The following is a 116819-nucleotide window of genomic DNA, read 5'->3' on the forward strand; positions in this document are numbered from 1 at the left end:
CCCCTCCCTTCCTCTGTGTGTGTGTGTGTGTGTGTGTGTGTGTATGCACCTGGGTGGCCTACTCACAGAACAGCCTGCCTTTCATATAGAGATTTTCCTTGGAGGTCCTTCTCTGGGTCCTACAGGTGCTAACCAGAGTGAGAGCCTTTTTAGTGGTGGCACCCTGACTTTGGAAATTTTTGTGGTTCTGATCCTAGCATATTTTCTGCTTATGAAATCAAATAAATAAACTTCCCTCCTAGGAACTATGACAGTTACTCTGGTTATAAAATGTCCAGTCTGGTAAAAGCAAGTGATTAAGGATATACACTCAGTATGCAACTTATTTGATTGGTAGACTCTTGCAAACATTGGTTTTCATTTCATTTAATGTTACGTTCCTCGTCAGCATCAAGGTGTATGCTTGGTAATTGGAATTTTTTAGATATCGGGGTACAAGAACCCAGCTTCCCTTTGTCTGATTTCAACAAGGTTTACATTAGAGTTATTAATCACAGAATATGGAACTTGTCTTTTCTAGCCATACCTCAAGAATAGGGTTGCGAACCTATAGCCTAGACTTTGCTAGACTCCAGCTCCTATCAGCTCCAGCCAGTCGGGGTTAATGGGAGTTATAGTGCATCAATGTCTGGAGGCCCGCAAGTTCTCTGCCCCTGCTCTACCATATCATTGCAAAATGTATATGCTTCCAGCGCAATCCTTTGAAAGCTGGAGAAACAAATGCTCATCACACAGACAGCCACAAGAGGGCAAAATTGCCCACCTCTTTTTAGATGCTCTTCAGCCAGCGTTCCACGCCACTTTTCATTGCTCTGACTTGTCTGCAGTCTCTTGTTCTAATGCTGGTGGGGTTTCCCCCCCTTTTGTGTGTGTGTTGCATTGCAAATGTACAGCTATCCACACTGGAATAAATAAGGAACAAGATATGCAGTGAGGGACATAACAACAGGCAGCAAGGGACCTTCCTTGCAAGTAGACCGAGAGAAAGAGAGAAAGAGAGAGCGAGAGCGCTAGCTTGCTGCCTGGCTTCCTAAGAAACATGACAAGGCAATGAAGACCTTTATAGAATAATGACCATCCCACCTTGCTCTGTGAATATGTGAGCTAAACACAAGTCACTCTTTCCAGACAGGTAGTCAGGCAGATCTTTTTCAGGAAAAAGAGTTTTGTGGCACTGACCTACAGGTTGATAATGGAATAAGCTTTTGTGTACGGTAGTCCATCAGATGCATGAAGCATTATCCTGAGTTGCATGTACATAGAAGCAAGGGTTTTTTTGGGGGGGGGGGGTTTGGTTGGGCCAGAAAGAGGCAGTTGTAAACGGTGAGGTCAGACGGAAATGAGATGCAGAAAAGTTAAGATGTGATAATGACTCAGGCACTCACCTTGTTCTTAGCCAAACCAAAACAGAAGTCATATGCAGTGCTGCCTAGTGCCCACTGGGACTGGTTGGGCAGGAACCAGGGAGACCAACAGTAGATTGCACCAGAGCCAATGATAGGCAGAGTGCAGGCGAACTGTATTCGGTGGGGCAGTCCGCATTTGCCCTAATACAGGCACCCCCAAACTCGGCCCTCCAGATGTTTTGGGACTACAACTCCCATCACCTCTAGCTAACAGGACCAGTGGTCAGGGATGATGGGAATTGTAGGCCCAAAACATCTGGAGGCCCAAGTTTGGGGATGCCTGTCCTAATACTATTGGCTCATGTTTCAAACAGTTTTTGTAGGAGTGTGTAAACTGCTTAGAGATTTCTGTGGAAATATAAAGTGGCATGCAAGTTAAATAAATCTGAGAAGGTTGGTTGGATGTTGGGCAATGCCAGACTTTGATTTGTGGTGTGCTGACCACATTTGTCCAACGACCTTCATTATTTTGTCACTAGGTTGAGTGAGTGTGGCTAGCAGGAGCTGTACCCAAAGTATCTAAGCTTTTTGTCATTTAAGGTGAAAGCAAGTGAATCTTAATGCATAATAATGTATGAAGTGTGGTGTGTATCTTTATCATCTTTAAGCTGCCAAGGGTGCCATGTGGCAAAAAGATGACCCGGAGATTCTATAGAAATAAATTGCTTTTGCTCTATCTTAATGCTCACATCTATTTAATGGGGAGTGTGTTAATAAATATCCCTAGGACTGTCCTTGTGCCATCAGCATTTCTGGTCAGAAATTCTTAGCTCAGCTGACTATATTAAAACTGAAGAGATGATGTATTCCTTCTTCTCCCTGAAGGAAAAAAAAAATCATTTGAATGGAAATGAATGAAGCAAAGGCTCGACTAATGCCAGATCTGAAAGAAAATGCTGCCTGATGAAGAGGTTTGCTGGCTTTGATTTGTCTCAAAAGGCAACATGAATCTAATTTTGAAGCCATAAAAAGCGGATGAGCTTAATTTTGTACCATTTTAAGAGTTACTTGTTAAAAGCTCCCCACCCCCACCCCCAACTTCCTACCATCTGGGTATCGAAGTGGGTAAAAATCCTTATGTGATTCTACATTTTTCTAATCCAGTCTGATAATTCATTTTCTTGAAACAGGGAGGTGAAAAGTTTGTTAGTTTAAAAGAGCAACAATTGATTACAAATCCTCCTTGTTTTTACACGCTATAGGAAAACACCCCCTTTCCTCTTTAAACAGGAAAGCCCATTTTGCTGAATAGTAAAAGTGAAGCTTCACCAGGCCTACTTCTTGATGAGGTTGCAGATCTGTTTCTGGGTTGTACCACTTCAGACCGTAGGTGAAGGCTTACACAATGGAATGCTCTGCCATACAAAAATTTCCCTGCACAGAACTCCCCCATAGCATAATTAGCAAGAAGCTTTCACTTTGACATTTACTTTGCTATGTGCAGAAGGTTTTTAAAAAATGTATATATATCGTATGGCAGAACATTCATACAGTTTTGTTGTTGCTATGTATTTAGTGTTTTTATTTTGTGTACAAATAATAATAATAATAATAATAATAATAATAATAATAATAATGGCATCAGTGCCATCCCATTCTCGTATTCTACCTACCTTAAAAGTTGGTCAGCATTCCATGATCACTTGGCGTGCTCAGTCCACCTTGAGCTGTTTTGGGGCCTCCCTCTTAGGATTTTTCACACCAAAGGTGTTTTTTTTGGGGGGGGGAGGTACTTCTTCCAGCTTTGGGTCTTCAGAAGTCTGTTGATATCTCCCTCTTGTGTGGGGGTGCTACTGTTTTAACTACATAAACAATGACACAGCCTGAACCTTGGAAATCAAAGGAATAATGATAAATCTAGGTTGCCATTGGCTAAAAATCAGTGAAGTTCGTCATGACTTTCCTGGTGCGTGTACTTAAATGATGGAATAAATCAGTGATGAAGTGACCCTTTTACAGACATAAAAGTGCAAATCTAGAAGGGCCACAAGATTTGAGGCACTTTTCATATTTGTGATTTTTCTAGTTCCATGACATACCCTGGTACTGAAAGCTGATTCTGGGCTCCAGTGTAAATTTAGCCCTGATAATTTGTGTAATCTTTCTTTTTTACATATAATTTGAATAACCTCTCTATGTGCATAGTATTAATCAGCGCTATTCTTCTATAAAAGTGCTGGAGCATACCATGAACACCTCCCTCGTTCTCTTGGAATGGCAATGGCACCACCTGAGAGGGGCCAGGATTGAGTTCTAGCTGGGGAGGGGGGGGAGCCCTGGTATTAATCTTTATTTTTAGAATGCAGTTTAATTCCCTCTGTGACCAGTTTGGTTTTGCTTAGACCTGATGCTTCCAGCCACCTCTCATAAAACAGATCTTCAATTGCACAAGATATGCCCTTAGGAAATGAATAAGCACATATATATTTTTCCCTTCCAGGAAATGATAGAATGACACAGGAGGGGGAGGAAGGAGGAGAGGTTGGGACTGGATCAGCCACAGGAGCCACAAAGGCAACTAGCTTTGGGGAAGAGAAATGCAACCACAGCTCAATCCTGTTTATGGTTTTCTTATAAAGGGGCTTCTGAGTTCTTTTGGACAGACTTTCTAGCAAGTATGCTTAGGATTGTAGCAGCTCAGTGAAGGACAGTGTTTCCAGTAAGGTTTAAATATTAACAGTGCTTTTTTTCTGGGGAGACACAGGGGGACACATACCCCTAAACATTTTGTGAATCTAAGTTTGGCCTCATTGAGGGGCAGTATTTCAATATGAGTAGGAAAAGAAGAGTATCCCTAAACATTTTTTTAAGAAAAAAAGCGCTGAATATTAATAATGATATTCAGCAAATGGTTATGGCCCTGTTTGAATTACTATTTAGAATTTTCACCCGCCTTCAATAAGGCAAAATTGAAATTGGATCAGGGAAATTGGCTGGGAACTGCAGCTGGAGTGATAGTAGAAATGGAAGATGCTCCTTTGATCACGAGGTCAAGCAGTTCATACAGCATAATGTCCTTGGTGTCTTCATTACTTTTCATCACCCCACTACTGCTGCTTCCTTCTTTCAACTTTTGAATACTTTTGCTTTCATGGACTGACCATTGAAATAAGAAAAAATGAACATCAATACTGAGGACCTCAGGAGGTTTTGCCCTTTTCCCTTCACTGCCCTGTAGGCTTGGTGCTGTCTCCTAGAACACATTTGAGATGCCAGCTGTCTTCCTTCAAAACCCATCTTATCTATGAAGCCCTTGACGAAACGTCTTTGTTTCCATTCCCTTCTGCAGCTAGACCTGTAATTAAGGCTAAGCACACACAACTGAAATTTAATTGCATGTTGCTTTCCCTGTTTACCTCTGCCACCCCCTTCCTTTATTGTTTTACATGTGTTGAATTTCAGACTGAAACAGGGACCAGTCCTCTTGTACTTGGTAGAGCAGGGGCAGGCAACATGGTGCCCTCCCTGTGTTCTGGACTACAGCTCCTCTCAGCCTCAGCCAACATGGATTATGGGATATGTAGTCCGAAATACCTTGAGGGCATCATGTCACCTCAGTAGAGCACCATGCTCACTGAATGTACTATATACATGATGAATAAGAATAATGTAAGAAAAGTTATTTCTGTTGTGGTATTGCATCAAATTTTCCAGTGAAACTCAGTTTGGGGGTTTGAAAATATCCAGCTGTGCTTCCCTCTGACACTAGTCTCAAAACTTGATCTCATTTATCTGGCATGATTAGCCTTAAGATCATATATTACATCCATCTGCCATTTCCTTCTAGAACTTTTAACTAATTTTCTTTTAACTAGTAACCAGGTATTTATGCATCATTGAAATTATGCTAAATAAGCTTCCTGAACAAAAGCGTAAAGGTGACCAACCTAGAGTTGAACATTATTTGCTATTAGATTTTATAAAAAATGGAGAGGAAATGTTTGATAAGTATTTGTGTCCTAAGTTATTAATTACTTCCTAAACCTTTAGAAACTCATTCTTCTTCCCAAGATCCTATTTAAACAGTTCGAAGTCTGGAACTTTTTCTCACACATTTTTTCTGCCGAACTTTGCTAGCAGACAATCTATCCATTGTTGATTCTATAACTTGACTTCCCCTAAAACTTTGCATATTGGGTATATCCTGTAGAGATCTATTAATAGCAGCTTCAAAGTCTGCTAATCAACTGTGTGTTGGCTTTCAGCCAGTTACTGTTCTGGTTGGTGCCACTTTTATTCTTGTTGTTTATTGATGGCAGATTAACTTGTAATAACAAACTTGGGTAGTTGAGTTTCTGTCAGTTAGGAAGTAGAACAAGGCTATGTGTGTGTGTGTGTGTGTGTGTACCATTATATCGTAAACAATATCAAAGCAGTTTAAAACACTGTCTATATACCAGTGATGCCACAATAAAACTGCTAGCACGTTTGCAAAGCTAAACAGGGTCCATTATGGTTTCATTTTTTAAAAAAAGTAAGCATTCAAAGCTGGAGAGCATTATGGAAGGATATTTTCTTAATTACCTACATAAGCAGGTATTTGAAGGTTGAAACAAAAGGCATCTGCTGAATTTCTGTTGGCAGAGCATTACACAGGACTGGGTGGCTGACACTAAAGGCTTGGTTTCTTGTTGCTGTCAGATGAGCCTCACCAGCTTGGAGGGGTAAGCAACGTTACTTGTGCAGATGATCTCAGTGACTGAGTTGGAATATAAGCATTTAGGAGATCCCTAAATACAGTGGTACCTCAGGTTAAGTACTTAATTTGTTCCGGAGGTCCGTACTTAACCTGAAACTGTTCTTAACCTGAAGCACCACTTTAGCTAATGGGGCCTCCTGCTGCTGCTGCGCTGCTGGAGCACAATTTCTGTTCTCATCCTGAAGCAAAGTGCTTAACCTGAAGCACTATTTCTGGGTTAGCAGAGTCTGTAACCTGAAGCGTATGTAACCCGAAGCGTATGTAAGCCGAGGTACCACTGTACCCTAGATTTCATTGTTCAGGGCTTTGTAAATTAACACAAGGGCCTTGAACCTGGCTGGGTAGCAGATGGGCAGCCCGTGCAGATGTTTTAACAATGGCATCACATGTTATTGGCCCCATGGCCCCATCAACAGCCTGGCCTCCACATTCTGCCTCAGCTGGAGCTTCTGAACCAGGCCCAAGGACAGCCCTGGATAGAGTGCCCATTTCCTGAGACATCCCTGATTGGCACCTAAACAAATTTTGCCTTATACAAGACTATATATTACAATGGAGCCCTGTTACCCGGATGGGCTGCTTTCCATTGCTGAACATCCTTGGGAAGCAGTAGCTTTCTCCTTTATATGACAAACTCCCCACTTGGCTCCCTGCTTTTGAATCATTGCGCTGTAGAGTTGGAAGGGACCACAGGGGTCATCTAGTCCAGCCCCCTGAAATGCAGCAATATTTCACCCAGTGTGGGGCTTGAACCCACAACCCTGAGATTAAAAGTCTTGTCCTCTTTCCTCAGTGGGATTCCCAATGGGAGGTAAGCAGGGATGTAGAACCCTAGCAGGTGAGAAAGGAGCCTAGGGAAGGAGTTAGAGAGCTGGAAAGGAGAAAGGAGGAGGGAAGTTGGATGGAAGGTTACTCACCTCTGCCCCGCTGACATTCACCCAGTGGGGGGGGGGGGTAAAAGTTCCCTGCTCCTGCAGTAGTCAATCCTAAAATCTGTAAGTCATGCTGATGCACCCCATGCCTGCACATCCAGAAACAGCCAGACCAGTCCTGCTTCAGAGCAAAGTATTTTCTCTGGAATGCAGGTGAACCTGATGGACTTTGCTCACAGGTGTCCTTTGTGACTTATCATTGTCCTTTGTCGTTTCCCCCATATGCACAATGTTACAGGAACCTATGAGTAATACTTCTCTCAGTTTGCTCAATCTTGGCAATGTGATTCAGTCGCTTTCCAATTCTTGCTTTCAGCAGCTTGTATAATATGCAGGATCTTTTCCAGGAGTCTCCTGGGCAGATTGTCCGTATTGCATCAGCTGTCTGGGGGGGGGGGGAACAGGACAGACAGATCAGTACTCTACTCTTGGAGGTCCTTCAGGGGGTGCATCCAGACATATGGTAGAGGCAGCAAGTTCTGATTCTGGAGAATGAGCAGCTAGACGTCTGCCCACCCATAGGAAAACAGGCTTCTGCATATCGGATCAGTCTTATGTAGATAAGCCATTTCAGTGTTATGTGCTGATATCAAACATGTATTCATTTCACTGTGAAGCCAGAAGATCTTCTCTCAGTGTCCCAGCCAAGTGGGGCACATTGGGTTGAACACACTCTCTAGAGATGTTCACATGGCACCCACTTTGCACTCTTTCCAGTGCCTGGTGAAGACCTTTTAAAGGTTTGCAGAGAAATCCTACGGGGTTGGATGGGAGGGAGGAATGGTTGTGGCAGAGAAACCACCCAATCCAAAGATGTGTCATGCTTGTGCCAGTAAGATGAACCCCCCCCCTCCCCAGTTTTGGTTTGTTTGTTTTTTTTTGTCAAAAAGGATTTTCATCCCCATTGACCCCAATAGGAAGGAGAATCAATATGGTAAGGTCCGGGACCAGCATACTCCCCTCCCACGTTCCAGGGACATGCTAAGGGAATGGGAGAAAAGCCAGGATGAGCAGAGTTCCTCCTCTGCTGGTGAAGACAGATACACAAAATCCTATGGCCCCATCACACCTTCAAAGAAGATTAGACCCAGGGGTCAGCAAACTTTTTCAGCAGGGGGCCAGTCCACTGTCCCTCAGACTTTGTGGGGGGCTTGACTATATTTTTTGGGGGGAAATGAACCAATTCCTATGCCCCACAAATAAAAGCACACATTCTACTCATGTAAAAACACCAGGCAGGCCCCACAAATAACCCAGAGATGCATTTTAAATAAAAGGACACATTCTACTCATGTAAAAACACACTGATTCCTGAACCGGGCTGGATTTAGAAGGCGATTGGGCTGGATCCGGCCCCCGGGCCTTAGTTTGCCTACTCATGGATTGGGCATTTAACCTTTAAAACTATTTGAGTCTTGGTCTTTCAGAGATACTTTGTTGCTGCTTTGTTGACTTTACTCTCTGCTGAATTTTATTGTGCTACTTGCCATTGTAAGACATCCAGATGACTTTGTTATCTGGAGATCTGTAAATACGGTAAAGTAGCTAAGTAAATATAACACACAGTGACACATTAGTTTATTAGTTCCAAGGAGATTTCGGAATAAATGCTCAGATAGTACAAATTGTCTTTGTAAGCTCTGCTGGTGGGCATCAAGCTGAAGATCTCGCCCGAGACGAGACCTCTTGGAGGTGGGAACAGCATGTTAGCACGATGCAGAACAGCAGATGAGCCAAGTGGGACTGTCAACATCCCTTCCCCCACAAGCTCACCAGTGCCTCAAGGAAGTGAAGAATACTCAACCTTCCTCTAGGTTTCTTCCTCCTCCTGCCTCTCAAATTGCTTGATCTGCAAGATCAGGAGTCAGCCCTGTGCTGTGCTGGAATGCAAAGGAAAGTGTGGGGGATCTTTTCACTGGTAGGTTTGTAGTTTTTTGTCCTTTTTGTACTGCTTGGTTGTTTATCTGCTTCACGTCGGCCTAAGAGGAAATGTTTGTCACTGTTCAGTTTGGTTGTAATGGGGAAAACTTATAAGAGTGTTCTGCCTTGCCCACTTTGCACCGGAGAGGCTATTATGGCGGCTAGTGAGAAAAGACACCTTCTTCGCCTCTGTACAGATTTGGCACGGACCGGGGTGGGGGTGGGATGGCAAACTTGCTACAGGTACATGGGGCCTCTGACTAGAGCGAGAGGGCAGGGAGATATGAAACCAGATCTTTCCTCTTTGTTTTCATTCACCGACTGCCTTAAGCCAGTGGGATTTTCCTCTGCTTTTGCTGCTTCAGGTTCTCTTTGTAGAGGATGTATTTTTTTGCTACATGATTGTAGGAAAAGCCTTGCACAAAACTTGTATGCACCATGGGGAATGGGGGCATCATCATCATCATCATCATCATCATCATCATCATTATTATTTTACTGCAGTACAAGGGTTTGGAAACCGCAGAGCAGGAGATATCCATGTAATTTTCATGTCTGTCAGAGTGCACATTTTGCACACAGATTCTCCAAGAGGAACGCTCGACAGGATTCCCCATGCAGAAAAAGTATCATGCAGGAAGTGATCCTGTGCATGTTTACTCTGAAGTCAGCAGCGTTGTGTTTTCATGGGACTTATTGCAGCTTTATCAGTGGGACTTTATTCCTAGCAAATATGCATAGGATTGCTCCAGATTGTAGCAGTTCTCTCTTCTTGACTATTGCGTGTTTAGCTATGTTAAATGTGTACAAATGTAACCTGTCCACCTGATCTGTGCTGGAGTAGTGTGTTTAGTTGTGGAAGCCACATATTAAGAAAGGTTTGGACAAACTAGGGAGGATTTAGACGAGGGTGTAGTCTGGGAACCGAATCCTGAGGACCAACTGAAAAAGCTGGGTATGTTTAGCTTGGAGAAGGGAAGTTTAAGGGGAGGTGTGATAGCTGTCTTCAAATATCTGAAGGCTGCCATGCAAGAATTCAAGCATACTTATTTCTCCTGTTGCCGGCCAGATGACAGCTCCTGATTCCTGATTGTCTCTCCAAAGTTATTGTTAGTAGAGGTTTCAGATTTATTTGCGCTTTTGGTTGTGGTTCCCAGTATCCTTTTCAGTATCAAGGGCATTCTTCTTGTAAACACCGGATCCAAGTCACTCTTCCTCACCATGTGTCGCTTGTGGTTTTTCAAAGTACATGATTTTCAAAGAAATATCAAAATCATATCAGGCTTCCTTTCAAGCTAGTCACAAAGCAAGACTGCTTTTGTACCCTTTGCAGTGTTTTCAGGCCAAACATTGGGGTGTTGGGGTCAGACAGGACATTGAGTTCTGATACAAATAAACAGCATGTTACGAATACGGCTGTTGCTTCTGCCTGACTGCACTGGAGATAAAGTCAAACTAAGGATACAAACAAGAAAAAAGAATTCATTTGGCCGGGGGGGGGGAGGGGCACAGCCATATTTCTGTTGATTAGATTTATCTGTACATCCAATTGCACCTCCTGATCTCATTTTTGCTACAAACACAAATGAGCTGCGGGAAAATTTATGGGGTAAGCTAGGTTGCTTTGAGTTGCCTTCGGCAAGAAAAAGCAGGCAATAAAAATAAAAAATGAAATAAAAAATAAAAAGGAAGACTCCAAGGCCATCTCCCTGGGGAAGCCACTACCAAAAGACTTAGTAAGAATGCAAAGTAAAGCCCACCTCCCACTAAAATGGCCAGCCTGGGTCCCAATGGCTGGGTGGCAAAATGATTGGGTCAGGTCAGCGCTGGGCTCTTCTGAGCTCCTAGGGACCTTGGCCAGTGCATGAGTTGGCCGACTGCTTTCAATAGGCCTGATTTGCATCTCTTAATGGACTCAAAAGACGAAACAAGTTAGGTATGAAGATGAGGACTGAGCGTGCTCTGTTGAGGGGGAGTGGAATGGAGTGTCCTGGAAGAGGGCATGACTGGATGGCTGGAAACAAGAACAGGAGCACCCCACACAGCAACGTTTTGTTGCAGGTCCCACTTGTAATCCACAATACCTAAGTGTGTAGAGAAACCCTGTGGCAGAAATTAGGGCTATGCTCTCTCTGCAGTCCTGATGGCTCAGAGCAGAGTCAGGCATGCTTAGGGTCAAACCACACATTTCATTGGAGTTCTGGGATTGGAACTCCTGATGGGTGGGGATTTGGTACAAGGCTTGGGTATGGAGACAAGGATTGGGCTTTCCTTTCCTCTGCACTCGAGCCCCAGTCTAAGTCCTCCATCACTCCCTGTTCACTGTCCTGTTCAGCTGATTTTTTTATAGGGGCAGGCGGTGAATGCATTTGGGAGTAGTTTAAGTTAAGGAATTTGTAGTTTGGCACTGAAAGGCACACAGGTGTTGCTTGGCTAAAGATGCTTCCAGGCTGCCACTCTTTTGTAAGTGGGATCCGGTTACATCCCTGTAAATTCAGGTTGCGCAGTTAAAGTGGACTTGGAGCTCTTGCACAATAAAACCTCCAAACAACAAAAGCAAAACAAAACCAGACTTTTGACAGTAAGGAAAGTGATGGAGAAAGGCCTTGGAAATTAGGAGATAACAATTGCCCAGTCCAATGCCATAGCACCTCTCTGCAAACAAATAATATAGCAATTCAGAATGAATGCTCGGCAAACAGCTAACACTGTGTAACCTCCCTGTAAACTTTGTGCAAGCTCTTCAGGATAAATGCTCAATGAGTAGAATGCCTGGGAGTGACCACAAGGCTCTTTCCTTTGCTTTGTGGTAGCATGTTCTACAACACAATGTGTGCTGCAGTGTGATCACTCCATACATGGCATGGGTTGTAGCATGCATTATGATAAAGAGGGGTGGACCAGCTCCATCCTCATTCACACATACAAGTCCCTGGTGTCACAGTCCTTTCAAGCTGAACACACCTAATGAAAGACAGCTCAAAGGAATACTCAAAGGAATAATATTTTAGAGGAATACTAGTTGCAAGTCGCTGGTGTGTCTTATTTTCACACGCAACCTCATTTTGTGTAGAATGTGCATTTGATTTTTGGACGTTTTGTTCCATATGAAGGAAAGGGCTGTAGCAGAGTTGTAGGACACCTGCTTTGGATGCAGAAGGCCCCAACTTCAGTCTTTGACACTTCCAAGACAAACTAGGATTCACTCCCGTCTGAAGTGAGGAGCAGCTGACACTCTGTGTTGCCCAGGGATGGGGAACCTGAATCCCTCTGGGCTCTATCTCCTTCCAGTGCCAGCCAACATGACCAATGGGATGATGGGAGTTGTAGTCCAACAACAGTATAGTTCAGCATTGTCGGTTGCAGCATTTGGCACTTTTTAAATTAAATTAAATTTTAAATTAAAAGCAAGCAAGTGGAGACATGATAGAAGTGTATAAAATTATGCACAGTGTTGATAAAGTGGGTGGGGGTACATTTTTCTCCTCTCCTAACACTAGACTCTGTGGACATCCAATGAAATGGAATGTTGGAGCATTCAGGACTGAGAAACCACTGAGCCTCTTGTGCTTTCCGATCAGAAGGTCAGCAATTCAAATCCCGTGACGGGTGAGCTCCCTTTGCTCTGTCCCAACTCCTGCCAACCTAGCAGTTTGAGAGCACACCAATGCAAGTAAATAGTTACCGCTGTGGCAAAAGGTAAACAGTGTTTCCATGCACTCTGGATTCCATCATGGTGTTCTGTTGCGCCAGAAGCAGTTTAGTCATGCTGGCCACATGACCTGGAAAGCTGTCTGTGGACAAACGCCAGCTTCCTCGGCCTGAAAGCAAGATGAGTGCCACAACCCCATAGTCACCTTTGACTGGACTTAACCGTCCAGGGGTCATTTACCTTTACCTTTAGCTTCTTCACATAGAGCAGACTAAAACTGTGGAACTTGCTTTCAGTGACGGCCACCAACTTAGATTAGATTAGACAAATTCATGGATAAGGCTATCTGTGGCTACTAGACATGGTGGCTGTACTCTTCCTCCATGGTTAGAGGTAGCATACTTCAGAATGCCAGTTGTCTGACTACTGTACACAGCAGCACCTTTCTATATTTAAACTATATGAGCGTGCACAGAAGCATCACAAGGGAGAATCAAAGTCACTTTTATATGTGACAAATTCGTGCATATCCTCAATCCTTCACTCTGTTATCGGTGGCTGTGTCCAAAGTGCCATGGACTCTGAATCCAGTGCGCTCCTGCTACTCCTTTGGGAAGTGGTGTGCACACACTGTTAGCTGTAATTCATATCTCTTCTGTTGCATCTTATGAAATACTGCATTTCCTCCAAAACCAGCTGTAGTTCAAATTGTGAAAAGAGTGACTTAGCTGCATTTTAAATGCCTGCACAGCCAGTGAGCTCAGCACATGCCTTTTGCCAACTCCTCCACATGATTCTCTCCCCCAACCCCGCCTTGCAAGGAATGCTCTTGTCTCCTGAGATGGCAGGAAAACTTGGACTGGGGTCATTTATTTGCTTTCTTTGGCTGCCAGATAACACTGGCTATTTCTCGAGTGTCCAAGGAAGGCTAAATTCATTCTCTTGGGCTGGCACTTGTGAAGGAGGAGTCAGGGCAGAAATCTGAATTACGCTGCGGCGTTCCCCCCACCCCCAATCTTTGGCTACGGGGAATTTTCATGGGACCTAAAACTCCCGTTTAATCGGGAGCCAAGAAGGGGGGCGGGGAGAAAGAAGAAAAAAAGGAGAAAAAGAAAGAGAAAGAAAGGATAAGGGGGAGAGAAAATGGAGAAAAGTAAAAAGAAAGAAAAAGAAAAGAAAAAGTTTTGATTGCACTCAGAGAGAGGGAGAGCGAGTAGCAGCCCCCACTCCCGGAGTTAGTTAGGGAGGCGTAGCCCGGGAGGCTGAAAGAAAGGGTTGGCACGCTGCTGCTTGCAAGGACAGCTGTACTCTTCTATGGACACCGTCAGGATGTGACATCACTAACGCGGAGAGAGAAAAAGCCCCGAAGTTTCTTTAATGAAAACTCCTCCAGCCAAGGTTCCTTGCGTGGGATCCTTCACTGCAGCGCTCTTGGTAAGCCGCGGGCACTTTTAAGGAGGGCGGCAGGGGTCCTTCTCCTTGGCTCCAGAGGAAAGCAACTTTTCTTCGGCTCGGCTGCGCAGGAGGCGGTGAGTATCTCTCCCTCCCCCTCTGCCCCGTTTCACAAAGAAGTTTGATCGGCGCGTGGCAAAGCTCCAGGCCAAGCCTCTCTCTTGGAACCTTTCGCAGCCCTGGAGTTTCTGAACTTTTCAACCCCGGTGAGTGGGGGAAATGGCTCGAGAAGGCGTTTGCAAATATTTGCAAGAGAGGCGCGCGGCTGCCGGAGGAGCTGGTTGCTGGCGAGAGAAACAAATGGGAGCAGAGCGGTTTTATGGAGCAGAAAACATCCAGGAGCGAGTTTGTCAGCGCTATGCCGGGCGGGGCGGGCTGGGGGGGGGGGGGCTTGTTGGCGCTGGAGGCCTGCCAGTTGCCGCTTGGCAACGGCACCAAGGAAACGGGAGAGCGCAGTGCCCGACCATCCTGGTAGGTAGACGGGCTGAATCAGCGCGTAATTGTGCGGACTGAGAACTGGTGCCTCTGTGTTTGAGGCAGAGAATAGGCTGGCTGAGATGGCACGCTGTGACTGTGTGCCCCCTGAATTTATAATTTCTTAATCGCCAGTCACTATTCTCAAGGTTTTCTTTTAATTATTTTATTTCATGGAATTTATGCAGGCAACTCTCAACTTATGTCAGGGTTAGGTTCCAGAGATAGTGCATAAAGCCAAAATCGTGCTTAGTCAAAACACATTAGGTGGGTGGGATTGCCAAAGCCCCCCCCCCCAATGTCTGTCCTCTTTTTGCCTCCATATATTTATCCAAGTGCATGAAGCTGAACGCACACAAGTTTAATGTTTGCAAGTTATATGTACACTGCTTGATTTCAAAACAAAACTAAAAAGTTAATATAATAAAATTATCAGTAAGGAAAAGTAACTGCAATAATTTAAAAGTTAACAATAAGAAAGTTATTCTCTAAACAGCTGGCAGGCTTGTCTAAACAAAAATGTTTTTATCAGCAGCCCGAAAGAATTCAGCAAAGGCACCTGCCTGATATGAATAGTGTTGCTGCTGCCCCACTAAAATATCAAGTTCTTACAAATTCAGAGTGGGTATTATGTGGCCCCTGTAACACTGCCAGTTCAGGCTTCAGGAATGTCGTGAATTTGCTAAAGTGCTGCAGCAGACACTTCAAACGGTCTTCCCTAACCTGGTGCCAACCAGATGTTTCACACTACAGTTCCCATCAGCCCCAGTCAGCGTGGCCAATAATCAGGGGTGGCAAGTGTAGTCCAACAACATCTTGAGGGCATCAGGTTGGGAAAAGCAAAAGTAGGCCACACCTGGGAGGGGAGGTGCGTTGTGCGTGCCTTTGTTCACCTCTTCCCTGGTCCCCATAATTGTGAGGCTGGTGAAGGTGGCAAAAATCTATCCTAGCAAAGGTTCTTCTACCTTTCGCTGACCTACTGCTCCTGTATGCCAGGGCTCAATCCCTGAATCTTTTTTGTATACTGTGTCTAAGACTTACCATAACAGTGCCTCTGGTCATGTGCAGAATTTCTTACTATTGAGGAATCAGAGCCCGCTGTTGGCATCTGTCTGTTTTCAGAAAAAATAGAGTGCAGCTTTGGGGCTCAAGTCAACCCTCTGGAGAATCACAGCGCCTGCAGTAGCTGCAAAGACCAGTAACTCACAACTGCTGCCTCCTGTGTTGTTTTTGCTGAGTTACTAGCACCGAAGTGACCTATTTAGGGTGCAAGCCTGGGCAGTGTGCATGGAGGTCATGGGCTACCTGAATGAGAAGACACCTCCCCCCCCCCAGCCTCACTGATGTGGTCCATTGGAAAGCAGAGCAATACTTTTGGCATCAGCTTGGCGGAAGGAAGTGTACAAGACACCATCCAACTGTCTTAGAGCTGTTACACTGGGGAGGAAAGGGGACTTCAGTGCCACCCCCCTTGTCATTTTCCTGCTGATAACCCAAAGCTGCTATTTGCTTGTTAGGGAAAGCACACATGAAACCAAGTTTTCCCAGGACAGCTGATTGTGAACAGCTCCGCCTTAGTTCCAGTGTCAGAACCATCTGGGAGCCAAATCCAAACATGAAGGCCACGACAAAGGTGTTTTCAACACTCTCTGTCCATTTGCTGTGAGGCTCTCTCGCAGCTTTGCTCTTTGCCATGAATAACTGCATTTTCCTGCAGTTCCTTTTTCAAGACTTCCTGTCAGGCAAGTAGACTGGCCTATACTCTGCAATCTCTCTATGTCTCTGTTTTTCTCCCTACACACACACACACACACACACACACACACACACACACACACACACCAGCCAATGACCACTTTTTACAGCCATTTCCTTGGACCAAACTCTGGAATTTTCCATAATATTTAGATAGCTGAAAAGGTGGTCTCTGGAAAGCAAATGCTTGAGAGTGAGTTTTACATCATGAATAGTTCTGAACTGCCCTGTGATCTTCAGGTGAAGGGCAGTATACAAAATTAATTAATAAGAGTTCAGGGGAACACTTGGAATCCCTCAATCCTCTGCTACATCCTCATTTGTCAATATTTATATTGAAGATGTGCTAAATATTCAGTGTTAATATATTTTATTTCTGTATAGAATAGTCAGTTTCAACATTTGACAGCCATTGGCAATTGATATTTAAATATCAGAATAGTTAACTTGTAGTCGTATTAAATAGCTGATGTTATCTGAGAACTTTTTGGAGCTCAGTATTCCACAGATGTCGTTTGATCTTTGGAACTGGACAGTATTTGATCAGCAACTCTATTTGATATTATGCTCTTAGGACTTGATATTTATCTTCTGGAATCTTTCATGCCTTAGACCTTTACTGCTAAAGGCATTAATCTTCCAACAAGCCTTCTAAAATCTATATCCCAGTTGCTTTCTGTTTTGGATTTGAATTGATTTTGTGTGTGTGCTGTTGCTTCCAACTGTTTTTATATTTATAATTTTAAAAACTGTTTTTACATATGCAGTTTTTAAAAACTGGTTTTATATATGCCATTATATTGTAAATTGCTTTGGGATGTCTCACAGGTAGCGAACCACTACCCAAACTGTGGTGTCCAGTGTGAAACCTGGCAGTTTAGATTGGACACAGAGTGCTGTGGTACTATTAAGTTTTGGAAAAGTAATCCCTGTTAAGATTTCACATTCCCATATTATCAAAGGCAGGTTGCAGAAAAGAAAGGGGGGGGGACCAATTCTGACATAGTTAAATAAAGATTAGGCCTCTAAATTCTGGTCTTGGGGGAGAATATTTGGATTTCTTTCTGATTTACTGCTGCTGAACACACACTCACAAACCTATAGCCAAGCAGTTATGTATTGTTGTAAGAGTTCACATTTGCCATCCAAAGTACAAGTCTGGCATTGGAAACTGTAATAAACTTTGGTTTGCAGTCAGTGTTTGTAGTCAAATGTAGTCTGAATCAAACTTTGATTCAGAATCATAGCAGGCAATTTGTCAAACAATACACCAAGAGGACATTGGTGGGGGGGGGGGGTTGGTGCCACAAAACACCATCTCTGGTAACTCTTCCCCATGTCTTAGGGATTTTTAACTGAGTTCCATGGACTGGCTGGATGCAGAAGAGTGATCTGAGCCTTCCCAGGAGAAGAAGGCTCAGAACCAGGGGATTGGTGGTGCGATGTCAATGAGCAGGCAGAGGGTGAAGAGGGAGCAGATTGGGAGGAGTAGGTGTCAGAAGCTGAAGAAGTAACAGGGTTTAGTGAGCAGGAAGAGGCTGTAGCAGAGAGCAGCCCAGACTCAGAGGTGGAAGCAGAGGCAGAGTGGAGGCAGGCTACCAAAGAAGCCAGGGAATCTCACTCTTCTGCTGGGGCCAGCTCCCCTCTCCCCTGGTCTCCCAGAACACACATAGAGATTAAGAGGACGGAGCAAAGAGAGTCAAGATGAAGGAGTCTTAGGCTGTTGGGGAAGGAACCAGGAGAGGAGCATTAGAGAGTGGGAACCTTCAGTCCTCACAACTGCCTCACTGGGCCAAGACCTACTGGGAAGAGTAGCTGTGATCACTAGACCTGCGCTGTTCTGGTTTCTTTGGATAAAGAATTAACTTCATTGACACCGGATATTTTATTGCTGATCTGCCCCTGACTTTGGCTCCTGACACTTAGAAATGAAAGGAAACTGCAACTTGAAACAGAGACAAACCCTATGCTGTCCAACCAGAGAAGAACTGAGAATTTAAGATCTGTAACTGATATAACAATTAGAAGCCTCAAGGAGCATAGGAATCTAATACTGAGTTGGACCATTGGCCTATCTAGTTCAGTATTGCCGACACAGGCTGGCAGTGGCTCTCCAGGGTTTCAGACTAAGAGTCTTTCCCAACTTTACCTGGAGATGCCAGGGATTGAACCTGGGACCTTTGGCATGCAAAGCAGATGTTTTATCACTGAGCTATGGACCTTCTCCTAGCCTTACCATTCCTGATTACATAGAAGGCCTGTTCTTCTTAAGGGAGCAGTTACCAAGCGATAAGCTTTTATCATTTGACATGCCTTTTCTCTATTCATGGGAACAGAATTAACGTGAGAAGAAAACCATTGCAGCTCACTTGTATTAGCAGTTTTTTACTCAGTCCAATTAGATGGAATTTGGTGTATGATAAAAGATGGCTGTGTGAATTCTGCCCTTAATCCGCTTGCCCGGAATCTATAAAAATCCATCTAATGCTCCCATGTCAGCCAGATGTTTATGGAAGGGAGAGCTGCACATAAGACTTGTGAACTAGATAAAGTGCACACCTCAGCAAATGTCTGTAAAAGAGATGGATGTGCAGTGCAGTGACCATGAACAATGTGCTGCTATCTGCCTGGCAGATAAAGTGAAGGCAGAGCCAGTTTCTCAACAGCAGCTTGCCATAGGCACTGGGGGCATTTTCTTCAGTCTATATGCAAATATTAAAATACTTGATAAAGTCAAGGATAAGGTCAGGAGATGGGAATCACCCATCAGATTAGCAGTCTATCATTTACCCCAGTATCTTGTGCTGAAAGTAGCCCAATCTTAATGTCTCAACTTGTTTTACTACAGACTAACTGCAGTGCCCCAAACAGGTTTCAAATTGTTTTTACACCATACTGTATGGGTATACTCGTTTTTTGCTGTGTGCTCCCATCCTGCTTTGGGGTTCAAGTACAAGGCAAATCCTAACGATTAAAATGGATGCCTGGTATGCATTCCACACAGGTATGCATGGGCCTTGACTATACCAACTCCGTATATCATTACAATTAGTAGTCTGATATGATTACATCCTATTAATCATTATTCTTGCTTCATCAGATGGCAAAGATGAATTCAAGTTCCCCAGTATTTTATACTTTTAGATGTCTAGAATTGTAGGAAACTATCTGGTATTGCTTAAATGCATACTCATATTGAAATTTTATTAACATTAATCAATTGTTATTATACCAAGTAACACCTTTTTTGCGTGTGTTGGGGTAGCAAATGAAGCAATTGGTTTTTCAATGTTAAGGAGATGGGGGCTGTCAAAGCATGGTCCAGAGTGGTCCAGCTTTACTGATTGACAGCCTTCTTTACTGACCTTGTGAATTCAGACTTGCTGGGAGCAACATGGTTTGTCCACCTCTGTGATACGGAAGCCAAGTGATAGGTCTTTAGGTCCTACAGGCTGGCTGTAGAACAGAACCATGCCACAAGTGCCACAATTGGGCACTATACAGCCCAGAGTCAGCCCTGTCTGGAATCTCCAGATACCAAAAAACAACAACAAAAACACACCTTCTCTAAAACCCTTGAGAGACACTGCCAGTCCGTGCAGACCAGGGTTACGCAATGTAGTAGCCTCCAGAGGTTGTTGCTCTACAACTTCCTTCAGCCCCAGGAGAGATGATGGGTGTTCTATAGTCAAACAACATCTAGATGTTGTCTGTCACTGATTGAGACAATCCTGAGCTAGATGGAAGAATCGTCTGACTGGCTGTGTTCTGAAGTACTCTGAAGTATTCTGATGAATAGTGAAATTTGATGAGTGTGCCTAATTTTATCTGGGCCTGCCATTCTAAGACAGTGCTCCTAGTCACATTTACCAGGAAGTAAGCTCCACTGAAGGCTGAACGACTTACGGTACTTACAGCTACTCATTCAAAGAGTTAATCTACTTCTACTTTCTGCAGAATTTGGAATGTTACAGTGATGACTGGAAAGGGGATTGAGAGTGTGCATCTGAGAAATTGCAGGGGAAGTGGACAGTTAACGTGGAAGAGTTGGCCCTGGGCATGGAGGTTTCAGAGAGGAAGGGGAAGTGAATCACAGGCATCTGTGGCTCTCCGTCTGCAGTGCAGCTATGGAGATGAGTGTCCTGCTAGCCAGAGGCTCAGTTCTGAGACAACTACTGAGTCTGCCTCTTCCTGCTCTCTGATCATGGCTCTTGACAGCCAATGCCCTGGTTTCACTTCTAGCTTCAGCTGTAAGGCACAGTTCATCTGAAATTGGGTTGGAGGCAGGGTTAGAAATTCAGATATATAAGCTAAGCACCAAATGGCTCTTTAAGGAGGTTCTCCACCCCCATCATTCTACCCGGACATGGAGGTCCAGCACCGAGGGCCTTCTGGTGGTTCCCTCACTGCGACAAGCCTAGTTACAGGGAACCAGGCAAAGGGCCTTCTCGGTAGTGGCACCCACCCTGTGGAACGCCCTCCCACCAGATGTCAAAGTGAACAACAACTACCAGATTTTTAGAAGACATCTGAAGGCAACCCTGTTTAGGGAAGCTTTTAATGTTTGATGGACTACTGTATTTTAATATTTTGTTGGAAGCCGCCCAGAGTGGCTGGGGAAACCTAGCCAGATGGGTGGAGTATAAATAATAAATTATTATATTATAATAATAATATTATTATTAAACCAGGGTTACAGTTGCCAAAATGGAATGCCTCGTTGCTGTTTTGGAGGCACATGGCTTGAAAGTCGTATTTTTCAATACAGCTTTTTGGTTACTGAAGTTCATTCTGGTGTGCAGATAAAATACAGGGGATAAATTCTACAGGATGTGTTGCTAGTGTGTGAAAACAGTCAAGATCCAAGGGTCCCCAGGCATACACCTCCAGATGGTGGAGCCATCAGGGGCATCCTGGTACTCAGGCATCTTCACTCGGTTGCAATTGGCTGATAACCAGGTGCAAAATGCGCCTGGCGCATTTCGAACACTGCTTGGAGGGCCACATTTGGGCAGCATGAAAGGCAATGGAGTTCAGCTACCTTGTGTGGACTGTAATGGCTTGGAATTTTAGGGGATGTGACATGTATCAATATGAGAAATGCCTCTCTTTGGCCCTCTGAACTCTCCTCAGGCCACAGCCCTATGCCTTCTTGGAAAATGTTATTGAGCTCTGATAATGCTTCTTGCCTGCCTGGATGGAGACACGTGTGGTGTATGGAGCTGGCGCACAACTCTAAGATTTACAGGAGCGCTAAGGCCCAGTCAGGGACGCGGGTGGCGCTAGGGACGTGGGTGGCGCTGTGGGTAAAAGCCTCAGCGCCTAGAGCTTGCCGATTGAAAGGTCGGCGGTTCGAATCCCTGCGGCGGGGTGCGCTCCCATTGCTCGGTCCCAGTGCCTGCCAACCTAGCAGTTCGAAAGCACCCCCGGGTGCAAGTAGATAAATAGGGACCGCTTACAAGCGGGAAGGTAAACGGCGTTTCCGTGTGCTGCGCTGGCTCGCCAGATGCAGCTTTGTCACGCTGGCCACGTGACCCGGAAGTGTCTCCGGACAGCGCTGGCCCCTGGCCTCTTAAGTGAGATGGGCACACAACCCCAGAGTCTGTCAAGACTGGCCCGTACGGGCAGGGGTACCTTTACCTTTACCTAAGGCCCAGTCAGAGAATCTTAAAATGTATGGGCTATATGTAACTATGGTACCTCTGTTTACTGTGGTTGCTGGTCTCAGAACAAGAAAGTACACAATCAAGCAAGCTATCTTCGCTTTGAACTGTATTGACTCAGTTGGTGGAGAGTCAGTGTGGAAGGGAACAATATTAGTTGCACTCAGACCCCATCACAGAATAGCAAGACAGACGACAATGGCTCTTTACACAGCAACTCATGATTCAAAAGCACACTGGTACCTTTAACAATAAAGTTGAGTTCATGTAACTGGATTTCTCCCCAGTGGGGTTAAAAACAGCTTTGAAAGCACAGAAGGGGTTAAGCACTCCCAGAGTCATTGTTCTGGTCAATACCAGAGCCTCCAATGGATGCTTTAAAGTTTCTCTTTTAGAAAACAACCACCTCCACACATCTCGCATCTGTTCTGGCCCTCAGCATGAAGGATTGCAGAGATTGTTACAAAGTGGGAAGGAAATCAATTGTGCGATTCAGTCTTCAGATGTTGGGGTTTTCAAAGTGCTCAGCTGGCTGCATTGTCCACCCCACATGAGAATATATTTTTATTCTTAAATACATTCTCATTATCTGGCAGCTGCAGAAAAGATCAAAGGAGAAATTTCCAAGTGACTTTTTTTTAAAAAAGGCTAGTATTGTATAGTAGTAAGTGCTTAATGAATGCACCAAAATGACGCATTTAGGGTACAAATATAGACCCAAGACACTTGAAGGGCTTCAGAATCTGCCAGAAACCCCACTGTGCTAGCAGAACACAAGATATCCCATGGTCATTTTTACATTTTTCTTCTTTGTATTTTCTGGTTTTGTATTTCCCGCCTCTCGTACTGAGAACACATTGGATACAGTGGCTATTATCACACCATAGTAGGGGCACATCTAAGAGCATAAGAATAGCCTGCTGGATCAGACCAGATCCTGTATCCACAGTGGCCAATCAAATTCCTTTCAGAAGCAGGACACAGCAGGACCTAAGTATAGGATTTCTCTGTCCAAGTTCCATTAAATTTGTGTCTTTCTGAAAACATATGTTGTACTGTGCATGTGTATAATATACACTTTGAAGGCTCTAGTGGCATTTTAATGAGGGAGTAGAGGCTTAACTCGAGTCAGTTGAGGATTTAGAGTAAAGATATTGCTTCTTTTTTGGGGAAACAGTAAATGTGGAGATTTTGGGAGTATAAAGATTTGGTGCTGGCATCATGATTATCAGCTTCCAAAGCAAAACATTCCAGGTTTGGTAGCCATAGTGTTATATGACAGGACCAAATTGTCATCCAGCACTTGGCTGGCCGGGAAGCAAACCTGAAAAGGCAGGACCGAGAGGACAAGCTCATTTTGTCTTGCAGCTCTTTGACAGAGCCTCAAGTAGCTGTAGACTGTGTCCAGGATCACCCTTTCTACCACATTCTGTTTTGAAGTAGCATATAGGAGTGCAAGTTAAGTTAATTTTAGACTCTGGACTTAAATATCTGGAGGGTCACAGTTTCCCTACCCTTAATGTGAGAACAGTGTCTTGTGTGAAGCACCACTACTGCTTACAAAAGCTTTGCATTCTTTAAAAGCAGCTTGCGAAAGTATCCTAGATAACTTTTGTCTTTACTGACTTTATTGACTGTGGGAATGCAGAACTTATTTCCCCACCAAAACAATGCTAAAAATAGTGTTCGAAATGTGCACAGAATGAAGAACAGTCTTGAAGCAGCGGCAGGGAAGCAAGTGTTTGAGGCCCATGTGCTTCCCCCAGATAAATGCCTTAGCTGATGCTTGACAGCTCTCCGCTGTGCTGATGTGCTGGATGCAGATCTGCGTGCACAAGATAATGCCTGAACTGAAGAGGACCTGAAGTTTTGTTACTGAAACACAATGAAAATCTTCTGCGGAATGACAGAACTTGAGGAGAGGCTTATCCCTCAGGTACAAGATACATAACACACGCACATCGTAAACAGTGTCTACGTGCTGAAATGGCTTTCCCTTCAAATGATCTATGGATAGCAGCCAGGAAAGCATCAGGCCTCTGTTATTATTTTTAAAGGGAAACCTAAGATTAACAGCTTGCAGATGGTTGTCAACATATGATCACAAGAGGAGTCCTGAGTGGTGGTACCTCCGAAACCAGAATGGTGGGGGAAATTATGGAATGTACTTCTATTAGTCAAATGGACAGTGTTCCATAAACCTTCAAATGCATTTGAAGGCATTGGCGAAAAATGGAGCCCAGTAGTTGTTTTTATAAAGAACTCTGTGACACTAGTTGAATGGTTAAACCCCGATACAAGGAATAATTTTTCGGTCTGTTGTAGATGGGTTTGATCTTACAGGAAGGTGGCTTTTATATAGGGATGAATTCAACGAAGTAATTGCATGAGCAGAACGGCATCCAATTGAACAGTGGAAATTCCTCTCCTTCCCCCTTCCCTCCTTCACACACCAAATCTGCTCCAGAGGGCTGAGGAGGACCCCCAGAGCTGATTTAAGAAGAGCTTGCTGGTTCAGGCCAGTAAGGCACCTCGTCCAGCATCGTGTTGTCACAGCACTGAAGCAGATGTTCATGAGCAGCCAGCCAGCAAGACCCGTTCACAACTGCATTCTCCCCCTCCTGCAGTTATCAGCAACTGGCATTCAGAAACAGTGGAAGTAGAACTTAGCCTTCAGGGTCAGTAGCCTTGTCCTCCATGATTTTATCTAATTCTGTGTTAAAGCCATCCATGTTGCTGGCCATCATGGCCTCTGGTGGGAGCTAGTTCCATACTCCGTGCCCCATGTGGTACTTTCTTTGAGGACCTGCGGTGTTGTGAAGAGGGAAAAGGGAGGGGAAGTTCTGTTGTACAGCTTTGTTAGATACAACCCGCAGAGTGTATGTTTCAACTTCTGTGTGTTTTGATACTTGTCTCAAATACAGTGGTACCTTGCTTGTCAAACTTAATCCATTCTGGGAGTCCGTTCGACTCCCGGAACTGTTCGAAAACCAAGACGCGGCTTCTGATTGGCTGCAGGAGCTTCCTGTACTCAATCAGAAGCTGCGCTGGACGTTCGGCTTCCAAAAAACATTCACAAACTCACTTCCGGGTTTGTGGCATTCGGCAGCCAATTTGTTCGGGAGCCAAGCCATTTGACAACCAAGGTACAACTGTAATTTTTTTTAAAAAAGAGATGGATCCTTTCCCCCAGATGACTGTGCAATGCTGCCAGTATTAGGCATGTACTGCATCATATTGAGCGTGGAGTCTGTGGTGTGCCTAAGCGTAGTGGCTTCTTCACAGCTGAATGGCAGCTGCACAAAAGCAGTGCCTGCTGGCCTTTATGCTTAAGAGTCTTCCCATGGCTCAGAATTTTTTTGCTTCCTCCCCTGGGACACCATTGAACTTGAAGCTGAAGCCCCAGGGTCTTTTTAAATATCCTTCACTGCAAAAGGAGCATTATGAAACAAGAGCCACAAAACGATGTGAACTGCCAAACATCTGTATTCCCAGTAGATGCGGACTGAACGGCCACACCAGTGACAAAGCAAAAGGAATGTTTTCTTCTAGGGGTGGAAATGGCCCAGCTGCTGAGGAAACTGCCCCCCCTCCCTCCAGAAGGACAGATGTATTTTTAGAATATGCCTTGAGGTGTCACTTTGATATTCTTTTCTTCTTTAAAAGAACTTCTTGGCAATGGCATAGAAATAATAAGAGCATTTTCCAGTTTTCATTCTCTAATCATCATGGAGCACAAGTCACTGAAGAGTAAGGATTCCGTTTCTGGTGAGGCAAGGGCTGGGGAGGGCAAATATTTGATTCAGAAACACAACCCAGAGAATCTGGGAGAAGTGTGAATTTTATGAGAAGGACTGCAATATTTATGTTGACCCCATCAGTAGCCCCTTGAGCGATAGTTTGCCTTGCCATTTCTATGGCTGGAATTTTTATTTATTTTTAAATCTCTGCACAGTTTCAGAAAGTCTCACTAAGAATGGTGTTGTGCAACCTGCTTGGCTTGATGGCCTGAGTTGCCAATAGCACTGGGGCTTGATCATTTAACAAGCATCAGAGTTATAAAGCATGTACGTTCGTATTGTGAATTGATACCTCATGGGAACTCATTTATGAAATAAATAATGCCCATGGTTGACCGCAAGTTATCTATACGGCATCCTTCCTTATTATTCCTTTAGAAGGATTTTACATCAGGCTAGAGCACTTCTGCCAATCATTTTTCCAGAGTGATGAAAACGGGAGATAGAGATGGGCAAAATGGTGGCCACTGAGAGATTGTGTAGACCAGGGGCTGCCAATGTGCAGTCCATGAGCACACACTGAAATTGGGCTGGAAAGAAGCAGTGTGCTGTATCAAATAGAATAGGTTTTTTGAGTGGCTTGTCTGTGGTGTGTTTATGTGGGGGGGGGGGAGGGGAGGGAGAGTGATACCCATAATCCAGTTTGCAAATGTGTCCAGAGGCCCATAAACGTTTCTGAAACCTGGTGTGGGTCATTTTTGTGAGGATGCAAATTTATTCCGGAATGCATCTGGTGGTGGTTGTTTTTGCCTGAATTGAAGACCTGACCTAACTAAGCAGTGTTAGAAACTGAGTTATGAAAGTTAGGAGCTAAATGGCACCTTAAACCTAGGTTATGGGTGCATACTTTTATAACAAGAATACAAAGCTGAAAATGAATGAACTACAGCTAAAATATTATGTTCATTTTTCACATGGTCTAGTCTTTCACCCGCTCACCCTAAGTGGGTCTCTTCTCCAGTCTTCAGAGAGTAGCTGGAAGTGGGGAGGCAGGAAAAGGTCCTCCTTTCCTTCCACTCTGAAGTTTTAATCTGAAATCTTAAGCACAGTACTGCGCCCAGAGCTTAGAAACTGCTTGCATTAATGAAATTCACTGTTGCAAAATGTGCCTGGAACAATAGAAGTTTTGAATACTGTAACCAAGGTGTATATTGTAAAACAACAGACTTTAAAACTTTGTGTCCATTTTATCTTTTAGGAACCATCCTGATTTTTATTTTTATTTTTGTCCTTTGGAAAGACTGGTCCTCCTTGTCATCACCCTGGCTGGTTCCAGCCCAGAATGGCTTTGTGCCTTAAGCAAGTTTTCAACAAAGACAAAACCTTCCGCCCCCGGAAGAAATTTGAGCCGGGGACCCAGCGTTTTGAGCTGCACAAGAAAGCTCAAGCCTCTCTGAAATCGGGACTCGACCTGAAAGCTGTGGTCCAGCTTCCCCCAGGGGAGAACATCAACGACTGGATCGCGGTGCACCTTGTGGACTTCTTCAACAGGATAAATCTCATCTATGGGACCATGTCAGAATTCTGTACTGAGAAGAGCTGCCCCATCATGTCGGGTGGCCTCAAGTATGAGTACCGGTGGCAGGATGACTACCGCTACAAGAGGCCCACCAAACTGTCGGCACCCCAGTATATGTGCATGCTGATGGACTGGATTGAGACCTTAATTAATAATGAGGACATATTTCCTACCAGGATAGGTGAGTAGGCAATGGGTACTGCATATTCAGGGTCAGACTCTTTGTCCATCCAGTTCAATATACAGTGGTACCTTGGTTCTCAAACACCTTGGTACTCAAACAACTTGGAACCCAAACACTGCAAACCCAGAAGTAAGTGTTCCGGTTTGCAAACTTTTTCTGGAAGCCGAACATGCTCCATTTTGAGTGCCACACTTCCATTTTGAGTGTTAAGCTGAGGTCTGTCTGTTTTTCTCTATTTATTTTGCATTTTTGTTTTTGTGGCTCTTTTTTGTTTGTTTTTGTGACTGTGTGGAACCCAGTTCAGCTACTGATTGATTGATTGATTGATTGATTGTGTGACTGCAGTACATTGTTTATTGCTTTCAATTTATGGATCAATGGTCTCCTTAGATAGTAAAATTTGTGTTAAGTTTCTGTTTTAGGGGTTGTTTTTAAAACTCTGGAACGGATTAATCCATTTTGCATTACTTTCTATGGGAAAGTGCGCCTTGGCTTTGGAACGCTTTGGTTTTGGAATGGACTTCTGGGACAGATTAAGTTTGAAAACCAAGGTACCACTGTACTATCAATTGGCCATGGCTCTCAGGCGTTGCTGCTCATCTGGCCTCTGGCTGGTCACATTGCTGCTGCTCACCAGGATGGGGAGGGGCAGGGGGGCAGTGATGTCAGTGGCACAGTGCAAATGCACTGTGATTGGCTCTGTTGGTGTGTTCTCAGTTCACTGACCTTAACTGCCACCTCCCCCTTCACCTCCTAGCAGACCAGCACAACCGACGGTCAGGTGAGGGCAGTGGTGTCCCCACCACACTGTCTCCTACTAGTTTTTCCCAGATATGCAACTGATCCTTTTAACTGGAGATGCCAGAGATTGAGGCTTCTGCACGCAAAGCATATGATCTGCCAATTGAGCCAGGGCCCCTATTACCGTATTTTTCGCTGTATAAGACGCACCAGACCACAAGACGCACCTAGTTTTTGGAGGAGGAAAACAAGGGAAAAAATATTCTGAATCTCAGAAGCCAGAACAGCAAGAGGGATCGCTGCGCAGTGAAAGCAGCGATCCCTCTTGCTGTTCTGGCTTTCTGGGATAGCTGTGCAGCCTGCATTTGCTCCATAAGATGCACACACATTTCCCCTTACTTTTTAGGAGGGAAAAAGTGAGTCTTATAGAGCAAAAAATATGGTAATTCTTTCTAAAGATACAAGGCAGGTGAAAGGCTTGCTGCCGCCACCAAGAGCCTGTACTGCACTCCCTACTGCCCTTAAGGCTGCAGTCCTGTGTTCACTTATTTGGTAGGACCCCGGAGGCCAGGGTTCAAATCTCCACTCAGCCATGAAGCTCATTGGATGACCTTGGGCCAGTCACTGCCTCTCAGCCTACCTTGCAGGGTTCTTCTGGGGATCAAATGAGGAGGGGGAGTACCATGTATGTCACCTTGAGCTCCTTGGAGAAAAAGATGGGATATACACTCAAGCAGTGAATTAATACATAAATAGGAAAGTTCATTGAACTTACAGTGGAACTATTAATCTAGTTTTGGCCTATGTGCAATCTCATTTTTTCAAATATTAATACAATATTGCCTATATGGTCATTGTAAGGTGAAGTGACAGTGTAGGGCAATTTTGCTCTGCCTGCTGCAAGCTGTGGGAACAGGCGTTTTTCAAATAATAGCAAGGTGTTGCTATGGGTCATCCTAAAATGAAGCAACTGTGCAGGGCTCATTTGCATTGCTGTAATCCTCCTGCGGGACGTGGGTGGCACTGTGGGTAAAAGCCTCAGCGCCTAGGGCTTGCCGATCGAAAGGTCGGCGGTTCGAATCCCCACGGCGGGGTGCGCTCCCGTTGCTCGGTCCCAGCGCCTGCCAACCTAGCAGTTCGAAAGCACCCCCGGGTGCAAGTAGATAAATAGGGACCGCTTACCAGCGGGAAGGTAAATGGCGTTTCCGTGTGCGGCTCTGGCTCGCCAGATGCAGCTTTGTCACGCTGGCCACGTGACCCGGAAGTGTCTGCGGACAGCGCTGGCCCCCGGCCTCTTGAGTGAGATGGGCGCACAAGCCTAGAGTCTGTCAAGACTGGCCCGTACGGGCAGGGGTACCTTTACCTTTACCTTAATCCTCCTGCACATTGTGGGATGTGACTATGTGATGGTTTCCACAGAAACATGATGTTGAATCCCATACTATTGAAATGAATGGACCTACGTAGCTTAGTCATATTCATTCATTTAAATGGGCCTACTGTGAGTAAGAGACGCGGGTGGCACAGAACCTAGGCCTTGCCAATCAGAAGGTCGGTGGTTCAAATCCCCACGGCAGGGTGAGCTCCCGTTGTTCCCTCTGCCAGTAAAGCGAGATGAATGCCGCAACCCCAGAGTCGTCCGCGAACAGTCAGGGGTCCCTTTACCTTTACTTACTGTGAGTAAAACGTAGTTGAATACCATCCTTACTTTTGAATCCACCTGCCTAGGATTGCATTGTACTGTTGACTATTTGCAGTTTCCATTTTCAGTCCCCAAGGCCCTTTTGCAAAGATGGCAAAGGATTTGTGTGTGGTGTGGGGGAAGGATAATATGATGCCTTTTGGGTTATTCTCCATTTGTAACCACTTTGACACAGCATGTTTCTAGTTGTTTTTGCAGCTGGCTGGTTTTGTCAAGGCTTGCTTGTGTTATTGCCACCCCGTCTCCTTTCAGAATTAATGCCGTGCAACAGTGTGCAGCTGTTCTTGTACCATTCCCATTAAGTGCTGGTTTAAAACACACACACACACTCATAAGGAGAGGCTGTTAACAATGCCCATGTCTCATGGGGTTTGGAAAAAAAATTCACTGTATATGTGCCTTTGTTTTGGATAATTGCTAATTCCTACAATTACTTTGTAGTGATTAATAATAAGGAATCCCATTACCAGGCTTCATTTGAACGCATTGGGGGGACAAAATCTTGGCTTGGAGAGACAAATCCTTTAACATTCTGTCCTGTAATTTATTTGCTCTTAATGCCTCTCATTTATAATGCATTAATACACCACTTCTCATTATTTCCTTGTTGGGTTAAGTGATGCTGTGTGAAAGCATCTGTCTTCGAAAGAGAACTCCCCATCTAACCAGTACCATTCTGTTACCCTGTTCCATGTGCGAACGAGGTGGTAGACGGACAATAGTTTCTTTCAGAGGATGATACGATGGAGGCATTGCTCCCTATTGTAGGCACTCTCATCCAATTATCATCTTTCTTTGCAGGTGCTTTAAAAAAAGGATACAATATCTGATTGACCAGAGATGACCAGAGTGAGACAGAACCGACTTTCACAGAGAATAGGGTTCTCAGTGGCTACTAGGCCATAATGACTATTCTCTGCCTCACTGGTAGGAGGCAGTATTGCTTCTGAATAGCCAGGTGATGGAAACCACAGGAAGAGAGAGTGTATAGGTTGCAGGTTACTCACGGGCAGCTGGCTGGCCACTGTGAGAACAGAGTGCTGGGCTAGATGGACCACCACAGGAAATTCAACAAGTTAAAAAAATATATATATTTTTTGCCCTTATGGGAAACTTCATTTCATGATGGAAATCGTTGCCCCAAAACACAATCTCAGTATGACATCTAGCCAAACAACCAGGTGGCAGGATCTAGAAAACCTATTAACTTCCAGGTGAACCTGGAGTTGGCTGGTCAACCACTAGCTGAATTTCCTGAGCAGAATGGTGGTGGGTGGCCAGCAAACCATCATACATCAAAAAGGATGTCTTGCTTATCAGATTTCCACCACACTTCCTGGCTCGAGGGAAGCCTTTATCTGCATCCAAGCCACCATGCCAGGCACTTCCTGCCTGCTCGTCTACTGTTGACAGTTTGCTTCTTGCGTTCACAATGTACGGCAGAAAGGCCTCTCACTGGAATAGAGAAGTCTAGAATGATGTACCAAAGCTCACTATAAAGTTCTGAAACTTGAATAACTTTTGACAACTGTGCATAATTATTCATTCATTGGGGGGAAACTGTTATCTATGGAGATTAGAGTTAATAAATAGTGGCCAACAGGGGAGGGTGGCCAGAGCTGCCTTGCCCCTCCCCATGGCAGTGACATGCAGCATTGAGAAGTCAGGTCTCCAAACTGCTACTCACATCAGTGTATTTTCAGCATACAAAGTGCTGTTCAGCTGTTATTTCATCTTTACACTGTACAGTGTAAGAGAAATCAAGCTGGGGACCGCAGGCCATGTAGCAGTGGCACAAGCATGTGGGGGGGCGTGTGCCTATTTTAAAGAGACACTGTCCAGAAACTGATCCCCCAGGATGTAATATGGACTTTATGAGCCCACAATTTGACAAGACTAGTCTGGTATTCAAATCTAGTGCCTATAGCGGCGTATGCACATGCGAAAACGGTCTGGACTCCAACAGAGCCTGACTAGACTTTTTTCATGGCAACTAGAGCATCAGAATGACTGCTTTCCATCTTTCACAAGAGGTCTGTGGATGCATGAAAAGAAGCCTTTCTGGTTCTTTAAATGAGCATTTGCACTCTCCACTTTTAATTCAAAGTGCTTTCAGTTTGTACTCTCAAGAGGAAGAACAATCCTAGAGTGTCCTGGAGCAGCTGTCTCAAGGTTTTTGTAGTTCTGCGATTCTGTGATTCTGCTGTAGTTATTTCCACTCTACAAGCCACAGCAAAAAGAGCTTTTAAGCTCCAGACAGCACGAAAACAGCACTTGTTGACTTCCCAGTCATTGGCGCATCTGAAACCTGCATGTCTTATTGCAGGTGCAACTTCGTGTCTATGAATCCTGCCAACAACTCCAGACTTCATTAAAATCAGGTGCATAATTGGCTCATTAGGCTTGTCTTCAGACTCTGGAATGCATTTGTGGGAAACACGGACGAGCTGAGACCCGCTTGAAAATAAAATGTAACTGCCAGACCCCTTAATTGTTTGTGGTTATTCCTCTTTTCATCAGTGCAGTGTGCATGGCAATGGAACACATGTGGTGGATCATTTAGGGGGCTGTTTCATCTGTTTCCCATTACTGTGATCAAGTTGTATATAGTTGTTTTTATGAGAGTGCTAACAGAGTGCCGCTCCAGTCAGTGCTAAGGATATCCTCTAGCTCCCCCTGCAGGTCTAGTGTGGTTTCATGTATTCAGTAAACACTCGAGCAGTGGTTTCCAAACTCCCCTTGTCCCCTTCTATGGACCACTATAAAATTGCTGTGGGTCTTGGTGGACCACTTACTGATGTTTTTGAAGCCCTATACAGTGGTACCTCAGGTTATGAACTTAATTAGTTCTGGAGGCTATTCTTAACCTGAAACCGTTCTTAACCTGAGGCGCGCTTTCGCTAATGGGGTCTCCTGCTGCCGCCTGCGCAAGATTTCCATTCTCATCCTGGGGCAAAGTTTTCAACCCGAGGTACTACTTCCGGGTTAGCAGAGTTTGTAACCTGAAGTGTTTGTAATCTGAAGTGTTTGTAACCCCAGGTACCACTGTATAATATATTTTTTCTGAATTGAAAAACTACAAACATGTTCAAACCCCCCACTCAGCCATGAAGTGCATCGGATGACCTTATGCCAGTCATCATCTCTCAGCCTAGCCTACCTCACAGGGCTGTTGTGAGGTTAAATGGGGTGGGGGATAATCATGCATGCTGCCTTGAGCATCTTGAGGCCTAAATGTGAAAATAAATAAATAAGAATAAGAGGAAGGATGCACAGATGTAAGGCCCTAAATAGAGCCTAATGTCCCACAGTAGTATTGAAAGCTCTAAACACTCCCCCCCCCCTTTTGTCTTGCAGGTGTTCCTTTCCCCAAGAACTTCCAGCAGGTCTGCACCAAGATCCTCACCCGCCTCTTCAGAGTCTTTGTCCATGTCTACATCCACCATTTTGACAGCATCATCAGCATGGGTGCCGAAGCTCACGTCAACACCTGCTACAAGCACTTTTACTACTTTATCAGCGAGTTCAGTTTGGTCGACCAAAGGGAATTAGAGCCTCTGGTAAGAACATAGGTACTGTTATTATGCACCCTGCTTCTGATTGGTAGCGATACCTTTTGGATGAGGGAAGAGCACTGGAGACTTAAAGTGTTCCAAAAACTCTTTAAGTTTGCACTGCGAACTACACGTAAGAGCTCCTTTAGGTGGCCAGGAGGGCTGTCAGCATCTCCAAGCTCTTATGGAGATCACATTCCAAAGGCTTGAAAGAGATTCCCAGCTGTCAGGAGACTGCCCTGTTGTTTTTTTAAACAGAGTTCAGAGCAGAGTGCTGGCCAGGCAACCTTAAGAAGAATGCCATATGTGTATGTGCATCACATCAACTATTTCACACTATAAACACAAATTTTCCACTGTCTAGGAATTATTCTTAGAAGGCTCCATTTAAGAATCAGCTAGGATGGATGAACCGATGACGATGATTAGCGTTTTGAACTGTTTTTAATGGTGTGTTTTAATTGTTGTAACCTACCCTGAGACCTTAGGGTGAGTGTGGGTAATAAATTGTAATAAATAAATGGTATGCACAAGCCCCATGATTGCTACAGCTGAAATTTTGATCTCTCTAAACTTTGGCAATATAATCAAAATTAGTCACTTCTTAACAGATGAGGGAATGGGTACAATGTTTCACATCCATAAGAGCAGCTATAATTCAGCTGACCCTAAAAGGTAATTAGAGATCAGGAAACCGAAGAGGCTGAGAAGAACAAAAAAAAATCGATTCTAATCCACTTCCCTCCTTCCTGCTGCTTCCCTTAAGACATAATAAGAGGAAGTTTCTCCCCAATTGTCCTTGCAAAGTGACAATAACTCCCAGTTAGTGTTGCTTGCTGGCCGTGTTTCCGAGTGTGAATTTATATGCCTCTGACCTTGTACCGTCTTTTCCAACCATATATTCTAGAAAGAATATATGGATTTCTCTTAATTTCTAGTACTGGGATATTATAACATGCACAGCTGATTCCCACTTTCAAAGTGATCCATGTGCAGCAAGCATTGTCTGTCTAACACATTCACTATGAAATTGATAGAATCCTAGAATTGTAGAGCTGGAAGGGACCACAAGAGTCATCTAGTCCAACCCCCTGCAATGCAGGAAGCTTTTGCCCAATGTAGGGCTCAAACCCACAACCCTGAGATTAAGAGTCTCGTGCTCTACCAGCTGAGCTATCTCAGTCGTGTAACACAATCACAAAAGATCATTTCCCCTCTGTCAGGAGTCATGATTATATTATTATGTATGCTAGTGAGCAAGGATACTGAAATGTCCTCAACTAACAAGTAACCATCCAATATGGTATTGACATGAAATGTACCATCATCACTAAGTCAGGAATGTAAACCAGAATAATAAACCATGGTAGTGCAAACCATGGTTTTCCTAACTATGGTTTCAGGTGCTCTCTGAATTGACAAACCTATAGGCATAGCTACATCTCTAAATGATATTGCATCATGGAGACAGAGCTTATGGCCTCTTATGACCTTGAGGAACCATGTGAGCTTATGAATAAGAGGAAGAAAAGTGAATCCTTGTTTTTAGCATCAAACTTCACTTCATTTCACCAAGGCAGATGAAAGATTTCCTTTTTTTGAAATCCAAAATTCTTCCTGGCCCTGGTGGTTGTGGGTGAAATGCTAGGTCAGCATGAAATGGAAGCACCACATCCCAGAGGGTAGGTGAGACTTCAAGAGATTGGAAGGCTTCTGAAATCTGGGCATCAAGTGACTCCATGTCTCTGCAGTCCTTTCCCCTCAATATCTCATGTCATGCATTCTTTAAGGAAAGGGGAAATAACAGATGCAATTCAGCTGATAATAACCTCAAATTATGTCATTATTTCTCCATTTCACAGAAGGGAAAGTAGAGTTGAGATAAAGTGACCTCTTCAAATGTCTGTCTGTCTGTCTGCCTCTCTCTCTCTCTCTCTCTCTCTCTCTCTGTGTGTGTGTGTGTGTGTGTGTGTGTTTGTTTCATGGCTAGATTCTCCCCCATCAATTTACCGGCTTTGGACTACTTTAAATTAAACATTCTGGGCTTCTTTTTCAGAACTGAGCCTCTAGATAATTTCCTTCATTCTACTTGGTTGTATAAAATGAATGGCTTTACTCTCTTGGCCTGAGACTAATTTTAGAGATGTGTCTCCTAAGGAAACAATAATTTGTTTTGCTAGGGTAAAACAGATTTGTTGCAACAAGTAATAACATTGGCAAAGCCTTGGATTATTTCTGGGAAAGACAGGAGCTGCTGTGGGGACCTTCTCAGCATAACGAATGTTGTCTGATGTAGAGATGGGTCACTGTTTGTGTCAGGAAGAAAAATTAAAGGACTTAAACAAGCTGATGTGGAGGTGGTACCCAGAAGGTAGGAGAAAGTGTGAACAAAAGGTGGGGAAATGGGAAATCTGAAGTGTGAAAATAAAGGTAGAAAATGAAGCAGCATCAGAAGCAACTGAATTTTCAGACTGGCTTTCACTATAAGCCAACAACAACAACAACAACAACAACAACAACAACAACAACAACAACAACAACAACATGCTTGAATAATTATTATTGGCTTAAAGTGAAAGCCTGTCTGAAAATTCAGCTGCTTCTGAGCCAGAGTAGAGAGGCATGATTTTCGCACACCCCCTGCCGGGCCTGCGCCCTTAGTTGGGGCCAATGTAGCCAACCCCTTGATATGCCCCTGCTTTCCTCGGCACAAATCTGTTGCTTTTGTTTCGCAGATTATTTAGTCTTTGCCCCCCCCCCCAAAGCTGCATGCGTACACACTCGCTCACACATATTCCTCACTAAAAAATGAGTGGGAGATGAATACTTGCAAATAATATACTTCAACTCATTTTTTTAAGTTTTCAGATATGTGGGTGGAATGACTAGGCTGTGGGGGTGGGAAATATTGTTTTAACAGAGGCGTTAAGAGATCTTGATTGGAAAAGCAGAAACTCTCACTGTGTTCCCCAGGCAGACAGAATCCTGGAATTGATGTTTCTGTTTTTTTGTTATCCTTCAGAACTTGAAGATGGTCATGAATGTTTGGACTGCACAGGCAAATGTTACATAATAGAACATGTTTTCAGTTTTCATTTAGCTTAAAACAAGAATAAGCCCACTAGCTAGAATGGGACTAATACAAACCAAGTGCATTCAAGATGTTAGCGACTTGTCTTTTCCAGCTTTTTGTCCTCAAATCGAAGCCTTCTTCAAAAGAATCTATTTGGCACCAGCTGGCATCACCTCTTCGTATGTGTTTGGCTGTTTCTCCACCCCCTCCTGCTGCCCTTACTAACTCTATTGTGGCAATTCATAGATGGTCTGACGTATTTTCAAAGTGTTGTATCCAACACTACTGTTCCGCTCACGCAGCAGAATTCTGTTTGTGCAATTGAACTTCCCCCTCCTGTCCCCTGCAGCCCTATGCACATGCTCAAAATCTGCACCAGAGAGTTGGGGGACCCGCCGGAGTGGGTCTTGTGGGAGCATGGGGGAAACACTGTTGCACATGTGGACTTCTGCTTGTGCAGTGTAGAATGCAACCCAAAGACTGTGAGGTTCAGATTTGCTCATTCCTACTTCCATCGGCGGACGCGGGTGGCGCTGTGGGTAAAAGCCTCAGCGCCTAGGGCTTGCCGATCGAAAGGTCGGCGGTTCGAATCCCCGCGGCGGGGTGCGCTCCCGTTGCTCGGTCCCAGCGCCTGCCAACCTAGCAGTTCGAAAACACCCCCGGGTGCAAGTAGATAAATAGGGACCGCTTACTAGCGGGAAGGTAAACGGCGTTCCGTGTGCTGCGCTGGCTCGCCAGATGCGGCTTTGTCACGCTGGCCACGTGACCCGGAAGTGTCTCCGGACAGCGCTGGCCCCCGGCCTATAGAGTGAGATGGGCGCACAACCCCAGAGTCTGTCAAGACTGGCCCGTACGGGCAGGGGTACCTTTACCTTTACCTTTTACTTCCATCGGCATTTGGAATGTTTGTGACAACAAAGAAAATGCCAGCTTATGAGCATGGCAGAAAACCCAGGAAACTGGTTTGTCATGACCATGGATGCCCCAGGAACAGGACTGAAACCTGGAGGTCTAAAAAGCTGTTGGCAAAATGGCTTTCAAAGAGCCCCGCGCTGAGATTTGGCTCTGCGAGCCTGTTCCCGACATGAAACAAGCATGCACAGCCAAACTGAGCAGGATTTAACCCCTGCCCATCAGCTGCTGAGCAGGAGTTAAATCCTACTGCTATGGCTGCATGCATGATTTACCAGAAAGGGAAGAGAATCAACTGCTACCAGCCTGCTAGCCACTGAGGTCACCCACCCTTGGAGTGAAATCAGCTGATTGGCAGGTGGGTGTGATTTCTTTAAAAATGACCTTACAAGCCAAATTTGACCACCTGTCAGGCCAAGACTGGCCCACAGGTTGAAGGTTCCTCACTCCTGATTTAGACAAGTGACTGATCACATGCCACAACAATGCATTTATATTGGTGCCTCTATTACTATGGATTTGTGTCTGGTGAATTCACATGAGCAGTTCACCTGGTGATTATCAGATGATAAGCTTTCATTGAGTTGTGTAAGCTTCTCTTTCAATACTGTACTGTTCAAATATCATAAAGAGACTCTCTCCATTGTCATTCACAAATGACATTTCTTCCCATGCTCCTCAGTCCTTTGCACATAAAACACATGGCTATATAAATCCAAACTCAGGAGCTCTTTATATGTAAATGTCACTCACCAGTTCAATCTCTTTTCTTCTTGCCAAGTGATATTTGATAGGATGCTGTTTTTAACTCCCTTTTACACATATTGTGCATATTTCCTTTTGTTACCTATGCTTTCTTCATGGTATTAAAGGAAAACAGCAAAGATGTCGAAATTGGATTCTTTTCAGACCCAACACAACCCTTTGTGGATTATCAGCTTCTGTTGACCCTTTTGGTTATCACCAAGGCAACTCAAAGAGACACTGAAATTCTGTCCTATTTTTTGCTTCCCGTGTCTTGCTTCAGAATCTTATTTCTTTCAAACCTAAACGCTTTAGGCTGTTTTAAGTTGAAATCAATTTAGAAATGTAATAATGTCTACCAAGAAAAAAAACCCCACTGCATTGTCTCAGATTTCTTACAAAACGTTAAGAGTTTATTGTGAAATAAGTGAAGGGGGATTTATTTTATTTTTTATGCAACAGATTAATCCAGAATCTTGAGTCATATATTTCCCCTGGATTAACTGACACATTCAATGAAATATTGCAAACATCCATCAGTTCAAACTAATTTAATTTAATCAGTCTGGAATATTGTGCATTGGTTGAAATCATGAATTTATTTAGGTGGTGAAGGGCAAGTTCCTTTCCCTCCTATGTGCAGTATGGGGATACAAAAGGAACCCTTCTATCAAAGAAACAGTCTGTTGGGGGAAGGGAACCTTTGCACCTAATTCATGCTATATGCTGAAGCAGCATAGGCTGTCCTTAACAGCAGTGTGTTGACTTCCCACCCTGGGACCCTGCAGTTGGCAATAACTTCTGTCCATTTATCTTGAGTATGGTGGTAGAGAATGTGATGGCAGAGCAGTTGCAGCAGTTCTTAAAGGGTACGGACTCTCCGGGTTCAGCGGTGGTTTTGAGACTGAATTAGCTTTGGCTAAGACACCTGGCTTGAGAGCAGTACATGTGAAAAGGATCTAGGAGTCTTGGTTGACCACAAACTTGACATGAGCCAACAGTGTGACGCGGCAGCTAAAAAAGCCAATGCAATTCTGGGCCTCATCAATAGGAGTATAGCATCTAGATCAAGGGAAGTAATAGTGCCACTGTATTCTGCTCTGGTCAGACCTCACCTGGAGTACTGTGTCCAGTTCTGGGCACCACAGTTCAAGAAGGACACTGACAAACTGGAACGTGTCCAGAGGAGGGCAACCAAAATGGTCAAAGGCCTGGAAACGATGCCTTATGAGGAACGGCTAAGGGAGCTGGGCATGTTTAGCCTGGAGAAGAGGAGGTTAAGGGGTGATATGATAGCCATGTTCAAATATATAAAAGGATGTCACATAGAGGAGGGAGAAAGGCTGTTTTCTGCTGCTCCAGAGAAGCGGACACGGAGCAATGGATCCAAACTACAAGAAAGAAGATTCCACCTAAACATTAGGAAGAACTTCCTGACAGTAAGAGCTGTTCGACAGTGGAATTTGCTGCCAAGGAGTGTGGTGGAGTCTCCTTCTTTGGAGGTCTTTAAGCAGAGGCTTGACAACCATATGTCAGGAGTGCTCTGATGGTGTTTCCTGCTTGGCAGGGGGTTGGACTCGATGGCCCTTGTGGTCTCTTCCAACTCTATGATTCTATGATTCTATGATTCTAATGGATCACCTGCATTGAGAAAATGCAAAGCAGGGGTCTGTGAGTCTGCTCTTGCTTCTTATTCTGTTGGCAGCTTTTAATACCGTTGAGCAAGGTATCCTCCTAAGGCGTGCTTTGTGGGTTGAGTATCAGAGGCACTGTTTGATACCAGTTAGAAATCAGAATAATTCAGGGGTATAAAAATGAAATATACATACATACATACATACATACATACATACCGGTACATACTGCACAGGGGACCCTCAGTGGTAGGGTTGGTCATCCACTGATAATGTTTATAGACTGTTCACATTTTGGAATCCCCTCTCCATCAAAACATATTTTGGGAAGAAGGCCTAGCTGTCTGACCAATTAAATATTGTTTCAGTTTGGGGGGGGGGGATATGTTGGGTGTGTGGGTTGGAGTAGGCTCCCGTAGGCAGCAAAGTGTGCCAGCAACCATGCTTTTCAAATGGACCCCTAGAAAGTTGGACTACAAAACAGATTCTTTGTTTGGTTGTAGAAACTTAGCATATTCAGATAAATCTTAAGACTTATTGCCTGGAAGATGGTATAAAACACCTGCCACATTTTTTTTTTTTTTGTCCTATCTGCTATGAAAGCTAAAATTACTGTGTAGAATAATAAAAGGATATAGCTATTACTATGCATTAGTAGGCTATTTTCCACTTTTGTATGCAATGATTAAATACCCTGGATTATAACACGGTAACAGAAAGCCTCTTGATACCGTACCCATTCTGCGTCACTGATGGGATGAGTGGCTAGACCATCCGTAATCACTTTCAAAGGTCCCAACCCTATGAGAGATTCAAGGTCCTTTGTATACCTTGTTGAATCATACGGTTGTTTTCCTAAAGGTTTTGTGGACACAGACTTCTTCTTAAAAAAAAATTACATTTCTTTTCTTTTTCCCCTCACAGAAAGAAATGACAGAAAGGATTTGCCATTAAGATCATTCGGGCATCATTTGAACGGACAAACTGTCCTCATGAGGGCCTCACACGGTGATCTGAACGACTACTGCTGGGAATATGAGGAACTTTGTGTTCCAGGGACTGAAACGTTTGGAAATAGTGGACCCCAGTACGTCCAGTAGACATATGGACCCAATAACATTATGTTCCTGCCTCTTGTACTCTTCCCCAGTGGCTGTAGCTGTGTGTCATTTTGGTTTCATTTTGTCCTCCAGAGACCCACCTCCTCCTAAGTTGTTTCGCACTTTTTTGAAGCGCAAATGGGGAAATAACCTGAGAATTCCTCCGCCGAGACCCGAAGAAAAATGATGAACGTATTCCACATGGAAGACTACGTTCATCCCCTTTAGTCTATCAAAGTGAAGAAGGTTCACAAGCAACATGCCCTGCCTTGTACTGGATTGGGGGGAAATGGTTCACTATCACCCTACCCTCCTCCATTATTATTTTTAATGAGCTACTGATTATTCCTCTCTATATATGCTTTCGTCAGGAGAACCAGAGATGCTAGGAAGATACCAGACCACTGGGAATGCTGGATTGGAAGAACATTTCCCCCCAGTAAGATGTCATTTGTAGAAAATAATATTAGTATTAGAACTGAGTGGAATGAAACAACAATTTGCTTCAGTTTTTCCTCAGCTTACAGAGCATCCACACAACAGCCCACATGCAAATATTTGCAGTCCAGTCAAAAACAGAAGGCAGGAGCACCCAGTAAGGTGCCAGCAGAACACATCTCTTCACGTTGCACAAGTAAATGAGCCACTGTGTGTGCTGAGGGGAAAACACAGGCCCTATGAAGACTGATACCAATCCCAGAAATGGAATCAGTGCCATAAAACAATCAACAGTTGCTAAAAGAATTGAAGTTATGGAGCATGCAGATCTTGTCCTTTTGAGGAACTTTGATGCATTTTGTTTAACTATAGAAAATACAGACGCTTTAGAAGGAGTCAAATTAATGGTTCCTCTAGCCCAAGACTCCCAACCCCGGCTGGTGGTGACTCGACAGCTATTTATGATACTTTAGCTGCAACCCTAAACACACTTTCTAGAAGATAGCCCCCCTTGAACACAGGGGGCATTATTTCTGAATAAGCATGTATAGAGCTGTGCTATTTAACTGGAGGTGCCAAGAATTGAACCTGGGATTTTCCTACATTCAAAATGTGTGGTCTACCACTGAGCCATGAGTCTTCCTTCCCCATAAAACCCAGTGATCATTTCCCCATTGACTGCGACTTTCTTCTTTTGAGAAGGGAGGGAACAATATTTTTTCTTCACTTTTTTCCTTAAGTGACCTGAGCCACTTGCATCGATGAGTTTTATTAGTCAAGATTTTATACTTTCTACAACAATATTTATATCTTGGGTTGTCCTACTTTTTCTGCCAGTGAAGTTTAAATATTAAAATTGCACAGATTTTTTTTTTTAACTGACAGCACTTATTTGTGACATTTAAAATCCTTATGCTATATGCTAAAACCTGTATCTTATTTGTGTCTTCTCCCAATAAGAAAAGAAAGGGATGCAAGGAGATAAAGACCAATGCATACCAGTGCTACCACAATAATTTCTGCTAAGAAAAGAAAAACTAAAGTGTTAGATGTTCTTATTCATAGTTCTTTGGTATTTTCCCTGGCTTTAATTTTTTCAACAGCTTCACCACCCAAAGGTCATTGTCAATTTTTTTGTCGACCGCCATTCCATCCTTCGTTCTTTCATGAGAGTGTTGAGATGCTTAAAAATATTTGTGCTGAAACTGACATAACCCAATCGGCCTAGTGATAATCTGGTTTGAGTTATTTGTTGTGTAACCCTTCAACATGCTTTCGGCAGACATGTTCTGAAGCAATCATAGATCTTCTGTTCCCTAGGGATTCACTGATCCTCGCTACGGATTCTTGATAAGCCACCCAAAATGGCATCATGGGTTTCTCTTGACAATGTCATTTCCCATAGACAGGGATGGTTATTCTTTTTCAGCCTGAAGGTGTTATTGGTATGGTGGCATTACTGGAAATCAGCCACTTCTCCAAGGGCCACAAGACAGTGGAGGGTGTGCCAAACATATCTTACGTGTGTATGCATGTGCCATCACCACATATACAGAACATATTTAGACCACAAAGAAATACACTCACCATGCACTATTCACTTTCTCTCTCAAATGCTGAGAAAGGTATTTCAGTAAGACAGAGCTTACCACCACTACCACCACCAACTGCAGCACTGTGATGAGGAGGGGGACACAATCTTTTTCACTACAGCAAGAAGTGAGATGCTGTCCAACGGTGCCTCTTCCTGACCTTTCAAAGGCACGTCTTCTTCCTCTTGCACGCCTAGTATATGGTTGCTCAGGAAACAGGAAAGACCACTCCTTTGGAAGATACCCACTTGGATGGGGCATTAGTGGGCAATTTGAGGCTGCTTGGCAGGTCTGAGCCAGCCTATAGGCTGTGGACTTGCCACACCTGTTGAAATCTGAGTTGATAAGTGGTTTGTTTCAAACAGGGAAATGGTTAATACAGAGTTTGCTGCAACACATACACAACCCACCAACTCTTCTCCCAATTAACAGATACACTGTACTTATTACAGGAAGAGGACGCGGGTGGCGCTGTGGTCTAACCCACAGAGCCTAGGGCTTACCGATCAGAAGGTAGGCGGTTCGAATCCCCGCAATGGGGTGAGCTCCCATTACTCGGTCCCTGCTCCTGCAAACCTAGCAGTTTGAAAGCACGTCAAAGTGAAGTAGATAAATAGGTACCACATGACCTGGAAGCTGTACGCCGGCTCCCTCGGCCAGTAAAGCAAGATGAGTGCCCCAACGCTAGAGTCGTCCGCGACTGGACCTAACGGTCAGGGGTCCCTTTATTCTTATTACAGGAAGAGAATCACTCTCACTTGCTTGCTCTTTCTCTAGTAAGGTCACAAAAGAAATATGAAATGAAACGAAAAAAGCTCCTCAAAGTAGAAAGCACTCCATGTTGCTTCTCTGACCTTCAGAGAAACAGCTCTGAGCATTCTCAGAACTAGCGCATGCTTCTGACTGTCTGATGCTACTACAGTGGGCAGTTTTTGAAACAGTCCTGACTCTTCCCATACCTGCTATAGTAGCTGTGCTGGACAGGCCTCCTAAGAACAGCTTTCTGGCAGCCCAGTCAGTCATATGGGTTTTTCTGCTTAGAGACACATGGAAGGAACCTCTTTGTCATATTTTTCAAAATCTGTCATACTTTGGGATTAGGATTAGCTGTGAAGAGAGCTGATTGACCAGAGAACAGTAGATGGATAGAAATGTTTGCAGAACTTCTCTGAGCTCAAATAGAATTATAAAATGTGTGTGGCACAATAAATAGTGTGTAGCTTTGAGATTTTGTGGGGGATTTTAAAAAACATTTCTTGTCATTCTTCTTGGGAAGACTATGCCCTAGTGGACTAGCCTCCACTGCTTGTATCTGCCCTGTTGTTTCTTGTGGAATAGTGTGGTTTGATGTGTTTTCCCCAAAACCACATTCAATCCAAGTTATGGAAAAGAATGACCTAACGGCATTTTAAGCCAGCAATGTGTAGACAATAACAGTGTTGTGCGGGTGTGTTTTACAGAACCCTGACTTTAAGCATTAGTGTTTTATGACCTAGTTACAGCAATCCAAAGGTATCACATTGGATGAACTAAACTACTAGACCTGGGTGTTGCTGTAGGAGGACAATTCTGATTCATTATAAACAAGCTAGATTACCTGACTTCCTAGTTTTTCCAGCTCTACCATTCCATAAGTCTGTTTATCAATGTCAGTGGGAGAAAAGCGAAATGCTTTTTTTGAAAACGTATCATACTTTCCCTTGGTACAGACATGTTTCAGCATAATTGGCTCAGTCCTTAACTCAAAATGTGTCATCCTAAATTGCATTGGACGTCTATGGTTATATTGATTGGGAACCATTTTTCCCTCTTCATGTTCTGTGCCTTCCCACTGAGACTTTGTTTATGAGGCTTGGGTGCTGATACGATCATTTTTCTTGCACCATTTATCAGCAACTACAGATAATATAGTGTTATAAATTTCTTTGTGTATCTTGACAGAAGTGCTTTGATGCAAAGGGGAAAGCTGACATGTAGATTTTAAGCAAGGAAGCTTCTATTTGAGCAACTGGAAAAGTTCTGACTTGGTTTGTAGGTCTCCATAAAAATATCACCCACACACCCTGACCACAACTACAATTCCCATTATCTCTGACACTTGGGTATGCTGACTGGGATTGATGGGAGTCAGACCCCCAACAACATTTGGAGGACTACAGGCTCCCTACCCTGCAGCAGGTAGCATGAATAGAAGATAAAAATAATCTGCTTGTAGATTGCTGGATGATTTGAAGTAGATGAGCAAGGGATCTGGACTCCCAGTGGTCTAGTAACAGCAGCAACAAAAGACTCTTTAGCCTGCAGTGTAGGCTGTTAGACTCTCCTATCTATAGCAACTCAGATGTAGGCCATTCCAGTGTTTGTCTCATGAAAGTAATTGGCTCTAGCCTCTACGCTACCATTTTCCAGGTGACCCCACTCCCTATTTTGTGATGGGTGACTCTCCCTTTAGTAGACTTTGCAGTTCTTGGAAAAACCCAAAGTAGATTCCCTAAAGCCTGAAATCTGCCCACGCCTAGCCTATATGTTTCCTTGAGTCTCTCTCATTCTGTGACGCCAGCAGAAATTATTTGGGACTATACATTATATAACCATATACATAACCATATATTTCTACTTTTGTCCCAATAAATTCCTGTGTCTGAGAAATGTTTTTCTGTACCTTGTCTTCTAAAGCTCTGAATGCTTCCTCCTTCTGAATTTTCTTATCTAACTGCATGTCACTCCATTCATAAAGCTAGGTAAGAGTCTGGGAGTGAGCGCATTCTGTTGTTTGCAGGATGTGCTTACACAACAGACCCTGCTTCACATTTCTTTGTGCTTCCACTCCTGCCTCAGCATCATCCACTTCCTGTTTAACTTTCTCCCTTCTGCCTTTAACCAGGTCACTTTAGCAAACTTTGTCCACACCCTTCTTCAAATAAAAAAGGGAAATTGCCACTTTCTCTCTGGTGGAGTCAGTTGGAAATGTTTTAGGAAGAAATGCGCTATTGCAGGTTGGGGAGCTCTAAGCTGAGTGGGGAAAACACTGTTGCACAGGTCAAATCACAGCAGAACACTGCCTTGGAGTGTTTTCTGCTAAACTCTGCATATGAAGCTTTACGCAGCACCTTTCAAAAAACTTTCAGCGTTCATTTATGCTGGCTCCGAATCATGTGTTTCTATTTCTTTGCAATTTCTTGAGCGCTTTCGCCCTCTGGCATCACCACACCTGGATAATACTGTAAATAATAGTGTCAGATTAAGTAGCCAATTTAAAACCTGGGCCACCATATGCAAAGAATGTATGGAACTTAAGTAGCGCTGCTTTGTGCCTGTAGTATTTTGGATACACAATACAACAACTTGAGACTTGCAAAAGGTTCCTTTTAGGCTGCAGGTGACTGGTTGTGGACGGCACTAAGCACTATTTCCATATTACTACTTTTTCTAATGTGTTATATTAAGATTGCAATAAGGAAATGTTTTAACATCAGAACTAGGCTAGATTAATGCTGCAAAATACAAAATCAGTCTAAAGTTTCTTAATACTGTACAGGCATTCTTGGAATCGGCTTTTGAGCACTTGTGTGTACATGTACACACATGCGTCTGATAGTGGCTGTTCATGGCTAAAATGGAGTGGTTACACGGATGGCTTTAGGAAAATACTGCAGACCTTTTCAGAAAGTTTGCCCAGGACCAGTCCATGAGGTAAAGAACAATCAATCCTCAGAGAGGTCTGACTTGCTCTGATCTGGCTGAATAATGGTCACAATCCATAAAACTATGGCTCATTTTTGCCCATGGATGAGATACCTTAGAATGGCCAGGCATCCTCCTGCACAGCTAGGCTGCTTCTACCTCTCCTCCTCACCATTAAGGGATTCCGGAGCAGATTTGTGGGGAGGGGAATGGGGAAAAAAGGAAAATCAAACTCTTGTGCAATTTATGGGTTATAGCCAACTAAGTTCTTTTCAGATTAGACCCATTGAAATCAATGGACCTAAGTGAGTCAATGCCATTTATTTCAATGTGCTTCCTTGAGTAGAGCTAATGTTGGGTGCAACCTTACATCTTTTCTTGGCGTTAGTTGCAATGAAACAAGAGGCACATTCTTGCTTCCTCCTTAGGTAAACACTCACGATGGACTTCAGATTTCCTTCGTAATATGAGGATTTAAGTCAATAGAGCTAGTAAGATCATAGCTGACCAAGGATAATAACACAGGCTTGGATTTCCTCCTCCTTTTTTTGTAAGTTAACCCCCCCACACACATTGATTGGAAAGCCACTTTGGAATTGGTTACTGCCTTCAGCAAAGCCAGCTGTCTTTGTGTCAAATAAAGTAAGAACACATATAGTATCAAGCGATTTATTACACAGGATCTTGACACTAGAGTCACAAGTCTGTCGATTACATTTCTTCCTCTTTAGTTCATAGCAGCTATTTCTGGAAGTGATCTGGTCACATACACCCTGCTGGAAGAGATGCTATCTTTCCTTGGATCGACGGACTTTGGGTCATTTTCCAAGAGTGATACATGTGTATATTTCAGAGAGTGAATTGAAAAAAAGGAATTCTACAGCAGTCAGGGGTTGTGACACAGCACACAAAGTTGAAGACAGCGTACCAGTCTGATTTCGAGTCAAATTAGAGGGAGCTTATTTATAAACCCCTTACTCCTAACTGGAATCAAATTACATCTGGCTAAGTTGGATGGTTATTCCTTTCCCAGGTGCTCTGGGAAAGCTGACATAGTGAGTAAGCACTTGCTCCAGGTCCTTGGGATGTGATGCTTTTCCAGTGAAGATGCCCTTGTATATTATTTCACTACAGTAAGTTCAAAGTTATTGTTATTAGGAGGAGATAAATGAGTGGAATATGCTCTGTGGTTACATGGCTTGCCAAAAGAGAGGAACGGGTTATAACAAGATGAAATGCAGGATTCAAATTTGGAATCTTTGGTGTGGACTGTACTATTAAGGAGAGGGAAACATCTAGTGAATGTGAACTATTAGGCTTTCATACAAGCAGAATGAAGGAAAAGAAATTATTTTAGAAATGATAATTTCCAAACGGATAATTAATGATAATTAGTTGACTAACCTCACTTGTAGATATTGTAAATGATAAATATTGTACATGCAGGAATTGGCAAGTGGATAGCTGATGGTTAAGGATAATACGTTTTTTAAAAAGCACTATTGTAATATAAGGTTAATTGTAAGGGATGGAATGTGAATTAGAAATAACTAGGGCAGCAACAAGAAGAACCTTCGGACACATCAAGAACAGAACATGGGAAACCACTTTTTGGAAAATTTGTTTTAAATTTGTTTTAATGTGGCTGATTTGGTAAAATTTGGAAAAATCAATAAAAATGATTCAGAATTTTTGGTGCCAGGATATCCATTTTGCTTCCTCACATGATCCAGAATGAAGCCTGGGACTAGGTAAGCTGGCTTCAGATCAGGAGAGAATCACAGTCTCCTACAGTAATAAATAACACTGTTAAATCCCAAACAAACAAGAGGTCCTGTTAGGTTTAATATACCATGGGCTTTTTCTTGGTACAACCTCCTAGCCTTGATTGCTTAACTCCACTCAAGCACTTGGCTGGGTTAGTCTGCTATCACTATTACTTAATTGTGGCCAGAAACAAAATGGATCCAACTGTGTCATGGGCATAGCCAGGATTTATGTTGGGGACAGGGACAGAACCTAAAAAAATGTATTTTTATTTATTTCCTTGATGGAGGGCAGCTGCCCCCTGTCCCCACCTGGCTATGCTCATACAGTGGTACCTCAGGTTAAGTACTTAATTCGTTCCGGAGGTCTGTTCTTAACCTGAAACTGTTCTTAACCTGAAGCACTACTTTAGCTAATGGGGCCTCCTGCTGCCGCTGTGCCGCCGGAGCACAATTTCTGTTCTCATCCTGAAGCAAAGTTCTTAACCTGAAGCACTATTTCTGGGTTAGCAGAGTCTGTAACCTGAAGCGTATGTAACCTGAAGCATATGTAACCGGAGGTACCATTGTATTTTGATGTCGTACTGATTTGTTGCCTTTTCTTGGACAACATTTAGATGCACACAGGTTGCCCTCTAGGCATCAAGGTAAAAGTCAGTCGACTTGCACTTAGAGGTACAGGTAAGGAAGGAGGGGAAGTTAACAGTCTCAAGGTCTCCCCTGCTGGAAGTCAAGTGAATTTCAACTATCCTTGAGTAAAGCATGGCAAACTGTAGCATCAGAGTCTCGCTTTGAAAGAAAGTACAATAACGTACCCACTCAAGTAAAGTCCTTCCAATAACAAAAACTTGCAGTGTATATTTCACTGTTTATTCAGATCAAGGCTTAACCTGTTAGCATCCTGACACCCCCCCCCCTTAAGTTGCAATAGCACAGAGTGTTACATTACATTATATCCCACTCTGCTAGTTGTTAGTCTTGCCCATTGGAAAACAAAAAATGCTTATATGGAGACTTGGTTGAAGACAAAATTTCCTGAGGACAAAAACCAACAGTGAAAACTTCCATTTGCATGACAGGCTGGTAGGCAGCTGAAATCCTGGAGCCCCTTGCTGATTTTGTTCTTCTTCCTGGCTTGCAAATCTCTAAGAAATCAATGTGTTATGCAATGTATCAACCTTGATTAAGTGAATCAAGAAGAGAAGAGAAAGTAAGCAGGGAGGTGAAGAAATTTTCAAAATGCAAGCTGTCAGCAATATGAAAACTAAACATTGCTGAGGGGCATAAATATAGCACATATTGCTTTTTGGAGGGGAAAAAAGTAGCATGAGCATGGTATGATAAATTTTCAAGGGTTAGGTTGTGGGTGTAAAAGTTTGTGGTCTTGACTCATAACTAGAATGGATGTCATTTCACATCTAGGATAATCACATTTTCAAAGGTAAGATCATAGAACTTGAAATATACTCTGAGTCCTGTAGTGCTTTCATGCTCTTTATTGCAGCATGTAAAACAGTGATTGAATTGCCCCCCAAACCTCAGGCTTTTATATACATTATTTACAGAATGAGTCCTGATTGGCTGATTCTGCTTCCCTCTTGGAGCCTGATTGGTCTTTTCCTGCAGGCCAATCAGTTGTTGCATTCTAGGATCCTACCAGTCTAATAGGCTGATTGGCTTCCTCCTGGAACCTGATTCATATTTTCCTGCAAGCCAATCCCTTGTTGCATTCTAGGATCCTATTTGCCTATTATTCTAGGAACCAAGCTTAGTACATAACAGAACTGTAGAGTTGGAAGATACGACAAGGGGCAGAGAGTTCAACTCTGGCCTGCAATGCAATACCTCATGGTCCCAACTTTTGCCTTGCTCTGTTCCCTTACTCTTTGCAATGGATTTACCTTAATTAAGCTCATGGCTTGCTCAAGAGACAATTCATAGACCATTTTCCCTGGCCTTCTTAGCCCCACCCTTGATGCTCAAGTCCCCCGATTTAGGCGGTTTCTGGATTCTTCTGCACGGGTGTGATTTTTTGTCATGATAATTAAGCATAGCCTTTGAACTAATTTTTAGCTCTCCCATGACTTCACAGGCCAGAGCTTAAGCAGCAAGCGGGGATCCAAATTTGGGTGCGTGGGATCAGTGTTTATGTATACTGTAACATCTTTTTGGACTATGAGTAACCAACGGCCGAAGCCGTGTTTCTGGCATCCCCGCTGCCATGGAGAGCTCGCCTGCTCTCCCAACGCAACACAACCTTCCTATTGCGTATGCCATCCGGAATCGAAAAAGAGAGAGAGAGAAAACACCCCACACAATAAAAGAGGGAGCCAGCCCGTTTCAGAGTGTTTTGCGCATGTGCACAGACTTCTCCCCACGCGGCCTGCCCTTTTGCGCGTGCGCCGTTTCCTCCCGCGACCGGCAGAGCATTCCTTGGGCATGCGCTGGCCCGGCCTTTTAAAGTCTTTAACCCTTGAGGGGCGGCAGCTGGCCGGCGAGCTTCCCCGCGCTCCCTCGCTCGTCCTTCCTCCCCGTGGCTAAGCGGGAGCCCCGTCCGACGGGGCGGGAGAGGGCCGCGGCGTGGCAACCGCGGAGGCGGGCGGAGCGGGGAAGCGCTCGCTTCGGAGGAGCGGCCGGCGGAGGGAAGCCTGCTGGGGAGAAGCCCTGTCCCTCGGGGGGCCTCCCAGCTTCTTCGGAGCCCGAAGGGATGGGTGAGTTATGAGCTATTGGTGGAGGAAAGGAACTCTTCACATGCTCAGAGGCGTTCTGCAGTGATGCTCCCGTGTCTTGGGGATTTCACCTGAGCTCTGCCAGAAAGTACTTTCCGCACCTCCCCGGGGATGAGCGTGGGAAACAGGGTGGGCGCAGGGATAGGGACCGTCCATAGAACAGAGAATTGTTTTCTTTCTTCCTTCCTTCCAGGAATGGGGAAAGTGGGAAGGGAGGAGTCCTCCCTAATGAGGCGATACGTAAAGTGGCACAACAAATAGGAGGAGTAATTGGATAGAGTAGAGGTGCTCCTTTCCCCTCCTACTTCTCACCATGTTGGTTTTGTGGTTAGCAGTGCACTCTGCACGTCCCCAGTTTCCTTTTGCAGTGGTAGAATGTGTGACTTCCCTATATGAGTTGTAAGTTAATGCAGGAGCTGGAAGGTCTTTCGAACTCGAGGCATCAGGAAGACAAGTCATTTACAACTTCTCAAACTCACAATGAGATTTGAGGTTTGGTTTTGTAGGCGGCTGTTACTGTGCCTGCGCTAAGCTGAATAATACTAGATAAGGTACAAGGAGATAAAAGAGTATCTATTTAGTGGACTAACACATATTTGAGGTTTTTACAGAAACTCTTTTCTAGCCCGCAGAGTCTGCTTTGTAGTGCTTTTCTGGGAGTACAGGCATTTGTCAGGGGTTGTATGTAAGCTTTGTTGCAGCCTAGGGTTGTTGCAGCCTAGGAGCAGTAGCCCTGCTAGAGAGCTGAAGCATCCTGCACACAGGTATTGGGAGCACTAAGTCATGGTTCCTTTGCCCTCAAAGTTTAGAATGTAAGAATTGCCTCACTGGGTTACATCATGGTCCCTCTAGTTCTGCAATCTGTTGCTTCTGAAATCTTGCCAGGAAAATGTGAAAGTAAGTGTTGGCCTTCCCTGTATATTGCTACAGCTAGCAGCTGTAGATGTGTCCTCTCCTTAGGACAGTGATAGGGAACCTGCAGTACTCCAAATGTTGGACTATAATTCCCATCACCCCAGACCATTTACGATGCTGGTGGGGCTGGTGGACTCCACAGCAACATCTGGAGAGCCACATATTTTCCATCCTGCTCATTCACCTGCTCATTCCTCTGAACGGAGACACTATGAAAATTGGATTCAACAGATCTTGGGGTTTTGTTTTGTTCTTTGAGAAAATAGTCCTGTGGAGATTAACTTCCAATTCACACAATTTCTTTACACAATCATTCAGTGCCTTTCCTGGGGTTATAATTTTTTTCACCTTCTGAATAGTGGTGATGCTGTGCATTCCTATGTTTACATTCAAATGCTGTTTTATACTTCGTATGCATGTATTTATTACTGCTACCACTATTAATACCAGGCCCTCTGTGTATTTCTTAAACAGAAAAATTTGGCTGACATGCAATAACATCTCGTCCATTGCCTGAAAATAATGCATCAATTGATGTAGTCAAGGCCCTCCTTTTCTTGTCAGTGAAACTACAGTAGACGTTCTTGGAGATAGTTCTGTATATGGTCCTGGAAATGGCATAGCTCCTTGTAGTTGTGCATTTGTTCTGCACTACACACAGGGCCGGATTTAGGTTTGAAGAGGCCCTAAGCTACTGAAGGTAATGGGGCCCTTTATATGTCCAGCTGTCCTTTGTCAACAACAAATTGTCACTGCTTTTTGTGTTGATTATATGCTATATGGTAATTTTTGGACCTAATAGGTACCGTACCTAAACCATTTGCACATAACAAAATAATGTATTTTATCAAAGTAATTGATATAGAAATGAGCAAACCAGTGATATGGGTGGGGCCCATTACGTACATCATAGGAGCCTACACAACACATAACACTGTTGCTGTATGTAGGTTTTATTTTATTTGTTTTTTATCTTATATTTTGGAAATGTACATCCAAGCTGTATTTTCTTTCAATTTTTTGGGCCCAAGAGAGTGGGGCCCTAAGCTATAGCTTGTTTAGCTTATATGTAAACCCAGCACTGACTACATGGCCAACTAATGTTGACAGATATTGTGGGATATTCTTATTTTCTAGGGTGCATACTCGAATCCTTATTTGGGGGCAATGCCTTTTCAAGTACTAAGCTCCATTGAACATAGTGGGACTTACTTCAGAGTGAACATGCACAGGATTATTGATATTGAAGGGCAAAGTATTTGTTTTTGTTTTTAAATTGTGTATCTGTTTGCTGCCTTGGACTCCTTTGGGGAGGAAGGGTGGGATATATAAATTCAATAAATAAATAAGGAAGAACCTTAAAGCATAGTTAAAAAAAAAAGCTTGTGTTAAAAAAATTGAAATCTGCCCCAAAACTTGCTCCGACCATAACGCCTTGAAAATGGATTTGAGACTCACACCAGCTGGATCCTTCAGATGGAGAATGAATGACTCTTTGTTTAGAGATCAGGAGATTGTAAAGAAGGCCCAAAAAACGATGAAAGACTTTTTTGAAATAAATTTGAACACTTCGGTGGAAAAGAAAACAATCTGGGACGCAAGTAAAGCTGTTATGAGAGGTTTTCTGATACAACAGAACACTATTAGGAAAAAACTCTGGAATGGTAAAAAGGACAAGATTTTGGAGAAGATAAAGGACGGAGAGAGAAGGTTGAGACTTAACCCAAAATCAAAAGAAGTTTTAAGAGAAATAAAATTCCATCAAGCACAATATGCGAAACTGATAAATCAAGAAGTTGAATGGAAAATTAAACAGATGAGACAAAGATCATTTGAATTGGCAAATAAATGTGGGAAGCTGCTTTCATGGCAGCTGAAAAGGAGACAAAAATTGAACTTTGTTACCAATCTAGAGGTTGAAGGAGAATGTATTCAGAAACCAGAGGAAATTAGAAAGTGTTTCCAGAAATATTTTAAAAAATTGTATACCCAAGGACCCCAAGTGGAGACTGAGATAGATAAATTTTTAAAAAGCTACGGCCTGGAAAAATTAACACAAGATAAACAAACAGCCCTGAACTATAAAATAACACAACAGGAAATTGAAAATTCCATTCAGAACATGCAATTAGGCAAATCCCCGGGCCCAGATGGACTTACCTCCAAGTATTATAAGACATTGAAAGAATATTTGATTCAACCACTGATGGAGGTATGCAACCAAATTATGGAGGGGAAGGAGGCACCAGAATCGTGGAAAGAGGCATTCATTACTTTGATACCAAAATTGGAATCCGAAAAGACTCAACTTAAGAACTATCGTCCTATCTCACTCCTAAATGTGGATTACAAGATTTTTGCTGATATTTTGGCAAATAGATTGAAAAAAGTTTTAAATGAAGTAATTCATAAAGACCAAGCAGGCTTTCTCCCCGGCAGACATTTGTCTGATAACACTAGGAACATTGTGGATGTCCTGGAACTACTACAGACAAACTTGAATACGAAAGCAGTTTTGATATTCATAGATGCGGAGAAGGCCTTTGACAACATATCTTGGAAATTTATGAAGAAAAATTTGGAAGGGATGGGAGTGGGAAGGGCGTTTCAAAATGGTATTGAAGCAATTTATTCAGAACAAAAAGCTAAATTGATAGTAAATAATGTGGTGACAGAGGAGTTTAAAATTGAAAAAGGAACACGACAGGGGTGCCCCCTATCACCCTTGCTATTTATTTCCGTCCTGGAGGTGTTGCTGAACTTGATTAGGAAGGACCAGCGGGTGGAAGGAATACAGGTCGGAGGAAAACAATATAAACTGAAGGCCTTTGCAGATGATTTGGTTTTGACATTACAGGAGCCAGAACCCAGTACAAAAAGAGCTTTAGAACTAATCTCTGAGTTTGGTCGGGTGGCGGGATTCAAGCTAAATAAACAGAAAACTAAGGTTTTGGTGAAAAACTTGACACCTTTAGAAATAGAGGGGTTTCAGAAGGAAACGGAGCTAAATGTGGTTAAAAAAGTGAAATACCTGGGGGTTAATTTGACTGGGAAAAATTTGAACTTGTTTAAAGATAATTATGAAAAATGTTGGTCTGAAATTAAAAAGGACTTAGAAATCTGGTCAAGATTGAAACTTTCCTTGTTGGGAAGAATTGCAGCAGTTAAGATGAATGTATTGCCAAGAATGCTGTTTTTGTTTCAGGCCCTGCAGATCGTGGACAGGGTGGAGTGTTTTGGAAAGTGGCAGAGGGACATTATGAAGTTTGTCTGGCAGGGCAAAAAGCCCCGAATAAAATTTAAAATATTAACAGATGCAAAGGAAAGAGGGGGATTTGCCCTGCCGGACTTAAGGTTGTATTATGAAGCTGCATCCCTCTGCTGGATGAAAGATTGGTTTTTGTTAGAAAACACTGATGTCCTAGATCTGGAAGGGTTCAACAATGCTTTTGGATGGCATGCATATCTGTGGTACGACAAGGTAAAGTCTCATAAGCTATTTAAAAACCATATTGTCAGGAAATCTTTGTTTATTGTCTGGACTAAATACAAGGACTTACTTGAAAACAAAACTCCGAGGTGGCTGTCACCAATAGAGGCTAAGGCCACAAAAATACTTAATATGGGGGGTGGCTGGGCAAAATATTGTGAAATAATAGAAAAAGTAGGGGACACTTGGAGGTTGCAGAGCTTTGAAACATTGAAAGGAAAGGTGCGAGACTGGTTTCATTATGCCCAAATTTTAGAGATTTTTAAAAAGGACAAAAAAATTGGTTTCCAGGAGGAAAAATCAAAATTAGAGTCAGAACTACTTGAACCTAAGACGAAAGTGCTTTCAAGAATGTATAACTTGTTGCTTAAATGGAATACTCAAGATGAGACAGTTAAATCAGCCATGATAAAATGGGCACAAGATATTGGACACAACATTATGTTTGAAGACTGGGAAAGGTTATGGACCACCGGTATGAAATTTACGGCATGTAGTGCCTTAAAAGAAAATATTATGAAAATGATGTACAGGTGGTACATGACCCCAGTCAAACTTGCAAAGATATATCATTTGTCTGATAATAAATGTTGGAAATGTAAGGAGGCTGAAGGAACATTCTTTCACCTCTGGTGGACATGCCCGAAGGTGAAGGCTTTTTGGGAAATGATTTATAACGAGTTGAAAAAGGTATTCAAGTATACCTTTCATAAGAAACCAGAAGCCTTCCTCCTGGGCATTGTGGGCCAGAGAGTGCTAAAGAAAGATAGAACTTTCTTTCTATATGCAACTATAGCAGCAAGAATCCTTATAGCCAAATACTGGAAAGCACAGGAGTTACCCACACTGGAAGAATGGCATACGCAACTGATGGACTACATGGAACTGGCTGAAATGACCGGCAGAATCCGAGACCAGGGAGAAGTAGCAGTGGAAGAGGATTGGAAAAAATTTAAGGACTATTTACAAAAACATTTTAAGTTATATGAATGTTGAGAATTTGCTAAGTTTTGAGAAAAACAAGCTTCAGTATTGAGATTCGGAAATGATTAAAACTAAGTTATGTTTGAGAAAAGTTTAACTTTTAGAGTAAATAAGTAGATGAAAATACAAATACACATGAAACAAGGTTTTAATTTGCTGTTGATTTTTATTGTAAAGAAAGCAGGGATGGAAGATGTGGGGAAGTCCAGTTGATGTTGAAAAAAGATCTGAAAAAGTGAATCTTTTTCTTTTTTGTTTTTTTTACTTTGGAAAAAAAAAAAAAAAAAGCTCTTGTTGTGTTATCGACGATGTATTAATGTTGTACTTTGACCCTGGAAAACAAAGCAATAAAAAATATTTAAAAAAAAAAAAAAAAAAAAAAAAAAAAAGCTTGTGTTAAAACAGTCCTAATTAATTTCAGAAGGATTGCGTAGAAGACTTATCTTACCCCAGGACTGGATTTTATTTTTTTAGGCCTGGGATTTTAATGTGTTTGGAGGGTTAATGGGGACTCAAAGGTAGTATAATGATAAAATGCTGGGAATGAAACATTTGCTGTGGACATCTTAATGATTGAAGTATAGGACCTTATCTTGTATAAATTTGGCTACCTCTATTTGCTCTGTAACAATAAACCAGTTATTTCTGATCTTATGATGCAACCCATCTAATATTTTAAGTCAGTCTTGAGTGGGTTCTGATGAGATCCTGTCAGTGCCTCGCATGAGAGGTTATTACCCTTTGTAGCTTGGACATTTAAATCAGGTAGGTGCCAAGTGTTACTTTAAAATGGCTTGTGGATCGACTTGCAAGTCCTGTGATTGTCACATAAAGAGATGGTGTACAGAACTCTGAGAATCTTAGCAACATTAAGCCTGTTTTGCAGGCCAGGGATAATTTTGCTACTTTCAGTCTTTCCACACAAAATAATATTTTGAGTCAAAATAATATTTTGGAATGGAAGATCTTCCCTTGTTCTGTTGAGGTAAAATGTGAAGAGCCTCTGATTAACTCTTCATGTTCATGAGCTGTTAATTAATTAATTAAATGTGTATCCCGCCCTTCCTCCCAAAGGGACTCTAGGTTTCTTGATACATTCATGTCCTATAATGTATATACTGTATATTTAAAAATAGCTTTGATATGGCTTTAGGAGGAGGTTTTGTCTTAAACATGCCGCTGACTATTTCATCTTTCTAGAAATGAGGTCTCCAAAGTTGGAAGAATCCTAACATATTGTGGAGGTTTAGAAACTCCAACCAAACCTGTCTTTCTCCCCCAAAGGGCTTCAAGTTGACATCTGCAGGGATGGACTACCTCCTTAGTGAGCCATTGTTCAGTGCTTCTATTCTGAGTACTGAATCTGTCTATAACATGCTTTAAAAACCACCCATGTTGGAAAATCCACTAAGAATTCTTTAAAAAAATCTTTTTATTCTAGATTCCGTAGGCAGATGCAATGGCTAAAAGGCAGCCAATAAATATAATTAATAACTGGCAGGACAGTCCAAACCCTGGATAGGCAGCAACGGAGGCAGTTCTGCATGTTGCCAAAAGGCAGTTGCGGCAGGCAAATCACTGCAGAGTGACTGCAGTGGAACTGGGTTCAGATCCAGAAGATCCTGGCTCAGCTGTTTTCCCTCCCTGCTCCCAGAATGTCCTGGTTGGAGGGTTCTTGCAGGCTAGCACCAGTGGGGTATTCTGATAGTGGTCCTTCCATCCGCCTGTTTGATGGACAGAATGGGGAATATTCACCCATTCCAATCCCTCTTTCCCTGCCCTCTAGCCCAGTGCAAAAGGAGTTTGGATTGCAGCATAAATAATGCAGCCTGTTGCTGTGCTCCAGCATTCCTACATTTAGAAAGTTGTTCCTAACACCCTGGCTAAATCTTTGGATGCAGTTTGAGCACATTCTTTCTTGTCATCTGTTTTAACCAATAAAAACAATTCCCACGCTTCTCAAGGCAAAAATGCTTCTGAAGACTCTTAGTTGTATTTTCTCCGTTCTTAGCTCTTTTGGTATTTCTCTGCATGTCTTATTTTTTCATGTTTGTTATTCTTACATCCAGCTGCTTCATATCTTTAAGCATGTTGACCAGAACTGAATGTACTCCTCTTGCCGTTGCCTTGCCAATGCAAAATAAATTCCAGCGTCATACATAGTACCATATCATTGCAGTCCAACATGGCTTTGCCTTTCTTTGCAGTGGCACTACAGTACATTGCTGAGTCCTATTTATCTTGTCATTAGCTACAATTCTCAATTCTCGACTCTTGAAACTTATAGCATCTTAGTGCTACACTGTGTCTCCATCAGCACCATACATTTAAAGCAGTATCATGAGCAGTCATAGCTTCCCCTAAAGGATCCTGGGAACTGTAGTTTGTTAAGGGTGTTGGGAGTTCCCCATTTCCCTCACCAAACTTATTCCTAGAGTGATTTAACAGTCAATCTCTCTTTCTGGGGAATGCTGGGAATTGTAGGCCTGTGAGGGGAAATGGGGCTTCCTAACACCTCACAGCACCTGTAACAAGCTTCAGGTCTGAGGAGTCATTGGGGGAAGCCTTGACTGTTTAAAGGGGTATAATATTGTTTTAATTGTGTGGATGGGACTTGTATCCCAATATCCAATCTGCTTATCTCTTCCAGGTTTGGTAATTGGGGAATAATCCACAAAACGCTTTTCAGATTGCCAGACAGTCAGATACGTTGACCAAAATGCCTTGCAGCAGGGTAACTCTGAGCCTGATGGCAGAGGCAGCTTTTCCAAGAAGAGGCGTAGATAATCAGTGGCTGCACTTTAGATGCAATACTGGAAGTGCTGGTTCCATTTTGCATTGTATGCAACACCTTGAGCAGCTTAGAAAAGGTGAACTTGCCCCTTACCAGCTGAGTGAGAGAGTGACTCACAGAATCGCAGGAGGAGTCCAATAGAGTTTCAGGGAAGACAAGCTTTGTTCTTCTCAGAAGTTAGGGAGATTTTATTGGGTAGCGTAGAGCACTTTTTTACCCTGCCCCCAACCTATCATTTTTATTTCCTCCCTCTTTGCTTACTCCAGAGAGAGAGAGAGAGAGAGAGAGAGAAAGAAAGAAAGAGATGAAGGAAGGGAGGAAGCAAATCCTTGCAGGCCTTCTGTTTGGTCCTTAGTTTCAAAGAGTGGACCTTTCAGAGTCATTTTCTTCCTAACCCTCCACAGGATATTTGGAGACCTCTTGGGAGTCTTCTGGGAGGAGGAGGGAAAAAATCCATTTGCACAACATTGGATCTTGCCCAATGTAACTTTTATAAAAGCTTCACTCTTAAATCTTAACAGACAAAGCTGTCAATAATTATAAAATAATAAGCACAGATTACAAGTTATATATATATATATATATATATATATATATATATATATATATATATATATGCTTTCGTAGATTTTCACGGGTACAGGAATGCAGGTTTTGGTGTCCTCGGGTGTCTGCCCAGCCACGTACATTGGACAAACAAACAGACGAATAAATGCACGTATCGCAGAACACAAGAATGCCGTCAAAAAAGAAGAAAAAACTTCCTCTCTTTTCCAACACATGAAAGAAACAGGACACGAAATTAATTTTGCAGATTCCAAATTGCTCTTTAACATGGAACATCACCACAAGAGAATAATCATGGAAGCCATCGAGATAGAGAAACACCCTCACAACATGAACAAGCGTGACGACACATCCCGCTTGCCAGACATCTGGAAATTAGCCCTCCCCACAAAATCTGACACCAGATCCAGAGGCACACAGAACGCCATCACCAATCAACCACACCAGACCCAAACCCAGACCCTCTCCACAGATGAATTACAGATACCATCCAGTAGCCAAACCATGGTGGCACCTCCGGATGCTGCACCCCCCTGCAATCCCTACACAGATCTGGCTGGCACAGGCCACAAAACCACAGCTCGCCCCTATACACGAAGCCAAGCCAGAGCACAACCAAATGCAGTACAGCCATCTTCTCAAAAAAACTCTTCACAAAGTTCAAGAGTTCAAGACACAAAGGCTTGAGAAACTAATCCACACCTAATGACCCACCTAAGTGGGATTCAGGATATCGCTCAAGAAATCACTCAAGATATCCCTCAAGTAATTAAGGAACAAAAGAAGAAAAGGCACACTAGCCTGGGAACCTCCTCTCTGCCCAAAACATTGGAGGCTATACACCACACCTTCAACAGTATTTACAGGAACTCAAACACTGAGATCCTGCTCTGTTCCAGTAACAAGAAGCCGAAAACACCAGCCTGAAGATGACGAGTGAGACCTCGTCGAAACGTCGCCTAGACACCCCAACTTTTACACGGGAAGACACCCGAGGACACCAAAACCTGCATATATATATATATATATATATATATATATTAGCTAAGACTGTATGGAAGCAAATGCATTAAATAGATAGACTGCTTCTATTAAATAATAGTTGGTGACTCAGCCCAGTCACAGTTCTAGGCTCTCTATATAGAAAGAAATATATTCATTCACTTTCACTGTTATCTCTCTGAGGCTTTTTACATTGCATTTGTTTTAGTACTAAGAATACAAAAATAACCCAGCTTGTTTTTGCGAATTTTGTTGTATTGGTCTACTTTGTTCCTACTGACATGCTGCATTTTTCTTGATTATTTATTTTTTGCTTTATTTCTGTTTATTTCTAGGAGTATGTTGTCAGTTTGTACTCCACCCTTACTGGGAGGATATATAGTAAATATAAATGAGGTTTATAAACTAAATAGCTCATTCCTTACGTTGAACACATCTCCAGGCAGTGTGAGGTTTTACAGTTGTAGACTCTGTCACTCTCTTTTCCTGGACCTCAAAGGTATATGTGGTGTGAGAGGCAGGCTAGGAGCTTCTTTTTGTTGACTACATGGCAAATTCAGACTGTCATTCTTGGACTAAACTTCCCTGGGAATTAGTCTTTTTGGTTTTCGGGACAATGTGTGCAAAGAAAAATGGTTCATGCTGGTGAGTAAATCTTCAATTAGGGATTGTAGTGATTAAATATGATACATGTATGAGTGAATGTATGAGTGAATGGTTGCTTGGAGGGTAGATGAGGAGGAAGAGAATGTGACGTATATATAACAAGATACAGTGGTACCTCGGGTTACATACGCTTCAGGTTACAGACTCCGCTAACCCAGAAATAGTGCTTCAGGTTAAGAACTTTACTTCAGGATGAGAACAGAAATCGTGCTCCGGTGGCGCGGCGGCAGCAGGAGGCCCCATTAGCTAAAGTGGTGCTTCAGGTTAAGAACAGTTTCAGGTTAAGTACGGACCTCCGGAACGAATTAAGTACTTAACCCGAGGTACCACTGTATAACAAATTTAATGTCACAGTGCCAAATAATTTGTGGGTTCTCTTGCGAAAAAAGATGCCTACAAATGTATATTATTAAAACATACCGGTACTTTCCCTGGAAAAATTCCATCTTTATATTAGGTAAGGAGACAAACCCCAAGTTTCTGAAATGAGTTTGGGAAGCTTATTCATAGATCCTTTAATGTCTGAAATAACTGTTCTCACTTGGGGAATTGTAAAATGTTGATTCACATGCTATATACACTAAATGTAGGGGAGGAAAATAACTTTTTAAATCTGTTTAAGAAAGTTGTTGCATTTGACCTGTAGTATCACTCATCTTTGCTGTGTGTGCACTCTCCCATTAGAAATTTGAGACTGGGGGGAATATGGTGTCCTGTTCTCAATGACATTATTCTCTTTATAAACATGAATAGTCTAGTCTGTCTATCTTGAGCTGTGTTTTCATCTTTTGCTGTTCCTAATGAAGCAATGCTTGGAGTCACCATCCATAGCTCAGTAGCAAAGAACATTCTTGGCATGCAGAAGATCCCAGGTTCATTGAAACTGCATTGCAAATATACGGTCTGTTAAGAAACTAACCAAACTCATAGCACCAGTGCAACAACGCAGTTTGAAAAGCCATCCAAAGGACTGTGCTTTTTGAAGGCAGGCACCTTTTAAAAGTCTGTTTACTAAATAGGTGGGGCAGTGTAGATTGGGATCGGTGAGGAGCAGAACTCAGTTCCAAGTCTGCTGGTGATGGTTCCTCTGGACCTGTGCTCAGGAGACAAGAGGAAATTAACTTACAAAATGGGGCAGAACCTGCTAAGCTGTGAGATTCTTACAGGCAAAAGTACAAGTGGTTGTCTTTTTCTAGTAATATTGATTGTGCATTACCGTACATGCTGAGAACAATTGTGCTTTTTTAAAACGTGCAGAAGAGTGCTTTAATAAGCCCTTTGTTTGTTCCATAAATCTTGACTTATCCAGGGCTCGGCTTTAGAATGATTGCTTTGTGTTTCTCTGTGTTTTGCGGAGACAGCGGAGTCACCACTTAGTCTGCCCAGAGATCCCTTTTGCCTGAGTGTACTCCCTGCACCAGGGAGCCTAGGACTTTCCGATCAGAAGGTCGGTGGTTCGAATCCCTGCCACGGGGTGAGCTCCCGTTGCCCAGTCCCAGCTCCTGCCCACCTAGCCGTTCAAAAGCACGTCAAAGTGCAAGTAGATAAATAGGTACCGCTCCAGCGGGAAGGTAAACAGTGTTTCTGTGTGCTGCTCTGGTTCGCCAGAAATGGCTTAGTCATGCTGTACGCCGGCTCCTTGGCCAATAAAGCGAGATGAGTGCCACAACTCCAGAGTCAGCCACGACTGGACCTAATGGTCAGGGGTCCCTTTACCTTTACCTTTACCTTTACTCCCTGCACCAAGAGATCTCAAGTTCTACAAAATCAAAATCCGCATATATAAATTAAGCAAATGTGTGTAATTTGCGATATTTGGCACAATTCTTCCATTCTTACTATTTCACATAATGCATTATCCTTCTTGATTTGGGAACGGGCATCTGACTACTAGAAAATATCGTCAGCAGCTCTTGGGTGTTACCGGGCACTGCAAACAGACTTCAGAACCACACCAGCAGAAAGATTGCTCTTTTGATGAAAACTAAATTCTGTGGGTGTGCAAGACTGCGTGGCATGCATATGTACATCTAGTTCTGCAATCTGCTGTGAACCACATGTGTATGGGGAAGTATGAGTTTTTTTGTCTGCAGGAACCCGCAGCTTGCTTGAGAATTGTAGTTGCAGTGCACAGTTGTTCATGAGAAGTACTCTGCTTTAGGGAATTGAGAAACAGAGAGAGAGTGGAAAGGTTTACTTCTCAGAACATAAAGTCTGCTCAGTCAAGATCAAATGGCATCATTTACTTTCTGTCCTTGGGAAACCCTGAGTGCTACCCCCATAAACATTATCCACCCCTTGCCCTTATATAATCTTCACCAAATGAAGAGTCTCTTTAATGGACTGCTAAGAGTTAGTGTTCCCAATTAATGAACCTTCCCTGAGCTCAGTTTGCCCTCCTGGAAACATGCAACTTTGGCAAATGTGCCTCTGGTGAACTAGTTTATTAAGAAGCTGGATAAGAACTAGGACTAGGAGGTAGTAAATGTCTCCAGTTGCCCTATTTATTTTATTTATAGTGCCATGCAGAGTTTCATGTGGAAAAACAGGTACATCTCTCCTAGGAATTTGGCTTAAGATACACAATGGGGAAAACAAAGGGAAGGAGTAAGGAATATGCACAAATGCAAATGATTGGGCATCAAGAGAGAAGTGTTAATTCTGTCTTCTGAGTTTGCTTGGCGTGTATATGCATGTATTAATTCTGCAGCTGCAAATAAGGGATAAGCTTTCTTTTGTATGTGTAAATGGGTAACCTCTGTTGCTGAGGGTTTGCCTTTTGTTATATCTCCCTGTACTGTATAGTGCATAGTGGGTATTTTCTAGGCGCTAACCTGCAAAACTAAATAGGGTTTTGTTACTTTCAGTCACAAAGCCAACCTTCACTGAGCTCGCTTGTGGGTGAAACGTGTTGCCAGGCTACACCAACCATCTTTTCAGCGAAACCAATCCAGCATAAACCAGGTATCTTGCTTTGAATATGAAACTGCTGTGCTTATATTTATCCCTGGGGTACACTTGTCCTTAGAATATTCAAAAGGACAAAATTATCCATGGTTGCCTACCGAGCAGGTGGGTGGCAGGATACCCTTTGCTCCGACCATTGTAGCCTTGCTTATCTATATGGATAAATATAGGCTAGCTATGTATATACTGCTGACCTACTTAACTGAGCATTAGCAGTTAAGCAATAATTCATAGAATATTAGAATTGTAGAGTTGGAAGGTACCCCAAGGGTCATCTAGTCCAACCCCCTGCAATGCAGGAATCTCAACTAAAGCATCCATGACAGATGGCCACCCAACCTCTGCTTAAAAACCTCCAAGGAAGTAGGGTCCACCACCTCCTGAGGGAGTCCGTTCCACTGCCAGACAGCTCTTGCTGTTGGAAAGCTCTTCCTGATGTTTAGTTCTCCTTTCTGGTAACTCAATTCCTTCATCCAGGTTGTTTATTAAAAAAAATTCAAAAACTGTGGGCCCAGGACAGAACCCAGCGGCACCCCACCCGTCACCTATTTCCAGGAAGATGAGGAACCATTAACGAGCACTCCTTGGGTTCATTCAGTCAGCCAGTTAGAAATCCACCTAACAGTTACCTCATCCAACCCATTTTACCAGTTTTTCTGCAAGAATATCATGGGGGACTTTGAACTTCTTCACTGAATTTGAAGTTTGCAGCTTTCCAATCCTTTGTTTTACTCCCTAAATATTGGTATCTTATTGGACAGTGCAGTCTAGATTGCTCATAGCTTTCTTTAGCCAGTTAATTAAATATAAATATTGCTAAACATTTTGACATTCTTAAATAAATAGAACACTTTCCTGCAAATACATCATTTTAATACTTGAATACATCTGCTATTCATCATTGAGAAATGCTGCCTTTAATATTTGTTTTCTTGTCAGATTATATACCACAGCTAAATACTGTTTCAAAAATGAAGGCCTCAGACCCATTGCTGATAAGTGGAATGCCCAGATTTAGAAGGCACATCAATGTTGATTTCGGTGCACACTGTCGCTAGTGGCACTGGAACCCATGGTTGTTGTACCATGAATGGACAGAAATCTGCTCGCTTTCAATAAAAACTAGAAGGGAGAAATCTTCTTGAAGTTTGTCAAATTTGGCTACAAGAGGCTAGCAGGACTTCAAAGTCTCTTCATTCTGATGTTTCCAAAATTACAAGTCTCTTCTCTTTTCTACTCCAAAGTTCTCATGATTTGTTTGAGGTGACCAAACAAAGCTTGTAGTTGTATTAAAACACCTTTAGTTGAACGTTACCCCAAACAACTGTTCAAACTGAAAATCCAAATGTCATTAATTAATCAATAAATCTAGTTTGAAAACATAAAAAGCAGATAAGCTACAGCCCTCCCCTATCTCTGCATTTGTATCACAGAAGTTGTTTAGACTGAGCCAGTGTCTCATAATTAGTCATTTCGCAAAGCTGAACTTGCATCATTTCTCTCTTTTTCTTTTAAAATATATATTTATATGCTTTACAAACAGAAAAATCACCAACACCGTTCCAATGCAGCCAATGATCTGGTATAGAGCATTTCCACTGCATCTTCTTTTCTGCACATAAATTTGATACATCTAATAGATGTCAGTATTATAAAACAGACTAATAAATAAGCAACAGTGATCATCACTCAATTTTATTAGTGTTGAAATTTATAATCCTTAATTATTTAAATTGTTTAACTTTCCCTAGCAAAGTAGATGGATTTGATGAGTCCTGCACTATATTATTCTCATATTGAACGAAAAGCCTCGGCTTCTCTATAATTACATTTCCAAATTGTCTGCCCTGTGTACCTCTAATTAAGTTTGTCAGCTTTCCCATGCATGTGAAGTCCTAAAGCCTTGTTAACCAGACATCTAAAGAGGGACAATTAGTATTTTTCCCAATTTGGCAAACTGTCATCCTTGCTGCAGTTAACTGATGAACCATCATTTCCATACCTTCCTTTTGTACAATATATTTAAGATAGCCAAGCAGTATTGCTTACCCCAGGATGCTGTTTATTAATGCCAAGGCCGAGTTTTTGTGCATGTCCACAAGATGTTAGCATGTCTTACAAATATAAACTCTTCTCGAGGTTAATTAAGAAAGTGATTTGCTGTGAGACACTCTTGACAGTCTTGGGCATTGGAAGATTTGCTCATTAAAAGTAGATGAGTGGGATCACTTTTAAATGTAACTGTTTTACTAAAGTGGACTTTAAACCAGTCTTCCCCAAGCAGGTGTCTTCCAGGTGTTTTGGACTACAACTCCCATCAGTTCCAGGGAGCCTGGCCAATGGACATGAATGATGGGACTTGTAGGCCCTACATAGAAAAGGCACCAGCATGAAGAAAGCTGTTCTAGAGCGTAATGAGTGTTTGTTTTTAAGGTGCCATAGGGCTCTTTGTTTTTGCTGCAGCAGACTACACCCTTTATAAAACAGTGAACTGTAGATTGGCTAAGAGAACTTTCAGAGGTCATTTGTATGCACATGCACATATACAAAATGACATTAAAACGAGCAATGTGTGTTTCATTCTTGCAAAGAAAGTATCCTTAGAAAGCCTGAGGTCATGCAAGGATATGTCACGCATTTCTGATTGCATACCTCAGGCTGAATAACCTGCCAAACTAACACCTCTTGTATGCCTGCCTGAACACAAGTTGGAGATATCAACAAGCCCAGTTATTTTCTGGTGTGAAAGAAAACTCTTTAACCTCTGGTGTGTCAGACATGGAAGAAACTGATAGAAGTCTGGCTTGAGAAGTTAGCCAGCCAATGGGTAGCATATGCTGGCTGACCCAGTGTAAAATAGACAGAACAAATCAATTATTTGTACTGTTGTGCAGGAAATCTTAAGTTATTTTTTCCTGGCTTGGATAAGGTCTTAATTTGCTACTGTTGACATAAGGATAAAACAATAACAAAAAAATGAACCATGATATGTTTTCTGTTGAGTTGATGGATGGAGCAAGCTTGTTTTCTCCTGGCCTGGAGGCTAGGACCCGAACCAATGGATTCAAGTTGCAAGAAAGGAGGTTCTGGCAAAACGTCAGGAAGAACTTTCTGACATTAAGAGCCATTCGACAGTGGAACAGACTCCCATGAGAAGTGGTGGACTCTCCTTCCTTGGAGGCTTCAAAGCAGAGGTTGGCTGTCTGTCATGATCTGGTTGAGATGTCTGCATTGCAGGGGGTTGGATTACAGGATCCTCAGGATCCCTTCCAACTCTACAATTCTGTGATTCTATTAATTTTATTTACATAGTTTGGTTCATTCCAGGAAAGTACTCTCCCCTTCTGCAAATAGAAACCTTTAGACACTAGCATGGTTTCTACAACATAGTAGCATTGTAAGTACAGATTCAGAGGCTGTTAGTAGGGATAAAAAACCCCGCGTTTTTAAAAAAAGGATAATATTGCAGCCCTGTAGAATGGATTTATTTGGAAGTCTTAGCAAAAGCAGTAGAGAAGTCAGACTGACACTCTAGCTTCTAGTCTCTCTTCATTCTGCCCATACATGATGGTGCATTTTCCTTGAGCATTTGTTGTTTGGAAACATACAAATAATGCTTAATTACTTTGTTTTTCTACAAATAAATGAGATGAAATAGTCTGCTAGTATTTGTGAGGGTGATGGAAGATAATACTTAAATATATATTGGAAATATTATTTATTTGTTACAGTTCATAGGATATAAAGGGGAAATCTTTGCAGTTCTCTTAAATCTTTGCAGGAACAAATTGTCCCCAAAGTACACTTGGTCAAATATAGGTGTTCATACTAATAACTCCATTGCTGTCTCTTGAGGCACAGGTGGCCTTGGTGGCATGGGGTGCCTTCCATCAGCTTACGGTGGTTACCCATCTATGACCCTATCTGGACAGGGATAACTTGGCTGCAGTTATCTATGCTCTGGAACCTCAAGGTTGAATCATTGCAATGCACTTTACATGGGGCTGTTGGAAAACTGTTTGGAGGCTTCAGTTAGTGCAGAATGTGGTTGCCTCACAGTTGCCAGGATCAAGACAAACAGATTCTGTACCACCAGTTCTGTTCCAACCACTTATACATTTCTGAACCCAATTCACAGTGATTGGTTCTGCTCACAAGAACTCTGGATTCAGCCCAAGGTGTTTAAGTCAAAAAATGGCCAGGACACTACAGTAAGGTGTGTTATGGCCTAGTATAGTGATTTCTTGTTAGTAGATTTGGCCTGAATTCTGCTGCCTCCTTGCCTTGTTAATACCCTTTAACATTCTTCTCTCCACCCTTATTGTTTTGTTTCAAGCATAGCAAAGATGGTTCTACTTTAGTTTTGAAAACTGAAATGGTGAAGAAATAGTACTGTTCCTATTAAGAACAGACCAGTAACCTGCGGTTTGGAGATCCTGCAACTGGGCACTCTTAAAACAGCATTGGTGGTTCTGCTGAGCCAGCTTGGTACATAAACTAATTGCCATAGTAGAAAAAGACAGTGCTGCTTTTCAGAATAGATTCTCTATAACTACTTCTTAGCTTTTCTTTTCTTTTTATGATTTGGAAAACAGCATTGTTCCTTTAGTGTAAACAAAAATTGCTGGGTTTTAAAGACTCAAACACAGAATGATTAAAAACAAAATCTGAACACTGGAATCTTTAAGAGCACAATGACATATTATCCCCCTCTACGTATACATACGTTAACTCTAACTTTCTTCTGCTATGTAGAGATGGTCATTAGCCAGCCTGTTCCCATATCAGACAATGGGAAAAGAAAAAAGAAGAAAAGAACCAGAGCTACAGACCATGTCCCTGGAAGGTTTGAAGGTCGGTCCCATGTTCTGCATTCCTTTTATTTCCTCCTGATCTTTCACAGTAGTTAAGCAGTTGCTTCAGGGTTGCTCTTTGCTTCATGGCAAAAACTCTGTTTGAGCCTTGCATTTCTATAGCCCCTCTTGTGGGGGCTGCATTGTGCCTTTGTGGTTTTGTTGTGTGGCTTCCCTCTTAGTGCTTTGCTTTCTTTGAAAGGCAGCAAAGTGTTGAAATTATATGGGATTGTATAGTTTCATTTCATGGGGAGTAGTCTTTCTTCTGCTGTCATAGGATTATTTCAAAACAATTTGGGGGGAAGGAAAAGTTATCACTTGAGCCTGCAGTTCTATGAACATGTGTATGAGGGTATGCTCCCTTGAGTTCTTTAGGGCTTATTTCTATATAAATGTGCATTGGATTAGGCTGCACTGAGCATGTTGAATTCATTGAGGCTTAAGATCAGGGGTCAGCAACCTTTTTCAGCCGTCGGCCGGTCCACCATCCCTCAGACCTTGTTGGGGGCTAGACTATATTTTGAAGAAAGAAATGAATGAATTCCTGTGCCCCACAAATACCCCAGAGATGCATTTTAAATAAAAGGACACATTCTACTCATGTAAAAACACGCTGATTCCTGGACCGTCCATGGGCCGGATTGAGAAGGCGATTGGGCCGCATCTGGCCCACAGGCCTTAGTTTGCCAACCCTTCTCTAGCTTGTGACCCATCTGTTAAATACCTTCATTTACTGACTTATTTCTTTGGTGCAGGATGTTCTCACTGTAGATACTGTAAGATGTTATCACAAAACTACTCTAATGATTCAGATTTCCTCTGGAGACATCCTGCTCCCCATTTCAAAGCAATCTTGAAATATCTTGGCTTATATTAGTTAAGTTATCTTATCTCTATCTCATATTTTATTCTGTTTGTTTTATAAGACAGAAACATAGGATCACAGCCTTCCTGGGCATAGTCTAATATTTTTATGGTAAGAAGGTCTCAACTTCACTCCTTTGCTTTTGTCTAACTGAGAACAGATTGATAATAAAACTAAAGCTGCTGTTTCAACTCAGTTAATTACCAAAGGAGCACCTGTTCTTGTTTTATTATCGGGGTAGTGATTAGCTCCGTTGTTTATACGTGCAGTTCATAAAAATGTTTTCTAATAATGATTTCTGTATACTGGAATTCTTTGGCAGATCTGTACAAACTCACTGCAGAGTTACTTGGTGAAGGATCATATGCCAAGGTTCAGGGAGCAGTTAGCTTGCAGAATGGGAAAGAATATGCAGTTAAGGTAAGTAAAGTACTCCAATATTATTTTCATTCATTAAAGGTCTTCGCTGCCTGAAAATGTTCTTCACATATGCTGCTGTGCTAATGTATTCTGTCATAAATCACTGATATTGCTAACATGGAATTTAGATTCAGGTAGGTAGCTATGTTGGTCTGACACAGTCAAAATAAAAAATAAAATAAAATAAAATTGTCCAGTAGTACCTTGTTGTTGTTGTTGTTTAGTCGTTTAGTCGTGTCTAACTCTTTGTGACCCCATGGTCCAGAGCAGGCCAGGCACTCCTGTCTTCCACTGCCTCCCGCAGTTTGGTCAAACTCATGCTGGTATCTTCGAGAACACTGTCCAACCATCTCGTCCTCTGTCGTCCCCTTCTCCTTGAGCCCTCAGTCTTTCTCAACATCAGGGTCTTTTCCAGGGAGTCTTCTCTTCTCATGAGGTGGCCAAAGTATTGGAGCCTCTGCTTCACGATCTGTCCTTCCAGTGAGCACTCAGGGCTGATTTCCTTCAGAATGGAGAGGTTTGATCTTCTTGCAGTCCATGGGACTCTCAAGAGTCTCCTCCAGCACCATAATTCAAAAGCATCAAGTCTTCGGCGATCAGCCTTCTTTATGGTCCAGCTCTCACTTCCATACATCACTACTGGGAAAACCAGTAGTACCTTATAGACCAACTAAGTTTGTTCTGGTATAAGCTTTCATGTGCATGCACACTTCTTCATTGAATTTAGTTCTTAGATTTCTGATTCTTTAAACCATGGTATGGGGGATTGTGGGACGCGGGTGGCGCTGTGGGTAAAAGCCTCAGCGCCTAGGGCTTGCTGATCGAAAGGTCAGTGGTTCGAATCCCCGCAGCGGGGTGCGCTCCCATTGTTCGGTCCCAGCGCCTGCCAACCTAGCAGTTCGAAAGCACTCCCTGGTGCAAGTAGATAAATAGGGACCGCTTACTACGGGAAGGTAAACGGCGTTTCCGTGTGCGGCTCTGGCTCGCCAGAGCAGCGATGTCACGCTGGCCACGTGACCCGGAAGTGTCTCCGGACAGCGCTGGCCCCTGGCCTCTTGAGTGAGATGGGCGCACAACCCTAGAGTCTGTCAAGACTGGCCCGTACGGGCAGGGGTACCTTTACCTTTACCTTTTATGGGGGATTGTGAATGAGCCCTGTGCTTGTGCAATATCTCTTCCTACTTTGCCCACTTTGCTTAGTTTAATGAGTATTGTCCTAGCTTGATCAAGCCATTGTTGCATCTAAACTGGAAAACTATGGTTTGGTCAAACAAAGAAGATTGTCTTTTAGCTGAGTGTGTGAGGAGGGAGCATGCAAGAACAAAACTCTTCCCCCTTGTTAGACCATGGTTTTGAGGATTGGAATTGTCTGATTCATCCCAGTAAATTATTAACAGATGGAAGCGGCTTCAGAGAGGCATATTGTCCATTGTGAAAATACATTTATTTTGTCTGATCAAATAGGCTGTGCTAGTTTTCCAAACAATACAGAAGCCTGCTCACCAAGGACAAAACTGAAAGAGAGAAAGCTGGTTGTAGTGTGTATGCTCATCCAAAACAATTTACAAATCTTTGAGAAAACAGTGGCCAATTTCCAGTTTAAAATAAAGCTTGCTTTCTATCCTATGTTAACTAAATATTAAATAATCATTCAGAAAGTCTTATCCCAAACATTTGCACTAATATAGGCGCATTACTTTTTAAATCTACAGCCATGCATATCACATGAGACTGCAGTGTTTGTGACTGCCAAGACTGTGCCCCATGCCTTATCTCCCATGATATTATCTCCCACGTCCTCTGCTCCTCTTTCTAGGTCGAAATTTGATTTTGAGAGGGTTCTAAATGTCTTCATTTACTTGTCTTCATTTCTCATGAGAGCCAGTGTGGTGTAGTGGTTAAGAGCGGTAGTCTCGTAATCTGGGGAACTGGGTTCGCGTCTCTGCTCCTCCACATGCAGCTGCTGGGTGACCTTGGGCCAGTCACACTTCTTTGAAGTCTCTCAGCCCCACTCACCTCACAGAGTGTTTGTTGTGGGGGAGGAAGGGAAAGGAGAATGTTAGCCGCTTTGAGACTCCTGAAGGGGAGTGAAAGGCAGGATATCAAATCCAAACTCCTCTTCTTCTTGTTGTTGGGAAATAAAAATGTTGAAATAGGAACAACTTTATTCTACATCACTAATTTTATTCTTTAACCTTTGGCCATGACGCAAGAAGGGAGATGGGTTGCATTAGAATTACCAATGCAGAAGTCTTGTCGATTTTCAGTGAGAGATGGGCAGAGCAATCCTAGTTCCCTAGCTGCTGGAAGGGTTACAGCCTTTCTCAACCTTGAGTCCCCATATGTTTTTTGGCCTACAACTCCCATCATCCCTGACCACTGGTCCTGTGAGCTAGGGATCATGGGAGTTGTAGGCCAAAAACATCTGGGGACCCAAGGTTGAGAAAGGCTGGCTTAGGATGAGACAGAGGTGTTTCTTGGCTGTGTTCTACAGCTGTGGATCTTCCCACTGTGCCCAGCAAAAGTGCAGTAGGCTACATGCTACTGCCAGCAGTGTTTCCTGCAACGGCAGCCATTGTAAGATCTTGAAATGGAAACAGGGCATTATGGGGGCTTGGTGGATGTGGAACATGCAAAATCTGTATCATGCCAGTAAACAGCTGTTATCAAACACAAAGCAAAGAGTGCCTAATATTTATATGGACACTTTTTTTTGAAAGGTGGCAGATACTAACAGTAGCTGCTCAGCATGATGTTTCTTGGTTGTTGTTTTTTAAAAAACTGGCTTTTGTTTTTATAACAGATAATTGAGAAGAACGCTGGGCATAGTCGTAGTCGGGTATTTCGGGAAGTGGAGACATTGTACCAGTGTCAAGGTAACAAGTAAGTAATTGTTACAGCATTTAACAATACAATTATGAGTTTTAAGTCTTTAGTGTAATCATATATTGGATGTGACATTGCTTTGAACCCAAAACAGTGTAGTTCGCTCAGTGAAACTTGGAAATGAGAACAGGTACGCTGTTTTTATGTTGATTAGAGCACTCCTCCATGTTTAGCAGAAAATGCTACCAAAATATTAAACATATTTCCCAATGATACCTTTTCGTTGCGTACCCCATAAATATTTTGGCTTTAATTATACAGAACAACAAATTTAACACAGCTGCCTTTTTGTGTTTTTTTAAAAAGGAACATTTTGGAATTAATAGAATTTTTTGAAGATAATGCAAGGTACTACCTTGTCTTTGAAAAACTGCATGGAGGTATGTATGGACGTGATTTCTTTAACCTTCTTGTAATAAATTAGCTTGATAAAGGTAGTAGAATTGTCCCCCCCCCCCATGTGGGTCGGTTATTTTGTGTGGAAAAGGGTTCAGGTTCTGGCATTTCCAGCTAAGGCTAGGAAGGACTGCTAACTGAAACCCTGGAAAGTTGCTACTGGTCAGAATTGAGACTTGGGAAATGTGTTTCCTGTGATAATGCATGCTTCTCTTACATCAGGGCTTGCATTTAGTGCATAACTGTCCCATCACTGCCACTTGTGTAATGGGACTTCCTCCTCCCCTTGTGTGCCCCCTAAATATGTTATGCATCCCCCCTCCAACACTCCAGAGTAGATTTGGGGATGGTGCAGCACATGTGTGGGGTGGGGAGTCCCATGGCACAAGCAGAAATCTTTGCGCCAATGGGATAATTACCTAGCACTACATTAGAAACAAGCCAACACAGTGGATACTGATGTGTTTGGCACATGCTTGTGTAAAGACAGTTTTATTCCATTGGACATTATCCTGATTTGAGCTCTTGGATGTTCTGATTACTGCTTTGCTTGTAAAAGAGATATTGTATTTTATTATCTACAATTCTTTCGATTGCATGTATTGAGTATACCTCAGCACAGAAGCTGGGGTAGAAATTATTTTAAAAATACTTCTTCAGAGGTATCATTGTCAACATTTATTAAAGAAAATGAACTCACAATATCTGGGTTTGGGAACTGAAGATAATGTTGGTTAATATAAAGTGGTCTTGCTGGGTGTTATGTTGAGTAATTTTCTATATATAGCTGACAGATGAAGAATTGGAGGTTCTCTTTTCTTTTTCTTTCCATTTTTTCATTTTCCTTCATCTTTTTCTTCTCTCTCTCTTTGTGTGTTTTTATCAAGATTAACTTTTTAGTTTTGATTAAAAGATATCTGACATTCATCTTCGTATTTCCCCACAAATTTTAATAATCTATTAAAAGAAAAAACCTCTTCAAATTTTTTTTGACATATTGAAGCTGGATAGTATCTACATAGCTGGGGTGTGTGTGTGTGTGTGTGTGTGTGTGTGTGTGTGACATATGACCTTTGGGGGCAGTTATTTTAAAGGGAGGATGAGCACATAGTCTTAGTATTCATGTTACTGGAAACCTATTAAAAGAACGTGTAAATGGTTTCAGAATTCTAACTGCAATATACATTGATTCAAGCTTCTCAGTAGTAGTAGTAGGAATGATGGTGATGATGATGAGTAGTTAGTATTTCCCCCTGTTTAGTCATTGGACAACTTGGATGTAAATCTGGTTTTTAAATAACTATTTTTTCATGTTGAAACTTTTAACAGGCATGTAAAGCTTTACCCATCAAATGAGATCATAAGAGTCACTTGTATAATAACAAGTTGTTACAGACTTCTCTGTGGATAAATGAATAGACAAGTGTATAGGACAAATCTGAGAACTTGATTCATAAGAACATCTTATTCTGTCACCTCCTACAGAGGCTTTGTCTGATTTTCTTAACATGCTGATAATCTATCACTAAAAGTCCATGCTCTATTCCAGGAAGCTTCAAGTCTGGAATGTTTGTTGGCAGGATCCTGAACTCATTCAGGAAATTGTGCTCACAACTCATAGTGAAAATTTGAATCTTATCATGTAGCACTCTGGGGAGGGAGACATTGCTTTTGAGCACTAGAGCAAGCTGCTGTACTAAGCCATAAAAATAGATTAATTAATGAACCATTGCTTCCCCCTGCAAATAGCTGGAAGTCCATAAATGCCACTGGTCCTGGTGGTTAGTTCTTGGGTCCTTTGGATGCTTCTTTCACGCTGGATGTCTGCAACATCACCTCTGAAAATTGTTTTCTGTGCTTACGGATAGCAGTTGGCATTTTGCCAGTTTTCCATTAATGCCAATAGGATGTTAAGTGCACAGAACTGGGTGGGCCTAATGGAGAGGCCTTCAAAAACCCAGACTATTTTATGTTATTTGCTGCTTAGATGTGTGTTTACTTGCAGGGAACAGGCAGGGGGAAAGAACTTGAATGCATGAATTTCAAAATTGCAGGAACAAACATATGAGCTCTTGGCCTTGTGCCTCTCTGAAGTTAGCATGTTCCAAAACTCAGTGAAGTCTATTCTACATTACCATTTTTAAAAAATGGATTGCTTTGGCAAATTCTATAACTAGATTATGGATCGTATCCTCCCTCTACTTCAAGTCCACTTTGGCAGAGATAATCCAAGCCTTTTTTGTGCCAGGCTTGGGGGGCTGTATTGGGAAGAGGATTCCTTCCTCCCAGCCCTGCTGGCCCCTGTCGGCCTGCTGCCACCTGGGGAGTGATGCCAGCATCACTGCGGACCCAGAGCTCCCCTTCCACCCACCCACCAAACAAACATGCCAGCAGACTGAAGTGCCACTGGTAGCAGACACCAGAAACCGCAAAGTGGGGCTTTCCAAGGTGAGGGCAGGGCTGAACCAAACCAGAATCCATTGGGTCCTGAGTTGGCTCTCCCAAGATGTGCCAATTGCTGAATGCCAGCCCCACAACTTCACCCTGGCCGCTGTGCACAGCTTTAGGCAAGGTGCAGCCATTTGCTTCAGGTGGCGGATCCAACACCCGCCCCCCACCCCCGTGCTGCCAACACAGCCCTGTTACTCTCATCACTGCTACTGTGCCCTTGCCACCATGCTGTGGTGGCCGCGCAGGTGCAGCTGCAGGTGAGGGTACAGTTGTGGTGATGGGTCTGACAGCAGTGTGGGGGCAGAGAGACAGCAGGGTGGGGAACTAGATCTGTAGCAGGGTGTGGTGTGGAGGGGTGTTCTGTCTACAGTGGCACAATGTCTCGAGCCAACCCTGGCTGCGGTTGTGGTTGTTGGCTTTTCACCCTGCAAAGCTCTTCTGGGAAAAGTTGGATTTCTTCTTATGGTGCACACGTACCAGGGCGATACACACCTAAAGTCAGATTGGATTTCTTCTTATAAGAAGAGTTTGGTGCATTCTGGCAGCTAGAACAGTTAAACGATAGTAACGTGCTCAGGATTTGTCGAGCCTTTGGTTTTGGGAAATGGACAGAGGGGTAGAGACAAAGGGGGTGGGGAATCTGCTTCTTCCATGCTGTGACAAGGATCATAAAGAACTTCACATCAAGTGGTTTTGAGTATGCCCCAAATGCATGGGAGGGCTTTCCCTAAATTCCAGCCAGGCCCTCTCCCAGGGATGATGGGAATTGTGCTCCAGCAACATCTTGAGGGCAACAGGCTCCTTGCCCCTGTAGTATATGCACTTAGATTTGGAATAAGTCCTATTGAATTTAGGATTTGCTCCTAAAAAATCATGCATAGGTTAAGCTGTGTGTTCTCTATTATAGAGCTGTGAAATTGTTGGCTGCTAAAATCAAATACTTTACCATAGTTACCTTTGACCCTGTTCATGTTGAGAGGAGAACCGTGCTATTCAACTTGAATCTTAGCATGTGTGTTCACACCACATAGTCTGTTGGATGCTTTGAGTCTAGCATAGTTTGCTTTCAAGTCACACTGTATTTTTCAAAGCACCTGCTTGCCTTTTTCTCCACAGGTTCTATCCTGGCCCACATACAAAAGCAAAAACACTTTAATGAGAGAGAAGCCAGCAGGGTGGTGAGAGACATCGCCTGTGCTCTGGATTTCCTCCACACAAAAGGTGAAAATGCGTTTCCTCCATTTTACAGGCTCATTAGCCAGCAGTGTTCAAGCCAGACAAGGTCTGCTAACATAAATACAAGATCAGCATGAAAAGCAGGGCATTTCTGTGATTTACTCCCTTTCTCCCCACATGTGACATGCCAACTAGCGCTGGCCGTTGGCTTTGTGCCACAGTGTCTGTGATTAGCAAGTATTGGTTGACACGGCGATTCAGGGTACATGTCATTTGCAAAAGCCTACTGGTATTTGGAGATGATGACTAGTATTCATGCGGCACTTAAAGGTAACTATTGTGTCTGGTAGCCAAATAGGTTTGGGCTTTATGAAGGAAGCTGGTTGTTTGATCAAGCTCTTGAGTTAGGGATAATGAGCAAATTAAGGTTGATAAATACTTCTGCAAGCTAACTGCTTTTTTTGCAGTAGGCTTTTAAAAGTTTAAGGCTCCAGTTCATTACTACAAATGTTCCTGAGAGCAGGTATCAAGGGTTTAGTGATAAATGTAAGCTATATACATCTGGTTCTGGAGTGGCAGAGGATCTGCCATGTTCATTTGTTGTGGGAACTGCCTGCAGTGCCCCCAAAATCACTTTGCTATCATTTTGCCCGTGTAAAATAAGTGTCAATGAGAGTGTTGCTTCAGGAATCATAAAGCAAATTATACATTTTCCTACAATTTTAAGCATGGTTTTCAGATTCCTGCATTTTATTAGGATTGGATCTTACCAGGGTTAGATTTAGTTCCCACTGATTTGAAAGGAAACTTAAGTAGAAGTAACTGTCTGGATTCATCCCTTAGTAATAGTAGTTTGGTTTTGCTATACTGATATTATTTGGGTGTGATCTGCATTGGCTCCCAGTACGTTTCTGAGCACAATTCAAAGTGTTGGTGCTGACCTTTAAAGCCCTAAACGGCCTTGGTCCTGTATACCTGAAGGAGCGTCTCCACCCCCATCGTTCAGCCTGGACACTGAGATCCAGAGCCAAGGGCCTTCTGGCGGTTCCCTCACTGTGAGAAGCAAAGCTACAGGGAACCAGACAGAGGGCCTTCTCCGTAGTGGCGCCCGCCCTGTGGAATGCCCTCCCTTCAAATGTGAAGGAATTAAGCAGCTATCTTCTCTTTAAAAGACATCTGAAGGCAGCCCTGTTTAGGGAAGTTTTTAATATTTAATGCTGTATTGTTTTTAACACTCGATTGGAAGCTGCCCAGAGTGGCTGGGGAAACTCAGCCAGATGGGCGGGGTATAAATAAATTATTATTATTATTATTATTATTATTATGCATTTTTTAAAAGAAATCTGACATTATATCACAAATGAGCAGCTGTTAATTTCCAGGCAAGCAGTTTAATTTCAGAGAAACTGGTGGGAGAAACCATCTCCATCCAGACATTCATGCCAGAAATTTTAATTTTGCTCTTTTAGATCTCCTAAATTAGATCTCGCTAAATTAAAAGTTAAAAGCCAAGTAAAAGCTAAAAGAAAGATTGAGGGAGTTTTCTTACTCATAATTTGATTAAAAACTGATGTAACTACTTTGGTATGTTGTTTTCTGGTACCACACTTACCAGTGTGCTTTGAAGGTGGCAGAATTCCATTCGAGGGCTTAGAATTGGAGGGGCTTGAATGGCTAGTCAGCTAGAGAAATTGATTTGTGGAAATAGCATTGCTGAGTTGAATAGCTTGACTTGAGATGGAGAAAGTGAAAACAAATACTGAAGCAGAGATGTTTTGTTTAGAGTGGTTAAGGACTGAAGCTTGGAGTCAGACACAAGTTGGGTGGACTTGGGGTGAAAACAGAAAATGAAGCTATTGGTTATAATCTGCACTGAATAATCGTTGGTAATGACTTAATGAGGTGTAACAGGGCTATGAGGACATCCTTTGTTTCTTGAAGTAAATAGAGGGGGGATGTCTGCCTGCCTATGCAAACTAAATTTGTATTATTAGCTTCTATCTGAAACCACTGAGAGGTCATTGGCATTTTGGCAGTGGGGTGTGTGTGTGCTATCCTCAGAATGTTGATGACATATAGCTCTAGTTCTCCTTTCTGTTTGACTCCAGGGGAGCAGTGGAAGTCCTAAATCAGTGCATGATATCTTTAAATGCTCTAGGCTGACCTAAACACCACGGAGGGTTTAACTTGGCGGTGACAACCAGGAAGGAGTCCCAAGGTCACGATGAATGACTCGGTGACAATGCTGGTCCAGTGTGTGGCAGCTGTGAAAACAGAGAAATTTATGTTAGGGACCATTAGGAAATGGATTGAAAATGAAGCTGCCAGTACTATATTATATTATGTGAACCTGTGGTGAAGCCACTTGGAGTGCTTTGTATAGTTCTGAATGAATATTGCAGAGCTGGAAAGGGTTCAGGAGAGGGCAACCAAGATGATAAAAGGGTTTGAGCAACTCACCTATAAGGAAATATTACAGTGTTTGGTGCATTATCGTTTAGGAAAAAAAGTTGACTATGGGGGAGAGATGATATGCATAAGATCAGGTATGATGTGAAGAAAGTGGGCAGAGAGGTGTTTTTCTCTGTCTCACAAGATCCCGGGGCCACCCAAGGAAGCTGACTGTTGGAGAATTCAAGAAAGACAAAAGGAAGTATTTCACACCACACGCAATTAAACTGTGGAATTAGCTACCAGAAGATGCCGTGATAGCCACTGATTCAGACAGCTTTGAAAGGGGATTGGACAAATTCATGGAGGATAAGACTTCCAGTGGCTCTGTACAACCTCCAGAATTGGAGGCAGTGTGCCTCTGAGTACCACTTGCTGGGGTCATGAACAGGAGAGGGCTGTTGCCCCTGTGTCTTGGTTGCAGCCTTCCCATAGGCTTCTTCTTGTCCACTGTGAGAACAGAACGTTGGACTAGATGCTCCTTTGGCCTGATCCAGCAGGCTCTTCTTATGTTCTTATGTTCTTATGTTCTCATCCAGCAAGTTGAAGCTTAGACTGAAGCTTCATCCAGATGAGATGGAGGTGGAAATACTGTGAAGCCAATCTGGAAGAAAGTGTTTGACATGTTCTAGGTGTTTGAGGGAACTGTCTTTAGTCTGCAAAAAGAGTACCCTAAGACCGGTGGCTGCGGCCAGGGGCACTTCTCTCATCTTCAACTGGTGTATCAACTGCAGCTTTTCTTAGAAAAGGCTGACCTTGCCACAGTTACACATTCATTGGTTGCTTTGAAATTAGACATACTTTTTGGGTTTGCTTTTCAAAAGGGTCCAGAAATTTCAGTTGAAACAAAATGTTATTGGGAGCTCAGTCCTATTGAAGTATTGCACCAAGCGGAGTCTTAACAACATCCAGGGTTGCAGGGAGGAAGCACAGGTCCCATATCATTGCCCTAAATGGTTTTAGACTTGGATGTTTGAGGGATTGTGTACATAATTGCACACTGAGGTCATTAAAAGAGGCTTTCTACCATACCTCTGCTGTATTGGATCTTCTCATTAGGAGCATTCAGAGTATGGAATTCACTGTTCCAGGCATGCTTCTCCACTTCTTTCAGCGTGTAGAGATAGCCGGTTAAAAAGATTACATTTCAATATTTTATGGTTCTGTTCAATGTTTTGTAGTTTTATTGTGTTTTATTCTTAAATCGATACTAAGTCATAGGGAGGCTGTGATTTCAGTGGAAGATGTAGGGTATAAATATTTTATATAAACCAAATAGTGAGCTAGGAGTAGTATGAATGCTTGCTGATCGCGAATTCTGTGGCTTGCTTCTTTTTAAACTGTCCATGGAGCTTGCTGCTCACTGGAGGAGTGAAATGGCAAGAGCAGTGATGCCCTGCAAAAGACTTTACACGCAGAGCTGTTAAAATTATGTTTTGGGAAAGAAGCTATGCAGTGGGAATATGTGTTTCTGGAACTGCCATATCTCTTGATTTTTGTCATTTAGTTTATGGTTCCACTGTGTACTATTAACATCTTTATTAAACAATAGCATGCACAATATTAAACAGGAAACTGAAGCAATCGTTGCAATTCAGCACTTAATCATTTTGCTGTTTAAAATTATAGAAATCTCAGAAGGTGAGAGGGGCTTGTTTTTCATCACCTTGCTGCAGTAGAAAGCTTGTTTTTTTCCTTGCTGCTTTTTAGATGTAAGACACTGTGTTAGTGTTGTGCAGAAAGTTCCAAAATAAACTTTTTTTTCAGTACATATTTTTCTTAAACATCTTAACAGTGCTACATACTTTATACAATATGAGGATTTCCTGTGGCGGGTTCAAGCCTCCCAGCAAAGCCCCTTTCTATTTAATTTAGTGTCATGAAAACTACTGCAGCACGGCTCTTTTCCATGCTGCTTGGAAATGTCAGAAGCCTCTGGTCACATGGAAGGAGATGATGCCCTGTCCTCATCTTACATTGGCACTGCCCTTCTCAGAAATATGATCAGTGCTGGCAGGGGAAGGAGGCATGGCGTGGGCTCCACCCCCATGTGACTGTGGCCATTTAGGGCTGCTCAACCTGGTTGACTGTACCCTAGTATCCTGGTTTGGCACACAGTGCAGCTTGCAACCTGCTTGATTACAGCTTCAGCCTGTATGTTAACACCAAGAAGCAAATACCGTTCTTTTCTTTTAAGTTTGACACAACTCACTTCTTCTTGTTTTATATGTTAGGTATTGCTCACCGAGACCTAAAACCTGAAAACATATTGTGCGAATCTCCCAGTAAGGTACATCCTTCTTTTGTGATACTCTTTTGGTTGTTGTTAGGTGGATTTCAGGGTTGGGTGAATTAGTTTCTGGTTTTTCTCCTTCCCTCGTTTCAGGTGTCGCCAGTGAGAATTTGTGACTTTGACCTTGGAAGTGGGGTGAAACTCAACAGCGCATGTACTCCAATCACTACTCCTGAGTTGACCACTCCAGTATGTAGACTACTATGTATTAGCTATACTCTTGAAATGCAGGGAGAAGGATGGGCATCTTATCTGCGACACTTAACCTTTTGTGCCCCAAAGTTGGCCAAATGTGCATAGTAATCAAGTTGCAGTTCAGCAGCATCGCCAAAGGTGGAACTTGCAGATATCATATGGTTGGTGCCCTGACAACTTCATATTTTTTAAAGGGCACTCAAAGTAAACTAGTCTTTTGCAGGGCAATTGTTCTTAAGTTATGTGAAGTGTGTATAGCATACCTCACCCAACCTTCAAATCTGCATGCTCAATTTTTGCAGCTAAAGGAGTCAATTTCCTACATCGTAATAGTGCTCCAGCCCTAGTTCTAGTATGTATGATGTTGCACAAAGTCTGGCTTCAAAAGAGGTGCTTGAGAGGTGTCTTACATGTGCTTCCTCTCTCCCTCACCCTCCAATCTCTGCAAAGAAATGTAACATCACATTCATGAGATCTGCTTCCAGTTTATGGGACCAAACTGCCAGCCAGCCATTTGCATGAGGGCCTCTGGGTCACAAGACTGGCGTATGTGGCTGGTAGCATGCGAAAATGACACATTGTGGAGAAGGACTTAAATGCTGCATTGGGGAATAGGAAGCTGCATTAGACCAAGTCAGACTTTTGGCCTATTTAGCTTAGTCTTGCCCTCACAAGACGTAGCCAACAATGGTGCCCCTCCAGGTGCTGTTGGACTACAACATCCATCATACTTGATCTTTAGTCATGGTGACCAAGGCTCATGGGAATTGTAGTTCAATAACATCTGAAAGGCACCGTGTTGGCTACCCCTGGTTTGCACTCACTGGCAGCAGTTCTCCAGAATTCAGGATGGAGACTTTTTGCAGTCTCACCTGGTGATGCCAGGGATCAAATTTGCATATGTAAACCGTGCGCTGTACCATGGAGACTATGGCTCTTCCCCAAGCCAATGCTCAGGGCTGTATTTAATTGGTAGACATGGGCATGTGGGAAGTTTCTGCTGCAGCATAACACAGTTTTACTGGAGGCAAGTTAACCAATTATTAACATTATATTGATAATGCTAATATTTCATCATCCTTTTAGGGGAATATTGATTTTAAGGGTTTAAGAGAACCAGCTGCAAAATGAACGTGTTTGATCTGAAAGGCATTAACTTTGTTAGTATTAAATAATATATGTGTTAATATAGCACCACCAATGTGTTGGGTGTTTTAACAGAAAGAAAGGCCTTGGGGAACTTGCAATCTAAAGTTTGATATGGGATAAAATAGAGGGAAAGGGAGAAAGTTATAAATGTGGGTAAACATGGGCGGTGAATATGCATTCAATTACATTTCAGCTTATGGCTTCACAGAATCAGTGGTATTGAATGAGGGGGGGGGGGAGCGCTGTTTGGAGAGGTTGCTCCAAACATAATGGGCATGAAAGAAGAATGAGTGGAATGATTTAAGGGAGCAGGAAACCTGAAAAAAATGGTAGAATTGCGGAAGCAAATATATACATACTTCATATTTGCAAGTCCAAAGTATTGCAAGAAGTTAGTGCGAACTCCAGATCTCCTATTGCTCTTTTCCTGCTTCCAGAGATCCTTGGTGGTGACAACAGTTAAATTTATCACCCTTGTTCCCTCCCTGTTTTCATTCAGCCCATAGAATTGTGGCTACACCAGTGCTCCTCCTTGCAGCTGATAATGCTGCTGTTACATTGCAGCATTCTAGTTGCAGGAAACTGGGAGTGTTGGTGGGGTGAGGGATTTCAAATGGAAACCAAGGTATGAAGGATTTTTAAGTGGGGTTTTAAAGGGAGCATGAAAAAAGTGTCTGCCCCAGCCTTTTGCGGTATTCTCAGTCACTGTAGTTTGGCTTGAAATCGCGATATAGTATATGTGTGGAAAATATATGCTGTGTTTAAGAATGGATTATGTCACCACATTAACAATTTCTTACTGTGCAGAAATAGTCTAAAATTGTGCTTTTTCAGATACCAGTGTGATGTGAGATAATTGTATTCACACTTTCGTACACTGCCCTGGAATCTGTTGATAAAGGGCAGTTAAGCAATATTTTTAATGAATAATTACTGAAATAGCTAAGAATTAAAATCCTTCATGATATCATTTGCTTCTGCATAAGTCTTGCTGTTGCCCAGCAACTGTTCGGTACTTTATTGCCAGAGTTGTGGGCGGCAAACCAGCAATCTCATGCTTATTTGCAAGGAGTGTGAAATTTGCCATGAGTGAAAATCATTGGTTTTAAACGTGTTGGCTTGGTATTGTGTTATGAGCGTGAATTAGACTTACGCTACAGATTTGTTCCTGGTGTTTCGGAGTCTGCGTTTGCCTGCCTTGGAGTGAATGATTTGCAGTAGGTTGAATTTCCAGATGGTTAACCATCTGCATCTGTGGTAAAGTAGGTGGTTAACAGGGCAAGTATTGAGTATTTAGTTCCCTCCTGACCACTGTCCTAGCCTCCACCTATCACCTGGCCATTATCTTGCCTTGGATTTTCTCGACCATGTATTCAAAAGTATCAGTAGAAGAACTCCCTGTGCTGGGTTTATACTCTGCCAGCTTTGTATGAAAAGGTTGGATATTCAGAGAGCCACGAGGTTTCAACAGTTTTGTGAAAAATAATAATCTAATGTGGTAACATTAAAAAAAAAAAGTATTAAAATGGTCTAAAAACAGCAACCACCAAGCACAGGAGCATCTATTGACCAGTATGTTTTAGATGCTCCTTTGAAAACAAAAGACCTGGTGCAGTTAGCAGAAGTTTCTCTGTCACTTTCATTTGGCTTGGTTTTTGTTTTTGTCTTAACTCTCTCATATGTGCTTTGCTAGTGTGGTTCTGCAGAGTACATGGCCCCCGAGGTGGTGGAAGTCTTCACAGAAGAAGCCACGTTTTACGACAAGCGCTGTGATTTGTGGAGCTTGGGTGTGATCTTGTATATCATGCTCAGCGGGTACCCGCCGTTTGTGGGGAACTGTGGCGCAGACTGCGGCTGGGACAGGGGAGAAGCCTGCAAAACTTGCCAGGTAACTAGAGAAGTATGTTGGGCATGTGTGGAGGAAGGTAGCAGCAATTTCCACCCCTGCACATCTTCAGGAGAGATTTGATTGGAGAAGGGCTATATGTTGTTGCCCTCGAGACATTCAGAGTTCCATTCTAAAGCTGTGTTAGCAAATACCGTTTGCTGCCCATAGCTCCTTTGTTGCGAAATGGTGGGATATGGATTCAATTAATAAAGACTAGTGATGCTAGTCTTCCATCAACATTCAAGAATATAGGGCTGTAAGGATTTTCAGGTGACTTGGGTCATTCTGTAAAAGGTTGGAAATGAAAGTTTTAAGTCGTCAACTTCTGTCAACGTAGTATATATATATGTGTGTGTTTATTCCAGAGCAAGCTATTTGAGAGTATCCAGGAAGGCAAGTATGAGTTTCCTGAAAAGGACTGGTCTCATATTTCCAGTGATGCTAAGGATCTCATCTCAAAGTTACTGGTCCGGGATGCCAAGGAGAGGCTTAGTGCTGCTCAGGTTCTGCAGCATCCATGGGTACAAGGTGTAAGTACAGTGGTGCCTTTCAACAACATTTATTTATATAGCATCAGTAATAAGCACAGGTTTCTGCACAGGATATATCTTTGTCATGTACTAGGCTATAAAAGTGAATAGTGGTCGAGCCTTGAGCCATGTGGCTCACGTTTTTCATTAGTAGCTGCTAGTAAAGGCCTAAATTATTTCCATGCATCCTCAATATCTCCACTGTAGCCTGAACGGGGATTTTAGCGAGAGACTAATTCTAGGTTCAGTTTAGGAAGACTCAGCTTCTCCTTATGTTGCTGTGGGCAAAATGCTAAGTCTTACGTATTTTGTTCTTGTGATCTCTCTATTTCTATGTTCATTGACTATCTAATTCACCTGAAATTTAATCTGTTTATAAATGGCCATCCCATATAGTGAACTCTGTAAGGATCCATTTTTCTGCTAATTAATCTTGTATCATTTCCATTGTGTGCAGCATGCTTCTGAAAGAGGACTGCCTACGCCACAGGTTCTCCAAAGGTAACCTTTCCTGAGCTTCTCACACAACTAGATGAAAGGATGGTTGTCGGGTGGATCCAATCAAATCAGGGGAGTTTAGGGACAAAGCAGTGGGCTGCATTAGTCAGAAGAGCTCTTTGCCAAGAGCACGTGACTTCCATTGTCTGAAGGACTACCGCATACTGTGGTTCTTACTTAATTTGGAAATTAATCACAGAACTTAACTTAGTTATGTATAAGAGAGGCAGTGAAGAGACAACCTCTGCCTTTCTGGCAGTTTTAAGGTTTCAACTGAAATTTTCCTTCCCCACCTACAGGAACAGCAGCACAAAAGAGCTGACTCTCTTTGCAGCTGAGGCCATTGCCCTGAACCGTCAGCTCTCCCAGCATGAGAATCAGCTCAGTGAAGAACAAGAAAGCATCACCCAGGCCCTCTGCTCCATGAAGCTTTCTCCCCCCTCCAAATCCCGCCTTGCCAAACGCAGAGCCATGGCTCAGGCCACGAAAAGCAGCGACTTCCAGCCTGCCCCTCATGCAGCCCTTTGATGTACATTTCCTGTTTGCCAGAGTTGGGGGTCAGCTTTTGTATGGTCATTTTAAAGAACTCATGGGTGCATCAGTGTTTTAAAGAGACTTTTTTCCCAACGAAGTTTATGATGAAGTGATTTAAGGGACTATTTCCTTGGGATTTTATTTTTATTTTTTAATGAATGTGTTGAATTATATGATGTTCTTAAATGACATTGCTGCTGTGTTACTGACACAACAAACCACAAAAGGCAATGTTTGCACACAGTGTTCTGCAACCAGAAGATAAATCTCTGCTACCAGCCCTGTGAATAGTGGGAAAATGGCTTGGAGTTCACAGGCTCCCGAATGAGCTTAAAATAGTTGCACAACACCAGATCTCTACCTACAGTCACCATATAATTATGTGGACCATCCTTTAGGAAGCTTTGCTTATCTGCATTTTTAGCTTTCTTTGCTATAAGTTCTGAGTTTGAACTAAATGAACAAACTACTTACCTTTGGTGGTCACTTTCTGTAGTACTTGTAACTTATTAGGGGCCTTATACTTGCCTGGATGTCTGCTCATGTGACATTCAGAAGGTTCAAAGCATGTTTATTTCATGCAGAGATAATATCATCAGAACTGGGTCATTTCCACCCTCACATCAAAATAACGTTTTGACCTGTTACAGGTTACATCTTAAAAACTGTTGTCAAAAATGAATTTTGAAACCAGCCCTCGGGATGTAAATACTTCCTATCCTCAGTAACACCTTCCTTCCTGTTTCGTTGTTGACATTTCCAGGTGATCTACTTTTGCAATTGCTTGAAGCGATGGGTTTAATTCTTTATAAACCACTTCCACAAGGAATGTACCTTTTCATTATGACCTACAGAAAAGATCAAAATGTTACTACTCCTGTGTGAGCACCACTGCAAAGCTTCCTGTGGTGGTGGTCTACACAGAAATGGGAATGTCTGAAAGCTTGTAATTATGTGCACTCTAGTGGCATGTAGCACCGTGACAGGGCACTGCTTGTGCGGTCTGCTTTGTGTGTTTGGACGGGTGTTAGCAGTGATGTCAAAGCTTCTATGTGCAGTGCCACCACAAGGAAGAGCTTCCTTCACAGTGCCCACATCATGACCGTAATTTGGACTGGTCCTGATTTGGGGTGTGATGAGGTACTCCCCTAGCTCCTTGCTTAGATATTTCTCCTGGCTGGCTAAACTAATCCCATGATTGTTTGCTTCAAATGAGGTTTGTGTTGTAGCATGCTCTAATTTTAAACTTCGTCATCTTCCATTTGTGCATAATTGTTTTCACCATCTCCAACCACCTTAGAAGCACTTAATTGTTTGCTTGGACAGTGGTCCTCCAGGTTAGCAACGTAATTTCTAAGTGCAAGTTTGGTGAAAAGTCTTTTTTTAGTAAGCAGAAAGACAAACCATTGAGATGGGTAAACCAACATGGGCTGCCCTTAATTTGGGTCATGGTGGGTTCTAGCTGTCGAAATATACATTCCATACTTATTTACGGATATATAGTTGAAAGTGGAACAGGGGAGTCTGCAGGGTTTGTATATGCCATTTTTTGTAGCACACATTTTCTCATGGTCATCTGTGACTTCTTAGCCAGCTGTTGCTCTGTCTGCATCTCTTCCCATATTATCTCAGACAAGAGAATTTTTTGGAGTAGGCTTGGATCATCTCAAGCCTTGCAGGCTCCAGTGCAATGAGCTTTTGAGTGGGTTTGTGGCAATGTAAGTGATGGGAGTAACATCAGATTGTTTTTAAATTAAGTATACCACTGAGGATTAAGTTGGTGGTTTGAAAATCACCTGTGGTCCCACAATAGTCTTATTTTAACACAAAGCTAGTGACTTCATCTTCAGTATTTTAAGAAGCCTTGCTTTATTGGAAGTGCTAAGGCTGCTCACCTCAGGAAATTCAAGAAGATTATTTAAATTTGCTTGTAGCTGCTGAAAATTTAGGCCAGGGAATTGTGAAAAGTGGGAAGAAACTAACTTTTAAAAGATCAGTGTTCATGTTGAAGGAGCAGGAGATGGAACAAAGTCAACATGCTAAAAGGATCTGAATCGCAGTTATCCTAACTCAGCCTGCCTATCTTCACGTTTTGCCTTTAAATAAAAGTTATGTATTTATATGCTTTTATTATTACTGCCTATGAAGAATGGCTACACTTAAGGTCTTTTATACATTGTACCATTAGTGAAGGTTATTAATTATATTATTATATACTGTGGTTTTTAAATGTACTTTAAGCTGTTACAGTTTTAACGTGCTCCATAGCTAATGGTTTTTAAAAGGCATTGGAAAACTCAGGAAGAAATCTCCCTATGTATGTGACACATTAATAGCGTACTGAGAATTAAACTTACCTCATCTCTAAACTGGGTTGTTGTGGTTTGTTTCCTTTTTACTATTTGAATTACTCTACAGATCCCCTTTTCTCAAACTGGATGTAACGTTGCAGTCCTATACAGAAATATGCCCCATTTAGTTCAGTGGAGCTTAATCCGAAGTGTAGAAATGTTGCCTTAGAAATGCAGAGATTCTCTCACAGTAGAGTAGAGGTCTAAACAAAGGGAATAATCCCTCCTCACAAGCAGCCCAAGGAGCACTGAACATAATAAGTGACAACCTGGAACTCGCCGAGTGAATTGACCTCCTTGGACCCCTTATATTTTAAACTATCGTGGAACATGTTGTGGCTGGCTGGCCAGAATCTTGAGCAACAGGAGGTAAGGATACACTGCAACACTTTGCTTCTGTTTCTGTTAGTTTCAATCACTATTTTCAGCCCTGCAGATGAAATTATAACTTGATTATATATTGCTTTCTTCTTGCCTAACTCACCCACTAAAACATTTCTTGCTGTGTGTGAGAGAGGGAAAGCAAGTGCAAATAATCCAACAAATAAATATTGGAGTTTGTATTCCCGCAGTGCAAGAATTCTGCAGTGTGTCTGCATGGGTTCTTTACTATCGGTATTCTTAAACTGGATAATTCATTCTTTAGCTTAAACAAAGCTCTAAGAAAACTCCCTTTCCTCCTCTCCCCTATTGCTGGTATAAAAATAATCTATTGATCTTAGACCCATGTGGGTATATTTCCCCCAGAGACACTAATTTTGTGTATGATCATTAGAAAAGGGGCTGTTTTGCAAATTAGTTTTTTTAGAAAAGATCTGCCTATTTAATTCTCAAGGCTTTTCTTTTGGACTATTGCTGTGGTAAGGCACAAAACATCTTTGGTTTCTTTAGGAACCTGCTACCATGGCAACTGAAGGCTTGACAATTCTGAAGAAGCATATGTTGGTGCCCACTCTCAGAGCTTCCACTTTACTGCTTACTATTTCATTTATTCCTTTCATTTATTATTTGCCACTAATCCAATAATCCAATAATAGAGACACTACACTGCAGTTTTGGGTATATGATTGAGAAGGCTCAGTCTTAGAAACGGGTAGCCTTCCATCTCTTGGCATTACCTCTTCTGCCAATAGGAGCAACAGCACAACAATGAATTATTCACAGATGACAGAGCAGTCTTGAGAGGGGCCAGGGACCACAGCATCCACAACCCTGCTGGACAGGACAGAAGAGGCAGTGTTTACTTTTTTGCTGCACCAGCTTCCAGGCTAGCAGCAAAAGTGTGTGGATCAACCTAGGATCTAGCATAGGGTTTCTCAAACTTGGGCCTCCAGCTGATTTTGGTCTACAATTCCTATCATTCCTGACCACTGGTCCTACTAGCTAGGGATGATGGGAGTTGTAGTCCAAAAACAACTGGAGACCCAAGTTTGGGAAACCCCGATCTAGTAGATCTATGGCCAGCCCTGTTCTACCCTCCTCATGACACATTTCAGGGTCTACCACCAGCAACATCACTTCCCGTGCCACACTTCTGTAGTGGGATCTCAGGGACGTCCACTGAACCCCTCCAGCAGCAGAATCTATTGTTTTAACAATAGATTGCCTTGTGCAGGTGGCAGGATTTAAACACTCTTAGGAGCCTGAGGAGATAATAGGAAAGCCTCCTTATTTAATGTAATTTGGAGGATTTGATTTGCAACAAGAATCATGAATTTCAAAGGACTCCTTTGAAATTGGTAGAATGAATTTTTTTAAAATGCTGATGCTTATTCTGTCTGAATCATAGAATCATAGAGTTGGAAGAGACCACAAGGGCCATCGAGTCCAACCCCCTGCCAAGTCTGAAGAATTCTGAGTTTATAATGCACACACCTACTGCTTTGGGGAGCAGGAGAGTTGCACATCAGTGATAACCACTTTATCTGGTACTTGCTCAGTATTGGATTGGTGTAAAAGTAGTAAGCATGTATTTATGGTACTTGCTAAGGTGGAAAGGGGAGAAGGAAGCCTGGAGTGTTCTTGTCTATACAGTGGAAGTTTGACTGCATGATCACTGGGTCACACTGAGTGGTGGACCTTGGTGGGTTTTATTTTCCCTACCAGTGAAGCTTGTAGCAAGAGTTGTTGAGTTTTGCTTTGGTTTTTTAATCTTGTAAAAGGCATTCTTGAACTTTAGCTATGGGGAAGGCTTGTAGCTCAACGGAAGAGCATCTGCTTTGCATGCAGGGAATTCCAGGTTTAATCTCTGTCATCTTTAGGTAGCCATTACTGAACTAGATGGACCAATTGATCTGATTCAATATAAGAGTGTTGTCGTTATCGAGCTAGACTAGATGGACGAAGGGTTTGCTTCAGGATAAGGCAGCTTCCTATCTCATATCAAGCCTCTTTCTCAAATTCCAATACCCTCAAGTATTGCAGCACTTCACAAGTCTATGTGTTTTTCTGTCCATGAGTTCATGGTTGCATGGTGAACCATTGGAGTAAAGTAATCATGGGTCTACAGGTTAGAAACGCAGGGGAAATGGTTAACCACATCCTCATAACCACGGATCACCTGCTGATCTCACAAAGAGAACCAACGGTTTTACGCATTTGCAACGTAAAGTATGCCTTGGTCCTCAAGCACTATTAACATTTAACCAGTTCAGCTGAGAACAATATACACCCAAATATGGAATGTAAGGGCACTTTCTTGATACAGTATTGTGAAGAATATGCATATGTTTGGTTTACTCAATGGCAACAAATGACTCCTAATCTGTGGGAACAGGAAAAGTGCAAAAATACGTCCTATTCAGCTAAGATCCTCATGGAGGCGGGAAGAGATCAGTTCACTTTGAAAGTCATAGAGAAATCTATGTTTAAAACAAGTAATTGTATGTGAATGAAAAGGATGGCTGTTTGAGAATAAGGTACTTAACCTTTTTTCTTTCAAAAGTGCTGGTGCCAATCAACCAGTTCTCTCCCGGTGGAAGAAGCGTGCATGTTATGTTTATGCATTTTTCTCCTAGAGACAAAGAGGATTCAATTGTTTTCCTAGGGGGACTGGGTAGAAAATGATGTGACATAGCTGGAATTGTTGCTAATCAAGTCACATAGCCTCCAACCTGTTTCTAATTAGGCTGTGCTAAAACTACCATAAATCCGTCAAAAGAAGGTCACTCTGCTGAATTCAAGTTTGAACTTTAAAATTTCAATAATTGCAACACCGGTTTCTCCTTCAGGATGGAATTTGGTGATTTGTGCAGGTTATGGTTCTCCTGCTCGATTGAAGTAGCTTCCTTTTTCTTTTTCTTTTTTTTATAATATTTTTTATTGCGTTTCTTTTCATAATTTTGTACATTCCAAACCATACAGAATAAATCAAATACAAGAAACAGTTTTTTGATTTTTTTTACAGAAAAAAACATTGTACTTCCCCACACCTTCCAGATCTGCATTCTTTGCAATAACAATATCAGCAATTTGTTACCTTATTTCAAACCTTGTTACCACTTTCAATTATTATGTAACCGTTATTCAATAAATTATATCTCAAATTTGATACCTTTAAAATAAACATAATATGGTTGATTCACTTTGTCTTCTTTTCTCTTTTATCACTTATTTTGCCATTTACTTAATCATATTTGCTAAAGCATAACATTTCCAATAACATGCACTATCTTAGGATTCATACAACTTATAATATTTTTGCAAATAGTCTTTAAATTTTTTCCAGTCCGCCTCAACCGATTCTTCCTCCAAGTCTCGGATTCTGCCGGTCATTTCAGCTAATTCCATGTAGTCCATCAACTGCGTCTGCCATTCTTCCAGCGTGGGTAAATCTTGTGTCTTCCAGTTCTTTGCGATGAGAATTCTTGCTGCTGTTGTAGCATACATAAACAACGTTCTGTCTTTCTTTAGCACTTTCTGGTCCACCATGCCCAGCAGGAAGGCCTCTGGTTTCTTAGGGAAGGTATACCTAAATACCTTTTTCAATTCATTATAAATCATTTCCCAGAAAGCCTTCACCTTTGGGCAGGTCCACCAGAGATGATAAAATGTACCTTCTGCCTCCTTACATTTCCAACATTTATTATCAGACAGGTGATAAATCTTAGCTAGCTTGACTGGGGTCATGTACCACCGGTATATCATTTTCATAATGTTTTCTTTCAGGGCAGTACATGCCGTGAATTTTATTCCGGTGTTCCATAACCTTTCCCAGTCTTCAAACATAATGTTATGTCCAACATCCTGTGCCCATTTTATCATGGCAGATTTAACTGTCTCATCCTGTGTATTCCATTTAAGCAGCAAGTTATACATTCTTGATAATATCTTAGTTTTTGGTTCTAACAATTCTGTCTCCAAATTCGATTTTTCCACTTGGAACCCAACTTTTTTATCCATTTTAAAAACCTCTTGAATTTGAGCATAGTGTAACCAGTCTCGCACCTTATTTTTTAATTTGTCCTGGCTCTGCAGCTTCCAATTGTCTCCAATTTTTTCAATTATTTCCCAATACTTCGGCCAATAAGCCTCCATATTGGGCCTTTTTCTGGCCTTGGCCTCCATCGGTGATAGCCACCTCGGAGTTTTGCTCTCTAATAAGTCTTTGTATTTCATCCAGACTGCAAAAATTGCTCTTCTGACAATATGGTTTTTGAACAGTTTATGAACTTTAACCTTGTCATACCACAAATATGCATGCCAACCAAAAGCATTATCAAAACCTTCCAGATCTAGGACATCAGTGTTTTCTAGCACAAACCAATCCTTCAACCAGCAGAAGGCTGCAGCTTCATAGTATAACCTCAAGTCCGGCAGGGCAAACCCTCCTCTTTCTTTCGAGTCAGTTAATATTTTAAACTTTATTCGAGGCTTTTTGCCCTGCCAGACAAACTTAGATATATCCTTCTGCCATTTTCCAAAACATTCCACTCTGTCCACGATCTGTAGGGTTTGGAACAAAAATAACATTTTCGGCAATACATTCATTTTTATAGCTGCGATTCTGCCCAACAAGGAAAGTTTCAATCTTGACCAAATTTCTAAATCCTTTTTAATTTCCAACCGAAGTAGCTTCCTTTTTCTAGCCACTGCTTGAGCAGGATTAAGCATCCAGGAGGGAGAGAAGTATTATGTGCCGAAACACAAATGGAGTAGAGACTGGCAGCTAGAGATGTGGCTGGTAAATTTCCATCAGTTTATGAAACTTTGCTGCATTCAGCTACAATCTACTCCTTAGATTCCCTGGTCCACAGGCCTCCCAACCTCCATAATTTCCTTCGTACCTCCATTCCACTGTTCCTTTCCCTGGGCTGCATGCAAGAGATTCTCTTTCAGCTCCACTTCCATTGTACAAGTTCCTCTTCTCAGAAGCTCCTTCCTTCTCCATGTAAGCTCCCCTTAATGCCCTGCTTCTTGGGCAGCAACAAGCAAATCCTATTGAGGATGTGACCCTTCTACCAAAATAAGAGGATTTATTAATTCTTAGTGGGTGTTACGGACTGGTTGGATGCAGAGGAATGGTGGGAGGAACCAGCTGGGGAACCCCGGAGGGAAGAAGCCCAGACCCCTGGGAGTGGTGGTGGAACGATGATGAGTAGTGAGAGGGAGAGGACTGGGAAGAGGAGGTGTTGGAAGCTGAAGGAGTAACAGGGTTTAGTGAGCTGGAAGAGTCTGTGACAGAGAGAAGGCCAGAATCAGAGGCAGAAGCCCAAACCAGCGAGCGGGAGGAGGGAGCCAGGGTTGAGTCAGGCTGGTGAAGAGTCATGGGTGTCTCCCACTCCTGCTGCAACAATCTCCTTTCCCATGTGTCTTGCCAAAGGCAAGGTGGTTCTTTTAAAATGAGATTCAGAAGCGATACAAAATACATAAACAGTAAGCAATGTATACATACCAAGCGAGCACTTCAATCCGCCACTTGGAAGCCCTCAAGAAGTAGCGAAATGACTCCACCAGGTAGCCTCAGTTTGCACAGCCCTGCGGCCAATCAGTCTGTGCACAAGCTTCAATGAAACTCTGCCCAAACCGTCCGATTTTATAGATAACCTGTGTAGCTTGCCAGACTGGCTATGTGCAGATCATTCATTAGCCACCCCCTCCCAATGCCTCACTTTCTCAAAACATGTGCTATTTGCTGCTTCAGCCACTCACACTCTTGGCATTCCTCCTCTCTGTGATTATTCATCGTGGATCCTGGGCATCTGATAGGAGAGTCAGCAGGGTGTAGGTGTGGGGGATGCTGCCAGCCAGCCTAGGAATGATGCCTGGCCATTTCTGCTGTCCCTGTCTGGAGCGAGTGCTGCCTGGAATCCAAGCCAAGGACCATGGAACCAAACTTCAAGGAAGGCGGCAGGGATTATTCTCTGCCCAGACTAGCATTGCTCTTAGAGGGAGGGTGTGCACAGAAATCCCTCCTAACCAATGTCAAGTAGGCGCTTTTGATGGTGAGGCTTCACTGCCATGAACATCGTACAGTAGCCTACAGATCATCAGTAGGCTACGGTATCAACTTGTATAACCAGTGCAACTTATTTTGTCCCTCTGCTATTTCATATCCATCATCTAGGAAAAGGTTTCTGACCTCTTAGGTGTCAGAGGGTAGTAATAAGCATCCGTTGTAGGAGGTCTGATGGAATTAGCCTAGTAATCCTCCCTAACTTCATGTAACACATAAGACTTGCAGGCCCACTGCTTTGAGTCATGGGAGCCTATTTTTAGATGCAGTTGTCTGAAGACTTGTGTGACTTCATTTAAAGACTTGATTATAGAAATTGTCTGTTTTGTAGGACCATAATATAGTGGGTGAAGGAGCTCAGCATTCTGGTACTAAGAAAAACACTTTCATTCAGTATTTGGATTCTGTGATGGGGGTAGTCAAGAGGTGAAACTATCACTGTGATGGGAGTAGTCAAGAGGTGAAACTATCACTTCCCAATGGTGCCTTGTGTTATGTTTCTGGTTACATCTAAAACTGCCTTCCACTTCATCAGCCAAGCTGTTTCTTCGCCTCCTTCCAGTCTCTCTGTCTTAAAGGCTCCTTCTTCAGCATAGCCCTTCCTGAATTCCCCAAAGGCCTATGGGGCAGCCCTATTTGGTCACAGGTCTCCATCTTTATTTGTGAATGGAGCAACTGAGAGTCTAATGGAATGGAGTTTCCTGGAAAAGGTAGGCTGATTCAATGCTTGGGTCTCTGAATAGGAGCACTCCACAGTTGCATGTTCCACTTGTCCCTGATTTATAATGACTCAGTTTTCTACAGTGCCCTGCATATAAGTGAACCTGAACTATACAGAGGGCAGTGCTTTTAAATGCCAACATTTACTCCAGGGATGGGGGACCTGTTGCCCTGTATAAGTTGCTGGACTCCAGCAGCCATGCCAATATATTCGATATAATGATAAGTCTATAAGACTGGGTGTGTTACCTATGTAAAAGTGTTCATTGCATTAAAGCTGCCTGAAGAAAATGTTAATGAGATTCTGGTCAGGATCACAAACACTCAATTTTGTTTTGAGACTGGCTTGTTGCAGAAGGCACTCACTCTAAAGCAGTGGCGTAGCGTGGGGGGTGCAGGGGGGGGCCAGCCGCACTGGGCGCAACATCTGGGGTTAGGGCAAATCCACAGGTTAGGGGGCGCAAATTACTTGCCTTGCCCCGGGTGCTGACAACCCACGCTACGCCACTGCTCTAAAGAATGAAACAGGTGCATCATGGAAAGGAAAAGACATATGTCTGATGTATAAAAAATGCTTCCAATAACACTTCAAGGGTCATTTGTGCATTGTCAGCTGAGCATAGGGACCTGTCAATATTTCCAAAGGCATCTACTACCCTCCTTTTTCTTTTTGAGTTTGTAATGACTGAGTTTATGACTGTGAAATGTCACAGAGAAAAGTGCAAATATTTGGGACAAATATTTGGGAGGAAAAGCCTCTCGGCAGGACTTGAAGTGATGATCCTGAACACTTTTTGTCCCACTCTTCTTCAAGCATGAGCTCAATCCAAACTTTGAAGAAACTGATAGTTTATACTTACTACCTAGTAAAACTCTCAAATGTTATAAAAGGTTTTTTTTAAAGCTAATACCTGGGGCAGGGAGGAGTCGGTTTGTGTGCTGTGAGTATGGATGTGCTTTGGATGGAGGGCCACACCTGTCCCTGTCATGTGGTCCTCAAAGGGTTGGCCAAGAGGGAATGTGGCTCTTAGATTAAAAAAAAGTTCCTAAATGGAGCTCAACCTTGGTGGTGAAAGAGCTGGGTCGGTTGAAACTTTAATTAAAATGGCTTAAAGAAATCTTCTAAATGGTTCCCTTAATTTTCTTGTAGCATTAGTTGCCCTTCTGTGTTTCTTTTTCCTCACTGCAGTCTTTTGCTGCAAGAACACAAAACAACTCGTGTATAGTTATTTGTAAACACTGTAATTTTTCCTTCTATGAATTGCCCAGGGTACTCGGTTGGTGGAGTTAATGAGGATAATAATCCTCTAAAATAAAGAAAAGGACCCCCCCCCCTCATTTCAATGTTTGGTGAATCTTTCTCTCTTTCCCCTTTTCTTTGTGATGGCTCCCCCTTTTGTGTTCAGTCTCAGCAATGCATTCACATCATCATGTTAGCTGCATCATTAAGACAATCATGAGCCAGGCTGCTTAACAAGGGGAATTGTTTGCCAACTTCCTACTCTGCAGACACTTGACTGCAAATGAGCCTCATTAAGACCTCACTCTGGAGGAAAGTTGGGTCAGGTGCTTAGCACAAAATCCTAAGAGATGAGGGAGAGGAGTTAAATAAAACATGTTAATGTTCATGCTCTTGAGAATAGCCTGGGAAAAACACACAGATTTGGTATGGGATCATGTTTTCAAAAGCATTTCCTTACTTTTGCTTCCATTGTGGGTTACTGAAACAATTGCAAGCTGATAGCAGTGCTGCCTAGGGCAAGTTCAAAGGCAGTGGTTATATTTATATTCCCACTGTCTAATTATCCCAAAGTTGCCCAATAGACTCCATGGCCATGTGTGTATCTGAAACCAGGTCTCTCTGCTCCGAGTACTGCAGTGTGTAGTCAACTCATTAGATTAATCCATTAAATCTTTTGATAAAGAAACTATTGCATTTACAGTGTTTAGGATACAGTACTGGCACTTTTATTTTCAATTCCTTTCCTAATATTCCCCAATATGAAATGTCTCTTTTTCACAGCTGCTGCACAAATGACACATGTATTTAATGACAGGGCATTTGTGCAAAATGCTAAATGTTTATCTAAATACTTTGCATGATTGTTCCCAAGAGTAACTTAAAATTTCACCATCTTTAGCACCATTGATCAGAGAACCCTTGAATTGTGCCTAGATGATAACCAGCAACTAGATCAACACACTGGTATAAAATGCTTGCAACATGCCCCCCCCAAACCTCCCACTGCTTTCCTGAATAGGAATGTGGAAATAATGGCCTGGATACCCTGAGTAGGATCTGTCTGTATGTGCGTTTTCCTTTTCTCTCCCCACCCCCACCCCCAAGTTTTGTATATTGCATGTTACAAAACTGGTGTATGTATCTTTAATCAGTGGAAATGGGTTTCTGAAAGAGAGGCAGGGGAAAAATGGCTGCAATCAGAGCTGTTTCTTTTATTTATTGTTGCATTTGACTCTACAAACTGAATTAAAGTTGCATTAGATGTGTTGCCACAGCAACACTGACCTCTGCGTCAAATAGAATCACTGGGAGGTAGCCCCTGCGCTACTTTGATCTCAAGCAATAGCGGGGGCAGTGGAGATTGGTGATCCCTGAACCTGGTAGGACTGCTTTGGGGGGGTCACACAGGGAGGGCCAGAGAGATCTACTTTTCTCTTAATCCTCCCTCCTCACACAGAAGCAGCAGACATGTAAGCACTGCTTGAGCATTTGGACGCAAATATTTTTTTAAAATATTTTTGGTCAACAATATAATTTAAGAGGTAATTTAATCATTTGTTCTATGCACCTTTGAGTAAGCCTCATTGAACTCATTGGGGATTACTTCTGAGTAGACGTCTATGTAGGATTGCACTGTCAGACGTTTAAACTGGAAGTAAACAAAAAAGGCACATATCATAACCAAACTATCAGTTTTTAGTCCTGCCCTTTCCTGACATTAGGTAGTTTCATTTCTATGGGTTGGGAAAAAGAAGAAAAGTTATTTGCAAAACCTTAGAAACAATCAGATTTGATTAACACTTAATTCCCTCACTTCATCTGTTGGTTCAGAATGTCCAGAAAACTATATGTCACTTAAATTCTGTGTCTGACAGTGCACTCATGGCAGAGGTAGAATCTAATCTGCCAAAATCAATTACTTTCAGAATCTAATCTGCAATCTAATATACCTACCCATTTAACTCAATGAAACCTAATTCTGAGCAGCCATGTATAGGATTACATTCCACCAGAATGTATTACAGGAGTTTGGGGACTGCACTTCTTTCTATTAAAGCTACACTAACTAACAACTGGACGTGGGTGGTGCTGTGGGTTAAACCACAGAGCCTAGGACTTGCCGATCAGAAGGTTGGCGGTTCGAATCCCTATGACGGGGTCAGCTCCCGTTGCTCGGTCCCTGCTCCTGCCAACCTAGCAGTTCGAAAGCACGTCAAAGTGCAAGTAGATAAATAGGTACCGCTCCGGCGGGAAGGTAAATGGCGTTTCTGTGCACTGCTCTGGTTCGCTAGAAGCGGCTTAGTCATGCTGGCCACACGACCTGGAAGCTGTACGCCAGCTCCCTCAGCCAATAAAGCGAGATGAGCGCCGCAACCCCAGAGTCGCCACGACTGGACCTAATGGCCAGGGGTCCCTTTACCTTTAACTAACAACCAACCAACATGTGACATCATCTTATATGGGCTGGGGTAGGTTTATGCCACAGTAACTGTATGTCCCATGCATTGCTGGGGGTTGTTCTAGATGACCCTTGTGGTCCCTTCCAACTCTACAATTCTAAGATTCTATTATTCTAGGATATGTGGACCTGTAAGGTAAAGGTAAAGGACCCCTGGACTGTTAAGTCCAGTAAAAGGCGACTTTGGGGTGCAACTCTCATCTTGCTTTCAGGCCGAGGGAGCTGGCATTTGTCCACAGACAGCTTTCCAGGTCAAGTGGCCAGCATGACTAAACCGCTTTTGGCGCAACGGGGATACCGTGACAGAAACAAGAGCTCATGGAAATGGCAATTACCTTCCCGCCACAGCAGTACCTATTTATCTACTCATATTGGTATGCTTTCAAACTGCTAGGTTGGCAGAAGCTGGGACAGAGCAATGGGCGCTCACCCCAGCATGGGGATTCAAACTGCCAACCTTCTGATCGGCAAGCCCAAGAGGCTCAGTGGTTTAAACCACAGCATCACTACTGACCAGTACCCCATTGAGAATTGAGAATTGTTTCGAAGATTTTCAGCACATTGCACTGAAACATTTTAGGTAAGCTATTGACAAAGTTTATGTCTCAGCATCTGGAAAAGGTGAGGGTATCCTTCATATATTATGGAAACCAAAGGCCCCACACGGTATGAGTGGGGTTCCTTGTGGAGGATCTTCTCACACAATGTCAGTCTGAATTTACAGCAGCATCCTGGAATGAAGCCAAATGCAAACAGCTCCCACACTGCCACCATAACGCATGAGAAATACCTGAGTCTTCTGAGGAATGGAAATCATTTCTTCACCTTTCATCTTTCCATTTGATTCTCTACTTTGGATTTATATTGTCAGTTTGCTCCATTGCTAACCTAGGAACTATGGCAACACATTATTGACCTCACTCTGTATATTTCAAGAGATATTTATTTGCAGTTGCACCGTGGATGCAGCACTGTTGCAGATGTTATGCATTTATATTCACAATGAAAGTGTATGGCCTAATGCTTTGTGTCATGTCTTGACTGTTTCTGTAATTAATAGTGTCTCTGCTAGCATTGAAAGCTTTACCTTTTCACAAGAGTTTGACAGAGTGCTCTCGCTTTTCCCCCATCCCCATGTGTGGTAGGTAGATTACGGGTATCACTTTAACCCACCTCTCAAAAAGGAGGCAGAGAAACAATTTGCAAGAGCAGGAAGATTAGCTTCTTCCTGAACTGTAGAACAAAACAGCCATGTTTTCAGGGACTGAAAACCAAATGAAAAATGGCTGTTTCAAACAGCATGAGAGAATCCTGAGGCTGCTGAAGTAGCATTTCTTAAACATGTAGCACTTGGCTTCTCACCCATATTTACATTGCTCTGCTTCTGCCCTTCTCCAGATGAACATATCTATTAGTGCAGCGGCTGAGTATGTGCAAGTCCTTGCCGAGAGCATGTGTGCGCATACATGTACAGCTGCATGTAAGGAGGAGAATGAGTCAGATCATTGGTCCATCTAGCTCAGTACTGTCCACGGTTTCTGGCAGCACATGTCTAGGATTTCAGGATTCCCCCCAGCTCTAACTGGAGATCCCAAGGACTGAACCCCAGACCACCTTCATCTCATGCAAGGCATGTGATGGATGGCCTTTCTTGCAGATCATTTAGCTGGGGTGAAGACATACCAGAGTGTGTCAAGAAGCGCAGCTCCTCTTTGACCATCACCTGCACTCTCTTGTATTCATACTCTTTACCCTTACCCTCCTCCCAGGCTGAGCTACAGAGGAAGAAATGAGAAAGGCTGCCTTGGGCAGGAACTTACGCTAAACACTAAGTTAGCATTGCTCCAATGGCCTGGGAGTATCTGGCATTCTTACGCCCCCTCCCCACTTCCATGGGTCTTGTGCCCTCTCAGGGTGGTCCAGCCCAGAGTTTCAGAACCCAAGCACTAATGAATATCAAACCCACCCAAAATGCTTGCGACTATTTTCACACTTGAAAGGAGAACAGCAACAGGGTAAGATCAGCTCAGCATGTGCGACAGAGTCTTGATTTTAATTCTCAGCCACTTGGTTGTTACAGCTGTGGGAGCAGGGGAAAATTATCATACTAATTCTATTAATTAGGCTTGATAACAGCAGTAAGGAACACTGGGTTCCATAACAAACTTCCTGTCTTAATAAAGAAAACAGAGTACTATTTAATTTGCACAAAACCTTAGTAATTTAGCATGAAAATTTCAGGCTGTGCTCACCCTTGGAGAACAAAGCAAACCAGATGTTTCTCTTTGCTTCCCTGTATTCATAAGGTTGAATCCAGACCACGTCATGTTTAGTCCCATTGAAATCAATGACATTTAAGTTAATCATGGGTAACTTGACTCATTGATTTCATGGCTAATTAAGTCTAGATCAGGGGTAGGGAAGATCTAGGCTGTGGACCAGATTTGGCCTGCCAGGCTTCCTCATTTGGCCTGACAGACCATTTTCATGAAACCAGAGCCACCTGCCTCCACCTGGCATAATACGGGAAGTCAGGTATGGGGCAGGCAGAAAGAAGGACTGAATTGCCCCCTATCCACAAGGGAAGTTCAACCCTGTTTAGCCTGTGGGTGCCTGTCAGTTTCTGCTGGGAACTGACATGCCTGGACCCTACACAAAGCAATACTGAACTCTCTGCACATCACCTAATGTGTAGGGAGTTCAGTCCTGTTTGGGAAGTCTCAGCCCCCACCAGTTTTGAGAGGTCTGCAAGACAACCTTTCTGTCAATCATCAGTTGTTTTTGAGTTACACTGGGTGGTATGAATGCCCAGTAGTGATTAAATCTGTGACAGCTTGTTCAAATGTGTAAATAACCATTTGATGTCAATATCCATGTGCGAACTCCATGCACCTTAGCCATTGCTTTTCTATGGACTCATTTTGGCTGTGCATCACTTCCTTGACTCCTTGCCCTCTCTGTCATTAACAGTCACCAGAGTTTCCTGGGGTCAGGAATGAATATAAGACCAGTTGAAGCCTGTGGCACAAGCACACCTTATTTACCTTATGCCAGTGCAACCCTTCTACTATAATTTGTTTGGAAGGTGGTGCCTGCCTGTCATATTTTCCAGCTTAGGAAGCTAAGGTTCCCATTTCACTGCATTTCCATGACTCTTTGGGACTGTTCCCTTTGTCTAGAACAATATGCTTTGGGAAAATGAAGTCACATTGTTTCATATGTACCAACCTGTTCCAGTAATTTGTTGTCTCCATTCTTCATTGCATGATGGAGCTCAGTTAAGGCATCTTCTCTGTGGGAATGTTGAGGGTGGCAGAAGAGGATATATTGTTTATTAATACCCTTCCTAACTTGCACTAGCAAGTTCCTTCACTTAGCAGAGTGCATTCCCCTTCTTACGCAGCAGAAATGAACAGTCTATGAAGGTAGATTATAAAAAATGCTTAAAATATGTATTTTGTGGTCAGAACTAGCTTTCTAGACTTCCAGCCATGTGAAATGGGCTGCTGCTGATGTCATATAAAATCCTCAAAAGTTTGGGGCTGCTCAATACCTGATAAAACCAACCAGAGAGCATGATGGGGATGGCACTAATAATCATGTAGAGCTTGTTCCCATCAACTGTTCAGGCACTGGTGTGTGTGTGTGTGGGGGGGCGATAGGAAATGTAAGAAACACACAGCGAAATAGAGCATAACGACCATTTTTGTGCTCAAAGCAATTTGTATAATCTGTAGCAACCTGTTCTGTTTCTGCTTCTTGAGAACAAAGTATACACATCTACATGTCTGTGCGCACATGCATGCACAGGTCTTGAACCACGACAGATGTTGTATTAAATCCTGAAAGAACCTCAAAACACCATATTCTGCTCTTGCAGATTTGTGACCGAATTACTGTGGAGGCAGTTGATTACTTTCTGTATGCACTGACCTTAAATTTTTGGCATTTTTTAAAGCAACGACTTTATATTTTGTGTAAACTGCTTCTACAATCAAGTGGTGTATAATTTTATGAAATAATACATACATGCATACGGTGGGGTAGAGGAATGCGGGACCAATGGTTTTGGACAGTTCACTTAGCTCACTTAGAGACACCCAAGTTTCCAGGAACCGCCCTTGATATCTATGGCTGTTGAAGCGCAAGCACTTATCAAGAATTAAGAGGAGAGAGAGAGAGAGAGAGAGAGAGAGAGAGAGAGATGTTATTGGTAGCTGCTTTTCAGCTATGGAAGCCCTTTCCTTTAGTGGCTCATCACGGCTTGAAGCATGACATTTTTTTGGAAGAGTTTTAAAAACCCTTGTTTAGCACCTGATTGATCAGGCTTTTGTGTTAAATGTATGGCAGAAGGAAGTAGATGAGGTGGGGACATGGCCCTGCTCCATGTGTTCCTTGAATGCAAGCAGATCTAACACCCGAGTAAGGCTTCTAAGGAGGGACACGGGTGGCGCTGTTGGTTAAACCACAGAGCCTGGGACTTGCCGATCAGAAGGTTGGCGGTTCGAATCCCTGCGACGGGGTGAGCTCCTGTTGCTCAGTCCCTGCTCCTGCCAACCTAGCAGTTCAAAAGCACGTCAAAGTGCAAGTAGATAAATAGGTACCGCTCTGGCGGGAAGATAAATGCCGTTTCCGTGCACTGCTCTGGTTTGCCAAAAGCGGCTTAGGCATGCTGGCCACATGACACGGAAGCTGTACACCGGCTCCCTCAGCCAATAAATCGAGATGAGCGCTGCAACCCCAGAGTCGGTCATGCCTGGACCTAATGGTCAGGGGTCCCTTTACCTTTACCTAAGGCTTCTAAGAAGCTGCCTTATACTGAGTCAGACCCATCAGGGGTGGGCTGCTGGATCTGGTCGACAGGCCAGGTCATTATCTCCCCCATCCCCCATGGGCCCTGTTGACTGGGGCTGCCCTCCTGCCAATGACATAGCTGTCAACTTCCCCCTTTTTTAAAGGGAAATTCCCTTATTCTGAATAGTTGACAGCTATGGTCAATGATGTGATGTCACAGTGATGTCAGGTGACTCATTTGTCCTGCATGATTGAAATCAAACCTTTCCTTATTTCATGAATGCTCAACATACCTGAAAAATGGCCACCAGCAGTGCAAAGACTTAAGACACTTTAATGTAACATATTAAAGACCCCCCCCCCCAACTATGAGCTGCATTTTCTGGAACCGATAAATTTACTTTTTATGGTTTGTTATTATTTATTGTAGTTGCTCCTCTCCATCTTTGTTTGTGTTTGTCTAGACCTTTCATATTAAGCTGAAATGTCTCAAGCTGTTCTATTAGCAGCAAAGTGATGGCTCCATTTTTCAAAAACACAGCAACATAATTCAGTCAGATTCTCTCTCTCTCAAACAACAGTGTGGGAAGTCCATAGTGGTGCATTTAGTTTATCCAGCACTCATAAAACTCCTGTGTCATACTTATTGAAAACTGAGTAAATAGTGAATTGTGACTGCCCTTGTTGGACTGGCTAGCAATCCAAATAAAAAGATGCATTTGTTAGGCTTTCCTCTCCTTCCTTGCCTTTCTATTGAGGTCTGCTCATACTGTGCTTTACATTGTTAAGCTCACCACCCTTTTTCATGTGGCAAGAAGTTACAGGGGTTCATCTTACCCAGCTTTGGTTCCCATTAGGAGGATGGTCACTGGAGGCATATTGGCGTTCTTGAATATTTGCATTTATTTACAAATATCCAGATTCAGTGTAGGTGGAAGAGACGCAGTTTGAACCCTCCAAAAGACAGTGGCGCTTCAACAACACTTTAATCAGGGTTGGCTAATTAAAATTAATGGGCCTAATTTAGTCAGGTTCATGAACATCAGTGGGCCTGCTCTGAGTACATCTTAGATGGATTCCACCTAGTCACTGCTCTCATGCTCTAGAGAAGATTATGCAGCTGGGTGAGGGTCCGAGTTGAATATGGGAGGGTTAAGTTGGCCGCTTAAGCATCACTAAAATAAGGGGGATAAAATAAGACAGTGATCTGCATAAAATCTAAAAATGTTAATTAATATATGTTTTGAAGTAAATAGAAATGAAATAACCTTGCCATAGTGAGGAAGGCTGTGACCTGTGTAGCAGCTCAGGTGCTGTCCAGGGTGCTACCTATGGATGGCCAACTCTGCTGTGCCTCCTAATGGCTCTGGACAGCCCTTCAAACAGGGGACTGTCCTCTGACAGCCGTTCAAGTAAAGGTAAAGGGACCACTGACCATTAGGTCCAGTTGTGACCGACTCTGGGGTTGCGGCACTCATTTCACTTTATTGGCCAAGGGAGCCGGAGTACAGCTTCTGGGTCATGTGGCCAGCATGACTAAGCCACTTCTGGCGAACCTGAGCAGCACACGGAAACACCGTTTACCTTCCCGCCAGAGCAGTACCTATTTATCTACTTGCACTTTGATGTGCTTTCGAACTGCTTGCACTTTGACGTGCTTTCGAATTGCTAGGTTGGCAGGAGCAGGGACCGAGCAATGGGAGCTCACCCCGTTGCAGGGGTGGAGATGATCACATTTGTCTTTTGATATACTATATATTTTGGTACAACAACATTGCAAGTTAAGAGGTGTGTGTGTGTCCCCCTCCCTCCTCCATAAAAGGCAGTTACTCTCCCTCATTTTATTTTGTGACTTCCAACTTTCTTGTCAAGCTCAGCCAGCCATTGCAACCCGATAATGCATCTGGTGGAACTTACGATGCATCCTGCCAGGGCTGAGGCCCCTGCTGAGCGCCTTTCCCCAGGGGGGCTTCATGTTAATCTTCCAGGTTCTTCTGCTCCCTGCATTATGCAAAACGCGGAACTCCCAGGGCATAAAATATTCATCTGTGTGTGAATGTTACAAAACAGCAATGAATTCATAAATCCTTCTGTAGCAGGACGGGAGAGCCCTCTTGGGTGCCATTGGGAACTTGATTAGACTATCTAGCAAACAGCTTAAAAAAAGAAGAGACGTATAAATGCACAATGTGACTGAAAATTAAGCAGTCCTGAGAAGAGCTTCATTACACCCACACACCCAACACATTACCATTCACACTCTAACTGGATAGCTCATGATAAACTTAATTGGTGGTGGCTACCCTGGAAGATTTAAATGGACCCGGACCCATTATAGTTGATTCATAATATTGTGGCTCCTCAGCCATCTAGCTTGGCTCCCTTTATTATAAAATAGCAAGCAAGCTTTTGAGTCCACCACAGCTGTTCCTCAGGCTGGATGTTAAGCAAAGTGGGAGGGGGCATGTGAGAGAGGACAAAAACTAACATATTGGTACTTAAGCCATAATGCAGAAATTCATTACTGTTGTATAGTCTTAGAAGGCACATGGCTATTGAGAGTTGACACAGAGAGTGCCTGCACTTCAGAATTTACCACTACGCCACTGGTGGCATTGGTGGCTATGGCTAGAAAGTATAAGCACTGGTACGTGATCCTGAAAATGGGCTCTCAGGCGCAGCATGTCACAGGTAAGAGTCAGGGCAACCATCAGATGTAACTTCTGGTAGGAAAGCTGGTGCCCAAGGGAGGAGTGAATGGGCCCATTCCAAACTTAGCATGTGGTAACAAAGCAGTTGTGTAATCACCAATCTGGTGGCTGCCTGCCTGGCTGGGATGGATGGGAGTTGTAGTCCAAAACATCTGGGGGGCACCAGGTTGCCAAAGGCTGCTTTCAAGCATGTGTTCAGCTTGCAGTTCAAAAGCATTGACTAGATAAGCACAAAGTAACCAAAAGCGGGTTGAAGAAATGGTGCAGTGGATCAGTGTTGAGAGCTCCCAGCTATGTATATGTTAAGCAAACACCCTCTGACCCCCCTCCCATCCAGCAACTCTCTTGGTGAAGTCAGCAACCTGGTCATGTAAGCATTGCAGTTTCTCTGTTTGCATGCCAAGACACTGGGCTGCAATTTGGTTTTCAAATGCTTGGCATTTCATGACATTCTCCCCCTTTTCTTTTCAAACAGTGCCCCCCACCCCCCGCACAATAGGTTAAGGTAGGTAACAGCCAGCTCCTTACATCCCTGCCTGTAAAACTGGCTGCTTCAAAGGATTGTGCCCTTGAATCTTAAAAATGAGTCACAGCTGGGACTTATTAAAAACAAGAAAACTTCCAATTGAAACATAAGGCTAGGAATATATTCATATCCCATATTGTTATGGTTTTCCTGTCAGATGTCTGGGACTATCACTGTGGGTTGACCTGAGGCAATACCTCCACTGACTAAGGAGTGTTGTTAGCTCAGTAATGGGTCTCTGTGGGGACTAAGAAGCCTAAGTCTGAAAAGACTAATCCAGATTTCCCTGGTCGAGTCAGGAGGAGAGGGTAAGAGTTTATGGACTCCTCCAGACTGGTTTTTTTTTGGGTGGGTGGATGCACTCTGCAACTAATCATTTACCTGACAATGGCACATTAGTGGTGGATATTATACTGGAACATCCACACATCATTCTGCTTTATTAGTTGTTCTATGATGTCACCTCATGATTGACACTGGAGGGGCAAGAAAGGTGGGGTGACATCCCCCCAATACTGCTGGTTTGAAAATTTATAGGTTTTAAAACAGGAAACATGCACCTATTGCAAATGAAGCAGTATGGCTGCCCAAAACGTTTGAAGACTCAAATGTTATTGGAAGTTTGATGTTCGTATAACCACCCATGAGTGCAAATCAGCATGAATGCACAATACAAAGGACATCTGAAAGGACCTGGTGTCTGGGAAACAAAAAACCAAAAACCAGATGGCGCTTTGAGGGAGGCAGAGGAAATATGGGCTCCCAAACATCTTCCTTAGAAACCGGATGTGCTTAAGTCATGTCTCCAGCTGTACTCAACTTGTATATTTGTAAATAACTCCAAATATTGCAAAATGAGTCTCCAGTGACTTCCCAAAGGGAATCAAAACAGTGCAAGCACTGCACACCCGGAACTTTTCACCACTCAGAAAAGTGGGGTGAGCATTACAGTATATCTGCCAGAGCTAGGTCGGCACAGTCCTGCCTGAGATATTTGACACTGCTGTGTAGGGTACGGTATCTTCTATCCCTCCTCTTTCCCCACTCACTAGGTATTCTGTCCACATACCTGTGACTGGGCTCTGTGCTTTAAGTGAATTAATTAGCCATAATAACAAAGCCACAAAGTGTTTTTGTGCCGCAGCTGTCGAGCTTTTCCCTGATTTAAGCCATGGACCAAGTGTTTGGGAGAGTTTGCCTCTCAGGGCTCATAAAAGTGCCGCAAATCAATCATGACGTTATTAGGTTATTTTGCTCTTGCCAGAGCTACTATCTGCAGAGATATAATGTCTCTCCCTGTTAAACCAAGCATATCTCCCCTTTGGCTCCCTGGTGGTTCGTGTTCTTTGCAGGTTCACACCTGACCAGTGTTCAGTCCTGCTGATAGGTGTGCAACAGGACATCATTCTTAATATATGTACATGAAAACGGCACGTATTTGTGACACGCTTTGCATTGACAGGTTGATAGCAGAAAAGTCTAAGGTCCTTTTAGGCAGAAACAAAATGCTTCTCACTGAAATTGTGAACAAGAAAAAATGCATACTTTAAAAAATTTAAACTGTCCTCTAAAGAATAGGTGTAATTTGCTTAGTGGCAAAATTAAGCAGCTCAAAGGTATACCAGCTACGATCATCTAGTACTGTAGCATTGCTCATGCTAACCTGGTATGAACCTTATCTGTGTCTTGATTGATGGGATCGGCACTTGTGCAACCTGTGCTAGTCTGTTTTCTGTGAGAGTCATTGAAGACTATCACAGGCATAGGTCTGGAGGGTGGTGAGAATCAGAAGCACTAAAACAGTTAGGCTGGAAAGATGCAATTATATTGCATAGACCTTGAGCTTGTTTGAAGGTTCTAGCAAAGGAGCGCAGCTATCATATACGCTTGACTGAAGAACGGTACACTCCTTATATTTCAGATGGTCATCCTCTTCCTCTGAGCATGCAGTTTCAGGAGGGATGCACATGGGAGGAAGGGGTCACCCGCCTAGCCAGTCAGATCAGCCTAATCAATCATGGCGATCAATGTTGCAGATGTCAGAGCCAGATCACCCTCACTTCTATAGACCATAGCTTTCAAGTTTTGCATCCACCAAGTTCCATTTGGTGTCTCTATCCAATTCAATGTAACCTTTTTTTTATCCTTTAAAGCCTAAAATGGTATGGTGCCAGGATACCTTCTCCCACACAAACCCACTTGCCCTCTGAGGGGTTATCCATACTTAGCTTTCCTTCACTCTTTCCAGGCATGGTCCAAACTCTGTGTCTGAGTGCACTTATTTTGCTCCAGAGTGTGCTGGTCCCAGGGGGGATAAGGTACTATTACCGTAGGCCAAGATCAACAGGGAGCCGGGCGGGGTAGCAGGAACGATGGTAGGGCAGAAGCAGGAAGCCAGGCGAGGAACAGGAACACTGGTAGGGCAGCAGCAGGAGTCCAGGCGAGGAACAGGAACACTGGTAAGGCAGAAGCAGGAATCCAGGCGAGGAACAGGAACACCGGAGAGTCAGAAACAGGAAGCCGGGCGAGGAACAGGCACACTGGGAGTGCCGAACAAGGACTGGGTAAAGCAGATACTTCACAACGACGTTGCTCCCGCAACCTGGGACCGGGCTGCCTGACCTTTATCTTCTTCTAAGGCCGGGGGCGGTCCCGGCCCCCAGAAGCCCCGCCTCTCTTGGCCTTAAGGCGAGCACTCCTCCTGGGAGACACCAGTTCCCTTCGCCTCTCTGCCCTAAGCCTCTGCAGATCAGGAGAGGCCGAAGGGTTACTGGGCCCCGGGGGAGGCTCACCTGTAGCCACTGAGTCTTCCAGCACCTCTGGGGCCTGAATGATTTCACCTGGTGCCTGCTCTTGAGTTTCCTCAGCATCTAGGCCTTGCCCCAGTTCAGCCGGCCCTGGAGGCGGGGACTCCTGTGCCGGCTGGGATTCCTCCGGATCGCTCTCAGACTCGGAATCCCAGGCCATCACACCATCCCCCCTCCCAGGCCCCCCCCTCACTTGAGGGTCCGGACCCGGCTTGCTGGGGTACGCTGCATGAAACTCCCGGATGCAGGCAGGTGCGTGGACGTTGACCGCTGGTTCCCAGGAACGGTCCTCTGGCCCATACCCCTTCCAGTCAATGAGATACTGCAGCCTTCCCCTGCGGTATCGGGAGTCCAGAATGCATTCCACCTCGTACTCAGGCTCTCCCTGCACCAAAACTGGCTGCGGTCGGGGACGGTCCGGGTGGAACTCGTCGGGTGGGGCCACCGGACTCAGAAGGGACCTGTGGAATACCGGGTGAACCTTCAGGTTTGCTGGCAACCGGAGACGGAATGCCACAGGCGAGACCTGGTCCACGATAGGGAACGGGCCGGTGAACCGGGCGTCCAGCTTCCGCGAAGGTCGCGAAGGGTGGAGGTGGCGAGTGGAAAGCCATACCAAGTCACCGACGTGAAGTTCCGGCCCCACCTGGCGGTGGCGGTCGGCCTGGACCTTGTACGCCTCCTTGGCCTGGCGCAGCTGCTCCATCAACAGCTGTTGCTGGGACTGGAGCTCCTGAAGCCACTCTGTCACCGCAGGGACCGCAGATGCCGGCAGCACATCCGGAAACAACCGTGGATGAAGGCCATAACTGGCTTGGAACGGGGTCTGCTGGGTGGACGCATTCACCGCGTTGTTATAAGCGAACTCCGCCAATGCTAGGTGGTCGACCCAGTCGTCCTGCTGGTAGCTGCAGTAACACCGGAGGTACTGTTCCAGCACCGCGTTCGCCCGTTCCGTCTGGCCATCAGTCTGTGGGTGGTAAGCAGATGAGAGACAGACCTCTGTTCCGAGGGTCTGGTGCAAAGCACGCCAAAACCGGGACGTGAACTGAACGCCGCGGTCGGACACTACACGCTCAGGTAGGCCATGCAGGCGGAAGACATGCTGAAGGTACAGCTGCGCGGTTTCCTTAGCTGAGGGTATGGATGGGCAGGGGGCACAGTGCACCATCTTCGTGAAGTGGTCGGAGAAAACTAGAAGGCAGGTGCAGCCACGAGACGGGGGCAACTCCACTACAAAGTCTAGAGAAACTGTGTGCCAAGGACGTGGTGGAACCGGCAATGGCTGAAGAAGGCCGGGGGGTCGCCCGGTAGGCCCCTTGGCCCACCTGCAGACGTCACAACCAGCGACGTAGCGAGCCACGTCAGCCTTCAAACGGGGCCACCAAAACTCACGGCTTACCAGATGGGTGGTCCGATACCGCCCAAAGTGCCCCGCCGCTGGAGCGTCATGGGTCATCCGGAGAACCTCAGCCCGCAGCGGCCCTGGTGGGATGTACAGGCGCCCGTGGTGCAGCAGAAGACCCTGATGCGAGACCAGCCCTGGATACTGAGGGCATGATCCTTCGGCCAGTTCCCGGAGTCGTTCCTGGGCCCAAGCGTCGACCCGCTGCTGTTCCCGCACCCGAGCCTGCAGTGGCTCAACCTCCTGGGTGGCCAGGAATGCAGCTGGTGGTAGGATCGTGGTGGGTGCTGCTTGCTGAACCGTGTCTGCGTTGTCTTCAGGTTTCCGGGACAGGGCATCCGCCTTCTGGTTTTGGGAGCTAGGGATGTAGCGGATCCGGAACTGGAACCGGGAAAAGAACAACGCCCACCGGATCTGCCTTTGGTTCAGCTTGCGGGTGGTCTGGAGGTACTCCAGGTTCCGGTGGTCGGTTCTCACCTCCACCGGGTGTCTTGCTCCTTCAAGATGGTGGCGCCAAACCTCAAAGGCCACCTTGATGGCCAGTAGTTCCCGCTCCCACACGGTATAGTTACGCTCCGCTGGAAGGAGCTGGCGGGAATAGAAGGCGCAGGGTAAGAGTGGCGCTTCCGGTTCGTGCTGCTGAGACAAGACGGCACCGAGAGCCGTACTGGAGGCGTCAGTCTCTACCACAAAGGGTCGAGAAGGATCCGGATGTTGCAAGATTGGCGCTCTCTGGAAACAGGCCTTCAACCCTTGAAATGCCTCCTCCGCCTCCTTGTCCCAGGAAAACGGCGTCTTGGGGCGCAGAAGCCGGGTCAACGGGGTGGTGCGGTGAGCATAATCCGCAATGAAGGTCCGGTAATAGTTGGCGAACCCCAGGAAACGCTGTAGGTCCTTGCGGTTCCGAGGTGCCGCCCATTCTCGAACCGCTGCCACCTTCCCAGGATCCATCTGCACCCCACCTGGTGAGAGTCGATGACCCAGGAAGTCCACTGACTGCTGATGGAACTTGCACTTGCTGAGCTTTGCATACAGACGATGCTCGCGCAAGCGCTGCAGCACGGTCCGGACATGGCCCTCGTGGCACGCCGGGTCACGGGAGTAAACCAGAATGTCATCCAAGTACACCACCACGTACTTGTCTAGCAAGTCCTGGAACACATGGTTGATGTACCGTTGGAACACAGCAGGCGCGTTGCACAAACCAAAGGGCATAACCAGGTATTCGAACTGTCCGTACCGGGTCCCGAATGCTGTCTTCCACTCATCCCTGGCGCGGATCCGAATCAAATTGTAGGCTCCCCGGAGGTCTAGCTTGGTGAACACCTGCGCCCCTTGCACCCGCTCCAGTAACTCTGAAATAAGTGGCAAGGGGTACCGGTCCGGGATGGTAATTTTGTTCAGGGCCCGGTAATCATGGCAAAGGCGGAGCTCCCCACATTTCTTTTTAACAAAGAGCACTGGTGCAGCAGTGGGCGAGGTAGAAGGTCTAATGAACCCACGCTCCAGGTTCTTGCGCAAGAAGTACTGCAAAGCCTCGCGCTCTGGCTCTGTTAACGAGTATAAGCGACTCACCGGTAGAGGCGCTCTGGGCTGGAGGTCTATGCCGCAGTCAAAGGACCGATGCGGCGGCAGCTGGTCTGCCCCCCGTTCCTCGAACACGTCGTGATAGTCCCGGTACTCAGCGGGGAGCGTTGCAGCAGCCTCCTCAGTGGGCGCAGCTGCTAGCATCTCAGTCTCAGCAGGAGAACTGGGGTCTGGGAAGTGTACAGTCCGTTTGACCCAGTCAATCTGCACATTGTGAGCCTCTAGCCAGTCCATCCCAAGCACCAGGGGGAACCGGGGCATGGAGGCAATATCCAGAGTTCGCATCTCACGGTGCTGCTGGAGGCACAGGACCAGGGGCTGGGTCTCTTGAGTGACGGCGCCCGAACGCAGTGGCCGTCCGTCGATTGCCTCCACCTGTACCGGTTCTGGCTTGTTCCGAAGTGGCACCCGATGCTGGGCAGCAAAAGCAGCGTCCATATAAGAGCGGGTTGCCCCTGAATCCACCAGAGCATGGGTAAGAATCCATGGCCCTCCTGGAGGGTATAGATGTACCGGAACCATAAGGTGTTGTAATTCAATTGGTGCGGCCCCATTCTGTGCTGTTTGGGACCCCAGGTAGCCAGGGCCATCAGCTACTGGGGTTGGCGGTTTCTCAGGACAGGACCGTGCATAGTGTCCGCTTCCGCCACAATAGAGACATAGATTCCCCTCCCGACGCCGCGACTTCTCTGCGGGGGAGAGGCGTGGCCGCACTGCCCCAAGCTGCATGGGTTCCTCCAATGACTCAGCTGGGCCTGTGGGGCTGCTGGTAGACACTGGGGCCGAGAACTGGAGGTGCCGGCGGCCCCGAGCCTGACGCCGGTCCTCTAGCCGATTGTCTATCTGTAGACTCCGCTGAATAAGGGCGTCTAGCGTGGTGGGGCGTTCCATTGTGGCCAGCTGGTCCAGTATCTCATCTGAAAGCCCCTCGAGATACTGGTCCCGAAGAGCAGAGTCGTTCCAGGTCAAGTCCTGTGCCAGCAGCCGGAATTCTGTGGTGTATGCGGCCACCGTGGACTTGCCCTGTCTCAACCGCCGAATCGCCCGGTTGGCTTGACTCCCCTTCTGAGGGTTGCCGAACGCGGCCTCCAACAGATTGCAAAACCCCCCGTAGTCTGCCAGCAAGGGGGAGTCTTGCCTGAGCAGCGGCAACGCCCACTTTGCCGCCTGGTCCTTTAACAAACTAATCAAAAAATGCACCTTGGTGCGGTCGTCAGGGAAGTTCCGGGCGCGCCCCTGAATATACAGCTTGGCCTGGGCAAGGAACATGGGAAAGCTGGCCGGGGCCCCATCAAATTTCTCAGGCAAGGCCACTGGGTACTTGCCAGAAGCCGGGGCGTCGGCCCCAGGAGCCGGTAGGGCGTCCAAACGCTGCTGTAGTGCCGTAACCGCGTTACTGAGCTGCTGCACGGTGTGCCTCAAGGCCTGGTTCTCCTGGGCTTTTGCCAACAATGTAGCCGCTTGGTCAGCCATGGCCTCTGACTCTTCCCGAACGCACCCCAACAAAGAGGGAGTGCGGGTGTGGCGGGAGCAAACTGTGCTGGTCCCAGGGGGGATAAGGTACTATTACCGTAGGCCAAGATCAACAGGGAGCCGGGCGGGGTAGCAGGAACGATGGTAGGGCAGAAGCAGGAAGCCAGGCGAGGAACAGGAACACTGGTAGGGCAGCAGCAGGAGTCCAGGCGAGGAACAGGAACACTGGTAAGGCAGAAGCAGGAATCCAGGCGAGGAACAGGAACACCGGAGAGTCAGAAACAGGAAGCCGGGCGAGGAACAGGCACACTGGGAGTGCCGAACAAGGACTGGGTAAAGCAGATACTTCACAACGACGTTGCTCCCGCAACCTGGGACCGGGCTGCCTGACCTTTATCTTCTTCTAAGGCCGGGGGCGGTCCCGGCCCCCAGAAGCCCCGCCTCTCTTGGCCTTAAGGCGAGCACTCCTCCTGGGAGACACCAGTTCCCTTCGCCTCTCTGCCCTAAGCCTCTGCAGATCAGGAGAGGCCGAAGGGTTACTGGGCCCCGGGGGAGGCTCACCTGTAGCCACTGAGTCTTCCAGCACCTCTGGGGCCTGAATGATTTCACCTGGTGCCTGCTCTTGAGTTTCCTCAGCATCTAGGCCTTGCCCCAGTTCAGCCGGCCCTGGAGGCGGGGACTCCTGTGCCGGCTGGGATTCCTCCGGATCGCTCTCAGACTCGGAATCCCAGGCCATCACACAGAGCTTTCCTTGTGAAAACCTGCTCTTCAAAGCTCAGTTGGAACAAAGGGCATTCCACAGAAAACTCGAATTGATGTTTGCTCTGACTGAGCACTAAAGAGCAGGTTTTCACTGTGAAAGCTCCAGGGCAACCCCCACAAACCAACCAACCAACCCATGCTTGAACACAGAGCTTTTAAGTGTGGACCTGTGCCCGGAAAGAATGGGGCAAAAGGAAAGGTGGACAAGCCCTTAGTTCATCTCCTGAGGCTCCATTCCTACTACATCCCTCTTCCACCTGATGCACAACGGGTGGCTATTTGAGGCTGTTTCTGAACCTTGGGGGGTGGTGAACAATTTATGAAACTCTCTCCCACAGGAGAGACACCAGGATCCATCATTTCTAGGGGTCAGATGACAGCTCATCGGACTCTGTTATTGTGTGAAGGAGCATCTGCTCCTATATCTACCTGT

General features: G+C 43.7%; 2 protein-coding genes across 7 annotated transcripts; both read left to right on the top strand.

Annotated features, from left to right (window-relative positions):
• The first annotated feature begins 8707 nt into the window (after positions 1–8707).
• Positions 8708–42232, top strand: MOB3C (MOB kinase activator 3C). Of its 4 annotated transcripts, none has more exons than XM_028733581.2 (4): positions 8708–8955; positions 26952–27453; positions 33257–33459; positions 40741–42232. In XM_028733581.2, the coding sequence occupies exons 2-4, from the start codon at positions 27036–27038 to the stop codon at positions 40768–40770; spliced, it is 651 nt and encodes a 216-aa protein (XP_028589414.1). In that variant the 5' UTR covers positions 8708–8955; positions 26952–27035; the 3' UTR covers positions 40771–42232. The 4 variants fall into 4 exon arrangements, with proteins under 4 accessions (XP_028589414.1, XP_028589413.1, XP_077784891.1 ...); XM_028733580.2 differs by lacking the exon at positions 8708–8955 and adding an exon at positions 13578–14138; XM_077928765.1 differs by lacking the exon at positions 8708–8955 and adding an exon at positions 13578–14043.
• An 8582-nt stretch (positions 42233–50814) lies between these two features.
• Positions 50815–89464, top strand: MKNK1 (MAPK interacting serine/threonine kinase 1). Of its 3 annotated transcripts, none has more exons than XM_028733585.2 (13): positions 50881–51107; positions 64411–64507; positions 69266–69364; positions 70551–70648; positions 73452–73531; positions 73841–73914; positions 77498–77602; positions 82243–82298; positions 82395–82490; positions 85339–85533; positions 85899–86063; positions 86521–86564; positions 86861–89464. In XM_028733585.2, the coding sequence occupies exons 3-13, from the start codon at positions 69268–69270 to the stop codon at positions 87087–87089; spliced, it is 1239 nt and encodes a 412-aa protein (XP_028589418.1). In that variant the 5' UTR covers positions 50881–51107; positions 64411–64507; positions 69266–69267; the 3' UTR covers positions 87090–89464. The 3 variants fall into 3 exon arrangements, with proteins under 3 accessions (XP_028589416.1, XP_028589418.1, XP_077784892.1); XM_077928766.1 differs by lacking the exon at positions 50881–51107 and adding an exon at positions 52720–52740; XM_028733583.2 differs by lacking the exon at positions 64411–64507 and having other exon boundaries at positions 50815–51107.
• The last annotated feature ends 27355 nt before the right edge of the window (positions 89465–116819 follow it).

The sequence above is a fragment of the Podarcis muralis genome, chromosome 5 (assembly GCF_964188315.1).
Source record: "Podarcis muralis chromosome 5, rPodMur119.hap1.1, whole genome shotgun sequence".
Lineage (NCBI taxonomy): Eukaryota > Metazoa > Chordata > Lepidosauria > Squamata > Lacertidae > Podarcis > Podarcis muralis.

What these genes read in the sequence shown, in the direction of transcription:
- MOB3C (XM_028733581.2), top strand. Translation starts at nt 27,036, where the DNA reads ATGGCTTTGTGCCTTAAGCAAGTTTTCAACAAAGACAAAACCTTCCGC. An exon ending in CATATTTCCTACCAGGATAG is followed by an intron (nt 27,454 to 33,256) that starts GTGAGTAGGCAA and finishes TTTGTCTTGCAG; the next exon opens with GTGTTCCTTTCCCCAAGAAC. An exon ending in AAAGGGAATTAGAGCCTCTG is followed by an intron (nt 33,460 to 40,740) that starts GTAAGAACATAG and finishes TTCCCCTCACAG; the next exon opens with AAAGAAATGACAGAAAGGAT.
- MKNK1 (XM_028733583.2), top strand. An exon ending in GGAAAGAATATGCAGTTAAG is followed by an intron (nt 70,649 to 73,451) that starts GTAAGTAAAGTA and finishes TTTTTATAACAG; the next exon opens with ATAATTGAGAAGAACGCTGG. An exon ending in GGATTTCCTCCACACAAAAG is followed by an intron (nt 77,603 to 82,242) that starts GTGAAAATGCGT and finishes TTTATATGTTAG; the next exon opens with GTATTGCTCACCGAGACCTA.